At 40.2% G+C, this 144,179-nt stretch overlaps 2 protein-coding genes across 2 annotated transcripts; one reads left to right on the top strand and one right to left on the bottom strand.

Moving 5' to 3' along the window:
* The first annotated feature begins 19,988 nt into the window (after positions 1 to 19,988).
* On the top strand, positions 19,989 to 22,001 carry LOC140737040 (growth arrest and DNA damage-inducible protein GADD45 alpha-like). The gene is made up of 4 exons (XM_073063146.1): positions 19,989 to 20,141; positions 20,373 to 20,474; positions 20,596 to 20,809; positions 21,354 to 22,001. Exons 1-4 carry the CDS (start codon positions 20,101 to 20,103, stop codon positions 21,462 to 21,464), a joined length of 468 nt encoding a protein of 155 aa, XP_072919247.1. The 5' UTR covers positions 19,989 to 20,100; the 3' UTR covers positions 21,465 to 22,001.
* Positions 22,002 to 41,518: 19,517 nt separating this feature from the next.
* LOC140737038 (guanine nucleotide-binding protein G(I)/G(S)/G(O) subunit gamma-12-like) lies at positions 41,519 to 109,145 on the bottom strand. Its single transcript, XM_073063145.1, has 4 exons — positions 108,978 to 109,145; positions 55,286 to 55,335; positions 55,092 to 55,199; positions 41,519 to 46,037 (listed from the first exon to the last, which is right to left on the bottom strand). The coding sequence occupies exons 3-4, from the start codon at positions 55,170 to 55,172 to the stop codon at positions 45,912 to 45,914; spliced, it is 207 nt and encodes a 68-aa protein (XP_072919246.1). The 5' UTR covers positions 55,173 to 55,199; positions 55,286 to 55,335; positions 108,978 to 109,145; the 3' UTR covers positions 41,519 to 45,911.
* Between the last annotated feature and the right edge of the window lie 35,034 nt (positions 109,146 to 144,179).

The following is a 144,179-nucleotide window of genomic DNA, read 5'->3' as shown; positions in this document are numbered from 1 at the left end:
ATCTAACTCTTTCTTGAAAGCACCCAGAGAATTGGCCTCCACTGCCTTCTGAGGCACTCAGAATCAGTAAGACCAAGGAATTGATTGTGGACTTCAGGAAGTGGAAATTGAAGAAACTTTAGCTGTTTTAGAAAGGACAGGGAGGCAAAAGAGATGGGGGCATGGGACTGTTATCAGAAATAGTGTCATGGCTGCAGAAAAGGAGGAAGTCATGGAGGGGTTGTCTACGGAGTCTCTGTGGGTGGAAGTTATGAACAGGAAGGGGTCAATAACTCTACTGGGTGTTTTTTATAGACCACCCAATAGTAACAGGGACATCAAGGAGCAGATAGGGAGACAGATTCTGGAAAGGAGTAATAATAACAGGGTTGCTGTGGTGGGAGATTTTAATTTCCCAAATATTGACTGGCATCTCCCTAGAGCGAGGGGTTTAGATGGGGTGGAGTTTGATATGTGTGCTCAGGAAGGTTTCTTGACACAATATGTAGATAGGCCCACAAGAGAGGCTGTACTTGATCTGGTATTGGGAAATGAACCTGGTCAGGTGTTAGATCTCTCAGTGGGAGAGCATTTTGGAGATAGTGATCACAATTCTATCTCCTTTACCATAGCATTGGAGAGGGATAGGAACAGACAAGTGAGTGAAACGTTTAATTGGAGTAAGGGGAAATATGAGGCTATCAGGTAGGAACTTGGAAGCATAAATTGGGAACAGATGTTCTCAGGGAAACATACGGAAGAAATGTGGCAAATGTTCAGGGGATATTTGTGTGGGGTTCTGTGTAGATGTTCCAATGAGACAGGGAAAGGATGGTAGGGTAAGGGAACCGTGGTGTAGAAAGGCTGTTGTAAATCTAATCAAGAAGAAAAGAAGAGCTTATGAAAGGTTAAAAAACTAGGTAATGATAGAGATCTAGAAGATTATAAGGCTAGAAGGATGGAGTTTAAGAATGAAATTAGGAGAGCCAGAAGGGGCCATGAGAAGGCCTTGGCGGACAAGATTAAGGAAAACCTCAAGGCATTCTACAAGTATGTGAACAGCAAGAGGATAAGATGTGAGAGAATAGGACCAATCAAGTGTGACAGTGGAAAAGTGAGTATGGAACTGGAGGAGATGGCAGAGGTAATTAATGAATACTTTGCTTCAGTATTCACTATAGAAAAGGATCTTGACGATTGTAGGGATGACTTGCAGCAGACTGAAAAGCTTGAGCATGTAGATATTAAGGAAGGGGATGTGCTGGAGCTTTTGGAAAGCATCAAGTTGGATAAGTCACTGGGACCAGACGGGATGTACCCCAGGCTACTGTTGGAAGCGAGGGAGGAGATTGCTTGAGCATCTGGTGATGATCTTTGCATCATCAATCAGGACGGGAGAGGTTCCGGAGGATTGGAGGGTTGCAGATATTGTTCCCTTATTCAAGAAAGGGAGTAGAGATAGCCCAGGAAATTATTGACCAGTGAGTCTTACTTCAGTGGTTGGTAAGTTGATGGAGAAGATCCTGAGAGGCAGGATTTATGAACATTTGGAGAGGCATAATATATTTAGGAATAGTCAGTATGGCTTTGTCAAAGGCAGGTCATGCCTTACGAGCCTGATTGAGTTTTCTGAGGATGTGACTAAACACATTGATGAGGGCAGAGCCGTAGATGTAGTGTATATGGATTTTAGCAAGGCATTTGATAAGGTATCCCATGCAAGGCTTATTGAGAAAGTAAGGAGGCATGGGATCCAAGGGGACATTGCTTTGTGGATCAAGAATTGGCTTGCCCACAGAAGGCAAAGAGTGGTTGTAGACGGGTCATATTCTGCATGGAGGTCAGTGACCAGTGGTGTGCCTCAGGGATCTGTTCTGGGACCCCTACTCTTTGTAGTTTTTATAAATGACCTGGATGAGGAAGTGGAGGGATGGGTTAGTAAATTTGCTGATGACACAAAAGCTGGGGGTGTTGTGGATAGTGTGGAGGGCTGTCCGAGGTTACAACGGGACATTGATAGGATGCAAAACTGGACTGAGAAGTGGCAGATGGAGTTCAACCCAGATAAGTGTGAGGTAGTTCATTTTGTAAGGTCAAATATGATGGCAGAATATAGCATTAATGGTAAGACTTTGGCAGTGTGGAGGATCAGAGGGACCATGGAGTCCGAGACCATAGGACACTCAAAGCTGCTACGCAGGTTGACTCTGTGGTTAAGAAGACGTACAGAGCATTGGCCTTCATCAATCGTGGGATTGAGTTTAAGAGCCAAGTGGTAATGTTGCACCTATATAGGACCCTGATCAGACCCCACTTGGAGTACTGTGCTCAGTTCTGGTCGCATCACTACAGGAAAGATGTGGAAACCATAGAAAGGGTGCAGAGGAGATTTACAAGGATGTTGCCTACATTGGGGAGCATGCCTTATGAGAATAGGTTGAAAGAACTCGGCCTTTTCTTGTTGGAGAAACAGAGGATGAGGGGTGACCTGATAGAGGTGTACAAGATATTGAAAGGCATTAATTGTGTGGATAATCAGAGGCTTTTTCCCAGGGCTGAAATGGCTAGCATGAGAGGGCATAGTTTTAAGGTGCTTGGAAGTGAGTACAGAGGAGATGTCAAGGGTAAGTTTTTTACGCAGAGAGTGGTGAGTGTGTGGAATGGGCTGCCAGCGAAGGTGGTGGAGGCGGATACAATAGGGTCTTTTAAGAGACTCCTGGATGGATACATGGAGCTCAGAAAAATAGAAAGCTATGGGTGAGCCTAGGTAGTTCTAAGGTAAGGACATGTTTGGCACAGCTTTGTGGGCCATAGAGCCTGTGTTGTGCTGTAGGTTTTCTATGTTTCTATTGTAAACACACACCAGTCCTCATTGAGGGATCAGCAGTGGAAAGGGTGAGCAGTTTCAAGTTCCTGGGTGTCAACATCTCTGTAGATCTATCCTGCGCCCAATATACTGATGCAATTACAAAGAAGGCAGAACAGCAACTATATCTCATTAAGAGTATGAAGAGACTTGTATGTCACTAAAGACTCTCACAAATGTCTACAGATGCACCATGGAGAACATTCCAACTGGTTGCATCACCACCTGCTATGGAGAATCAGAAAGAGCTGCAGAAAATCGTAAACTCAGCCAGCTCCATCATGGGCACCAGGCTCCCAGCACTGAGGACATCTTCAAAAGGCGAGGTCTCTAACTGGTGGTGTCCATCATTAATGATCCTCATCTCTTGGACACACCCTCACTGCTGCCACACACTGAGTGTTGTGGGAACAGCTTCTTCCCCTGTGCTATCAGGTTTCTGAATGAATGTACACTACCTCACTACTTTTTCCCATTTTTTTTGCTTTCCTTTTGTACTGCATATTTAATTTATTTTTATATACATTTCTTATGTAATGTATAGTTTTTAATTATTATGCATTGCAATGCACTGCTGCCACAAATCAACCAATTTCAACCTGATTCTGATTCAGGTAAGTTTTCTATACAGGAGTCAACTAATCTACACTTGACCTCCCCTGTGTGGAAAAGACCACATCTTGAGCAGCAAGTACACTGAGCTAAACTGAAAGAATGTTTGGCACCTGAGAGGGTGGGAAGAACTGGTTTTACACCTCCTGTGGTCTATGATGTGTTGGATTTGTTAAAGGGAGCTGAGGAGCATACCATAGGTCAGAGTCATACTGCCCACATACTGCCCACCACAACGATCACCCTTCTATACGAACTCCATTTGCCAGCACTTGGCCAGTGGCCTTCTTCACTGTAGCAATTCAAGTGCTCATCTAAATACTTCTTAAAGATCAGAGAGGCTTTCTGATTGTGATCGCCTCCCCTCCACCCCCACACATCTGCATTCTACAAATCCACAGCCGAAGTTTCAAACCCTAACAAATCAAACAAAAGCACTGCATATTTTTCATCTCTCTCCATCTCAGATCAAAACCTGAATACTTTTTTGTTCAGCTCTCCACACTAGGGGATTGCTGCTGTGGCTGCCCAATTGTTTAATTACACTTAGGGGATGTTAAAGAAATGCAGACGCTGCTGATTATAGAATACTTCCCTTGAATTCGAGAAACACCAGCAACTGTGCTGGTAAATCAAACCCAGCCCAAAAATAGCAGGGAAAAACGCAAAATAAAGATGAATTGAAAGGTTTCTAGGAAGTGAGCAACATGTAGAGATGAGGCAACAGCAATACTCTGGAAGTAATAATTTAATGCAGCTGTTGTAACGTAATTGCAATAAAGGGCTTTATTACAGCCAGGGACTATGCAATATGTTGCTGATAATCTTGGTTCAGTAAGGAAAGGCAGTGTGGCTAAAGATAAAAAAGTTCTTTAGTGGTTTTTATGGTTGCCCCACCCTGACCCTGCTGAAAGGAAACTTAACTCATTGTCCCTGCTTCTTCCTGCACCCACTGCACAATCTACTCTCAAGTCATTTTGCAGTTTCACAGAACACACTTAGATTCGGCACTGCCCACATCTGCCTCCATACGTCTGACATTTTGTAAGTCATGTGCTAATTATCTATGACCTCAGCCTTCCATTGCCAATAGCTGGCTAGTGTTTGTTTATTTTAAAAAACTGCAGTAATAACAATTGGTTCTTTTTTAAAATATTCTCGAGCCATTAGATCATGCTTTTTGATGAAATAAGTTATAGTTAATTGCTCTGAGAGGAATCCCTTACTACAGAGAGATATAAAAAAAACAAGAAAGGCAGTACAGCAGGTTAATTATTGAATACTGAGTATTCTCAGCCTAGGTTTCCAAGAATAACATAGCATCCGAACATGGTACCACACCCTAATATACATTAGTGTAATTAAAATGAATAGGGACTAAAAATCTTAAAAATGTGATATTTACATTGTTCAGTGGTTTAACAGTGGAAGGCTGCCTGGAATTTTTTGAGGCACATTACCACCATTGGCAGCCAAGTGGATGGTGTGCATAAGGCAGAAACAATAGAAATGATAGAATGCAGGCTTAGGCCATAGGGAATTCATCCAAGATTCTGATCAAATCTCTGTAAAGAATGTGAGGGGTGCCATATAAATTCAAAGTTCTTACATAGCACTGAGTATTCCATTCAAGTTATTTTGGCTCATAGAAATTCACTTCTTAGAACCAAAAAAGAACCATCTTTTTTGCTAAAGATAAAATAATTTATCAGATTTATTTCTGCCAAATTCATAGGTTCTGCAGCTTGTTCTATCATAGTAGTGACTTTGCAATATTTGCAACGTAGTACTTGTAGCCCAAAAGAGAGAACACAGAGCAAGAAGGACAGAAATAACCAGGAGCCCATCTGCAGGGAACTGCATGCTTATGAACTTTCATGACGGCAAACTTGGCTCAGTCACATGAAAATTACGACTCACAGAAGAGTTTAAGTGAGAATATGGAGAAAAGGAAATGAATAAGCATATATTAGATAATACACTATTTTCAATTAATATTCTAGGCTGGAAATTCTAGTGCACCCACTATTATGTACTAAAATGATGCCAACACAAGGGTGTTAAAAACAGCAGACCAGATTTTTCATGTTTTCTTGGGCAGAAAGACATGCCTTGATCTACTGTTATTAAGGCTAAGCCTGGTCATATTCCATGCATTGATCAATTGGGGCAGGCTGGAAGTATTGGGGGCAAGGTTGCGTAGGTGGATTGTCATAGTGTAGCTGGGCTGAGGGAGATGCACCAGTACATTGCTGGAGCATGATCAGTCAACATTACAAACAGAGCTTTGTGCATTATATTTGTAAGATGTTATTGAGTAACCAACACATTTTAATTAGGCAGGATATTAAAGACAATAAAATACAGTGAGAAATACAATTGCAGATGTATAGTAGTGAAGCAAAGGAGACTGAAGAGCTGGTGAGATTTTCTTATTGATTCCCATCACGGTCTGCAAGGAGTTTCTACGTCCCCCTGTAACTGTGAGCGATTCCTCCTGCTGCTCCAGTTTCCTCCCACATTACAAATTACAAAGACGTACGGTTAGGATTTGTTCATTTGTTATGTGCCGTGTCGTATGACCATGACATGTTTGTTCTTGGCAAATCTGTCCACTTAAGTGTTTTGTCATTGCCTTCTTCTGGGACGGTCTTTACAAGATGGGTGGTCCCAGCCATTATCAATGCTCTTCAGAGATTGTCTGCCTGCTGTCAGTGACTGCATATCCAGAAAGTGATTTGTACCAATTGCTCATATGACCATCTACCACCTGGCCCCGTGGCTTCACGTGACACTGACTGGAGGTATAGGCAGGTGCTACAATATGCTCAAGGCTGACTTGCAGGCTAGCAGACAGAAGGAACACCTTACACCTTATTTGGTAGAGACAGATCCCCACCCTACATCCAATGGTTAGGATTAAGGTTAATAAATTGTAGGCATGCTATGTTGGCGCAAGAAGTGTGGTGACAATCGCAGGCTGCCATCAGCACAATCCATGCTGATGTAGAGTTATAGAAAACTACAGCACAGAAACAGGCCATTCAGCCCATCTAGTCTGTGCCTAGTCCCATCAACCTGCACTGGACCATAGCCATCCATACCCTTTCCATCCTCGTACCTATCCAAACTACTCTTAAACTGTGAAATTGAAATCACATCCACCATTTCAGCGGCAGCTCATTCCACACTCTCGCCACTCTCTGAGTGAAGAAGTTTCCCCTCATGTTCCCTTTAAACATTTCACTTTTCGGCCTTAACTCATGACCTTTATTTGTAGTCTCACCAAACCTTAGTGGGAAAAGCCTTATCTACACCTCTCATAATTTTGTATATCAAATCTCCCCTCAATCTTTTATATTCAAGGGAATAATCTTCTAACCTATTCAATCATTCTTCATAACTCAGGTTCTCCAGTCCCAGCGGCATCCTGGTAAATTTTCTCTGTACTCTTTCAATCATATTTGCATCTTTTCTGACCAAAACTGCACACAATACTCCAAATTAGGCCTCACTAACATCTGACACAACTTCAACATAATATCCCATCTCCTGTACTCAATACTTTGATTTATGAAGGCCAATGTGCCAGAAGCTTTTTTTTATGACCCTATCAACCTGTGATGCCACTTTCAATGAATTATGGATCTGTATTCCCAGATTCCTTTGTTCTACTGCACTCCTCAGTGCCCTACCGCTCACTGTGTAAGTCCTACCCTGGTTGGTCCTCCCAAAGTGCAACACTTCACACTTGTCCACATTAAATTCCATCTGCCATTTATCAGCCCATTTTCCTGCCGGTCCAGATCCTGCTGCAAGCTTTGGTAGCCTTTCTGACTGTCCACTCCACCCCTAATCTTGGTGTCACCTGCAAATTTGCTGATCCAGTTAGCCACATTATCATCCAGATTTACCACTCTCTGGTTTCTCCCATAAATCCAATGTCTAATCCAATTTACTACCATATCTTAAATGCTGGGCAACAGAATCCTCTTTACCAACCTCTCATGCAGAACCCTGTCAAATATCTTACTGAAGTCTATGTACACAGCACCCACTGCCTTGGCTTCATCAACTTTCTTGGGTAACTTCCTTGAAAAACTCTATAAGATTGGTTAGACATGACCTACCACACCCAAAGCCATGCTGATTATCCCTAATCAGCCTCTGTCTATCCAAATACTCATATATCCAGTCCATTAGAATATCTTCCAATAATTTTCCCACAACTGATGGCTCACTGGCCTGTAATTTCCTGGTTTATTCCTAAACCCTTTCTTAAACGGCAGAACAACATCAGCTATCCTCCATTCCTCTGGTACCTCACCTGGCACTGTGGATAATTTAAATATCTCTGCTTGGGCCTTTGCAATTTCTGCACTTCCCTCTCACAGGCTCCAACAGAACACCTTGGGCACTGGGGATTTGTCCACCCTAATCTGCCTCAAGACAGCAAATTTCTCCACCTCTGTCATCTGTACATGACTTCGTGCTGATTTGCCTCACTTGTGTAGACTCTGTGTCCCTCTCCTGAGTAAATACAGATGCAAAAAATAGACTTAAGATCTCCCCCATATATTTTGGCTCCACATAGATTACCATTCTGATCTTCCAGAGACCAATTTTGTTTGCATCTACACAAAGCATTATTGCAGGAAAGCAGCATGTTTCACACAAGTCATGCTCTCTTCTCACTGCTGCCATCAAGAAGAAGGTAGAGGACTCATACCACCAGTTTCAGCTATTGCCCCGCAACCATCGGGCTCTTTAAGCAAAGGGGATAAATTCACTCAGCTTCACTTGCTGCACCATTGAAATGTTCCCACAACCTATGGACTCAATTTCAAGGACTCTTCATCCCATGTTCACTATAATAATTTATCATTACCATTTCTTTTTGTACTTTCACAATTTATTGCCTTTTGCTGAACTCTCAGTTTGGTGCAGTCTTTCATTGATTCTGTTATAGTTATTATTGTATAATGGATAAAAGAAAATGAATCTCAGGGCTGTATATGGTATACATGTACTGTGATAATAAATTTACTTTGGAACAGTTCAGCACAGGAGGACAGTGAAATTTACTTTGAACTTTGAATTCCCAAGCCTCACCAAGCCCACTTTTTCCAGTATGGTCACAAGGCATGGGGTTGAGCACCACAGTCCCACAGTTGGCTCGCTGGTCCGTGCCCGTGCACAAAGACTGGGCTCAGAAAAGCGGCTCAGTGCAAAGGCTGAGTTTGCTGACATGGAAATGCTTGGCACTGTACACAACTCGGTTAGCCATTGGCTTTCACCCCTCCACATGGTCCCTATAACCGATGTGGTTACATCCATGCAGTGATTATTGCTGCCTTAACGAGGCCACCACCCCTGATCAATACCAGGTCCTACATGTTCAGGACTTTTTGGCACGGTTAGCCGGAAAGATCATTTTTTTCTGAAGTGGACTTAGTCAGGGACTACCATCCATGCACACTGAGGATGTTCCCAAAATTGCTGTTATAACCCTGTTTAGCCTTTTTAAGTTTCAGCCCAATCCACTCGGGCTGAAATATCCAGCACAGACTTTCCAGTGACTAATGCACTCTTGTGTGAAAAGACTCAGAGTTTCTTTTTGTTAACCTGGACAACATAATTGTCACAGCGCATTCAAAACTGAACATCTCTGCATATTTTTTGAACAGTCGAGCCAATAAGAGCTAATTATTAACCCGTTAAATGTCATTTTGGGTTGTCTACTATTGACTTTCTTGGCCACTGCATCTCCATAGGAGATGCGACACCCGTCATCAAAAGTTGTTGCTATTTTGGACTTTCCATTGCCCCGCACTACCAAAGCACTGCTGGAGTTTTTAGGTATGATGCATTTCTATCACCAGTTTCATTCCACAAGCTCCTGAACTTATGCCTCCCTTGAATAGTGATCTTAAAAGCAGTTACCCTAATCACATGCGTGAGTGGTCAGCAGACATGACCAGAGCATTTGATAACCCCAAACGAGCTCTTTCGAATGCGATCTTACTGGTGCACCCGCTCCCCAATGCACCTGTAGCCATCACTACTGACACCTCAGACTATGCTGTGGGTGCTGTGCTGATATTGAAGGTGTGTGACAGCCACTCACCTTTTTCAACCCGCAGCTCTGCACCCACCCCTGCCCCGAGAGGTAATACACCACATTTGACTCCAGTTTCTTGGTCTCATCTGGCCATCTGCCATTCTTGGTTCCTACTGGAAGGTCGGCATTTCATAGTGTTCGGTGATCTCATGCAAGCAATGGCTAAAATGTCAGACTCTTGCTCTGCACAGCAGCAACACCACCAGGCCTACATTTCAGAATTCACAACTGACATACAGCATATCAGAGGGAAAAATAATGCTGTGGCTGATTGTCTCCCTCTGCCCTCCATCGATGCCATACACATCGGGGTTGACTATGCCGGCATTGCAGCTGACCGGGCTACCAACCCAGAGGTGCCGGCTCACAGGACAGCAGCCACGGGCCTGTGGTTAGCTGATGTCAGGTTCGGGGATGCAAGTGTTTCCCTCCTGTGTGATATCTCAAGTGGTCGCCCTTGCCCAATAGTGTCTGCCAACTAGAGGCACATTGTTTTTAACTCCATTCACTGCCTCGAATCCAGGCGAGATGGATTCACCGAAACCGGTTGTTTTTAAGTTTGTGTGGCACGGCCTTAGGAAGGACGTGCAAGACTGAAGTGCAGCCTGTGCTGTGTGTCAGTGGACGAAAATTATCTGTCATGTTTGGCACCTTTCAAGGTCTCTGAGCGACAATTTGACCACATCAGTGTGGACCTGGTTGGTCCTCTCTCCCCCTCCTACGATTTCACACATCTCCTTACTGTGGTGGATTGTACCACCAGGTGGCCTGAGGTTGTTCCTCTAGCATTGATGATGGCTGCAGACGTGGCTCGGGCATTCATCAAACTGGGTTGCTCGGTTCCACACCCCATCTGATACTTCTTCCCACCACGGTCCCCAATTCATGTCAAACCTCTGGGCTACAGTGGCCCAGAACTTTGGCATTAATTTGCATCACACCACCCACAGCCTGTGTGAGTGCTTTCATCATTCTTTAAAGTCTGCTCTGAGGGTTCCTGACAGACAAGTGTTGGCATGATTGTATCTCCTGTGGGACGTCTGGAGCTCAGAACAGCTCCAAAAGAGGATCTGCAGTCCTCCGCAACTGAGTTGGTGTATGGGCAGCCATTACAGGTGGTGGGTGATCTTACTCCTGACACTATGACCACCTGGTTGGCACCTCAGAAGCTTTCTGCCCTCCTGAGTAAGCTCAATTCTTTGACACCTATTCCTACCTCCCATATGGCGTACAGCACTCTAGGGTTCCAGTTAACCAACGTTCCACCTTGCTCATTTTTGTCTGCCGTGATGCACATCAATAACCCCTTAAGCTTCCTTACAAAAACCCATTCTATTTTGGGTCAGGATGAAAAGACTTTTATTGTGGACAGGAAGATAAACCTGAATATATATCTGTAGATCACTTTAAACCGGCTCACCAAGACCTGGATGGTTCCACTGCCATTCCCTCTGCACCACCCATGGATGAGACAGAGACACCTCCTGTTACTCCAACCAAGGCACATAAGGACCTGAGCCGGGGGGCTCATACGAACTCCAGACAGGCTCACAATGCCTGTTTCAGTGAACGTCTGGGTGTGAGGGGATGGGAGCTGTGGAGGTTAAAGTAAAGGGCGACAGATGACACATAACTCACAAACACCATCAAGCTGTTGTGTTGACTTTAAGAGATGGTGTCTGATATAATGACATCTGTATAAGGTGATTGGTTTGTTTGTAATGGAAGTAAGTAGCCGCGGCATTTGTTAAGCACAACAAATGACACTCGCATATTTAATTCACAAAATCCTGTAAGAGTATGTGTGAAATTCGTTGTTTAGCAGTAAAATTACTATGAGTACAATAAGAACTATATAATAAAATAAATAATGAGTGCAGAAAGAGAGCAAATGGTGAGGTAGTGTACATGGGTTCATGGACAGTTCAGAAATCTGATGGGAAAGGGGAGGAAGCTGTTCCTAGGAAGTTGAGTGTGCGTCTTCTTGATGACATAATGTGACATTAACCAGAGGCTTTCTCATCCAGTGTCAGTTCCAAAGCTGATCTCATCGTATTATTGTTCATGCATGAAGATAGATAGATAGATAGATAGATAGATAGATAGATAGATAGATAGATAGATAGATAGATAGATAGATACTTTATTCATCCCCATGGGGAAATTCAACTTTTTTTCCAATGTCCCATACACTTGTTGTAGCAAAACTAATTACATACAATACTTAACTCAGTAAAAAAATATGATATGCATCTAAATCACCGTCTCAAAAAGCATTAATAATAGCTTTTAAAAAGTTCTTAAGTCCTGGCGGTAGAATTGTAAAGCCTAATGGCATTGGGGAGTATTGACCTCTTCATCCTGTCTGAGGAGCTTTGCATCGATAGTAACCTGTCACTGAAACTGCTTCTCTGTCTCTGGATGGTGCTATGTAGAGGATGTTCAGAGTTATCCATAATTGACCGTAGCCTACTCAGCGCCCTTCGCTCAGCTACCGATATTAAACCTCCAGTACTTTGCCCACGACAGAGCCCGCCTTCCTTACCAGCTTATTAAGACGTGAGGTGTCCCTCTTCTTAATGCTTCCTCCCCAACACGCCACCACAAAGAAGAGGACGCTCTCCACAACTGACCTATAGAACATCTTCAGCATCTCACTACAGACATTGAATGACGCCAACCTTCTTAGGAAGTACATTCGACTCTGTGCCTTCCTGCACAAGGCATCTGTGTTGGCAGTCCAGTCAAGCTTCTCGTCTAACTGTACTCCCAGATACTTGTAGGTCTTAACCTGCTCCACACGTTCTCCATTAATGATCACTGGCTCCATATGGGGCCTAGATCTCCTAAAGTCCACCACCATCTCCTTGGTCTTGGTGATATTGAGACGCAGGTAGTTTGAGTTGCACCATATCACAAAGTCCTGCATCAGTTTCCTACACTCCTCCTCCTGTCCATTCCTGACACACCCCACTATGGCCGTGTCATCAGCGAACTTCTGCACATGGCAGGACTCTGAGTTATATTGGAAGTCTGATGTGTACAGGGTGAACAGGACCGGAGAGAGTACGGTTCCCTGCGGCGCCCCTGTTCTGCTGACCACCGTGTCAGACCTACAGTCTCCCAACCGCACATACTGAGGTCTATCTGTCAAGTAGTCCACTATCCAATCCACCATGTGAGAGTCTACTCCCATCTCCATTAGTTTGTGCCTTAAGATCTTGGGCTGGATGGTGTTAAAGGCACAGGAGAAGTCAAGGAATGTAATCCTCACAGCACAACTGACCCCCTCTAGGTGAGAGAGTGATTTGTGCAGCAAATACGTGATAGCATCCTCCACTCCCACCTTCTCCTTATATACAAACTGAAGAGGATCCTGGGCGTGCCTGGTTTGTGGCCTCAGATTCTGTATTATCAGCCGCTCCATGGTCTTCATCACGTGCGACGTCAAGGCAACAGAGTTGAACAGAGTTGAAGATGAGTTCCTAATAAGCAATGAATACATTGCCTTGATATCAAGGGAGCGCTTGGCAGAGGGCAGTCACTCAGCTGTGGAACGTGGCTATAGTGTTTTCTCACGGAAGACATCTACATTAATGCCTCCTCTGGAGTGGGTGCTTTGAAGAATTATATTGCATTTAGTTACAACTGCAACTCCTTCGATACTGTAACATTCTAAGACATCCATCAGCATTACTCAAATCTGATTTATATTTGGATGAAAAATAGAATATTTACTCATAATAGACACCTTGAAGAAAGTACATCTTCAATCTGACAGCACAGCCCCAGGTTGAGTCAGGAAAAGGCTATTTGAGGATAAAGACCTCAGACCTGCCCTACATCTGTATCTGAGATTTGGAGCCCTACAGCTGGCATCTCTAGGCTTTGCAACTTTGCTACCAATGGTGCCTCCACAAACTCCTCCAAATTCACTGGAAGGACTAGTGAACTAATGTTATTGCCCTCTTGCAGGGTACTTGGAGCTGACATATACTCGGGTAGCTAAGCTCTGCAGGGCTTGTTGCTTGCGTACTTGACACCAGATTCCCGAAACCGACAGTACATTGTCCACAAGCTGCCAACAGAAGAGATCAAGGGAGGAAAAGATTCAAGAGACAAGAACTTCTGCAGATCCTGGAAATCTAGTGCAACACATATAAAATGCTGGAGGAACTCAGCAGATCAGGCAGGGTCTATGTAGGGAAATAAACAGTCAATGTTTTGGGACAAGACCCTTGGAAGGGAATCAATGATGTGCCACTTTATTAAAAAAATAACATCCCCATTGTCTCCTAGCATTACCGGCCCATGATTGCCCAAAGTGGTGAGGGAGCATTCAGGATAGTATTGCGAATGACAATACTGAGAGCACACAGAAACCCTGCATTAGAGATGCAACAAATAACTCAGACTACTACTTGCTGGATCTGTACGCAACACATGTGCCATTAGTAGAAGAATTCGTGCTTCCCAATTTGACTTAATTAACTATGTCAGGTGCACAAAACCCGACTGGAATTAGGTCATCCTCAATGCTGAGGGACATCTAAGAAGAAAGGGGAAAAGAAGTTTTGTCCCAGGCACAACATCTCTGAAGTCTGTGCACTCTGGGGAGTTGCTACATTTCATTACACTCACCCTCTCTTGCAAGTCCAAGGTGAGATGATGTGTGTAGTTTCACCTGCCTGTTCTAAGATGTTTACTTGTAAAGGTTATAACATTTCAAACAGCATCAGCTCCAAATTCTAGCTCCTGAGCTAAACGCAATCATTTAATACCAATCAAATCAGCAAAGGAAGTCTGTCCACCAAAAAATACAGCTCACTTTGTCATATGCCATGTTACCAGCCTGATCAAAGTTCAAAGTTCAATTTATTATCCAGGTATATATATGTCACCATATACAACCTTGAGATTCATTTTTTGTGGGCATTCACAAAGAAATACCATAGAATCAATGAAAAACTGCACAGAAGATAGACAAACAACCAATTTGCAAAAGACAAATGTGCAAATACAATAAAAGCCAAAATAATAATAATAAGTAAATATGCTACAAATATTGAGAACATGAAATGAAGAGTCCTTGAAAGTGAGTCCACAGGTTGTAGGAACAATTCAGTGTTGAGTTGAGTGAAGATATCCCCTCTGGTACAAGGGCCTGATGACTGAGAGTTAATAACTGTTCCTGAGCCTGGTGGTGTGGGTCTTGAGGCTCCTGTACCTCCTTCCTGATGGCAGCAGCAAAAAGAGAGCATGGCCTGCATATTGGGGGTCTTTGAGGCTTTCCTGTGACAGTGCTCCATATAGATGCGCTCAGTGGGGGGGGGGGAGCTTTATCCCTGATGTAGGCTTTTACGTTCAAGGGCATTGGTGTTTCCATACCAGCCCATGATGCAAACAGTCAATGCACTCTCCACTGCACATCTATAAAAGTTTGTCAAAGTTTTAGATGACATGCTGCTTCTTTGCAAACTTTTAAGAAAGTAGAGGCTCTGTTGTACTTTCTTTGTAATGACACTTTATGTGCTGGACGCAGGATAGATCCTCTGAAATGATAACACCGAGGAATTTAAAGTTGCTGACCCTCTCCACCTCTGATCCCTCAGTGAAGACTGGCTCCTGGACCTCCAGTTTCCTCTTGCTGTAGTGAATAATCAGCTCCTTGGTCTTGCTGACATTGAGTGAGAGGTGGTTGTTATGACACCATTCAGTGAGATTTTCAGTCTCCCTACTATACGCTGATTCATCACCATCTGGGCAACAACTGTGGTGTCATCTGCAAATTTGAATATGGCATTGAGGCTGCGCTTAGCCTCACAGTCATTTGCAGTGCAAGTAGAGCAGGGGGCTAAGCACACAGCCTTCTGGTGCAGCTGTCCTGATGGAGATCGTGGAGGTGATGTTCCCATCCGAACTGACTGGGATCTGCAAGTGAGGAAATCGAGGATCCAGTTGCACAATGGAGGTATTGAAGCCTAGGTCTTAGGTCTTATTGATTAATTTTGAGGGAATGATAGTATTGAATACTGAGCTGTAGGCAATGTAAAGATGCAAGAGAGAAGAGGGAGAAGACATGTTTGAATGGGAGGGAGGGAGGAAGATAGAAAAGGATTGAGAAAGGAGTGAGTGTGGAGGAGGAGGGACAGTGAGGAGAAATGATAGGTGGAGGATGAGGAACAATGGCTGCCACAACAAGATTAATAACAACAGACTGAATCTTATGTCTGATCTACAGCAATGGTCACCCATATTTTGCATTAAGTACCAAAATGATTGTGGTACTAAATTAGTAGTTCCTTTCAGTGATCTCCAAGGAAGAAAACTTGACCAAAGCAATGGTAAAAGTGGAGCTTGCGAGGAAAATGACTGAGATAAACTTAGTGAGAATACTGGACCTTGTTTAAGTTAGGTGGTTATTATAACTATTCATAGCTTTGACTGACTTGCTAAGGAAATAAGTAGATGATCTTCATGGGATAAGCCCTCAGTTGCAAGGAGATTAAAGAGGTAAATTGTGGAACATTGGCCTCAATGATCCAGCTGCCATTGATTTCTTAAGATGACTGCAAGAAACCTGATTCCATCCACCTCCTGGATAAAAAAAAATCCTCCTCAGATCCACTCTCAACCTCTTGCACATTATTCTAAACCTATGCCCTCTACTTTTAGTTAGCCCTGCTATGAGGAAAAGTTTCCAACTTCCTACCTAATTTTATGATGGAGATTCACTTTCCCGGACACAAGAGCATTATTGCTAATCTCAGCTTTCATCATAGCAGCATGACATTTCCAAAGGGTCAGAGTTGTTTGTGACAAACTTTACCTTTTAGTCAATATTCCTTGCTCAGCTTTTCATTGTAAGTAAGAACCATAGGACGCTCAAAGCTGCTGAGCAGGTTGACTCTGTGGTTAAGAAGGCATACAGTGCATTGGCCTTCATCAATCGTGGAATTGAATTTAGGAGCTGAAAGGTAATGTTACAGCTATATAGGACCCTGGTCAGACCCCACTTTCTATGGGGTCAGAAGGATGTGGAAGCCATAGAAAGAGTGCAAAGGAGATTTACAAGGATGTTGCCTGCATTGGAGAGCATGCCTTATGAGAATAGGTTGAGTGAACTCGGCCTTTTCTCCTTGGAGCGACGGAGGATAAGAGGTGACCTGATAGAGGCATTGATCGTGTGGATAGTCAGAGGCTTTTTCCCAGGGCTCAAATAGTTGCCACAAGAGGTCACAGGTTTAAGGTGCTGGGGAGTAGGTATAGAGCAGATGTCAGGGGTAAGTTTTTTACTCAGAGAGTGGTAAGTGCGTGGAATGGGCTGTCGGCAACGGTGGTGGAGGCGGATACGATAGGGTCTTTTAAGAGACTTTTAGATAGGTACATGGAGGTTAGCAAAATAAAGGGCTATAGGTAAGTCTAGTAATTTCTAAGGTAGGGACATGTTCAGCACGGGCTGAAGGGCCTGTATTTTGCCAGCATTTTTTGTGTGTTGTTGTTTGAATTTCCAGCATCTGCAGATTCCCTCGTGTTTGGCCTGTATTGTGCTGTGGGTTTTCTATGTTTCTAACCAGCTTTCTGTTTTTAATTTAAATTGAAAGCAATAATCAGTCTGAAGTGAAAAGGACAGCTTTGCAGACAAACAGCACTGTCTACAGAGCTCAGGCTGCTGGTCCACAGACTGCTGAATGAAGTGACCATGAGATATTCTGGTCTGCATCAGCTAAATACAAGTCAAAGATGATGTTAATTGGCCTACATCAAATCAGGCAACTACAGCTAAGTTATTTGCATCATTGTGATCGAGATCAAGGAAGGTTCCAGACCAAACCTATTTTGTCACTTAACACATTAAACATGGTCACAAATCAAACACGATCAATCAATAGTTGGAATATGTGTGTACTCAGAGACTCAGCCCTTATAACATTAATTTTGGGCGTCTGGTACTTCTGTCCTCAGAAACTCTTAGAATATCTGAGTGAATTACTTTGTCCCAGCAAAGATATCTGAAAGACATCACCTGCAAATAATGTCAACTAGTAGCAAAACAGTTTAAATATTAGAAAGCACTGGGGATTGCTAGGAATGGCAAGAAGAATGAAAGGAAGACGGGGTGACAGAAAGAAGAACTGGAATTCATTCCACAAACTTCAGTTTCTGTAACAGATAACTTGTTCATCGGCAACTCATTGGTATGCTCTTTTAGTTCATAAAAAATGTACCTGTGTTTGGGAGTCCTTTGTAATGTATATATCTTCTGGATATTGGAAAACTTCTATAAATCATGAGTTTTAGATGTGTATTAAGAACAGTATAAATATTAGGAAGCTTTGGGGATCGTTAGGAATGGCAAGGAGAATGACAGAAAGAAGAACTGGAAATCATTCCTCAATCTTTGGTCTATGCGACAGATGACTCATGCATCTGCAAATGTTTGCTAAGAACTATATCTTTAAATTTAAATGTGTATCATTACAAATAAAATAAACTGTGTTTAAACTACTTCATTAGCTGAAAATATCTCCTCCTTGGTCGTGAGTGGGGGACCCATCACTCAAATCATATGCATATGCTAGACTTCACCACGGAAATGAGACAGGTAAGTAAGCTAGTCTTTGAACAGTGGGTTGTCATAGGTGAGGGTACCTGTAGATACCTATATAGGATAAGGCTTAAAATCTCCTTTTGAGTTTAGGGCTTTGCTGACAGTGAGCCCAACGCCATCACAATTTATGTCCTTTGTATCTTTGTTTATCGCTATCAGGTTTTTCATCAGCCTCCTTTACTCCAACAAAAACAAGTCTGGACTATCCAGTTCCTCCGCATTCATCCCAGACAATCATGCAGTCACATCCTTCCTACACTTTGGTGACCAGAACTGCACTCTAGCTGCAGCCCCAATAATGTTTTATGATGTATTATTATCTGCCTGTCTCTACCGTATATTCTATGCCCTGGAAATGAAAGTAAGTATCCTGTATATTCTGCTTGTTTAGTCTGGAACCTTATGGCATAAACAATGAACTCTCCAATTTCAGGTGACGTGCTCCCACTCGGTCCCTTTCTCGCTCATTCTAATCTGCCCGAGCCCTCTCTCACACTCCCTTCTTTTCAGCCCCACACCCCAGGTTCTGTCACTCAATTTCCTTCCCCTCCTGCCCACCATCTGCACACTGGTTCTCCTACACTGTCCTACTGTTCGCACGTAGCCACCCACCCTCCTTAACCCACCTTATCACCTTCTTAATCTGCAGTCCATTTACCTCCACTTAACACTTCAAAGCTCATGTTGCTTGATCCACCCTCCCTTCCCTCCTGCCTCCACTATTAATCAACCCTTCCTCACCTGGATCCACCTATCGCTTGCCAGTCTTACTGCTATCTCCCTTCTACTCTCCCACTGCAGTTGCAGGGTCGCGACCCAAAACCCTCATTTCTCTCCAGGACGCTGCCTGTCCCACTAAGTTCCCCCACCTTTTTTTTTGCTCCAGATCTGCAGTCTCTTACTCTGTGTGCTTTCTTCACCAGCTTTCCAGCTGTGCCGCCACCCTCGGGACTTTGTACACCGAGTCTCCTGTCCCTCAAAGTCTAACAGAAATTGATAATGTATTAGGGTATAAGTTTTGTAACATATATAACTCGTGTTTGTGACTATTTTTAATGTCTACAGCGAATGTTTTATCACCGTACTCAAACATATTTTTAAAATTTGTTCTTGGGTTGTAGCTGACTTTGGAGGACCACTTTTATTGCTTTTTTGTATTCCTCGAGACATATCGTATGTATTTAACGATGAAATTGGAAAGAAAAACTTGCAAATATGTCGTACTTTTGACAATGATCTTATTATGTCCCGAAATACTTTCCCGAGAGTTTTAATTTAACTTCTGAAAATATACTGGGTAATACTGGGTTTCAAGACACTGATCCAACAGGTGCGGGACGTTGTTCGAGGTGATGGTGTTTTTCTAATTTCGCTGCTGCCCTTGGCGACAGAGGTTGCAGAGGAGCTTTGTTTATTGTATCTATGCATTGTTGCACATTTTTTTATTTCCCTTCAAACAAAACATGAATGATAGTGGTTTCTAAGCATAACTTCGCAAAGCTGCAAATGACAAACCCGGACAATCACAGGGAAGATGCCCGTTGACTGACAAATAGAGAGATCCAATGAAACGAAGCGCACTGTGGTGAAGACCCGCCCTTCCCTCCGCCGGGCTGACCCTTTGCCCCCTGCAGGTCAGGGAGAGAGCGATACCCTTATTAGCATAATAGAAATCAGCCAATGGCGTGGGGACCATGCAAATACACGATGAAATGTGATCAGTGGATTGGTGGGTTGGGATTGACTCATCCGGCCCCATAGTTGTGGCCCCGCCCCTTCCCCTGAGTTTTGGGCTGGAACTGGTGAAAGAGACGGGACTTTAGAGTGAGCTCGGGTGCAAATAGCAGTGATTCGGTGCATCGTTTGCAGGCAAAGGAAGCAACTGTAATCTGTGTAACTTCTTTGAACATAATGACTTTTGAAGAGCTCGCAGGGGATCAAAAAGCAGACAGGTAAAAATAATGCTACAAAACGAATCGATTGCATTTTTTAATTGTGAAAATAGAACAATGTTTGACGGATACGGATTTTCAGAGCGTAGAGCTGACCTTTGATTTGCATTGAGCGTCGATTTGGAATTTTCCCCTCATATTTGAATCATTTTTAGATTTTTTTTTTAAATTCCCTTGCTGAACCTGAAACTATCAGCGATGAATCTAATTAATTTCTGACTTTTCTGACAGGATGGATGTAGTGGGGAAAGCTCTGGAAGAAGTTTTGTCCTCCGCGTTAGCGCAAGGCTGCATGACAGTCGGAGTGTACGAGGCAGCGAAACTCCTAAACGCGTAGGTGTCCATTTAAAAAAAAAACAAATTTGCCACACTGCTACTTTTATTCGCATTTTGTTAGGGATTACTTGTCGTTTGCTAAACGTCTTGATTTATATATATTTTTCCTTTTCAACAGGGATCCTGACAATGTTGTTTTATGTTTGCTTGCCACGGATGAAGGGGATGACGTGGACGTAGCGTTGCAAATTCATTTTACTTTGATACAAGCTTTTTGTTGCGAAAATGACATTAACATCATGAGGGTGAACAATATGCATCGTTTGGCGGAGATCCTCGGCGGGACGGACGGGGCAGACGAACCCAAAGATCTCCATTGCATATTGGTTACAGTAAGTGTTACCCTTTTCCCAGTACAGCAGCCGAGACTAAACAGACAAGTGACAGAAATTCTAGTTTCAAACAGTGCAGTTTCTGAAGGAGATAAAACAAGGACCAACTCCTCGCCTTCGTATAAACTGTTTATAAATAACTCGTGCAAACCCCACTTGTTGCAGGTCAAACAAATCACAACAAAAGTCAGTCAGTCCTGACGAAGGGTCTCGACCCGAAACGTCGGCTGTGCTTCTCCCTATAGATGCTGCCTGGCCTGTTGTGTTCCACCAACATTTTTGTGTGTGTTGTTTGAATTTCCAGCATCTGCAGATTTCCTCGTGTTCATAACAAAGGTGCTCAGATAGTTTTTTAAAATCTTTGCAGCAGGATGTAACCGAGTTCAGATATGTGTATTTCTAAAATTTTGCACCGATAGATGGCGTGTCATAATTCCACGAGAGGATTGATAGGTGGAGATAATTCAGAGTATCGAAATGGAAATGAATCTAGTGACATAATTGTTAACGCCATATGGGTAATTTGTTTTTCTTTTAATTTCAGAGTCAAATAGCACCGTGGAAAGATGGAGCCTTGAACAAAGTCACTTGTTTTTGTAAAGAAAGCCGATACCTCGACCAGTGGGTCCCAATTATTAATTTGCCCGAACGTTGAAGATCTTTTAATGGACTTTAATCTCAAAGTTGGATTTAAGAAATTCATTCACTTACGCGGGGTAGCTCCGAACGTTTTCAGAATAGCCGCCCGAAAAGTTGGCGTTGGGACATTAAGGTTGACTTTTTTTTTGCAGAGGGCGGGCTCTGTGTAATAATTGTCTCTGAAGCTGGACTATGACTCAGCTTCAGTTTGTGCCTGGAAATAGCAATGAGTAAGCAGACGGGAACTGAAGCAAAGCTTGAGCTGGTTTCAGTGCGGAGAGCGTAACAATTTCCGGAAGAATTGTGGGAGAACTACGACTTTTCATTTCGGGAAAAGAAATATTTTTAAAAAATGACAACTGGATGGATGGTGAACCAATGTCGTTGGTGTCATTTAGTTGTTCAGTAACAGCAAGGTGACAAAGAACTGAAAGCAAAGTTTTTAAAAATGCAGACCTTTGGTGTGTTAAAGAATTTATAGTATTTCAATTGCAAATATGATTTTCATGCTGCTGTTATAGTATGAAATTAAATAAGTTATTTTTGTGATTTATATCTGGAGTTTTTATTATTTATGTTTAACTGAAGTGAACAGCTATACTTCAAGTAAATTCACTTTGATAATTTAGTATTCTTCCTTTTACCCTGTAAATGGATTTTAATTTGGTACAGTGGGAGCTTGTTTTGATTGGACACTGTCGCCACACAGTGCATTGGGACTGATTGCTGGTTTTAAAACACAAAAATACAACTGCAGATGCTGTGGATCAAAGAATACGTACACAACGCTGGAAGAACTCAGCAGGTCAGGCAGCATCCGTGAGAAAAGAGTTTTCTGCTGGTTTTAAATTGTACCTGTCTTTCTGTGCTAAAGGAAGATGCACAGAGATAGAATTTGGGTTCTCAGGATGCCTGTAATCAGTATGAAATGGATCTGAGACTACATTTGCGCCTGGTAGCAGTTCTGAAGCATGTGTGTAATTTCTTAACCATTGCAGCTGTATCTCTAAAGACCATGACACATGCAGGCACTTCCTGCACATAAACTGGCCTGTGGTTGGTCAGTTAGTAGAAATAACAAAAACTAAAAGGGAGATTGCATGTTGAACCTAATAACATGGATGGAAGTGATAAACCTTGAGGAACCCAACTATTAGTGAAGGAAAAAGTAACCCATTTAACCATCTTGAGGATTCTGTAACTGTAGTGAGAATTCCTGGTGGCGATGTTCAGTTAAGGACAAGAGTGCTCTGAGATAATAGTCTATAGAGAGAGAGAAAGGTTTTGCTAATATACCTGCCTCTTGTCACAGAGACCACCAGAGTGGTCGTCACCAGAATTTGATTTGGATTTCCGGGATCTGCGATTTACCTGTGATTCTTTACACGTTGCCTGCCATCCCAACCATCAACACCCTAAACCAAAGCCGATTCCTGAACAGAAGTGACCACAGGTAAATGTGTGAGGATAACCTACGTCCACAGAAAGAAATTACAGTTTAACGGTGAGGAAGGGAGAACGTAGATAAGGGCTTGGTGCCACCCATCTCCTGATGCTATGGTTTTGGATGATACTGGTTACGGGCTGCAGGAGATATATTTCAAGTGTAGAGCTTGGGAGAACACCAGGGGTAACAGTGCAGTGATAGGAAGTGAAAGCACTGATTGTGAATCTCTGGCAACGATTGAATAGATAAAACTTAAGTGAATGTGCTTGCTTCTCGCCAGACAACAATGGAGAGTTATTGCAGGAAACAAAGGCTGGGGTCACAATAGCTTGAGGAGGGATAGCTTATCACTGCTGTAATCATATTGGATGCTGATAGTTTTGTTAAGAGCTGTTTCAGTACTATGGCAGAAACAGAATTTCACTGTACAGATTAATACTTGCATTTCTGGTAAAAGCTGGACATGGATTTGGCAAATTGGAAGTGCAATCAGGGACCTTGGAGAAGAAAAGGAGTTTGGAGGCGGGACACTCATTTGAAGGATGGAAAGACAAATGCTTTTTTGAGGGGAGAGGCCATGGCATAAGATCTACTGGAGAGAGAGAGATTTCAATTAAGGAGAGCGCAGTTAACAAGACCATGGAAGAGAGAAAAGCGGGGAGGAGCACCAGAGGGAGGCAATGGGCAGACAAGGAGATACGGGGTGAGACGGAAAAAGGGATGGGTTCTGGTGAAGAGGGTGGGAGGGGGCATTACTGGAAGTTTGAGAAATGCAACGCCTTGTATTCCGTCGGTAGCCTACAACCAGATGGCGTGAACGTTGATTTCTCGAACTTCTGGTAATGGCCCCCGACATCCTGCCCTTTTCCTTCACCAGTCCCCATCCCCTTTCTCCTCTCTCACCTTATCTCCTTGTCTGCCCATCACTTCCCTCTGGGGCTCTTCCCCTCTTTCTTCCAAGATTTCTATCCCACCTATCAGACTCCCCCTTATCCAGCCCTGTAACACTTTCAACAATCAACTTCTCAGCTATTTACTTCATCCCTCCCCCTCCTGGTTTCACCTATCACCTTGTGTTTCTATCTCCTCTCCACCACATTTTAAATCTACTCCTCATCTTTTTTTTCTCCAGTCCTGCCGAAAGGTCTTGGCCTGAAACGTCAACTGCTTTTTTCCTTAGATGCTACCTGGCCTGCTGAGTTCCTCCAGTATTTTATGTGTGTTGCAAGGAAGGTTCTGTTTTCTTTGATGGAGGTGAGCACAGAAGAGGCAGGACAGAAGGGTTTAAGATGTTTTGCAGTAGGATAAAGGATGCTAGGAGTTATTTTTAGATGTGAATGATTGGAAGTAATGAGCAGTTTTTGTCAGGCCAGATCTTGCGTGCCTTTTGAAGTCTAGAGATATTTCACAGAGTATGACTTAACCAGTTATCTGTCAGGAGCATTCAAATTTGTGGACAGTAGCACGAGGACAAGGTGAGGGCTGTACCTGGGAGCGTGTGCAGGCTGAACACAAGTATTCAGAAGAGATTAATTCAGGGTAGGAATATACTGTACACAACAAACTAGGTTAAATTGTTGCCCTTCTACCTAAATTCCTATCCAATGCCACAGGTGAATGGAATGTATTCTGAGTCATGTTTCTTAGATTTAAGTTTAGCATAGTTATCAGTTATTGCTCTCAGAAAGGGCTAGGCAGGCAGTACATAATCAAACTCCTACATTCCAGTTGATATATGTGTTAGCACATGCACACAAAGTGTCATGAATGTCAATCCCCAAGGAAGTTCTCCGCCTTCTCAAATACAACCTGTATTCCACAGGCAGAGTCCATCCTAATTGTAAGCTTGCAAAAATTGAAATACTTACTCCCGAATTACATCAGAAACACTTTAATACTTTGATGTAAATACATAGCATGCAAGTATCATTATGTTGATTGTAAATAGGTTTTTGATTTTGATTTTTAAGGGAGCACTAGCAGGGGTGACAGCAATGGCTGGAGTTTCTGGGAGCAATTTTTAAGGCGCAGGGTAAATAAGTTCCAAAGAAGAAGTATTCTAAAGGTGGGATGATGCAACTGTGGTTGACACGGGAAGTCAAGAAACATAAAAGCAGAAGAGAGGGCATATAATAGAGCAAAAATTAGTGGGAAGATGGAGGTTTGGGAAGCTTTTAAAAAACCAACTGAAGGCAACTAAGGAGGGAAAAGATGACAATAGACAATAGGTGCAGGAGTAGGCCCTTCGGCCCTTTGAGCCAGCACCGCCATTCACTGTGATCATCATGGCTGATCATCCATAATCAGTACCCCGTTCCTGCCTTCTCCCCATATCCCTGGACTCTACTATCTTTAAGAGCTCTATCTAACTCTTTCTTGAAAACATCCAGAGAACTGGCCTCCACTGCCTTCTGAGGCAATTGGATTGATGAAATCAAAGGGGATACTAAAAAGAGTAAAAGAGAGGTGACTATAGTATTGGATCACTGGAAAGGTAGTAATGGGGTATAAGGAAATGGTGGACAAACTACATAAGCATTTTGCATCCATCTTCACTGAGGAAGACAATAACAGTGTGCCAGAAATTTGAGAGTGGTGGGGCAGAAATAAGTGTAATTGCTATTACTGTGGAGAAGGTGCTTGGGAAGTTGAAAGGTGTGAATGTGGATAAGTCAACTGAATCAGATGGACTACCCCCGGAGTTCTGAAAGTGGTGGCTGGGGAGATTGTGGAGGCATTGGTGGATGGAGGAATCGATAGATTCTGGAATGGTTCCGAAGGATCTTAAAATCGCAAATGTGACTCTGCTCTTCAAGAAGGGAGGGAGGCAGAAAAAAGGAAATTGTAGCCTAGTTAGCTTAACTTCAGGGGTTAGCAAGATATTGGAGTCCATTATTAATGATGAGGCTTGGAGACACATCATAAAAGAAGACCAAAGTCAGCATGGTTTCCTCAAGGGAAAATCTTGCCTGATAAATCTGTTGGAATTCTTTGAGAAAATAACATGCAGGTAGACAAGGGAGAATTGGTTGATGTTGTGTATTTGGATTTTCAAAAGGCCTTTGACAAGGTGCTACACATGAGGCTGCTTAACAAGCTATGAGCCCATGGTATTACAGGAAAGATATTATCATGGATAGCAGATTAGCTGATTGGCAGGAGGCAAAGAATGGGAATAAATGGAGCCTTTTCTGTTAGGCTACCAGTGATTTATGTCAATGATTTGGATGACAGAATTGATGACTTTGTGGCCAAGTTTGTGAACAATACAAAGGTAGGTGGAGGAAGCAGGGAGGCTGAAGAAGGACGTAGATTAGGAGAATGGGCAAAGAAGAGGCGGATGCAATAGTGTTGGGAAGTATCTGGTCATGCACCTTGGTAAAAGAAATGGAAACGTACACCATTTTCTAAATGGGCAGCAAATTCAAAAACCTGAGGTGCAACAGGACTTGGAAGTCCTCATGCCAGTTTCCCTGAAGTTTAACTTGCAGGTTGAGTCAGTGGTGAGGAAGGCAAATGCAAAGTTAGCATTTGCTTCAAGAGGACTAGAACATAAAGGCAAAGATGTAAATTTGGGGCTGTAAAAGGAACTTGGAGTATTGTGAGCAGTTGTGGGCCCCTTATCCAAGAAAGGATATGCTGAAGGTTCAGAGGAGATTCATGAGAATGATTCTGGGAATGAAAGGGTTAATATATGAGGCATGTTTGATGGCTCTGGGCCTGTACTCGTTGGAGTTTAAAAGAATGAGGGAGGAATCTCATTGAAACCTATTGAATGTTGAAAGGCCTAGATAGTGTCTGTGGAGAGGATATTTCCTATGGTGGGTGAGTCTAGGACCAGAGGGCACAACCTCATAATAAAGGGAGATCATTTAGAACAGAGATGAGGCAGAATTTCTTTAGCCAGAGGGTGGCGAATATGTGGAATTTTTTGCCACAGGCAGCTGTAGAGGCCAGGTCATTGGGTGTATTTAAGGTGGAGGTTGATACGTTTTTGATCAGTCAGGGCATGGAAGGTTATGGAGAGAAGGCAGGAGAATGGGGTTGAGAAGGAAAATAGATCAGCCATGCTGAAATATCAGAGCAGACTCAATGGGCTGAATGGCCTAATCCTGCTCCTAAATTTTATGGTCTTATTCAAAGATTCAAAGTACATTTAATATCAAAGAATGTATAATTTATGCAACCTTGAGATCTGTCTGCTAACAAGCAGCCAGAAAGCAAGAAACCTGGAAGACCCCAATTTTTAAAAATAAAGACCAACAGCCAATGTGCAGTGGAAGAGAAAAAAAACACATCACGCAAACAACAGAAGCAAGCAACAGCATTCCGAAACAAACTGAGTCCTTAGATCTGAATCTCAGAACAGGCCCAAAGCCTCAGTCTCGGTCTATCATATTAGAGGGGCAAATCGCCGCAAAACACACAGACACAAAGTGCAGCAGCCGGGCAGTCTCAGAGCCTCAGTGCGAAATCGGCCCAACCCTCGTCTCTGGTCCTGGGGCTCTGCCTTTCCAGTCTATTTGGGCTGGCATTTAAATTGTATCAAACAGCAGATCATGCCTCCCATTAATATCTGGGCCCACCACAGCAAAATGCTCTGGGCCTAGGCCATGCCACCCAGCCCGAAGCGGTTCTTGACCATTCCAAATCCACTCAGTGCTTAGAACGATCCAGTCTCACACTCAGGTTAGTCAATCGGGCATCGAAGCTTCTCTGCTGTGACTCTTCCTCTCCAAATCATTCACTCCAACACCACCTGCATTGATTTTGCAACACACCGTTAAAGCTCATCCCTCACACTTGCTTCACTTCGCTCGCCTCTTCTTTGTTCACAGTGATAGTTTACCACTGTTTATGTAAACAAAGGTGTTATTAATAATTTCTTCCCTTTCAAACTACCAGTAAGCTGTTGCTTGCCTTCATTAGCACCACCTGTTAAGTACGTATTATTTAAATTCCTATATTTATATAATAAATATATATATTATGTCCTAAAAGACTTGACAGCCAATAAACCTGTCAGGGGTGCTTTAACTCTTTTTTTGGGGGATCTCTCTATGCAACAGTGACAACTGCTTACTAACTTCCTCCTTTCTCAGTCCAGAATGCAAATATTCTTGTTATGTGGAATAGTGGATTTATAGTATTTAGCAAACTATATTTGTTTATCAATGTAATTAACCACTCTACACTGGGGAGATGAAGTACAGATTGAGTGATCACTTTATGGACCGCCTCTATTCAGTCTACATATTACCCTGAGCTTCAAGTCACTCAGCCTTTGACTTCTCTGTCCTCGCTAATATTGTTACATCAAAGTTCAAGGAACCGTGCGTAGGGACTGAATTCTCTCAGCTCTGTATGAAAAAAGATATAAGCCGTTCGGAGGAAATGACTTTTAAACACATAAGAACACAAAGAAATAAGCAGAAATAATCCATTCAGATCTATTGACCATTTGACTGTTCAGAAATGGCAAACAGAAACTTTCTATTGGACACTTCCTGTCTTGAGCATCCTTTTGATCCCTGATATCTTTTGAGGGACACATAACAACATCACTCTGAACTCAATATTCTCTGTCCTTGAAGAACCTGTTATTGGTATTCAAAGGACAACTTGTTTTTATTACCATGGTGATCACCTATGAGCCAACAAGATAAGGAAAGTACTTTTGCCTTCATCATATACCTCTCGACAGCACTAAAGCTAAATACCAACACCTCATCTTCTAGCCTCTCTCGTGATCTTTTCTCTGAGCTGTGCTGCCTCTAGAGCCATGATTCCCCACCCCAAATATTACTGTTGTTCACTCCCTCACATCTCCATATCGCCCCAACATCTCTTTGTCTACATCCCTGATTTCATAACCAAATCCAATGGTCTGTCCTCCACCTCCAATACTTCCCACCATTCAAATGCTAATCAGGTCCATCCACCTTCCCCTGTCATGCCTTCCTGCTGGATTATGGACCTTCAGGCACCCGAGGTTTTACCAGCCACAGGCTCATGTTGGTTGTAGACCTCCCAAGCTCAGTTTCAGAAGAGGAAGGTAAGACTACACATTTCTGACTACAGGAATGATCACAATAACTCATAGCCAAGGCTTTGACCCTCTACTACAGTTGATACAACAAAAATGGGAATTTTTCCACTAAATCCTGGCATTCCAGTACACTGGCAAATTGAAAAAATCCAGAAGATCTGCATTTCCTGGATTTTATTTTGTATTTCCAGTGCGTACTCTACATTTCTCTGGTAATTTCAGATAAATGCTCTGCATTGTAAGTTTTCAGTTTTGTTTCCCATAATCCTCATTCACGTTACTCTATCTCCCCTTTTATCATTTAATCTCTCCTGTTTTCCACTTCTCCTTTGTTCTCTCTGTCATCCTCTTACTCTGCATCGCAAAACTGATTTCTGAGTTTTTCTTTTCAGTTCTGATGAAAAGTCATTGATCTGAGTGAGCCATTAACTCAGCTTTTCTGCACTGATGTGGTCTGACCTCCTGAGTATTTCCAGAAATCTTCATTCCCCTTTTTGGTTCAAATAACTTTACTTGACTTTCTTCAGCTCTGTTACCAAAAGTTCAGTATATAAGAACATTCAAGAATGCCACCCCAGGACTGACCTCACTGACCCCACCAAATTCTGGTTTGCCAGTGGAGAAGATTGGAGTAGATCCTGTACTTCACTTACTTGGTGATTCAGAATTGTTTTGTATCATTTCCAGCACACAGGAGTAAAGGAAAATGAAATAATTGTTACTCCAGATCCAATGCAGCACGAAGAAACACAATAATAAAAAAAACACACAATAAATACATTGGATGGCTTATATGATTATATGTGTGTACATAAAATGATGCTAGGTACAGGAGTGTTTGTACATAAGGTGACTCTGACAGGAAATGTTAAAGTCATGGTGGAGAGGGGGGTGTGGTGGGTGGAGGTGTTGATCAGCCTTACTGCTTGGGGAAAGTACCTGTTTTTGAATCTAATGGTCCTGGCGTGGATGTTTCATAGCCTCCTCTCCGATGGAGTGGGATAAACAGTCCACGAGCTGCTTGGTTAGGCTCCTTCTTGACGCTGCTGGACTTTATCTGACACTTTTCCGTATACATGTCCTTGATGACGAGTATGCTGGAGCTGGTGAGGTGTTAGGCAGTTTTGACTACCCACTGCAGATCCTTCTTGCCTGCCGCAGAGCAGTTTCCACACCATACAGATATGCAGCATGTTAGAATGCTTTCTACTACATATCTGTAGAAGGTCACAAGTATTAATGAGCATGGGCCAGTTCTCATCAGCATCCTCAAAGAGGAGAGGCTCTGGTGAGCTGTTTGATTGTGTTGGATGTGTTCTGGGACCATGAGAGGTTGTGTGAGATTTTGAAGCTGCTCACACTTCCCACTGCTGTGCCGTTGATGTAAGGAGGGGTTCGAGCAGTGTGTGAGTTCTCCAGAAATCAATGACCATCTCCTTTGTCTTGTTGATACTGGGCAAGAGGTAACGTGCCTGGCCCCAGAGCTCAGATTGCTTCACCTCCTCTCTGCAGGCTGTCTCATCGTTGGTGGCGATGAGCCCCACCACTGTCATGTTATTGGTGAACTTGACAATGTGAGTTTAGCCATGCAGTCACAGGTGAGCAGTGGGCCCAGCACACAGACCTGTTGGTGATGATGGGAGGGAGGAGCAATTGTGGATCCTGAATATCTGAGGTCTGTTATGAAGGGCAACAGTGGCACAGTGGTGTATTTAGACTGAGGAGAAAGGGTTTGTACACTAATGTTTATGGGACAATAGTGTTGAATGCTGAACTGAAACTCAGAAACAGCATTTTGTCATAAGTGTCTTTATTTTCTAGGGCTATCAGGGCCAGGTGCATGACAGAAGTTATGGCATCTGCCGTTGAGCAGTTCTGTTCGTAATCATATTGGAGAGTGTCCAGTGTGACAGGAATGGAAGTTTTGATGTGTACCATTACCAGCTCTTCAAAGCACTTCATGATGATTGAAGTTAGTGTCACTGGGTGGAAGTCGTGTAGTTCTGAAGTTGTCGAATTCTTTGGTACCGGGATGATGGTGGCTGATTTGAAGCATATGGAGGCGGATGCCCGACGAGTGAAGTATTGAAGGTGTTAGTGAGCTGGTAGGCACACTCTGTGAGTACTCAGCCTAGGATGTTGTCTGACCCTGCAATCTCTGCAGAGTCCTTCTCACGTTTGCTACTGTTGCTGACAGTGGCTGCTCCCCTGCAAGGAGGGTAGCTTCTGTGGCTGGCATTGTGATGCATGCTTCAAAGAATACATCAAAGCTGTTTAGAGCACTGAGGAGTGTGGCATCACCGGTGCAGTTGATGCTGTTTTTCCTTGCATAGTCAGTAATGTCCTTGATACCCAGCCACATATGCCAGGGATTGCTATTTGAACAAGTGTTCCTGAATTCTTTTGTGCATAGGCAGTCTTTGCCCTCTTGATGACTAAGATGAGGTTTCTCCTGGCTGGTCGGAGAACTGTTCTGACTCCAGACTTGAAGGCAGTGCCTTGAGCTTTTAATAGGGAGTGTATCTCTGTGTTCAGCCAGGGCTTCTGGTTGGGCTGTGAGGTGGCTGTTCTTGAGGTACCGACATCTGTGTATGATGTAGCCAGTGTCAGGTGAGTCACATCCCTCAAGGTCTGCATCTTCTCCATTTGTGGCCAAGTGGAAGTTGCAGTAAGGCAAAGATTAGACAAGGCTATCCTGGGGCAGTTGTAGTCAGTGAGACCTTGGGAGACACCTCTGCTTACTACAGATCAGATAGACTGGGTTGATTGCGATGGAGTCAAACCAGATAAGTGAGACCTCTGTAGTGACACTTTTCCAGAAATGCCTTCCCAACATAGTGCCCCTTTACACAACAGTGGTGCCAGAGACAGAAGAAATAACAGAATGATGTGAAACATACCCAATATCTAAGGCTCTATTGTCTTTACTGGCTTCAAAATATTATCAGCTGTCCGCTTGAAGTTTTGATTGACTTTAACACTCTAATGTGAATGGCAATTGGTCTTGCGAGTAAGCAATTAAAACATGTAGAATTTACAATGATCAATATCTGTAACTGATAAGTTAATTCTGTATAAAATAGTTTACTGTTCAGAACAGTGTGGGTGACAGGAGCCCACACTGTTCCCCCTGCACACAAGTAAAATAAAAACAAATGCATGAGTCCTGGGACCATTTATTTTAGTTATTTTATTCTATTGTTGACGATGACAGTTAGTTCAACAGCAGCCTCCTTGACTTCATATCCGATTCCCATTTTCCATGATTCCTTAGAGCCTAAATTCTATCAATCTCAGCACTGACACACATAGCCCTGAAGCTGAGAATGCCAAAGGTTTTCACCCCTCTCAAAACAGAAGTTTTTCCATATCTAAATTTTAAAACGTTGACATCTTATCTTGTGCCTATATCCTCAAGCTGCTATCTCTCCAACCAGAGAAAGGAACCACTCAGCATCTACTGTGAACTGTGCTTCTCAGGAACATGTTTCAATGAAATAACATCTCAGTCCTTTGAAAGGCAGTAAGTACAGGCCAATTCTATTTAACCCCTCCTTAAGGGTCAAACCATTCATTCCAGGAATCAAGTGAATGTACTTTGTGCAGGTGACCATAGCCTTTCTGAGGTATGTTGGCCTAAACTTCATAGTGTATAGCAGGTGTGGTTTCAACAAAACGTTCAATAAATGCCTGAAGACCTCTTGTGCTCCAGATCTCTTCTGATAAAAACATACCGTACATCTTTCTAATTGCTTGTTGTACATTCATGTCAACTTTCAGCATATTTGGATCATAAATGTCTACTTTTGCACCATCTAAAAATATTTTGTTTTCCTGTAATATCTACTAAAGTGAAAAAGGACATCGGACATCTTCTTGCCCACTCATTTTACCTCTCTTTGTACTTACTATATACTTTCGTACCTAGTTCTGTGTCATCAGCAAATCTAGATGCCCCATATTGATCATTTCATCGAATGCAACATGGGTACAGGCCCTTCAGTCCAACAAGACCACATCAACCATGGTGTCCACGGCAATTAGAACACAGAAGATAAAATAATACAGCAGACGAACAGGACATTCAGCCCACAGTGTTGCACCGAACCAATTAAATGGCCAACTAAATTAACCCCTTCTGTCTACAGAATGACCAACCATTTCCTTCACATTCATGTGCCTATTTAAAAGTCTTAAAAGTCTGTAATCTACCGGCCTCTCCCATCACCTCAGATAGTGCATGCCAGGCACCCAACACTCTCTGTGTAAATATTTACCCTCACATCTGCTTTGAATTTATTCCCTCTCACCTTAAATATACATGCCCTCTGGTACTAAACATTTCAACCCTGGGAAAAAAAGCTGCGCTATCTATGCCTCTCGTAATCTTATATACTGTACCTCGATCAGATAGACCTTGTGCAAGGTTCCCTAAAGATCCCTGGCAGGTTGAGTTGCTAGTAAGGAAGGCAAATGCAATGTTAGCATTCATTTTGAGAGAGCTAGAATATAAGAGAAGGATGTGATATTAAGGCTTTATAAGGCATTAGTCAGACCTCACTTGGAGTATTGTGAGCAGTTTTTGACCCCTTATCTAAGAAAGGATGTACTAGAATTGAAAAGGGTCATGAGGAGGCTCACAAGAATGAATCCTGGAATTAAAGGGTTAATGTATGAGGAGCATTTGATATTCTGGGTCAGTACTTGCTGGAGTTTAGAAGAATGAGGCAGATCTCATGGAAACATCGAATATTGAAAGGCCTAGATAGAATGGATGTGGAGAGGATGTTTCCTATGGTGGGTGAGTCTAGGACCAGAGAGCACAGCCTCTAAATAGAGGGACATCCATTTAGAACAAAGTTGAGGAAGAATTTCTTTAGCCCAAGGATGGTGAATATGTGGAATTCATTGCCACAGACTGTTGTGGAGGCCAAGTCATTGGGTATATTTAAAGTGGAAGTTGATAGGTTCTTGATTGGTCAGGCAGAAGATAGGAGAATAGGGTCAAGAGGCCTTATAAATCAGCCCTGATGGAATGGTAAAGCAGACTCTTTGGGCTGAATTTTGCTATTATGTCTTATGGTCTTATTACGATCTTCTTTATAACCTTCAAGGGCTCTGTTGCATATATTTCTGTATTTTTCTTTACTAAATTCATCAGCTCTCAACATCCAAGGTTCTCTTATTTTCCCATCCCTGTCCTTCCTTCTGACTGCAACATACCTGTCCTGTCCTCTGTGCAGGTGTCAGATGTCACATGTGAACTTGCTTAAAAAAACAGCTGTTCCAAGTTAGCTCTCCATAGTTCCTGTCTAATGCTCTCATAATTTTTACTGCTCCAATATGAAATGTTCCTGCAATGTTACTTAACCTCATCAATAGCTATCTTAAAACTTGAAGATCTGCGCTCACTGTTCCTTATCTGCTCACTCACTGAAAGGTCAACCTTCCATCTCTCCAGTTTCTGACCTGGTGCTCCTCAGCCAAAAAATTTATCTAGACTATCTTTCTATTTTGAGCCTTGCTAGCACAAATTGCTTGGAAAGTAATGTGGAGGTTACTCTTCTTAATTTTAACCTAACTCTCTATATCCATTCTGCAGGACCTCATCCCTTGTTCCACCTATGTTGTTTGTTCCAACATGTACAACCACTTTTAACTGTTTGACATTCTCCTCAAGAATTTTCTGCATCCAATCAGATATCATAATTAATATATTAGATTTTAAATAGTTGAGAACCTAGTATTTTTCTTGCAGCTTCTCATCAGTAAAAGCCAAGTTAAAGTTATCACATTTATTCCTATTGTTTTCTCTTTACTAAATTTTCTATTCATTTATTGCAATACCCAAACCCTTATTTTATGTAACAATATTACTCTGATACATGAACACACAGCTCCTTTAAAATCCAAAAACACAAAATACACTGGCTAACATTGCCACAAAACTTGAGTTGTCGTGCTCAATTTCTTTTGCAGTAAATCACATTGGTCCGGCCTAATCACGCTTGTATTACCCACACAGCCTATGCTTTTAATCATAGATTCCAGCTTTTTTTCCAACTATTGATATCAGACTAATTGGTTTAATAAATTCTCATCCTTCTCTTTTAGATATTTTGCTGTCTTCCAGTCAGTTGAGACGATCTCAGAAACTAAGGAACTGTGGAAGATCACAACTAACCCATTCACTATTTACGAGATTATCTCTCAGAAATCCTAGGATTCAACTACCAAGTTCTGGATGAATTATTTTTAAAACTTAGCTTGCTGCATTCTCAATTTGTTTAGGATTTCACATTACTAATAATATTTAAATTACTCATTCTTCCCAACCATTTCTACTGCACTTGTTATATTTAGAAGAAAATCAATATTATTGTGTAACTGTTACTTAATTTAGCTGTTTTCTAATTGCCCAGTACAGTTTCTTCTTCCTGTCTCTACAAAATCCATATTTAATTTTGGTGTTCCCCTTCATATACTTAAATGCTGAACCCCTGTCCTTGAACCTTCGGTACAAACAACTTACTCTATGCTGGTTTTGATCACCTCATTTAAAGATAGTGAAAACCAATTTTAATTGGTGGGAACAAAATTAGATTTTTTTTTGTAATTTAAATTTATGAAATCAGACAAGATGCCTGGTGCAGAACTATTCCTATTATGGATAGGAACATGAATACATTGAAAGATTACTGAATATTTGGGTGTGTTCACAAATCATAATTAGGAATCATTGTTAAACCAAGTTGTTGTTCTATGCTATATATAGGAATAATAAAATATTTTAAACCACATTGTGTAACAGTTAGCCACTAGAGCCCAGTCTGAAAGGTTTAATCAAACATTCCAAGCCAAACTGCAAGTAACAGGAGTAACACACCCTTCAATTCAATGTGAACTCCCTACAATCAGACATTAGTAATCCTAAATAATTACCTGCTTAGATCTTTTTGAGGATTACAAACAGATGATAATATAGACAAGATAGTTGTGTAAGTGGAATTTATAACAGATCCATAGATGAGATTAGGGATGGAAAATACTATGACTTATTTCATATTCTGATACCCTTTTAGGCATTGACATTTAAGGCATTGGCTCTAAATGGAAGGGTGGAATTGCCTGAAGATACCCAGAAACACAACCAGATTAGCAACCTAAATACTGAGGGCTGCAAGAGCAGGACGGAGGCTGCATGCTCTATGGTGACTGACTCATCACAAAGCCTTTCCGCACAACAAGGCCAGATCGGGAGTGTGCTGGAATCCTCTCCACAGGCTTGGTTGAGTGCAGCTCCAACTCTCAGGAAATACAGCACCATTTGATTACTACCCAGTCAACATGCTAAATATTCATGCCCTCCAGTACCACTGCATAGCGGTTGCAATGAGTACTATCTACATAATGCACTGCAGTTACCCCTCTTGGAAATGTCCTTCATTATCAGAGTGTAAATGTTGGAACTCCCTCACCAGCAGTGCTGTGGGACTGTAGTGATTCAGGAAGGTGGCTTCCTATTAAATTTTCAAGGCAATTAGGGATGGGTGATAAATCCAAGCAGTACAGTCTTGCAAAAAGACTACAGAAAAATCTCAGTAAATGGAAATCTGTAACCTCAATTTAATTCCACTAGCTGGTTTTGACTTCTGAATTGAATTGAATTGACTTCATTTCTTACATCCTTTACATACATGAGTAAAAATCATTACATTACGCCTCCATCTAAATGTGCAATGTGCAATCATAGTAATTTATAATATTTTATGATAAATACAACAGTTAATGTAATATAGAGTACACTCAAATCAGCATGAGCTCATCAGTCTGACGGCCTGGTGGAAGAAGCGTCCCGGAGCCTGTTGGTCCTGGCTTTTATGCTGCAGTACCGCTTCCCGGATGGTAGCAGCTGGAGTAGATTGTGGTTGGGATGGCTTGGGTCCCCAGTGATCCTATGGGCCCTTTTTACACACCTGTCCTTGTAAATGGTGTGTGAATGCACCTGGTCTTGCTCCCAAGGCTGCACAGTGAACATGATGCACACCTTGGCCCAATTTAAAGGAATGGTGCACAAATGGAAATAATTGTGATTAAGGGAGATGAACAGAAAGCAAGGGCATCAACCAGATTTGACAAGATTTTGTTGGAATTGTTCCTGAATGTAGACAGGAAGGACAAACACTTTCCTCCAGGAGTAAGGAGGAAGAGAAAGGTTTTAATATCCAAGAAGAAGTGAGCACATTTCCTGATTCAGTGATGTTTTTAACTTAAGCACCCCTCTTCTCTGTCCTCATGCTCGTGCTGTCTCTCTTTTCTTTCTTGGTTTCATGACTACCCAGAGAATTGAAGAATTTCAGAGTTGGACACTTTGGTAATAAAATTAACCCTTCAACCTTTGCTGTCTTATTATTTTTCATGACTCTGCTCTTCACATCCTCTCAATTTCCAGCAACCCCACTCTTGGCGAATAACATCATCTCCCCATTTTGTCCATCCACTTTTGCCACTTAATTCAAATACAGGGCACACCTGCTCCCACAGTCACCCACACTAAGTTGATCTTCCCACACTTGTACGTCTGTTTTATCAGGCCTTGAGGAAGAGATCATGTATACAAGAGAGTAGGCCACCACAAATGGTCCAGCTCAGGGATGACAATAACACGCTGAAATAAGTGGCATCTTTATGTATATCTCAGTGCCTGTTGGAGAGATTTGCTGATAACAAATGATAGAAATAACATTGCCTCTACCGGACATTCACTAACTCCACTTCAGTAGCTGATCAATGGAGCACTGTGACTTTTCACAACTAAATAGAGTCACAGCACACTACATCACAGAAGCAAGAGCCTTGGCCCGTCTGGTCCATGCTTAACAGTTATTCTGCCTAGTTCCATCAACACACACCTGGACCATAAACTTCCATACTCCTCCCACCCATGTACTTATTCAAATTTCTCTTGAAATCATACCCACCAGAACACTGGGGCTTCATAACCAGTTATCTACACAGGTTGATAGCTGGTTATGAAGCCCCAATGACATGCTTGCACTTATTAGTCAAGGCATTGAGTTCAAAAGTCAGGATGTTGCTGCTTTAGAAAACTCTAGTTAGGCCACATCTGGGCTACGGCATACAGTTCTGGTCGCCCCATTAAAGGAATTTTGTCAAGGCTTTGAGAGGGTGCGAAACAGGTTTGCCTGGATTAGTGGGAATGTGCTGCAACGGAAAGTTATTTTGTCAGGAGCAGCAGAAGCTGAGGAGTGATATAATAGATGTTTATAAGATCATGAGAGGTATAGAGTAGACAGACAATAACTTTTTTCCCAGGCTTGAAATATCTAATACCAGAGGGCATGCATTTAAGGTGAGGGGGGTAATTTCAAAGGAGATACGAAGGGCAAGTTTTGTTTTTACACAGAGAGCCGTGGGTGCCTGGAATGCACAGCCTGGGGTGCTGGTGAAAGCAGAAACATTGTAGACTTCTAAAACTCATTTAGATAGGCACATGAGTGTGAGGAAAATGGTACGATGTGGGCATTCTGTCAGTAGAAAAAATTTGATTTCTAATTTAATTGGTTCAGCACAACATTGTGGGCTGAAAGTCCTCTACTCTTCTACACTTAATACTTTGTTTTTGGATGATAATACCAGAGATCTTGGTCAATTCAGAGACAACTTGTCAGACCATGAAACAAGATATCTGTTAACTCTGCTTACAGCATTAATCAAGGTCAGACTGCATGGCAATCCTCTTGGCTTTGATGAGCTCATTTGAGTCTTGTTTTTAAATATTCTTGCAATTCTGTGGCCCACCTATCCACCAGCAACCTAATAGGACTCCTCCATCTCTCCCACTGCAATGGGCAGTATTAAGACCTTTTCTGTCAGTTCCATACTAAGTTGATGATGTGCCTCTTGCAATTTCCTTGCTATTGATACACCCAGATTTGTGCATCAATGTGATCCTTGCACGAAAGGGTAAACTGTCATTTGGACACTTTACTGGGCAAGACATGCCAGTGACACACCTGCCATCAGTGCCTATCTGGGCTTACTCGGGATGAATGAATCAACAGATGAAAACACAACTAACTTTGTAAGTGGATTGTCCCAAACCCGTGTTTGCACTGAGGTTTGGTTCTACGTCATGCGATAGTGTACTGTAGTGGAGTGATTTGCTTTGACCCAAGGCCATCTTCCAATAGGTTCCATGAAAGTGCCTTGAGGAGTTCAATAAATGCAAGAGGACACTTACGAGAGAAGTCAGGAGGGATTAAACAGGATACGAGGTTGCTCTGGCAGACAAGGTGAAAAGAGAATCCCAAGGGCTTCTATAGCTATAATAAGAGCAAAAGGATAGCAAGGGACAAAATCAGTCCTTTTGAAAATCACTATGAATGGAGCTGAAAGAGATAGGGGAGATCTTACATGTTTTTTTAATGCCTGTATTTACTTTTGAGACAGACATGGTCTTTAGACCTGAGGCAAAAAAAGGGAAGAGACCATGGAGCATATCCAGATTATGGAAGGGGAGGTGCTTTCCGTCTTGATGTCTTGTGGAAAAGTAAGGTAGATAAATCCCTGAGCATGATGAAATGTCCCCTTGGACCTCATGGGAGGCTAGCGCAAAAATTGGTTTTTAAAACTGGTGCGTAAGTCCACTAGGACCAGTCTCCAATTCACTCTGTGATTTCCTGGTATGGAGGGTTATGTAGGAGGGAAGGAATCTTGCAGCAAGGGTGGCACAGCGTCATGGGCAAAAGGGCCTGTACTGTGCTGTATTGTTTTATGTTCAAGCAAACCAAGAGATACGAGGTTAGTGCTGGAAGGTGCTGTCACAATAAATATTTAACTGTGAATTTGATGAATGGCAGAGCTATGTACAAGAGGGCAAATGGCCTCCTGATGCGCTTTTTCCTTTTGTTTGTTGCACTGCAGTGATGTGCCAAGGCTAAGATAACAGCACCTTCCGAGGTTCAAAACTGCGACCAAGGACGTGGGTAGCAGACATGAATACAGCCAATTCAGAATCACCATCTTCATATTGACTTTGAAAAATTGTTACTCCTTCACTAGCTTAAATTCTCACACTCCATACAAACAGTGTGGAAATATATTCACCAGGTATTTTCCAAATCCTTGCTCATCGTCATCTTCTCATGGGTTCAGAGGACTGGGGAATAAATGTTAGGTTTGCCACTTATCAATAAATGTATGCAAAAAAGACATTACTTGGAGATTTAATCTTCTCAGCCTTTTCTCCTTGGAGCGACAGAGGATGAGAGGTGACCTGATAGAGGTGTACAAGAGGCATTGATCGTGTGGATAGTCAGAGGCCTTCTCCCAGGACTGAAATGGCTAGCATGAGAGGGCATAGTTTTAAGGCGCTTGGAAGTGGGTACATTAGAGAGGTCGGGGCAAGTTTTTTTTTAAAGTAGGGCCTGTATTGTGCTGTAGGTTTTCTATGTTTCTAAATTCAGTTCCCTGCCTTGAGGTATACACATTCATTTTATACCTTGCCAGTTTTCCATTGTTTTAATTTTAAAACTGTATTTCATAAAGAAAGGAACTGCTCAGAGCTTTTTGTACCTTTCCCCAGAAACTGTTTTTACTGTTCGTGAAATGATAAACGTACAGCACAGAAAGTAATTATTCAAATATGAACTTGTTCTTTCAATGAGTCATCTGCTGAGAGCAACTTCTAGACATTTTCTCATGCCCTTGCAATTTTCACCTTTGAAGTGTTCTCCAACTTCCCTTTTGAATTCTGTATTTATCAACATTTTTTGTTGTTGTCATATGAAATGTATGCCATCTGGTTATAGACCTTTTCACCTCTTGAAATATCTTCTCTATGCAGTCTACCTAAATGGATGAGAAATTTCTCAAATTCTCCAATTCATTCATATAACTACAATCCTGCTCATCTTGAAACATTCTTGTACCTGACTATATCCAATATAAATAATGCATGTTATTCCTGATTTGTAATGTATAGAATAGGAAAAATCAGTTAAGCTGAGATCAAAATAATATTGGGCTACTGTAATCTTTTATCTATCACATCTAAGCTGCTTCTTCTACAAAGTAGCAATCCATGTGCTTTATTAATTGCCATCATTATCCATCTTGTCACCTTCGAAAATTTGTGAACAAGTACCCCAAGGCTCTCTTCACTTTAAGATGGCTTAATTTAAATCTAGTACTTCCCCAAACTTCATTTGTGTCACTGGGACAATTATGATCTCCACCTGACAGATTACTTTAGTTATTCTCACCATCTACCCTCTTAACTTAAAATTCATTAGTTTTCTCACTTTTTCCAGTTGTGATAAAAGGTCATTAGCCCAAAACATTAACTCCTTGCACAGATGCTTTCTGATCAATTGAAGATTGGCAGCAGTTTCTGGTTTTATTATAATAGTGCATCTCTTGAAGATCCATCTATAGGTTTTTACAGAAGGATCATCATGAAAAGCCTACAACTTTAATTTTCCACTTTAAGCAATCAAGTAGGACACATAGATACTCAAGTACTCTTAATAGTGCTTAATAAAAATAGAAGTTATAAAATGCAATGAGTTTATTAATAAATGGAGTAATTGCATCCACGATACTGAACACATTCACATCACAAGAGTATAATGCATTACCTTTCTCACAATTATATTTGAACAGGGGAAATAAAAGGCAATACTTCTACAATTATTTGTAAGTCATCTGTAGTGTTGGAAAATAGCATTAATAGAAAAATTAAAAATTGTATTGACATTTTTCCCTTCAAAATGAGTATGCTTAAAGAGGAAGTCAATTTCAAAACAAAGATTAAACCAAGCAAACAGAAACTAGGTTTAATGCAGAATGACAACTACAAAACAAATGAAAATACCACATAATTTGGGCTTCCTAGTTCACATCATACCAAATTAAGAGTTTAGAAAACACAGTACGCCTTGTTTTACTGTATTGAGTTTTGATCAAAGATGGAAATGGATAGTAATTCGGAGGCATAAAATAAACAGAAACATGCAGCATTGGGTGTTATGGCAAGAGACTCAAAGTGACAAGCAGCCCTCATGCATGACTTCAATTAGACCCAAATAATAGATTAATGCATTCTATTGAGTTCTCTGAAATACTGTGGGCCAGCAAGAGAGGGGCTGGGGAAATGGTGTATTCAATTGTACTGGAATCCAGGATTCAAATTAAACATTCTCAATTTTAAAATGACTTTGCTAGTGCTGACTGAACTAGACTGCAATCACTCCAAAACAAACAATTAGCCTGAGCTGGATTCACACTCTGATTTCAGTGGATAAACTCAACTTACTGCATCCCCAAGTTTTCTTCCCCTTATTTTTCATTTTCTTGCAATTTCTTTTAAAAACATAAAGCATCTAATATAAAATCAAATCAATGTAAATTTGACAATAAGGGCAAAAGTGCTATTCTGGCCATTAAGCTTTTCATTCAACATGAACACAAATGAGGCTTTGAAATGGTTAAAATAGTCTTGCATACAATCCTTAATTTATGTGTCTTTTCTTGCACACAAAGACATATAAAGTTCAATATATCATTGCTGTGCAATTTTCCCCCTTAATATCTTTTCACTCAATGCAAAAGGTTAATAATCTATTCAACAGAAGACCCAGAGATATATGCTGCACACCTGATCCTCTTATTCACTTTTATCAATGCGAAAATCATTAGATAGCAGTATCTATGCAAAAGCAACGTTAGTGGAAAAAGTAACAGACTTTGAAATTACTAATACTCTGCATTATGGACAATGAATCACAAATAAGTCTATTCCACTTATACTCAATGTGAAGATGGCAGATTTGAAGGCAAACAAAAATAAGTGCAGATAGGAAGTCTCCCAGGAAACATTTGCCAATGCAATGAATAATTACTTCCTAATCCAAATGCAAGACAAACACTAAAGAAAAACAGTTGAAGAGCATCTAAGTGATTTGAACCACTTCATACAATGCAAAGGATTAGGAAAGGTTTTGGTAACAGTGTACTGATGCCACATGTTTTGGAGTTTATGGGAGATGGAAAAAGACTACCAGCAAGTCTCCGACAACGCTTGTTTAAATACCTGATAGTTCAGCATCTCTCACCTGGTTCTGTCACCCATACTTCTATTAAACCCACCAGGTCCCCATTTCCATGCTCCTTTTAAATTCACATGGTTCACTGGAAAAATTATTATACTACTGTGTGATATTTAAAACTTCATTGAAATATCCATTAGTGTGTAAAGTCTAGTGCAGCAATGAAATCCTGGAGAGTGCCAGATTACTGGGGTTTAACATGCAAAATAATGGGACTCTTCCTGAAAGTCATAAAGGATGAGAGCTTTGATTATTCTATGTGTAGATAGAGTCGTAATGAAAAGTTACAATGACTTCAAAAGGAAATGGATAACTTGTAGGTAAGGTATTTGAAGTGAAAGACCCTCCAACGAGAAAAGTTACAATCTAAAATAAATTTAAATTAATTGCTGAATGGAGTCAAAGAAAGCACTTTGTGGTTTTAGTTAGCCAATGGAGGACAACGTGCACAAAATTCTACAGATTCATTTGATCCGTTTTTCATTGTAGGAGCTGGAAGTCTATGGAAATTATAATTAAAATTGAATGTTGTTGTTTAAGTTTAAAAATAGTGCAGGCTGTATAAAGGCGCTTAAGGAAATAGCAAAAATTATTGGTATTGTCATAATAAATACTTGACATTTTGCTATGCTTGGCTTCCAGTTCAGAGCACCATTAGTGTTTCAGGTTGTCTCCTGAGAGTCAGATTTGGAATGAAAGTAAAACTGACATATCATGGCAACAGAGTGCTAAAGAACAATCACCAAAGATTCCCATGGGAAAGTTCCAACTGGAAAATTTGGTAATTCAGGTAGAAAATACTTGATTATTGGGAGCTATATCATGTCCCAAGCTAAATATAGGCACTCAACAGAAATTATTTAGAGACCCAAGTCTTAAATACCATAATAAACTGCAATCAGTAGAGGAAAAAATATATCCAAAGCTGATGCTTATGATTATATGTCCTCCCTGATTTATGAATGCCCGATTTATGCACAATGGACTTGATGAACAATTCTCAGATTATGTAGCTTGTTATAATCTGGAGTGGACTTGCATACAAAAAAGACCATTTACGTTTCACATGCAAGTGAAAATGATTTTAATAAATATATGTAAGCTTGCATCTGAATCATAGAAAACAAATCCCTAAAGCAATGCCATGATTAGTAGATCTGCAAATATGCTTGTGATATTCTAATTAGGCAGTTTGGTTAGTTTCGAACGTGCATAAATGAATTGAAATCTTGGCCATTCCTTTGTAGGAGTTAAAAATTCAAATAGTTACATTAAAATTTGATTTCAGTTGTAATTACTGTAGGTCATAGATGGCATGTTTAATGAGGCTTATTTGGTAATGTTGTTAGAATTTACTGCCCTAAAAGATGGTGGCTATCTTATAAAACCAAGTTAAAATAATACAGAAATTTCTGCAGAGTTACTGCAAATTGAATTTAAATATTGGGGGATTAGCTGCTGAAATGTAAAACAATTAAAGCCCAGGAACACGTATGTTATAACAACCACATTTTACATTAGCACAAGTACTGTATGTTAACAACTTGTATGGAATGGATAGGACAGTTGCCCCAGAAGATTAATTTACTTCACACCAACCAATCATATTGATATAATATCACACATTAATACAATAACTGTCAAATAGTAAAGATGGCCTTTGAGCTTTGTATTACAATATTCATTTTGGCAAATTATTTTAAGTGGCATTTTGCTTTGATGTTGAATTAGAGCAATGTAGTTAATACTGCATATTCAGAATTCTGTGAATATCAGAAATTAAAGTCATGCTGCCAAATTTCCAAATTCAGATACAAAAGGTACAAAATGAGCACAAAAGTGAATGCAGCTAATGAGGAACAAATATCCTAGTTTGTCAAATATAGGTGTAAAAGTAAGGTTTGTGAATATTTCCCCTTCATAAATTAGTCCAGTTTTCTTAAAAGCTTAGTCTTATCCATGCTAAACTGGACATTTTTGAGCAACACATTATTGAACATTTTTGCAATGTTCAATTACTAAATTATTTATTTTTGTTCTTGCCTTTAACAAAAAGTTCCCAACATTATACACCTACATTTGAGTCATTGAACACTGAGATGATCAACATTGATCTGGTATACACTGTGCTTGGAATGGACCAATCCACACTTCAGTTATTATGATTAAAATGACATTTAAATTGTAGAACTCTTAATAAGAGGTTGTGCTTATGGATCTCAACAATTTCTCAATGAAAAATATGGTGATACTAAACTGATGGGAAAGATCGAGAAATTGTAAAAGCATGGGCTTTAAGACAGCTTTGATGGTAGAAGTAAGGAGTTTGAACAAGTCAAGCTGAGCCAAGTGAAGGTTCTGCCACCTATGGCAAGGTGAAAGGAAAGACAGGCAGAGGCATGCAAATTAATAGTGATGGCATGATATGGCACTTTAGACAGAAATCAGGATAGTAATGAATTGGAAAGATCCACTTTAAAATTAATTACAATGTCGGTCTTAATTAAGTATACTCAAATACATCTACAAGTTTAAAAACTGCATACATTTACATTAATGTCAGAAAAAGTAAATATAAAGGCATGTTATTTGTTACATTCAATCTTCATTACTCTTTTGTGGCACAAATGCTTATTATTTTTTAACATGTCCTTTTGGTTTAAATGCACAATATGTACCCTAATCTATTTTCTGGAATGGACAAGGGAAAGAGTGAAAATTTAATGTGGAAAATATTTTTGTGTGGAAACTAGAGGGCATTAAGATAGTATCATCAATATCTGTTCTATTATTGGTCAGTTTTTTTTAAAAAAAGGTAGAAAGCACAAATCACAACTACAATATAATACAAGGCTTCTTGTCTTTGAAGGGATTTTCTGAAGTTGGGATGCCCATAAGCAGAGGGTCATTCTTGGCATGTTCTTCACAGTAGCGCACAAGATCTGCTGAAGCCTTTGATACCTGTAACAAAGAAAAGCTGAGAAGTAAGTACACGCGAGGACTTTCACAAATCTGTCCGATACAATTTTTGCTGGTTGGCTCAAAATACTTTTCATTCAAAAATAATATTTTAAGTTCATTGTGAACAGTTAATGCTTTATGAACAAGTGATGCTGGAAATGAAAAACAAGTTAGTCTCCATTTGAAATTTATTTGGGTGAAATGCTTAGTCCTTAGATGTTCACATGCAAAATGTTTCTTTAAATTTGATCCTTTGGTAACTTATTCCACGCCAGTTGCAATATGTACTATTGTGACCAAGAAAATGGTATATGAACTACATGGCATCAACTTTCAATTCACAATATTTTCATTAAAAATGAATAATTTCAAAAGAGTAAAAATGTTAATGTAGTATGCATCCGTCATTTTAACTTGATAAATAGAAATTTAATTAAAAATATAAAGACAATAAAAATAACATGGCTCTGAAAACAACTTTTCAATTTCCAATAGAGTCCGCAATAAAGGAACTTCCCAAAAATGGAGATTTCTGAAATGGAAGGACCTGTAAATTTCTACATTCTATTTGGTTGACAGGAAAGCTGATGAGAAATTAAAAGAAAACTTTTGTTCAAAATTATTAGTTCATTAAACTTTGTTTTAATCTTAATGTAGAAACATATTCGAAACAGAAGGGGGATCAATATCCTAGTGGGGAAATTTGCTTTTGCCACCTGGGAGGATGCAAATTAGATCAGCAGAGGTGGTGCAACTCAAGGGAGTGAATTCAGTGAAATACATTTTGCAACCAATGAATGCAAGTCAAACAATTAGGATAGCCATACTTACAGGAGGAGGATAGATAGGACCTCTGCATAACTAGCATCTATTTCAATGCACATACTCAAACAGTAGAATGCTCCTCTTGGGAGATTTGTAATTTCAGGGTGTTTAATGGTCCCCCTGATGACAACATCTGCAGGAAGTGCATGCAACTTCTGTTCTTGACTAACAAGGGCAAGGAGCTATAGTTGGAGCTGCATGTACTCAAGACCATCTGTGGCTGAAAACCTCATAGAAAAGACTTCTACTGAGGTGGTCACACCCAGAGTGCAGGCTTCAGATAACAGATGGGTGGCTACCAGAAGTAAGGGGAATAAGCATTCAGTGCAATTCCCCTCTTCACCAGGTGTACCCCCCTTTGGATACTGCTGAGGGGCAGAATAACCTACTAGGGCACAGCAGCTGCAGCCAGGCCAGTGGCACTGTAGCCAGTTTGGAGGTTCAGAGCGATAGTGATAGGAGACTCTATAGTTAAGGGGACGGAAAGGAGATTCTGTGGTGCATTGCTTTCCAGGTACAAACGTCCAGGATGTCTCAGAGCAGCTGTTGAATATTCTTAAGGGGGAGGGTCATGGTGCACATAGGCACCAATGACATACCTAGGTAGAACAGGGGAAAGGGGTCCTACACAGTGAGTATATGAGTTAGGGAAGAGGCTAAAGAGCAGGACCTTCAAGGTAGTAGTCTCTGGATTACTACCAGTACTACATGCTAGTCAGGGCAGGAATAGTATGATAGTTCAAATGAGTGGCTGAGAAAGTGGTGCAGGGTTTCAGATTTCTGGATCATTGGGATCTCTTCTGGAGAAGGTGCAGACAGGATGGGTTATACCTGAACCTGAAGGGGTACTTATATCCTTGAGGCAGGTTTGCTAGTGCTGTTGGGGAGGGTTTGAACTGATTTCACAGGGGGATGGGAACCAGAGTGATAGAGTGTGGATGAGGCAGTTGGTAAACAAGTTCAATGAAACTTGAGAGGAAAGATAGACAAATGATAGGGCAAAATTGCAGTCAAAAAGGGTAATAAATATGGGACTGAAGGCACTATATTTGAATACAGACAGTATATGGTTTAAGGTAGATGAGCTTGTGGCGCAGTTAAAGTTGGGCAGGAATGACATTGTGGGCATCACTGTGTCGTGGCTGAAAAAAGATCATAGTTGGGAGCTTAACATCCAAGGATACACATTGTATCAAAAGGACAGGAAGGTAGGCAGAAAAGGTGGGTGGCTCTGTTTGTTAAAAAAAAATCAATTCCTTAGAAAGAGGTGACACAGGATTGGAAGATATAGAATCCTTATGGGTAGAGTTAAGAAATTGCAAGGGTAAAAAGATCCTGATGACAATTATACACAGGCCCCGAAACAGGAGACAGGATGTGGGATTTTAATATGCAGGTAGATTGGGAAAATCAGGATGATGCTGGATCCCAAGGGACAGAATTTGCAGAATGCCTCTAAGATGGCTTTTTGGAGCAGCTTGTGGTTGAGCCCACTATTCAGGATTGGCTATTATGTAATGAACTAGATTTAAATAGGCAGATTAGGTAAAAGAACCCTTAAGGTGCAGTGATAATAGAATTCACCCTGCAGCCTGAGAGGAGAAGCTAAAATCAGATGTATCAGTATTACAGTGGAGTAAAGGGAATTACAGAGACATGAGAAAGGAGCTGGCCAAAGTTGAACGGAAGGGGACTCTAGCAGGGATGACAGTGAACAGTAATGGCTGGTATTTCTAGGGGCAATTCGGAAAGTGCAGAATAGAAACATCCCCAAAATGAAGTAGTATTCTAAAGGAAGGATGAGGCAACTGTGGCTGACCAAGTTAGTCAAAGACAGCATAAAAGCAAAAGAGGGGGCATATAATATACAAAACCCATTTCCAGAAAAGTTGGGATATTTTCCAAAATGCAATAAAAACAAAAATCTGTGATATGTTAATTCACATGAACCTTTATTTAACTGACAAAAGTACAAAGAAAAGATTTTCAATAGTTTTACTGACCAACTTAATTGTATTTTGTAAATATACACAAATTTAGAATTTCATGGCTGCAACACACTCAACAAAAGTTGGGACAGAGTTAAAATAAGATTGAAAAGTGCACAGAATATTCAAGTAACACCGGTTTGGAAGACTCCACATTAAGCAGGCTAATTGGTAGCAGGTGAGGTATCATGACTAGGTATAAAAGTAGCGTCCATCAAAGGCTCAGTCTTTGCAAGCAAGGATGGGTTGTGGCTCACTCCTTTGTGCCAAAATTCGTGAGAGAATTGTTAGTCAGTTCAAAAGGAACATTTCCCAACGCAAGATTGCAGAGAATTTAGGTCTTTCAACATCTACAGTACATAATATTGTGATAAGATTCAGAGAATTCAGAGACATCTCAGTGCGTAAAGGGCAAGGTCGGAAACCACTGTTGAATGTGTGTGATCTTCGAGCCCTCAGGCAGCACTGCCTAAGAAACCGTCATGCTACTGTGACAACTATAGCCACCTGGGCTCGAGAGTACTTCGGCAAACCATTGTCACTTAACAGTCCGTCGCTGCATCCAGAAATGCAACTTGAAACTGTATTACGCAAGGAGGAAGCCATACATCAACTCTATGCAGAAACACCGGTGAGTTCTCTGGGCCCAAACTCATCTCAGATGGACCGAAAGACTGTGGAACCGTGTGCTGTAGTCAGATGAGTCCACATTTCAGCTAGTTTTCGGAAAAAATGGGCGTTGAGTTCTCCGTGCCAAAGGTGAAAACGACCATCCTGATTGTTATCAGCGAAAGGTGCAAATGCCAGCATCTGTGATGGTATGGGAGTGCATCAGTGCCCACGGCATGGGTGAGTTGCATGTATGTAAAGGTACCATTGACTCTGAGGCGTATATTAGGATTTTAGAGAGACATATGTTGCCATCAAGGTGACGTCTCTTCCCGGGATGTCCATGCTTATTTCAGCAGGACAATGCCAGACCACATTCTGCACGGGCTACAACAGCATGGCTTTGTAGACACAGAGTGCGTGTGTTTGACTGGCCTGCTGCCAGTCCAGATCTATCTCCTATTGAAAATGTATGGCGCATCATGAAGAGGAGAATCAGACAACGGAGACCACGGACTGCTGAGCAGCTGAAGTCTTATATCAAGCAAGAATGGACAAAATTTCCAATTGCAAATCTACTACAATTAGTATCCTCAGTTCCAAAACGATTAAAAAGTGTAATTAAAAGGAAAGATGATGTAACACAATGGTAAACATGCCTCTGTCCCAACTTTTGTTGAATGCGGTGCAGCCATCAAATCTAAATTTGTGTATATTTACAAAATACAATTAAGTTGGTCAGTAAAACTATTGAAAATCTTTTCTTTATACTTTTGTCAGTTAAATAAAGTTTCACGTGAATTAACATATCACAGATTTTTGTTTTTATTGCATTTTGGAAAATATCCCAACTTTCCTGGAAATGGGGTTTGTAGGAAAAAAAAAAGGGAAATTAAGAGAATTGGCAAGTTTTAAAACCCAACAGAAGCAATTGAAAAAAAAGCCGTAAGGAGAAAAATGAAATAAGAAGATAAGCTAGCCAATAATATAAAAGAGGATACCAAAGCATTTTCAGATATATCAAGAGTAAAAGAGGTGAGAGTGGATATTGGACCACTGAAAAATGACACTGGAGAGGTAGTAATGGGGGACAAAGAAATGGTGAATGAAATGGCTTACTTGGTCTCAGTCTTCACCGTGAAAGACACTAGCACTATGCCAAAAATTTAGAGTGCCAAGGGGCAGAAGTGAATATCATTGCTATTACTGAGAAGGTTCTAGTGTAGCTAAAAGGTTTGAAGGTAGATAATTCAACTGGACCAGATAGATTACACCTAAGGGTTCTGAAAGAGGCAGCAGTATAGATTATGCAGGCATTAGTAATGATCCTTCAAGAATCACTAGATTCTGGAATGGTTCTGGAGGACTGCAAAATCGCAAATGTCATTCCACTCTTCAAGAAGGAAGGGAGGTAGAAGAAAAGAAATTATAGCCCAGTTAGCCTTACTTCAGTGCTTAGAAAGACCACTGGATTCCATCATGAGGCTTCAGGGTACTTGGAGGCACATGTTAAAGTAGACCAGAGTCATTATGACCTTCTTAAGAGGAAATCCTGCTTGACAAGTCTGTTAGAATTCTTTGAGGGAATAACTGGCAGAATAGACAAAGGAGAGTCAGTGGATGTTGCTTACTTGCATTTTCAGAAAGCCTTTGACAATTTGCCACGCACCAGGCTGCTTAACAAGATAATAGCCCATGGTATTATGGAAAGACTAGCATGGATAGAAGACTGGCTGCCAGTGACTATTGGTGTTCCACAGGAGTTGATGCTGGTACTGCTTCTTTTCATTTTATATGTCAGTGATGTGGATGATGTAATTTATGGCTATGTGGTATAGTTTGTGGATGATACGAAGACAGCTGTAGGGGGCAGTTAATGTTGTGGAAAGCAGTGAGTCAGTAGAAGGACTTGGCCAGATTAGGAGAAAGGGTTAAAAAAAAAAAAAAATGACAGATGGAATATAGTGTAGGGAAATGAATGGTCATGCACTTTGTAGGAGGAATAAAGATGTGGACTATTTTCGAAACAGGGAGAAAATTCAGAAATCAGATGTACACAGTGACTTGAGAATCCTTGTGCAGGATTCTATAAAGATTAAGTTGCAGGTTTGGTTGGTGGTATGGAAGGCATATGCAGTGTTAGCATTCATTTCAAGAGGACTAGAATACAAGAGCAAGGATACTGAAGCTTTTAAGACACTACAAGACATTAGTCAGACCGCATTTGGAGTACTGTGAGCAGTTTTGGCCCCTATCAAAGAAAAAATGTGCTAGCATTGGAGAGGGTCCAGAGGAGGTTCACGAGGATGATTCTGGGAATGAAAGGGTCAATGTACAAGGTGAGTTTGATGGCTCTGGGCTTGTACTCATTGATGTTTAGAAGGCCTAATCAGGAATAGTCAGCATGGTTTTGTGCGCAGGAGTTCTTGTCCAAGGAGTATTGGAATTTTCTGAAGGGATAGAAGAAGGCAGGGCTGTGGATGTAGTCTCTACCAACTTCAGTCAGGCCTTTAACAAGGTCTCACATGGAAGGCTAATCTGGAAAGTTAGACCACATGAGATTCATGGGGAGCCAGTGAGGTGCACTCTGAATTAGCTGGACATAGGAAACAGTGATGGTTAAAGGTCAAATTTTCAACTGGAAGCCTGGTGAGGTGTACTTGGGGTCAGTGTGGGACCTCTGTTTTCATTATGTAAGTGATTTGGAAATTAATGCACATGGCACGATTAACAAGTTTGCCAAGGATAATAAAATCGGGGCTCTTGTTGATAGTGAAGAAGGTTATAATGAATTGAAAAGAGGGAGGTGGACTAAGGAACAGAAATGTATTTAAACTTAAATTATGCATGAGGTGATGTATTTGGACAGTCAAATCAAGGTAGGGCTTATATAGTAAATGGCAGGGTGCTGATGAGTGTTGTGGAACTGGAAGTACAAGTGCACAGTTCCCTGAACGTGGTCACGCAAGTAGATAGGGTCTTGAAGGTTTTTGCACTGCAGCCTTCATCAGCCAGTACACAGAGTTTAGGAACATTTTGTTGCAGTTATTTAAAACCTTGGCGAGGTAAAACTTGGAATACATTGTACAGTTTTAATCACTGTTATAGGAAAGACTGTAAGAGATAGGAACAGAATTTGGCCAGGTCCATCAAGTCTGTTCCAAAATTCATTCATAGCTGATTTATTATCCCTCTCAACCCAATTCTCCTGCCTTCTTCTTATAAACTTTGACACCCTGATTAGTCAAGAACTTATCAACCTCCACCTTAAGTATACCCAATGACTTGGCCTGTGGCAATGAATTCCATAGACTCACCACCTTGTGGCTAAAGAAATATTTACTCATCTCTGTTCTAAATGGGCACCCCTCAATTCTGAGGCTGTGCCCTCTGGTCCTAGACTCCCCCACTATAGGAACTATCCTCTCTATCTAGTCCTTTCAATATCCATTATAGTTCAATGAGCTCCTCCCTCATTCTTCTAAACTCCAGCAAGTACAGGCAAGAGCCATCAAATATTCCTCATATTAATTCTTTAATTCCTGTGATCATTCTTGTAAACCTCTCTGGATCCTCTCCAATGCCAGCAAATCCTCTCTTTTGCTTTTATGCTGTCTTTGACTTCTCTTGTCAGCCCTGGTTGCGTCATTTACAAGTATTATTTAGAATACTTCATCCTTGGGATGCATCTACACTGCGCTTTCTGAATTTTCCCCAGAAACTCCAGCCAATGCTGTTCTGCTGTCATCCCAAATACTGCCCCATTCAAATCAACTTTGGCCAGCTCCACTTTCATGCCTCTAATTCCCTTTGCTCCACTGTAAAGGGACTTCAGCTTCTTCTCAAACTGCAGGGTGAATTTTATCATATTATGATCACTGTCTCCTAAGGGTTTCTTTACCTTAAGCTTCCTAATTAAATTTTGGTCATTACATAATATCCAATCCAGAATTACTGTTCCTCTGATGGAGTCAACAAGATGGTTTTAAAAAGCCATCTTGTAGTCATTCTACAAATTTTCTCTCTTGGGATCCTGCACCAATCTGAGTTTCCCAATCTATCTGCATATTGAAATCCCCATGACTATCATAACATTGTCCTTTTAACATGCCTTTTCTATCTCCCGTTGTAATTTGTAGTCCACATTCTGGCTACTGCTTGGAGGCCTGTATATAACTCCCATCAGGGTCTTTTTACCCTTGCAGTTTCTAACTCTATCTCCAAGAATTCTACAACTTCCGACCCCTATGTCAACCTCTTTCTAAGGATTTGATTTCATTTTTTACCAACAGAGCAACCACACCACCTCTGTCTACCTGCCTGTCCTTTTGATACAAAGTGCATCCTTGGATGTTAGGCTCTGAACTATGATCATCCTTTAGCCATGAATCAGAGATGCCCACAACTTCATACCCGTCAATTTCTAACTGTGCTACAATATCACCTACAATATTCCTTATACTGTGTGCATTTAAATATAACTTCAGTCCCATATTCATTACTCTTTTTGCTTTGATCCAGTTACACTTTAACTAATCCCACTGACCGAAATTTTGTCTTATCATCTACTTGTCCTTCCTTATAGCCTCACTACACACTGCATCGCGTTGCATACCAGCTGCCCCATCCTCAGCCCTACCACTCTGGCCCCCATCCCGGTCAAACTAGTTTAAACCTTCCCACAACTCTAGCATATGTGCCCAGAAAGATTTTGGTCCCCCTTGGATTCAGGTGTAGCCTGTCCTTTATGTACAGGTCATACCTTCCCCAAAAGTGATCCTAATGATCCAGAAATCTGAGATCCTGCCCCCTGCATTAATTCTTCAGCCACATATCTTCTAAAAAATCCTATTCTTACCCTCACTGGCATGTGAAGTGTCAAGCTGGAGAGGTTGGCCACACTGGATCTTATCTGGTAAGATGGCATTGAGTTTGGACACAGTGGCTTCTCAGGGGCCAACCAAAGCTGTTTCTGTCTTTTTTTAAATACTTTTTTTTATATAATCGCAAGACAATGCTGTACTTTAAGAATTTTGGTACTGCAAGTTTACCCTATCAGCGAGCTGCTTGCTGGCGGAGGAAATGGTCTTGGTGTGGACCGTTTTGTTACCTAATACAGAAAGGCGTCAGAATTGATGCATGAAGGCAGCATGCAGTGTAACATTGACTGTCTTGGACATTTCACTTGCAATCACAACAACCTGTTGGACATTGATAATGTAAGCTGCTGCAGGCTCGTTTCCCTTGTTTGTGTGACAGATAGTGGAGAGCTGCGTGGCCTCAGTTGTAGCAAGGACTAGGCCCCAAGCCGTGGGCTTTTCTGCTACTGCATTCAAGGAGAGGAGACACTGGAGGCAGTATAGCGCAGAGTCCGTGCTCTGTTGGGGGCTGTCATCTCTTGTTGATGCTACCCTCCAGTGTTCGGTGGAATGACAAGCTAGATTGCTTGAACTACCGGGAATGGCACCATCAAATGTAAACAAAGATTTTTGGATGTCTGCTCAAACATCTAACTTGCAGTAATTCATTACCATGTTTCAATTGTTTGAAAATTACTAAACTTAAAGCAGATGTATTTTCAGAAATGGTCATAAAATTTTGATCTGTTCCAATAAAAGATCAAATTCCTTACCTTTATCCTTTCAATATTCGACTCTTTTTTAAGCTGCTGAACTGTCCTTGCTGCTTGTGCTATGTTGTTTGTGCTAGCCATTCTTGCTAATACTTTCAAAGTTGATACCTGCACGAAAAGGAGGCACAATAGTGCAAATGTACAAAACTAGAAATATAATGGACTTTTACGTCACTTTAAAATTATATACCTACTTTGACTCTTCAAAGAAATTGCTGATTTTTAGTGGCGTTGAAATGAAATCCTGCAAAATTAAACAAATTCAGTATCAGTGAATATAGAGGATCAAAATTAAAGCAACATTATTCCCAACTACAAATTTTGTTTTTTGGTATAGGTGTATTGCATTGGTTTTTAGATCACTAAATACAAGTGGTAAGAAATCCCATGAATAAAGTTCTATTGATCAAATGTATAAAACAGTGAAATTAATATTACTGTCTCTTAACATAGAGCAGTACAGCACAGGAACAGGCCCTTAAGCTCACAAATATTACACCAAACTAATTAGCGTTGTTAAAATGAAGTTAATAATGTCAATACATTCATGCAATTCTGGATGTGAAGAACTCCAATAACAATTTCATCTTTAGATTTTCCTGTTTAAAATTATAGACATTTGAGAAATAAGTCTTAAAAAATTGACACAACATACTTTGCTGTTAAATATTGTCCGCATAACGTTATCAAAACTGAAAAAAATGAGATGTGTTTACAGAACAGCCTTTCACTATCTCAAGATTTCTCAAACTCTTTAAGCCAATAAAATACTTTTGAAGGGTAGCTTCTGTTTTCCTGTAGGGAATATGGCATGCAATTTGCACGCAGCAAGCTTCAGTGAAAAGCATGGTAATAATGCCCAAATAATCCAGATTTTTCCAGCAATGTTATTTGAGGACTAAGTATTGACATGGGATCAGGTATGGTTAAGCTATTCTTGGAGTTATCATTGACGTTCATCAGAAGCTTAAATAGATCAGCCACATAAAGACAGATTGGAGCCTGGACATTATAAGAAAAATGACTCATCTCCTGACTCCCCAGAGCCTTCTCTGCAAATCCAAGGCATAACTGGAATATGATGCAATATTCTTCACTTGTCTAGATGATGGCAGGTTCAACACAGCCAAGCAACTCAACATTTCTTTGACCAGCATCCTGCCTACCACTCGTAACATTCATTCTCTCCACCACTAAGCATATTGTGGCTAAAATGGACCACCTACAAAATGAATAACAGTTAAATATAAAAGCTACAGTGACATTTCCCAAAGGTGTTCCTCATTATCCTGGAGGACAAAAGCAGCAGTTACATTGTAAACTCTAGCTACCGGTTTCCTCCCAAGCCCAAACACCCATCTTGAAAATCATCCCGCCTTCCTCACTGGGTCCAAATGCAAGAACTCTCCATCGCACAGCACTGTAGAAGTGCCTTCATTAGAAAGACTGCAGAAATTAAAAATAACTCACCACTGCTAACTTCCTTACCTGCACCACCTACCTGCCTGTCATCTTACACCTCTCCACAGTCCACCAAAATTCTTTCCCACCATTCCCATTCTCTCTATGCTGGCCATTTCACCTTTCTATTCTCAGTACTGATGCAGAGTTTCAACCGGAAACATTGACAATTCCTTTACTCCCACGGATATGAAATGGCCCATTAAGTTTCTGCAGCAAATTGTTTGTTTCTCCAGATTACAGCATCTGTAGTCTCGTCTCTCCAGTGCAGTTTGTCCTACTTCTCCTAGAAGTTTGTCCAACTTTTCCTTATAGCACGTCCTCTAATCCAGGCAGCATCCTACTTAATCTCTTCTGTACCCATTCCAAATCCCCACAGTTTTACTATAATGGGACTACCAAAATTGAATGGAATACTCCAGAAGTGGCCCAACTTGGGTTTTATAAAGCTGCAAGATCAACTTCTTGACTATTGAAATAAATGCCTTGACAAATAAGGCAAACATGCATTACATCTTTTTTATTTTAAACCACCAAACACATTGTGCAACACACACAAAATGTCGACTGTGCTTCTTCCTATAGATGCTGCCTGGCCTGCTGCGTTGCACCAGCATTTAGTGTGTGTTGCTTGAATTTCCAGCATCTGCAGATTTCCTCGTGTTTGCGTTTTCAAAAACACATTGTGCAGCCACTTTCAGGGATCTATGTACTTGGACCCCCAGATCTCTCTTTATGTCAATACTTTTAAGGTTCCTGTCATTACCCTTCCCTTTACATTGGTCTCCCAAAGTGCAATGCCTCACACTTGCCTGGATTAAATTCTATCTGCCACTTCTCTATCCATATCTGCAACGATTTATACCCTGCTGTATCCTTTGGCAATGTTCTACACTACCCAGAATACACCAATTTTTGCGTCACCCGCAAACTTAATAACCCGACCATCTACATTTTTCACCCCAAGTCAATTAATAACAAAAAGCAGGTCCCATTACGGATCCCTGTAGAACAACAATATCACTAGAGTACTGCTGATGAAGTAACAGCAGAGAACATAGCACAAATAACTGAAGAGGGACTGCTTTTCACATTTTGAAAAACTGAGGATGTTAGGAATATCGGTAATCTTCCAGGACTATAGATTTCGAAAAATATAGAGCAACTGGATTTCTCTGTTTTCCAAGATGGTCCCTTTTCTAAAGGACACAGATTTCACAGTACAGTGCATGATAACTATGGTTATTTTCTGTTATGTTTGACTGCTGTTCTAAATATTTACCCTCAACAGCTTTGAAGGAAAATCAGCTGAAGCCTCTGAAAAATGTAAAATACGTTTCAATTTTATTTCAGATCAAATTAGATTTTTGCAACAAGACTGCAATTAGTTTCACGATCTGCAATTGTTATGTTAATAAAACGGATTAGCAGTCATATAGACAAGCTTTCCCAAGCATCAGTGTTCACAAACAGCCAGTTTAGTTCAAACATTACATCCAACTGGCAGTAGTCTGTGCTGATATTCCAGGAACTGTCATAACTTCTTTTAAAAACAGTCCTGGAACACACAAACTGAAGTAATACATTGGTTAAATCTTAAAAATCTGAACATTTAACCAAACTTCCTTACAAAGATTTGCTCTTTGAGTGATTGCAAAATTATGTTAGTTAATGGTATATCAAAATACATACTATAACATTTCAAATTTACAAAATAATTAACTGATTCAAATTATCTGTAGCAATTTTGAGTCAAAATGCTTGTATTTTTACAAATTAGAAAGGATTAACACACCATATCCTCTCAAAAGAATTCCAGGATGCGAGCAGCACCTCAGGTAATTAAATCTTTATATGTATTTAGTAGCCATATAATAGAACAATGTCTTGTATGAGGATGGTTGAAGTAAGAAAGGAAATACTTAATTTCTTCCATAACAAGTGTTATTTAATTGTAAAATACAAAAAGAGTGAAGTCTGTTACCACAATTCAAATTTCCAGAGACTCTCCTGGATCCCCACTAACATAACTCAAGAACATGATGCAGGAAATTCTAATGGTTCTTACATCCCCACCATTTCTAGCACTTACTACCAGTGAGCTAAAGCTCTGATAATACCCCTTCTATTCTGTACATTCATATTTCAACAGCAAGCAAACATTTTCTGTCACTTGTTCATGCTATCCAGAGTGCACGGATTTTTGAACTGGTATCATTTGTCAACTATTTGTTTCACAGCATTGATTCAAAACATTCTCCAACCAGAATTTAAATTTATTCACAGCTGGCATAGATACGGTTTTTAACTGTTGCACCAAAACAGCAATAAACACTTACCATTAGCAATACCATTTGCTAACTGAAATGTGCACAAGTGGTACATGTATATACAGGTGTAATGAAAAACTGACTCGTGGCACCATCCATTTCAGGCACAAAGCCATAGAAGCAGTATTCACACACAAACCAAATGTTACACATTTTTACAAGAAAGAGTATAGTTACAACAAAAAAGACCATTTTAGTGCAAATCCTAACTTCTTGCTCTGTGGAACATATCTATCCAGCACCTTGTGAACTATTCCCAGAAACTTCAGCCATCTCTGCTCTGCCATCATCTCTGCCAGTGTCCTCCTGCAATCCACCTGGGCAAGCTCCTCTCTCATGCTTCCCTTATGATACTGATACATGCGAGTTATGTTTCTCCCTCTCAAATTGCATTATGAATTCAGTCATATTATGATCACTGCCTCCTAAGGGTTCCTCTACATTAAGCTCCCTAATAAAGTCCGGTATTACACAATACCCAATTTAAGATTGCCTTTCCCCAAGTAGGCTCACGCACAAGCTGCTCTATAAAGCTATCTTATAGGCATTCAACAAATTCCCTCTCTTGCGATCCGACACCAACCTGATTTTCCCAATCCCTTTGCATTATTTAAGTCTCTCATTACAATTGTGTCATTATCCTTATTACATGCCTTTTCCAGCTCCCTTTGCAATCTCAAACCCACATCTTGGCAACTATTGGAGATCTATATATGATTCACATAATGTTTTTTTTTTACCCTTGCAGTTTCTTAACTCCACCCACAAAGATTCAACATTCTCTGACCTTATGTCACCTCTTTCTAAAGATGTAATTCCATTTCATACTAACACCACAGCTAATGCCTTCCTGACTGCCCTTTCGATAAAGCATATCCTTTAATGTTAAGTTCCCAATTATGACCCTTTTTCAGCCACGACTCAGTGATTCCCACAAGGTCATACTGACCAATCACGAATGAGGAAACATAAGTGTGGGTTAGTAAGTTTGCAGATGACAAAGATTAGTGGAGTAATCTTGTCCACTAACAAAGGTTGTCGTAGGTTACAATGGGACAGTAACAAGCACAGCTGGGCTGAAAAGTGGTAGCTAGAGTTCCACCCAGAGGAGGGCGAAGTGATTCACTTTGGAAGGTCGAATCTTAAGGCAGAATAGAGTTAATGGCAGGATTCTTAGTAGCGTGGAAGAAGAGAGATTTTGGAGTCCACGTTGATATAGCTCAGAAAAGTTGCTGGACAAGTTGATAGGGTTGTTAAGAAGATCTATGGTGTGTTGACCTTCCTTAGGGGATTGAGTTGTTCAAGAGCCGTGAGGTAATGTTGCAGCACTATAAAACCCAGGTTAGACTACATTTATAGGAAAGATGTTGAATCTTTAGAGATGGTGCCTGGATCAGACAGCATGTTTTATGAGTTTAGGTTGAGTGAGTTAGTGCTTTTCTCTTTGGGGAGAAGCAGGATAAGTGGTGATGATAGAGTTGTACAGATGATAAGAGGCATAGATTGAGTGGATGGCTGGAGACTTTTTCCCCAGGAGGGAACTGGCTCATACAAGAGAGCATAATTTTAAGGTGATCAGAGGAAAGTATACGGGAATATCAGAGGAAACCACAGTGGTGGGTATGTAGAATGTTGTACCAGGGGTTGAGGCAGATATCATTAGGGATATTTAAGATGGGCACATGGATGAACGAAAGGGTTATGTGGAACAGAAGCATTAGATTGATCGTGGAGAAGCTAAAAGTTCGGCGCAACATCATAGGCTTAAGGGCCTGTACTGTGCTGTATTGTTCTATGTTCTAAACTGATCAAAGTGGTCATATTGTTGCTGAACTGCAACGCGGTGATTAGGGTTTTCCTGGTTGGTTTAAGAATCAAATGGCTGAAGGGTTATTGTTACTGTTGATTGTTCCTGGCCCATGATATTTCAAAAGGTTACTGTTACTATCAAGGGTCCTATGAAAGGGTGTTACTAGCACTGGCTGAAAGATCTGAGCTTGTATATGACTATCACATGTGGTGGCTTGACTAGTGTCAGACCATTCTATTTTAGTACTGGTATCCTGGCAGTAGAGAGAGCAAGTATGCAGCAATGATTTGACAGAACATGTCTTTATGTCACGACCAATTCAAATGTCTAGACTTTTCGTGGGCTCATCCACGAGGTGGAGTAACAATAGTCCAGAATGAGAAGGATTTTTTTTTCTCTTTTCTAAGCAAAATCAGTGTATTACTTAAATTATCAGAATTATATTGATAGTAAAAAAACAATTTGAAATGAATTTTCTTAAAATCTAGTTATTAACTTCAATCTAATTTATATTTTTGCAAGCCATCAAACAAATGAGTCTTAAGTAGTCATGTAGTTATTGAGTACATAATACATCAATTTGTGACAATTTGACATTTGAACAGAAGCCAATTAGCGATCTGGATTGACTGGTAAGAAGGGGGAAAAACAAGCAAAGTGGCTATTGTTGGAGTGGACAGTGTTAGAGTGGTTATTTGAGGCTTTAGTTCTTCAAGGTTTCAGCAAGTAAAGGTTGGAGTGAGATAAGGCAAAAAAGCTGCAGATATATCTTTTATTCTTCGTTTATTTATATTGCATAAAACAGTAAGAATGCCAGACAGGATAGCTGAATACTCCTCTTGCGACATGTGGGATGGTAGAGAGTTCTCCAGTATCCCTAACTTCATCTGCAATAAGTACATCCAGATGCAGCTTCTAACACTCTGCGTTATGGTGTTGAAGCTGAAACTGGATGAACTCTTGATCTTTCCGGAGGCTGATAACTTTGACGTCTAGAGAGGTGGTTACACCCAAGGTGCAGGATACAGGAGACTGGCTGACAGCCAGGAAGGAGAAAGGGTTAAGCAGCCAGTGCAGAGTACCCCTGTGGCAAACCCCCTCCCTTATCAACTTTGGATAATGTTGGGGGGGAGGGGTGGGTAATGACCTAGCAGAAGTAAGTCCCAGTGTTTAGGTCTCTGGCACTGAGTCAGGCAGTGTGATTCAGAAGGGAAGGGGTGGGGGGGGGGGGGGAGAGTGAGCAGTGCGACTCATTAGGGGAACTTTATAAATCTATGCGTGAAGGAACAAATACAGTATTTTTTTCTCCTTCAACTCAATACTTTCTCAAGGAATTTAATGCAATTTGCTTTATTATTTCTATATCTTGTAAAGGTAACGAAAATACTGTGTCACTTGAAAGTTCAAGCGTTTGGACACAGGTACACCTTGGTCTGCTGGGTATTGCCAACATTTGGTGTTTTTGTTTTACATTTCTACCATCTGCAGCTTTAAAATAAATTTCACCCTTTACTCTTACTTACAACATAAGCTATTGGGAGATGATTTTGCTCTCTGTAATCTGTCTTTGTAAACCACTTTTTTTCTGGACACTGACATATTTAGTTTAAAGACTCACTTATTCCAAGGAATTAATCATATGCCACAGATACTGCAATACAGAAACTGTATAGATAATAGCTAACCCTTCTGTAAGATAGCACAAACCATCCATTTAACAAAAATAGAATAAAATTCTCCAACTAAATTAACAACAATTACATATATTTTTAAAAGTCAGTGGTTTTCAAGTTTCACAGTTAGCAAATAATGTATCATTACCTTGATTAGTTCTCAAAACAAGCAACACAATAACTACTACTAAAATTATAATAGCAATGAAGTCTATTTCTGCAGTTGGTTTGACTATCTTGGCCTTGGGAAAAATACATTATTCCACCTCATTAAAGCCAAAATTGTGATACACAAAAACAGCAAAGAAAAAAGGCAACCATAGGAAATTACAACCTAGATGACTGTCACAACAGCAAGCCTCAAGGAGAAACAATTGATCACTGAGCCTCCATAGGAGACACTGAAAAGACTAGCATTCTCTCCATTGTTCTTCCAGTCCCCACCACAGGAAATGATTGACTTTAACCAGTAGAAACCAAAGGAATAACCCTTCAATTGGTTAATGAGTGTTTTTATATCTAAAAATCACCGAACAGAGACAAATATTTTTCTGACGACAACATAGGTCCCATTTCACAAATGTCAGGGGCAGTCATTATCATGTGAAACGAATGACCATTCATGGGACTTTTCCCTTCCTTAGAAGCACAGAAACATCGGAAGCTTCCAATAAGACCATAGGACCATATGACAATTCAGCATCCTATCCAGATGCATCATGGCTTCGTATGGCAATAGCTCTGTCTGAGATCACAAAAAAACTGCAGAGTTGTGGACACATCTTAACAAGAAAACCAGGGTTCCCCTCCATAAACTGTCTACATTTTGCTGCATTAGTAAAAAGCCAACATAATCAAAGACCTCACCCACACAGACATTTGGTCTTCTACCTTCATCCATCAAGGCAGAAGATCCAAAAATCAAGAACATACCACTTGGATCAAGGACAGCATCTACTCTGCTACTAGATGGTCCCTTTGTATGTTGAAATAGATTCTTAACCTTAATAATAACCTTATAATAGACATATTATATGTCTGCACTTTGTCTGCAAAGGTAACACTTCGTTCTGCATTGTTATTGCTTCTCTCTCATATTACCTCCATGTACTGGCACAATAAAATGACTTAAGGATGGCATACTAAGCAAAGTTTTTCACTGCTTAGGTATATGTGATAATAATGAATCAATTTTCCGATTTGCGTTGAAAGACTACTTCTGAAATATGTGGGGTCTTGGGAAATAGCTTTGCTTTGTTTTTACACAATAAGAATCAATGATCTGGACATCACTGTTTATAAACATGGAGGAACAGAGCTAGAAGAAAACTGGATAAGAATTTGAGGAAAATACACTTGCAGAACTACAGGGATACATCAGGGCAAATGGTTATTTGACAGAAACCCAGCATAGATTTAACATCCAATGGATCACCTGTTACAACAAGCTTCTCAGCCTGGTATCAATCTAGAAAAACTTCCTCACATCTTCCAATATTTATTTCCTCTTTACAATATGGAGGCTTTAATGGATTATTACATTGTGGTATCGTCGTAGATTATATCCAAAATTTAACATAATTTCTGTGCTTTTGTTCTATTCTTTCAGACATGCTCTGTATGTCCTATTTATGGTTTTATGTACTTTACTGATACTTTGTAATATGTAACTCTGGAACAACAAACAGCTTCTTCTCCTCCACCTCATTTAGAAACTTGCATGCTGTAATAAATACTTTGTTCAGTACAGCGTCAGTTCTTCAAAAGGTAACATTGTTTCGAGCCATGGCTAAAGGAGCCATGGGAATAAACAGTAATGCTTGTTTGAGCCACCGATGAGTCTTAATGATTCTGCTCAACGTATTACTGTAAAACTCTGGCATCTTGGAAATCTGGTGGTGCTGGATTGACAGATTTATCACAATTAACTATTACTCATTAATATTGCACACTCCAACACTTTTTATTCACTTCTTAAAAACTCTTTATTCAGTGACATAATAAATTTTCCAGGGGCTCAATGCACTTGAAGGGAGTGTGGGAAAGGGAGCTCCGGTCATCAATTGTTAAACAAAGATCCAGTTACTTGGCTAGCAATCAACAGATGATTCTGCAAAGATTCATGAAGTGACATAAAATGCACTACAGTTACTCAACAAGGCTACTTTATAAACTCAGCAAGATCAAATACAGGCAGTCCCCGGGTTACATACGAGTTCCGTTCCTGAATCTGTCTTTAAGTCGGATTTGTACGGAAGTCAGAACAAGTACATCCGGTATTATTTAGCGTCAGTTAGTCAAACGTTTTGTCTTAGTATATATTTTACTTTTCTATGCATATAAACACTTAAGAAATGTATGTATTCCAATAATTAAACCACTGCGTTGCTTAGTAATGATTGTAGCTTTCATCGGGGCAGCGCCTTTCACATGCTCCATTATTCTCACTTAATCCATTATCCTTTAAAATTGTTCTGATCGTTGACCAACTGTAGCCTAACGCTTTTCCAATGATCGATGGTGTTTCACCTCTTTCCAAACACTTCATTATTTCCACTTTATTTTCAATCGCGATCGCTTCCCGTCAATGGAGCAAAAACACTGTGGGCAGTGGGTCCCCAGCTCTGCTGGCTCCTGAGGTCCGCTGGGTCCTAAGGACCACCGCACTGAATTCCCCGGGTCCGAAGCTCCACCGCATTGAGAAAGACTAAATGGGACAAGTGGGGGCTGTGCTGGGTTTGAGTATTTGATCATCCACAATATTCCGCGTGAGAATTTAAACTGGAGGTGGCAGTGTTTTTTTTTAAACGAGGTCGAGTTGCGAGCTCGACATCAACCCGGCACGGATGGTACGGGAGTCACTGGATTGACATCAACCCGGCACGGGAGCGGCCAGTCACTGGATCAAACTCGGGAAACTCCATTCTCCAGCATGGTGCTGATCTCACTACGCCACCTGCCAACCAGTACTTGGGGGGGGGGAGGGAAGGGGAGAGAAGCGGGGTCAGGGTGAATCTTACTAAGGAAATTTTAAGCCAAATTCAAAGTTAAACACTCAACAGTGTCAATGGCAACGACTTAAAATGGCGGATGGCATTGTGATCCGACTTAAAATGGCGGACAGCGTTCTCCTTCCTCGGTTCGTAAGTACAAGTTGTCTGTAAGTCGGACGTTCGTAACTCGGGGACTACCTGTAGTGCACAAGTACACTGTCACTTTACTGCTACACAGTTTTGACTTGGAAGTATATGACTGTTCTTTTCCTATCTCTGGATATCACTGGAAGGATGACAACAGTTCATGAACTTCAAGGGCAATAACTCTGGACCCAACATGAATTGAATTGACTTTATTTCTTACATCCTTCATATACATGAGTAAAAATCTTAGTTATGTCTCCATCTAAATGTGCAATGTATAGTAATTTATAATAGTTTGTACAACAGGATAGCCAATATAACAAAAATAGAGTTGTGTCAGCATGAATTAAGCAGTCTGGTAGCCTGATGGAAGAAGCTGCCCCGCAGCTTGTTGGTCCTGGCTTTTATGTTGTGGTACCGTTTCCCGGATGGTAGCAGCTGGAACAGTTTGTGGTTGGATGACTTGGATCACCAATGATCCTTTAGGACCTTTTTACACACCTGTCTTTGTAAATGTCCTGAATAGTGGGAGGTTCACATCTACAGAAGCTCTGAGCTGTCTGCACCACTCTCTGCAGAGTCCTGCGATTCAGAGAAGTATAACTCCATACCACACAGTGATACAGCCAGTCAGGCAGCTCTCAATTGTGCCCCTATAGAAAGTTCTTAGGATTTGGGGTCCATACCAAACTTCTTCAACTGTCTGAGGTGAAAGAGGAGCTGTTGTACTTTTTTCACCACACAGCTGGTATGTACAGACCACGTGAGATCCTCAGTGATGTTTATGCCGAGGAACTTAAAGCTGTTCATCTTCTCAACCCCAGATCCACTGATATCAATAGGGGCTAGCCTGACTCCATTCCTCTTTGAGTCCACAACCAGCTCCTCTGTTTTTGTGACATTGAGGAAGAGGTTGTTTTCTTGACACCACTGTGTCAGGGTGATGGCTTCTCTGTAGGCTGCCTCATTATTAATTGAGATTAGGTTAATCAGTATAGTGCAATCAGCAAATTTAATTAGCAGATTGGAGCTGTGGGTGGTGACAATCATGGGTATACAGAGAGTAAAGGAAGAGGTTTAGTACACAGCCCTAAGGGACACCAACCAAAACATAAAATGAATAAAGTTCACCACGATTCAATTACTATTTCAACATCAAGCCAAAATTTGCCACCATCATTAATTATGAGCAAGCTACCAGAGAAATACAGTGGATTCTGGTTAATTGGGCCATTGGTTAATCAGGGCAGCCATTTATTTGGGACAACAATCTTAAAAAAATAAAAAATAAACAGAAAATAGCTGGGATTCCTACTTATTTGGGGCACCATGCGGTTTAACTGGGAAAGGAGACTGTTGCCGACTAGCATCAGTTGCATGCACTTGCATGGCTGTTAAACACTACACACGCTTAGAGCAATCTGTTTTTCAAATTGCATCAGTGTGTTCAAAAAGCAGTGATTTTTGTCACTGGTAATACGAGAGAAAAAAAGCAGTAAGACAATTCTGAACTGTTTTGCTCATCGCTGTTTCAAGCATTCAGGCTTGGAGGTGCCAGGAACACTTGGGAGTGCAAATCAAATGATTTCACTACTTCAATGTTAGGAATTACAAGGGTATCAATAATTATTTTGAATATTGCAATGAAAATGGAGATTTGGAAGATGTAATTGTTAAAAAGATTGCATAAAGGTAGTTCATTAGCCACATGAGGTGTCTGTGTTGGTTTTCTTCATATACAGTCAAAAGAACACAGTAAATGGAAGAATTGGATCAGCCCATGATTGAATGGCTGAGCAGACTTGATGGGCCGAATGGCCTATTTCTGCTCCTATATCTTAGGGTCTTAAGTGAATTCCTCTGTCGATAACTAGTAACTAATACACAGTTTTATAGTATTGTAGAGGTATTGGCAGTATTTGAATTTATTCTGTATTTTATTTAAAGACATAAATTGCTACTCAGTTAAACAGTAGTTTGTCTTTTCTATAACTTTTAACTATTTACAGAAAAATTCAGCTAATTGGAGCAGCCACTTAATTGGGTCAAAATGTACTGGTCCCAATGTGCCCCAATTATTTGAAAAGCTTAGTGCTTTTCTCTCCCACAACTTTACAGCTCCATTCACTTTCTATCTCTCTTGCTGAGAGGTATTCAATTGACCATCTGAACAAGGTGATAAATGAGCTCTCTCCTCCATTTCTCTATTCAGTCTTGTATCGATGGAAAGAGAGTTGGGAAGAGGAATGAAGTGCTGCGGGAGATGATGGAATTAATGCAGATAACAGGAGGAAGATCATGCAAATGTGTTCAGTGGTGAAATAGTTTGCATTTAGGTCAACCTGCCATTCAAATTCTGTTTGAACTGACCATGAACTACCTCAAAATTTTAAACAGATTTTTTCTGATAGTCCCGAGCTGTTTTAAAGCTGCTTTCAACAGACTCAACTATGATACTAAAATTTTCTCTGCAGGGTGTACTCATCAAACAAAAAATGAAAAGGATAACATTCGTTCACAACCACCATTCAAAAAAAGTATATTTTCCTCATAGTGACGATAGCTTTTAAAACAAAAAGCATGTCACAATAAAACTATTTTTTTCCCCATTTTATACAAATTAACCTGTCTCCTAGATACATGATCAAATTCTACATCTATGAATGAGCATTAATGAAGCTTGCATCACACAACAGCACAACAAGTGGTGGCTCAGAGAAAAGATTAAACTATCTTCTGTTTGATCAACAGCACAAATGAGCTTTAAAGAACAAGTTCTGCCTCACTGATGGACTGCAATCTGAATATTTGCCATCAACACCCAATAAACAGTAATTTGGAGTCGAACATGCAGTTAGTACTTGTGCATTTAATATTTCAAAGTTACAGTTCAAAGTTTATTACCAAAGTACATATATGTCACTATATACAACCCTGAAATTCATTTTCTTGTGGCAAACTCAATAAATACATAATAGAATAACCATAATAGAATCAATGAAAGACCGAACTAACTTGGGCATTCAACCAGTGTGCCAAAGACAACAAACTGCAAATACAAAGAAAAAAAACAAGCAATAAATATTGAGAACATGAGATGAAGTGTGCTTGAGACTGAATCCATAGGTTGTAGGAACATTTCAATGATGGGACAAGTGAAGTTGAGTTAAGTTATCCTCTTTGGTTCAAGAGCCTGATGGTGAGTGGTAATAACTGTTCCTGAACCTAGTAGTGTGAGTCCAGAGGCTCCAGCACTTCTTCATGATAGCAGCAGCAAAAAGAAAGCATGTCCTGGGTGGTGGGAGTCCCTAATGACAGGTGCTGCTTTCCTGTGACGACATTTCATGTAGATGTGCTCAATGGTGGGAGGACCTGACCCATGATGGACTGGGTAGTATCCACTACGTTTTTGTAGGACTTTCTGTTGAAGGGCATTGGTATTTCCATACCTGGCTATGATGCAGCCAGTCAATATACTCTCCACTACATGTCTGTAGAAGTTCAAAGTTTTAGATGTAATGCCGAATCTTCACAAACTCCTAAGTAGAGACACTGCTGTGCTTTGTTTGTAATTGCATTAGCATGCTAGGCCCAAGACAGGTCCTCCAAATTAAAAGTTGTTGACCCTCTCTATCGCTGGTCCTCCATTGAGGACTGGCTCATGGACCTCTAGTCTCCTCCTCCTGAAGTCAATAATCAGCTCCTTGGTTTTGCTGACATCAAGAGGTTGTTGTTTATGGCACCGCTCAGTCAGATTTTCAATTTCAGTAATATCTGAGTAATATTGTGAATACACAGTTTGGTTACACATTCTTTGATGTTTAAATAATTCATTACCAGTTATTATGCCACAATGTGATATGTGCTTGCCATATTTAAAGTAAAACTGAAACTAGCACGTTCTCCTTGGCTCCTGCCTTTTTGCTATCAATTAGCTTTAATGTTTTGGAGTTACAAAACATAACAGTAACTCAAGTAAAATTAAATCAGAAGCTCAAAAATTACACTTTTTCCACCAATTTTAATATTACCCAGTTTATGAAAACCAATGGAGAAGACAGAATAAAGATGACTGCAATCATGCAATCTTATGGGATTGTCCATTAAAGCAATATGGATGGAATGTAGAAAGGATGGTCACTTTGATGGGATTACAGCATAGGGTCCCCAAAAGTTGGTGGGAATTGGAGGAACAAATATGCGAGAGGACTGCAGGTAGCAGCAAGACTGAAGGGGTTGTAATTGAATGTCGTTTCAATTTCTCTTATATTGACTTCAACTGCCCAAAGGGTTTGGAACAGAGCAATTTTTTAAAAGTGTAATCAGGAAAGTTTTTCTTAAGCAATATATAGACAATGGGATTAGAGGGGGAGGGGCAACACTGGATATCCAATTGGGAAATGCACCTAGGCAAGTGACTTATTTGTCAGTGGTAAAGCATTATGGTACCATAATTCTTGGTTGTAAAATAGTTGTGGAAAAAAGATAGAAACAGCCTACAAATGAAAATGCTAAACTGGGACAAGGCAAATTTTGAAGGCATTAACAGGAACTTGCAAAGGTTGATTAGGAGCTCTTAGCAGATAAAGCAACATTTGACCAAAGGGTGGCCTTTAATTAGAGACAGAGTCCAGGGACAGCACTCCCCTGTTAGAGTGGAAAGCAAGGCTGGCACACTGAGAATTACTGAGGTACTTGTAAATTCTGCCATTTCTTTCAGTGCCCTGGAATGCATTACATCAGCACTAGGCGACTTGTCTATCTTTAGGCTCACTAGTTTGCTCAGCACTACCTCTTTAGTGATAGCTATTGTACCAAGGTCCTCATTTATAATTATATCAATAACATTGCTCTTGGCATGTTAAATGTATTCTCCCTTGTGAAGACTGAAGCAAAACAGTCATTCAAAGCCATGGGCATTTCTGTATTATCCAAAATTAAATTTTCTTTCACACCTTCCAAGTGGAGCCCTGATGACTAACACACTGTCCTCATCAACCCTCTTCATTAAAAGGTGACAGGATAATTAGAACAGGTTGGTAGACAACATCTACATTGTCTTTAGCAAGACTTTGACAAAATCCAGTAATTTTTCCCTTCATTTCTGCATTTTGGTCCACTCTTACCCCTTCTCCTCGCCTGCCTATCACATCCCCCTGGTGTCCCTTCTTCCCTTTCTCCCATGGTCCACTCTCCTATCAGACTCCTCCTTCTCCATCCCTTTACCTTTTCCACCTATCATCTCTCAGCTTCTTACTTCATCCCCTCTTCCCCACCCATCTGGTTTAACCTATTACCTTCTAGCTTGTACTCTCCTCTTCTCCACCTTCTTATTCAGGCGTCTTCCCCCTTCCTTTCCAGTCCTGATGAATAGTCTTGGCCCAAAACACTGTTTATTCCTATCCATAGATGTTGCCTGACCTGGTGAATTCCTCCAGCATTTTGTGTGTATTGCTGTAGAAGATGGTACAACATTGATAAGGCATAGACAGATATGTGGATAGAGAAGGTTTTGAGGGATATGGGCCAAAGACAAGCAAATGGGACTAGCTCAGATTGGCATCTTGATTGGCATATATGAGTTAGTCTAATAAGGACATTTCTGCACTGTATAGCTTTGATTCCATGATATATTTTGGAAGAGTTTCCAGTTATTACATGCAGATAAATTCAGTTAAATAAACAATAAAAGATGATACCAGAGCTAAGAATTTATATCTGATAGAAAAGACTTAACAGAGTGAGGTGTCTTCAAATGCAACTGCTAGCCACTTAAGATTTGCTTTGGAAAATGTCAAGGCAATCTTTCAAGTGGACACTGCCATGAACCAGCAGTAGTACGATCATTACTGTTGAGAGAAAAAACTTGTGTATGAGCACATCTCCATTAATGTCACGAGAATTGATAAGTAAGAATTTGCATTACAGGAAGTAACAATACAGATAGTCTTCTAAGAATGCAGCACCTCTATAATGCCGGAGCTACCTAAAGTTTTCTGACTTTAAGTGGAATTCACAACATACGAAATAGGAGACTGTCTCTTAATCCTTCAAGTTTACTCAGTATGTTCCTACTTCATAGGTTCCACCTTAAACATCAAAAACAAAAGAAATTCTGCAGATGCTGAAATTCTACAAAAAAAATGTTGGAGGAACTCAGCTGGTCAGGCAGCATCTAAGGAGAGGAATAAACAGTCAAGACGTTTTGGGTTCTACCACTGATGCAGCCCTCACCCACAACTCTTCTATTTCCTGGACATCCACTTTCACCCCATCTTCCAAGCCACCATAACAGGGATAGAGTTCCCTTTTGTCTTTACCTACCACTCCACAAGCCTCTTATCACTTTACACATCTTCCTGAAATCCCCACTCTCTGCTTTCCACAGGGATTGCACACTCTGACTCCCTTGTCCGTTCATCACTTCTTGAATGTTCTCCCTCCTGGCACTTATTCCTGCAAGCAGGACGTGTGCAACACCTGCCCCTTCACCTCCTCTCTCACTGCCATTTAGGGCCCCAAACAATCCCTGCAGGTGAGGTAACACTTCACCTAAAAGTTTGATAGGGTCATATATTGTATGTGGTGCTCCCAGTGTGACATCCTCTAAATCAGTAGATTGGACCACTTCACTTAGCACTACAACAGGTGAATTTCTCAGTGGTGAACTACAACTGTGAAGAACCCTGCTGTACCTGATGACCCTGTGATCGCTATCTTAGAGGCCGATGTTAGGCTGTCTTTAAAGAGAGTGAACCCTCGCAAGGCAGAATGTCCCGATGGAGTACCTGGTAAGGCTCTGAAAACCTGTGCCAACCAACTAGTGGGAGCATTCAAGGACATTTTTAACCTCTCATCCTACGGGTGGAAGTTACCACTTGCTTCAAAAAGGCAACAATTATACCAGTGCATAAGAAGAATAATGTAAGTTGCCTTAATATCTATTGCCTGGTAGCACTCACATCGACAGTGATGAAATACTTTGAGGGGTTGGTCATGATGACTGAACTCCTGCCTCAGCAAGGACTTGGACCCATTGCAATTTGCCTATCGCCACAATAGTTCAACGGCAGACACAATCTCAATGGCTCTCCACACGGCTTTAGACCACCTGGACAACACAGATACCTATGTCAGGATGCTGTTCGTTGACTATAGCTTAGCATTTAATACCATCATTCCCACAATCCTGATTGAGAAGTTGAAGAACCTGGGCCTCTGTACCTCCCTCTGCAATTGGATCCTCGAATTCCTAACCAGAAAACCACAGTCTGTGCGGATTGGTGATAACATGTCCTCCTCGCTGACGATCAACACTGGTGCACCTCAGGGGTGTGTGCTTAGCCTACTGCTCTACTCTCTATGCACACGACTGTGTGGCTAGGAATAGTTCAGAAAGCATCTATAAATTTGCTGATGATACAACCATTGTTGGTAGATCTCAGGTGGTGACGAGAGGGCATACAGGAGTGAGATATGTCAACTAGTGGAATGGTGCCACAGCAACAATCTGGCACTCAACATCAGTAAGACTGAAGAGCTGATTGTGAACTTGGGAGGAAGGGCAAGATGAAGGAGCACATACCAATCCTGATAGAAGGATCAGAAGTGGAGAGAGTGAGCAGCTTCAAGTTCCTGGGTGTCAAGATTTCTGAAGATCTAACCTGGTCCCAACATATCAATGTAGTTATAAAGAAGGCAAGACAGCAGCTATACTTCATTAGGAGTTTCATTGCAAAAATGATCTTGGAGGGCTTTCAAATCCAGGGCAGCATTGTGGAAGTTCATGCTAGGATCCTGCAGCCTCTTTTGAATACGGTCAATGCAAATGAGTACTTTGTTCCAAAATCCTAGCAAAATTAGAAAATCCTAACTCAACATGCAGTTGTACAGCTGCTTTGCGTCACTTGTTTCACTGGTCTCGTTTTCATTGCTTATCATGTCCTGGAGAACTTGAAGTATCTCCTCAAGGTACTTGTTGATGGGCTTCACTGCTTCTGTCCTTACACTCCACCTGGTTTTGGACTCCGACTTAATAACCACAGGCACGGCGTTTTTGAGTTTTTCCCCAGCGCTGTGTTGAACGAGAGAAAAACATGTAGAGAGCTTTGATGGTTCCAAAGAAGTGACTGTCATTGTATCCTGCTTGGCTGCATGTACACTCACCAAGTTGAGTGAGTGATTGTCGCAATTCAGAAACACTGCCAGGTTGTTTTTCTCACTTATTCTCTAATGAACACCAGTTCTGTGTCCAGCCATCACAGCAGTGTAGCCATCATAGCACTGTGACCGACAATCTTGTAGCTCTATTTCGTCCTTCCCTAGCTGCTTCAAGATGTCTTCAATCAAGCTCTCAGCATTCTTCTGGCTTATCTGGATAAAACCAAGGAAGGACTCTCTAACATGGACTGTTTTCCTCTCAAAATCAACTTCCACGTACCTTACTACTTCTGACATCTGCTCACGGTCTGCCTGATCAGGAGTCGAGTCGAACATGAGACCATAGTTCTTGGCTTTACGAATGCCTCTCAGTAAACTCTGGCCATCATATGGATGAATTCGTTCTGGACACCCGGTGAAAGATAAGACATGGATCCAGGATGACTTTCCAAATGAGTGAGATGTTCTTTTATGACAGGGTCAAAGATGGCCAGTAGTTTCAGTAAGCCAAGGAAATTTCCCACATTGGAGTCATCGTCTAGCTGAAATGACTCCATGTCCTTGCAAAGCCAGGTTCTGAGTTGCAAGGAATTTTATGCAGTGAAGGATTCTCGTCAAGATATCAGGCCACTTCTGCCTTTCCTTCTCAGTTTGTGACTCAAACTCCTGTTTCCAGCTAAATTTCTTTCCATTTCTTTCCACTGTGTGAAGCATTCCCGATGATTCTTGGCATTTTCATGAACACTAATCCTTTCAGGTGCTTTCCACTGGTTAAATCCACTTTCCTGCTCCAATAAGGATTGATGGCCTGTCTGGGAATAGAGGAGACAACAGATACAAAATGCAGACTTTTTAGAAGGGGAATAGACCAGCCATGAGCGAGTCACTTCCTCACCATGACCATTTCCCAATTTCCTCTTGAACCAAGTTTTGCTCATTGAGCGGTTATTTGTTGGTAGGAAAGGCCCCTCACTGTTCTGGTAATACTTTGAACCCAGCTTTATTATTTCTGTTCTCAACCCGTCAGGCATAATTGCTTTTCTAGAATCCTTGTTGAACTTCAGATGTCCAATGTCATGCTGTTCAATCACTTCTGGTATGACAGTTCGAGGCTCTTTGACACCATCCAGTTTACTGGGCTCAGTGTCGTCAGGTTCAATCTCGTCAGCTAAAATCTCATCAATAAACTCAACATCACCACCGCTACCACCACCATAGTCTTCCCCTCCTGTCATGTCCGCATTCTCTGTGGCAGCCTCACTCTTAATCTCGTCATACTCGGATTTATCTGACTTGACTTCCTCCTCGGCTTGTGACGCATTTGTTCTTGATCCACCTTCAGATTCTAACAAACTTGAAGCAGGTGCAGGCAACTACATGGAACGTGTCAAACTACTTGTTCTGGGCTTTTCAAATAAGGCATGAAGAACTTGCTGGACTTTTTGGCTTCCTCCGCCTCCAACTTTCGTCTCTTCCATCCTTCAGCTCCACTTTCCTCCTTCTTCGTGAAGAAACGTTTCATGGTCTTCTTACACAATAAGACCATCCTAGTGCTTCTCACCCATGATAATCAAAGACAGATCATAGATCTGAAGGAAATTTTTTTTCACTATCTGAGGATGGCTTGTCTAACTTTAATAGAAACTGCTCAGTGGCGCCCCCCCCTTCAAGTGGTGCCCAAGGCACTTGCCATACCTGCCATACTTTACATACGCCACTGGTGGCTATGAAACAAAGTTTATGTGTTTGGGTATCATCAGGCCAGATTAATTTCTACCCATCAAAGGCTGCAGAATTTCCAGATGAAGCTTAGAAACAGCATTTTAAAGGAGCCCTAACTTTTAAGCATGCCAGCCAATGTAAATTATATTGGAGAAAATTGAAAATGTTAGCTTTCAAACTGAAAAGTGCAGAAAGTAGAAGAACACAAGATAGTAATGGAAACAGTATAGAAAAAACAGACCTAATGCCAAAGTAGAGATCAAAATATACAAGAATCAAAAACTAAGTGTTTATTTTTGTAGTTCAGTAACAGTGAAAAATTTGTTACCTTCACAGTCAGCCAAGGAGTAAAGAACTTTTTACTGGCTTGGAATCCTACACTATTATAATAAACCCAAGGCTTTTCTTCCTTCTCTTGTTAAAATAGTTATCTACACATATATTGCATGATGTTAAAGAATTTAATTTAATTTATTTTCTAAACACATTCCACAACCCCCACTCAACCCAAATTGAAAAGGACTTCTAAGAATAATGCTAGTACTGTATGAAAATTATGCCAGTGCTCTGGCATTTTTCCAAGTATGAAGTTAGTAATTCATAATATGATTGGAATCTCAGCATGGGGAGAAAAAGGCACAAAGGCATGGAGGTTTGTAAATGACTGAAATTGCCCAAGGAAAAACTGCTGGTAATGCACCAATGCTGTAAAACAGATAAGAGAATTTTAAGTTTGATGTCTGGCACATAAAGCAGGTTTTGCATATACACAGTTCTCGGCACTTCCAAAATCAATTACTGGAAGTGTTAAAATCCTTGACATGTGAAAAAATAAATTACGGTTGAATTGTACATATTTTCAACAAATTATCCACAACATATACTTCAATCATTAAGAGAACATGCTGGCAACAACTTAATACCAGTGTGCAATCAAACTGCACTGATGTGATTCCTTCCTCTCCAGCCCTTTACCTTTCCAATCCACCTGACTTCATCTATTACCGTCTAGCTTTCCTCCTTCCCCACATTTTTATTCTGGTGTCTTTCCCTTTCCAGTCCTGTAGGGGGTTGGGGGGAGTGTGTTCTCAGCTCGAAAAGTCAACTGTTCATTCGTTTCCATGGATGCTGCCTGACCTGCTGAGTTCCCCCAGCATTTTGTTTGTGTTGCTTGGGATCTACTGCATCTACAGAATTTTTTGTGTTAATGATCAAGCTTGTTTTTGCAATCACACTGTTTATACTGTACCTATTAATGCTGCTGTGGACCACTGGCTAAGTCCAGCATTTTTGAATAGCCAGTCAACCCTCACCATAGAAATATTTTATACAGCAATTGAAATAATATGTTTAAGATTCAAAACAAATTTCTTTGCTATTCTGAATTACCGTAGATTCCGGACTACAGAGCGCACCTGATTAAAAGCCGCTGGCTCTAATTTTAGAAATAAAATCAATTTTTTAATTGTAAAGGCCGCACCGGATTTTAGGCCGCACCGGATTTTCGGCCGCAGGTGTCCCACGTTGTAATATGAGATATTTACACAGAAAGATATTACACGTGAGGATTTTTTTAACTTTTAATTAAATCCATATGGTAACAAAAACAAATACATATTGCAAATGCTTTTTTTCGAACCGTGCCCGTACGCGGCTACTTTTAAATATACGTTGCGTATACTTCTTTACTGAACAACATTCCAATATCTCCTAACGACTGGTAAAAAATATATATATTGCAGCCTACCAGGAAAAGTTATTGATCACCTTTAACTTAAAAGCAGCGTTCGCTCAGATCCAAAGCCGCTCGCGTAATGCGCTCCCTCCCTCCGTCCCGTTTCATCGCAAACCGGCATTTTCCCACAAGACACCGCGAAACCGGGTGTGACGTCATAGCATCCCGCGATGTAGTACAGAAAACAAATATAGTTAAAACTCTTCTAACTTTAACTAGAAAATGAATTACTAAGCGAAAATATTATAAACTAAGTAACTGCCATAAGGCAGCACAATGCTTCGAGTGTTTTCCATGTTGATGAGGGTGAGTACAAATGACTGATTTACAATAATTTAATTGTGAAAGTGCGCTTGATTTATCGTACAATTTCATTGGACCTCTGTGAACTACTCATCAATTTTATTGGTCTACTGTTACGAGGCGGCATGAAAAAAAACCATGCATTAGCCGCTCTGGATTATAGGCCGCAAAGTTCAAAGCTGTTCAAAATGTGGGAAAAAAGTAGCGGCTTAAAATCCGGAATCTACGGTACTATATTTTTTCCAATAAAGGAGAAGAATGAAAATCTGTCTGACAGAAATTGTGTGCCTGGAAAGTGCTATGAAGTGAGCCATCTACAATAAATTTGGTTCCAATATAAATTGAAGTAGCTGATTTTAAGATAGACACGGAGTAAACCAGTCTGCTGAATTTCTGACATCAGGAATGGGGAGTATTGGGTAAGGTAACAAAGAAAAGTTATCAAAAATATTGAACAATTAAAGTTTTTCTTTTGGCAAGTATAATTTGCAATATTCACTTAAAAAAAAACTTATTTCATTATAGCAGATGGCCAATACTTGGGATTCAATAAAATGTTCCAAAGTATAACACTGACTTAATTACATCTAATTCTGCAAATAGAAGATAATTCAATTTTGCCTTTTCCATTTGTTTCCTATTTCGCAAGAAATAACCCATTGTATGAAACTAGTAAACAGTAACAATTACCAATGTACCAGTGGTGATTGTTAAGTTAGTGGCCTAAGGTAGAAGGAGATGAGTTATACAGCTCTTGTTACATACACATGCAGGTCAACTCTGAGTGATTATGCAGAAAGTTTGAAGTTAATAACTCATCTCCTTCTACCTTAGGCCACGTACTTATCAATCACCCCTGATGAGTTATTAACTTCAAACTTTCTGCATAATCACTCAAGGAGTTGAACTGCATGTGCATGTAACGAGAGCTGTATAACTCACCTCCTTCTACCTTAAGCCATGAACTTATCAATCACCCCTGCTGTGGACACTTTCTGCAGGTTCAAGATCCAATGCTCCACGACCACTGGACTAAGTGTGTAAATGTAGAAGGGGCCTATGTTGAAAAATAAATGTGCTAGGTTTTCTAAAATTGACTCCTTCTACCTTAGGCCACGAACTTATCACCCCTCGTATAAATTGGGTTATGGGATACAGGTGGGAAGGCATTATAACTGTGCCACCAGATCAGTCTGGCAGAAAGTTAAGTCAAGGTCAATATTTGAAGGAAATTCTAAAGTTTCTCAAACTTCATGTTGAAGTCAGAATAAGGTGCCATCCACATCACCAAATTAAAGATTATTAATAATTTCTTTCATTTCCTCCTTCCCCTTAAATTGTAATCTTGCTTGCATACAATTGAAATGGAAAGACACACATTCCAGATTCATAATCTGACTGGAGGTATAATTACTAAAGAGTAAAGTACAAGTTTTATTTTACCTCGTTTCCAAAAGCTTAGTATTACTTTGTTGAAACAAAGTTAGCCACTTAAAGAATTCAATGCAATCAAGTTTGGCATTTCCCTGCTTTGGCACATGTTTCCTAACTGGAAAATGAAGGGACTGAGTTTACTGAAAGTTTAAGAGTAATAGTAGACCAAAGAAAATGGAGTTTGCACAAAGCTGGGAAATTATTGAAGGTTTGTTGTGCTGGAGTTGGATAGAGATAGACTTGGAATAATCTGAACAAAGAGGGAGATGATGTAATAGTGGATGATGCAACACAACTGAATGAGATTGAAATAATAGATGAACTGCTCTTACACATTAGTGTAAAGACGTTTGATAAGATCAATTTCACAGCAGTTGGGAACTTGGGAGGCAAATCAGCAAGTTGCAAAAAAAATAGACAAGTATTTGAACAATATGAAGACTAATATGAAGGTATATCAAAAGCCCAATACTACCTTGGAGGCAATCTTTGTGAAGCTGAGCATGTATGATTAAATATCCAATCATTGTGAACAGAGTGGTTTCCTGTGGCCAGAAAGCGAGTGTGCCCCAGAAACAAGTAATAAATGGCATTGGTTTACCCAGTATTTAATTGAGGGAGATTTCAACTATCACAGAACAGAATGTTACTGTGCATACAAATACTTGTGCACATGACAATAAACTGGACTTCGACTTTGAATATTGTGCAAACAATCTGACAATGGGGGGGGGGGAGGGATGAATACACACCACATGCCGTTTCAGAGGGCACAACCTTCCTTTTCTTAGAAAGCAAGGATTAATATGTTTGTATGCTTGGAGTAGATTACCGCTGTTAATGGTTTAGTTGAACAGTTCTAAAGGAATTTAAAGTGTTATGAATACACAAAATGCAGCTGCTTTGAAAAATTTGGGTGAACTGATCATAAAGATACCAGATCAGTAATTCTTTACAGCATAAAGTTATAAAGCAGTAGAAATGGCCTTTAATATTACATGAACCTCTTCAAATCTTCAAACTTCATTATCAATATTTTAATAGAGCCATTGAAATGGAATATTTATTCTGAGATTGGAAGTCTGTTAAACTTTCTTTTAAGCTTCAGACAATGACATTATTAAAATAATATTGCATTCTTCTGAACACTTTCTTTAGATTGCCTCAATCTACCATTCACATACATGCAATCTTTTTCATTTAAAATATACTTCACCTGAAGTATTTATGAACTTAAAGCTTTAAAAGGAAGCATCACTTGTGGAAGAAATTACCATGCTCAAAAAATATCATGCAATAATTCTTGAAAGCATTTACAAATACAAATGAACCAAATCATACAAGTACAAGTTCAGCAGATATCACAGAAATGTTCAACATAAAACTTTATATAGAACAAACATATTTGAGGGTTAAAACCCAAGCTAATTACAGCTAATGGCTCAAAACAAAACTGCGTAAGAACTCAAGAAGGTCAAATAGCATCTGTGGAGGGAAAGAATAAGTCGTCATTTTGGCTTGTGACACTGCATCAGGATCCTACTAGTGGCTCTTTACCAATTTACAAAAAAAAAATTATATGCTCAAAAAGAATATGGTGGATTCTGGCTAATTGGTGCAGCTGCTTATTTGGAATGACTCTTAAGAATAAAAAAACAATCAAGAAAATTGCTGGGATTGTCTTTGTTTATTTGGGATACTATGCTGCTTAACTGGGGCAGAAGACTGCTGCTGAACAGGTTGCAACTAACGTCAGTTGCACTCACTTGTATGGCTGTTAGACGCTGCACTGTCCATTTTGGCTTAAGAAAGGTTTTATTGGAACGCTCTACCTTTGTAAAGGGGGGGGGGCACCTGTATTCAAAAAGCAATGATTTTTGTCATTAATAGTTGGTGAGAAGTTAGTAGCAAGACAATTCAGAACTGTTCTGCTCACTGCGATTCAAGCAGTCTTGGGAGATAACAGAAATGGCCAAAAGTGAAAATTAACCAGTTGGCCAGAAAGAACTACAGTCTGCAAATCAGTGAATTTGAAGGAATCAGTGACAGAGGAAGCAAATGGACTAATTGCCTTTGTTCTTGTCAGAAGGTAGGAGATGGAGGCTGCCATTTTATGAAGAGATTGTGTTCTCCATTTTGCAAGTCAGTTATTTGGCTTGATCAGTGTTTTAAAGTAGACACAATGATGCCTCAGGTATTCTGCTGAACAAAGGATCATTTCCAAATATGACAACTTTGCCAGGGTTTGCAAGACATTACTTCCTACAAAGCGAAACCCAATAGCATGAATGACAGCGATGCTTCACTACCAGATTAATTCAACAACTTCTATGCCAGCTTTGAAAGGGAGAATATAACTACAGTTGTGAAGATCCCTGCTGCACCTGATAACCCTGTGATTTCTGCCTCAGAGGCCGATGTTAGATCGTCCTTATAGAGAGTGAACCCTCGCAAGGCGGAAGGTCCCGATGGAGTACCTGGTAAGGCTCTGAAAACTTGTGCCAACCAACTGGCAGGAGTATTCAAGGACATTTTCAACCTCTGACTGCTACAGGGAGAAGTTCCCATTTGTTTCAAAAAAAGGCAACAATTATACCAGTGCCAAAGAAGAATAATGTAGGCTGCCTTAATGACTATTAATGATGAAATAATTTGAGAGTTTGGTCATGATTAGATTGAACTCCAGCCTTAGCAAGGACCTGGATCTATTGCAATTTGCCTATCACCACAATAGCTCAACGGCAGATGCAATCTCAATGGCTTTCCACATGGCTTTAGACCACATGGACAACACAAATACCTATGTCAGGATACTGTTCGACTATAGCTCAGCATAATACCATCATTCCCACAATCCTAACTGAGAAGTTGCAGAACATAGGCCCCTGTACCTCCCTCTGCAAATGGATCCTCGACTTCCTAACCAGAAGACCACAATCTATGGGGATCGAAGGTAACATCTCCTCCTCACTGCCCATCAACAGTGGTGCACCTCAGGGGTGTGTGCTTTGCCCACTGCTCTACTCTCTATATACCCATGATTGTATGGCTAGGCATAGCTCAAATACTATCTATAAATTTGCTGATGATACAATTGTTGGTAGAATCTCAGGTGGTGACAAGAGGGCATACAAGAGCGAGATATGCCAACTAGTGGAGTGGTGTCACAGCAACAACCTGGCAAACATTGTCAATAAGATGAAAAATTGATTGTGGACGTCAGGAAGGGCAAGATGAAGGAATACATACCAATCCTCCGGGGGATCAGAAATAGAAAGAGTGAGCAGCTTTAAGTTCCTGGATGTCAAGATCTCTGAGGATCTAACCTGGTCTCAACATATTGATGCAGAAGGCAAGACTTCATTAGTAGTTTGAAAAGATTTGGTATGTCAACAAATACACTTAAAACCTTCTATAGATGTACTGTGGAGAGCATTCTGAAAGGCTGCATCACAGTCTAGTATGGGGGTGGGGGGCTACACAGGACCAAAAGAAGCTGCAGAGGGTTGTAAATTTAGTTGGCTTCATCTTGGGTAATACCCTACAAAGTACCCAGGACATCTTCAAGGAGCAGTGTCTCAGAAAGACAGTGTCCATTATTAAGGACCTCCAGCACCCAGGGCATGCCCTTTTCTCACTGTTACCATCAGTGGGAGGTACAGAAGCCTGAAAGCACACACTCAGCAGTTCAGGAACAGCTTCTTCCCTTCTGCCATCCGATTCCTAAATGGAGATTGAACCCTTGGACATGCCTCACTTTTTAAATATATATTATTTCTGGGGTTTTTTGCATGATTTTTAATCTATTCAATAAATATACTGTAATTGATTTACTTATTTATTATAATTTTTTCTTCTATATTATGTTTTGCATTGAACTGCTGCTAAGTTAACAAATTTCACGACACATGCCGGTGATAACAAACCTGATTCTGATAAGAAGGTATTTGTGAGATGTTCAGTTGCTTATAACATGCAGGTTTTTGACTGTTGGAGTCAATATCTGTTCTGTATGAATCAAGCTGGTAGTTGCTTGAGAACAAAGAGGCACAAGTTACTGATTGTCATTTGCAAGGAAGAGGGCAATAAATGAATGCTAGCCTGGAGCAGCGCTAATAAAAAGGTGTTAAAGGTCAGACATATGACCTACAGCCAATGACACTGGAATGTGATATTTGAATTGGTAAGAAATGAATATAAGAGTAGAGTGCTGGTGGCAGTAACTCTAGAACAACCATCTTGGATGTGAGGTGCCTCACAGATACGTGGAGATTTGAAACAGAACTACGAGGAACGAGTCTAGCAGCAGAAACTCCTTTTTAACTTGTAATATCTTTTCAGTTCTGTGACTGATCATGGAAGGTCAGGAAACTTAATTGGTGTGCACACATGTATTGATTGTGTAAGTTCACGTGTTCTTCTGTTGAGGCAATAAAGGTACTTGTCGGTAAATACAGATCTGTCTGTGCCTCTGATCATTATTATAAGTGGTGATTCTTGTACCAAAATGATTTCACTACTTCAACAAGTTAGGAACCAAGAAGATTTTGAAGGTATCAACAATCACTTTGAACTTTATAATGAAAATGAAAATTTGGAGGATGCAATTATCAACAGCATTGTATAAAGGCTGTCCATTATATGCACTAGGTGTCTGCACTGATTTCATTGCATACGCTGGATGAATTCCTCCATCGATAACTATTAGGAACTAATACAGTTTTATAGTACCGTAATACTATTGGTAGCGTTCTAATTTCTTCTGTATTTCATTTAAATATGTAATGTTACTGATTTTTTAAATACTTTTTTTTTAATATTACCATCCTCTACATAGCACCATCCAGAGACAGAGAAGCAGTTTCAGCGACAGGTTACTATCGATGCAATGCTCCTCAGACAGGATGAAGAGGTCAATACTCCCCAATGCCATTAGGCTTTACAATTCAACCACCAGGACTTAAGAACTTTTTAAAAGCTATTATTAATGCTTTTTGAGATAGTGATTTAGATGCATATCATATTTTTTTACTGAGTTAAGTATTGTATGTAATTAGTTTTGCTACAACAAGTGTATGGGACATTGGAAAAAAAAGTTGAATTTCCCCATGGGGATGAATAAAGTATCTATCTATCTATCTATAACTTTGGCAAACTGGGCCAGCCACTTAATTGGGCCATAATGTACTGGTCCCATTGTGCTCCAATTAACCTGTATTTCTTTCTTGAATGTATATTTGTCTTAGCAATGAACATTCCCTACACTTAGCAAACTTGCACAGCCTTTCCCAACTATGAAATCACTAAACACACCCCTTCATCTGTTCAAAATTATAGCAGGAAGTATATATGACATCATAGGTTAATGATTTAACAGAATAGGACCTTCAGTTATTGCTGGCATTAATGACATTAAAGGAAATACATTTAAAACTGCTTCTTTTATGTTTTGTGCTTCCTTACTATTATGGTTATGTTAGTAGATTCTAATTTTTTTCACAATAAGATAAAATTGAAAGATCCTTAGAACTACAAGTTAGAAGTGGCCAAAAACAGATGCAGGTAAATTTCATCTCCTTTAGGAATGGACAGAGGGCTCGAAATTAATGTTTACAATAGTGGTGAAGTAAGAAAGACTGTTTCCAGTGGCAGAGGCAAAACTTGATTAAAAAAAATAGCTTTGCTTGTTTAAATAAACACGTGACATCGAAGCAGAGCGAAATGAGTTGTCTGTAGCAACAGTCTAAGAATTATACCAGGGACAACTCATAAGTATCACCAAAAGTTTGATGCCAACATAGCATGCCCACAACTCACTAACCTTAACCATATCTCTTTGAAATGTGGGAGGAAACCACAGCACCTAGAGGAAATCCATGAGGTCATGGGAGGAACTTACAAAATCCTTACAGACAGCAGCGGGAATTGAACCCCCATCAACGATCACTGGCGCTGTAAAATACTGCGCCAATCACTATGCTACCATGTTGGGTTTTCTTTAAGATCCCTTTTTTTAAAAAAAAAGTTTTAATAGTTATTTCCCCTTTCAAGGCTCCGATAGATGGTTTATTATTCTTGCTATAAACTACATCAGCAGAACCACATGTTGATAGCACCACCTAGAGGTATAACATTTTCTGATAACTGAGATAGAAAGCTTCTTTAATAGAAGTAAATACCATGGATATGATCATAATCTGGTTCATTTCCATTTTTATTATTTTAAGTTTGCATGGAAAATAAAGCATGAAAGCAAGTTATTGATAAATATCCAGACAGGGGCTTTCTGCTACTTTCTGGTTCCAAACACTACCTACTGTAATCACTATAGGAAGTAAATTTCAAGACATCTGAAGTTTGTCAGGATAACAGAAATATACACTCAATGGCCACTTCATTAGGTATCTCATCTACCTAATAAAGCGGCCAGTGAGTGTATTTCTGCTGCTGCAGCCCATCCACTTCAAGGTTTGACGTGTTGTGAATTCAGAGATGTGTTTCTGCACACCACCATTGTAACACTTCCTTGAGTTACTGTTACCTTCCAGTCAGCTTGAACCAGTTTCGCTATTCTCTTTTGATCTGCCTCATTAATGAGGCATTTTCGACCACTGAATTACCCCTCACTGGATGATTTTTGCACCATCCTCTGTAAACTCTAGAGATTGGTGTGCGTGAAAATCCCAGGAGATCAGCAGTTTCTGAGACACTCAACAATCATTCCACAGTCAAAGTTACTTAAAATCACATTTCTTTTCCGTTTTGATGTCTGATCTAAACAACTAACCTCTTGACCATTTCTGCATGCCCTTATGCACTGGGATGTTGTCACATAGTTGGCAGATTAAAAATTCGCATTAACAAGCTGGCGTACAAGTGCACCTAATAAATTGGCCACTGAGTGTAGATTCCCTGCCAATAATAAAGGATTTTAGGCATGCAAAGACATTTATCTTCTAGAAAAAGCTGCATGCTAAATATCTATGCATTTGTTCATTAGGAATGTACATTAGTAGGGGGAATCGGATAGATTAAAGTTACTGTATTGAGAGAGTGGCTTTATTTTAAGTGATACTTCAACAATTTTCTAGTGGATTGCAAGTGGTCTTGTTACTACAAAATAATCTCCAGGATGCTAGTGATTTAAGAATGCTAAAAGAATCTTAACAAGATCAATGAATGAATTTCATACCATTTCACTTCACTTTATGAATGTTTGATAGAGCAATGCAATAATCTGTAATGCAGTTTATTCCCTTCTTCTCAAAAGATCCTACACAATAAGCTGAATTAAGGGAATTCTCTTTTATCTGATTTTTAGGAATATGATAAATAGAGGAATGACCTAAAATGCTGGAACTATTCATCAGGTTAGGCATAATGTGGCAAGGGAAATACAGCATTAACATTTACAGTGCTACACTATCAGTAGCAAGATGCCTGAAAAATAGTAACCATCTTGCAGAGCACCTTCCTTCAGTTCACAGGGCTCTCTGAACTTCTATTTTCACATCCACTCCAATCCATCTGTTGACAACTTCCAGGACTGTTTACGTACATCCCTTACTTGTTCAGCAGTTTTTCAGGACTTCACAACAAATTCAGTAATAAATATTTTGCTTTATTTGTCAGAACTGCAGCTGAAGATTATCTGCAATATTAAATCTTCTTTCTCCTCCACAGACATTGCTCAATGTTCAGGACATTTCATGCTTTCCCATTTTGATCAGGACATGTACAGTAATTTGAACCTGCATTTTATAGATTAAACCAGCACCTCGTTTTCATTCTGTTACTGCTTTCTTTACCTTGGCAACACTGCATTATCCATCCTAACAAAGATATTCCTTTTGTTCCAGACAAAACTCCCCCATTCTCTTTGAAACTTTAAAGTAACTTGTTTACTCACTTTCCCAGTTCCAACAAGTGGTCTGCCACCCAAAACGTTAATTGTTTCTCTTTCCACATACGTTGCTTGACTTGCTGAGAGCTCCTAACATTTTCTGTAATTTTCTATAATTCAGATTACCAGTGCCTGGAGTTCCCAACAGTATTAGCCTGAAACTTTAACAGCACTTTGCTTCTTATATTATCACCATGCATTATGTTCTCTGTAATCAGAAGAATATTGAACAGAATATAACAGAACACTTCTTTCTCCAGATAGAGGTTTGCAGGTAAACAACTTAAAATGTCAAAGATGCAGTGTATGCAGGCTTTGATATGAATAGGAATCTATGACAATTAAACTGCATGGACCAAGATCTACAGCTTAACAAAGTCATCTCCAAAATCTTAAATGCTTTGAAATCACTTTAGCTTCCAACGATGGACATGTGCAATGCAAACATTTTGTTATCTTTAGTAACTTCTACTGATGAGCAAAGTTCAGCTACATCCCTGAAGTCCACAAGGATGAGAGAACAATGCAATTTTCTGAAAGTCTAAGAAATTAGAGTTTTATTAACATACTCCAATACAGTATTCAGCCTGCATACAACAGTCCAAGTCTAAATATGCATTTCAACATTCACTTCCCAGATAACCATCATTATAACCTTTGTTTTGAGATAGTTGGCTAACTATCTCAAAAAAATTGATAAATGAAAGTTTTAGGATGGTCCAATGGTTAGGATAATCAAGTATGTACTCTGTAGTAATAACTATAAAACATCCTTAAACTATTCCTAGCAAGAGGTATGCATGTGGGTAACGAGATTTGGCATCCAAAGTAATCAGCAAAAATGTGTGATGCAGTACTTCAGGTGCCTGGACAGGTTTGGCAAAGTCACAGTACATATTCTGGTTAGAGTTTCAAAAACTATCACATGCTCTATCTGCACAAACTTAACTTACAAAAGCAGTATCACCAAGATCTCCAGTAGAGAACGGTCATGTTTGTATCAAAAAGGTCACAGAGACTGAAGTGTCAGTACTTCTCAGTTGAACCAGCATAACACTGAACACCAGAATGTCCCTGGGGTTTGGTATCTTGAGGCTTGAGATAATGCAAGAAAAGCAGAGTTTCTATGCTGATATGCATACACACTTCAATTTTATTCAAAATAATATTCTGATCTAACAACAAACGAGTCTGCATTTTCCTGCCACCATTTTCATCCGTCCAATTATAACCGTCTTCCCTTACACCAAAAATTTACCTTTACCTATCTTTGGTCTTCTCTTTGCAATCTGCATGGTAACTCCTAGTAACATTGCCAAAATAGTGTCAATTTTTACAGATTCTTTGATTAACAAAGAAGATGTCCCTGAAAAACTATTAAGCAAAAATGCAAAGGTATTTCCCAGTAGCTTATATGTAAAAATGTTGGTTGCTTTCCAGAGATCAAAAGTCTTGGTTTAAAACACCAAATAAATCAATTCAAAATAAAAAATAATTCAAAATAAATTGTAAATATTCAAAATAATAAAAATGATTAAAATAATTTTTAATAAGGCAAAACAGACATTATTATTGCACCCTTTCACAATACTCAAAGTTATACTTACAAAATCTTGAGGGGGCACAAAGGGTGGAGTCATTCTATTGTGGAGAAAACTAGAACAAGAGATCATTGGCTCAAGTCAAGGGTTTCCCCACATAAGACAGATGAAACAAAATTCTTTCTCTGCCAGTCATAGGTCTTCTGAACTCTCCCTCAAAGGGTGGACAGAAGCACAATCTTCTTTAAAACAGATTCTAGCTAAAGAGGTAAAAGGCAAGTAATGTGAAATACAGAGATGAAGTAGCATTCAGATCAGCCATGATCTTACTAAACAAAGCAGACTTGAAAGATGGAGTGGATTAGTTCTGGTCATAATTTGTGGTGTCTGTACATGTAGAAGTGGAAAGAGCATGGAAACAAGAGGTAGAGTTGTCACTGGAGTTTGGATACATTTGAGTCATTGGAGTGGTACATTTAATTCTGAGCTTAATGGAGCTTGTACAATTAAAGGCAAACTTCCTTCTGTGGCTGCCAGTTGGCTGATGAATGAAGCTTGGGAATGAGGCATTTGGACAACTCTGCTCTTACTGATCTGATAAAGCTCTTTGCAACAAAACACAGCATTTTACACCACACTGCTCTGCGTTGGAGTTATCTTTGAAGGTGGCCATTACTTTCTTAATATGGGAAGAAATGCGGGGAATTCAGTGAGTCACACCCACGAACTCAATTGCTTACTTAAGTGTTTTTCACTGAGTGATTTCAGTAATGTGTATGTCACCTGATCTCCTATTTCAAAGCCACTGTTATTTACCTACCAAGTTTTGAAGATTTGCTCAGGTTCATAAACATAGGATAGATGCAGCAAGGTTGTAGCAATGAAGCAGTTTAAAAAAGGAAGTTATCACTTACATCCTCTATACTTAATGGATGCCCAGGAGCACTACAAATGAAAACTCAAGGCTCTATTGTCCTAAATTGTCCCTCTTGCAATATTATTTAATGAGGAGAGAAAAAAGTCAGAATTTTGGAAGAACAGCATTGCCATCCAGGCTCATCTGCTTGATCAGCAGAGCACTCGAAGATGCGATTTTAAATATCCCTTTAGCACCTTCCTTCCATCATAATGCCAGAAGTGGTGATGTTCACTGGCAATTTCAGTATTCAGTTACTTTCACAACTTGATAGCCAATGCCTGGATACTAAAGGGCTTAGACAACTGTCAGGCATAGTGCTAAATAACAATTGCACTACACCTGCCAGGCAATCACCATCTCCAATAAGAGTGCCCAAATAATTACTCTTGATATTCAAGCAAATAAAAATTCTACAGTTGTCCAAATTGATGAACAATGTAAATAATGTGACTATGAGAACAGTTCAGCGGCTGGGTACCTTACAGCAACTTGCACATGTCTGACAGCCCAAGGCCTTTCCAGCATCTCATGTACAAATCATCAGCAAAGTGTATTCCACAATATCTTGTCTACTGTATACAAATGAATTCGCATGAGAAGATTTTAAAGTTTATATTTAAAAGGAGGAGATTATATTTGGTTTAAAGTTTTGAATGCATACAATATTACATTGCACTGCAGAGAGTAAAAACTTAATGATATCCCGATTAGCACTGCTTTATATAGCATTATTGAAGTACTCAGTAACAATGTGTGAAATGCAGTATTAAAAATATATTCCTTTAACTCCAAAATTACTCATACACATACCTTACACATACACATACGCATTTCATGAAAATAGCACAAAAATCAGATATTCACAAAAGTTAGATCACTGTTACATTTTGGAATTTTTGCCATTTTGTCAAAGACTTAGGGGAATGTATACACAGTGGCCACTTTATTAAGTTCAGGAGTACCTATCTCCTGTACTTAATAAAGTGGCCTCTGACTGCATGTTCATAGTCTTCTACTGCTATAGCCCAACAACTAAGGTTCGACAGGTGCGTTCAGAGATAGTCTTCTTCATGTCACTGTTTTAACGCATAGATACTGTCACCTTCTTGGCAGTTTGAACCAGTCTGGCCATTCTCTTCTGACCTCTCTTATTAACAAGGCAATTTCACCCACAGAACATTCGCACCATTCTCTGTAAACTCCAGAGACTGTTGTGCATGAAAATTCCAGGAGATCAGCAGTTACTCAAACCACTGTCTGGTAGCAACAATCATTCCATGGTCAAAGTCACTTAGATCACATTTCTTCCCCATCCTGATGTTTCGCCTAAACAACACTTGACTATGACTATGTTTGCATGCCTTTATGCACTGAGTTGCTGCCACATGATTGGCCAATTAGATATTTGCAATAACAAATATACATACAGGGGTATCTAATAAAGTGGCTACTGAGTGTAGATTGTCCAACTGAATGGACTTCTACTGGGGCAACCATGTTTGGGAGAACAGTATGGCAGACTGATTAAAATTCTCAGAATCTTTACTTGAATTCAAAATACCTCTGCTATACTGACTAAAGCAAAACTACCCCGGTAGTTACTCACAGATCCAAGTTCAACTTTCTATAACTATATAGATTGCCCTACAGCTGAATTACAATAGGCTGTATTAGAATAAAGAGATACTAGCAGATCTTGAAAGAATGACAAGACTTGATTCTGGGTGTTGCTATGAGGCATCTAAGGAATGTCAGAGAACTTAAACCTCATACTTCAAATACTGTGTGAAGAATACCTCATGGAGATGTTTTTAAACAGGAATTCCATTTTTTAAATTTAAAAAGAATCATACCAATCAATTTATGTTTAATTCATTGGCATTATGAAGATTGTGTGCTAGGCTAGGCCTTAATGCCTACACTTTATGATTACGTACAAAGAAAATCTTCACTGGACACAAACTCACAGTGCACATGTTTAGCAACTTCTAAATTAAAAATTACTGATAAGCAGTCTCATTCATGTTTATTGATGTGAGATATGCTTTTATTTCCCTCTATGCTGCCATATCTTTAGGATACTTTAGGTTGTCATAGCTGGGCGAGGTAGTGGGGACAAGCTACCTATTAAATGCTCTGAATGGTCTGCATCCCAAACAGCCTCTGAAAACCAAGTCCAGCTCCAAGCCTCCTAAGCCCAGTAGAACAGTTTGTACTGACAGGAGAAGGGGTAAAGGCAGATTACTGGAATCTTAAAAGAGTTGCTTTGGGCAGATGGGGCTTGTCAGCCCTGGTTGGCAGCTTATCTAGATGGAAAACTCTGATCCCAAACCTCTGCTACCTTGTGGCTATACCCACTCATGAGTATACCTTGGGAGTAAACCATGATGAAAAATCTGGAGCTGGAGTCCCTAAGGCAGTCTTATGTACAGTTCAATGCTGACAAACAACTCCTGCGATGCCATTGGTACTAAATTGTATCGGTCCTTGACATTCTGTTAGATTCATCAGCCGCATGGAGAGGAGGCAACAGCTCCTCTGTTGCTACATAGGCAACAGCTTGCTCTTCACATCGTACTGCCCTGCCTTGCGGATCATGTAGGCACAATATCGACCCAGCCAATGGATGGCCTCAGAATGGATATTTAAAAATAACCAACATTAGGAATGGTTAAATCAATGCCAGGGACCAGTAGATCTTTATAGATAATTTTCTTGACGATCAACAAGGAGGAAGCTATTAATTTGCTGCTGATCACAAAATCTAACCCAAAAGTAAAAGTTACTAAAAACACCAGTGGAAGCAGATTACAGGTCTTTAAAAAGTGACCCTGAATGAATAAGAACGAAATAATAAGATGTAGAGAAACCTTCAAACAACTGGCACGAGGAACATGACAAAACACTTCCTTCTATGCCACAGAATTCCATTATTTCATAAATACCCAGCGTTAATCATTTTTATTACTCCTAAGCATGGTTAGAATCAGCTTAATGTAACGCAGTCTTTCTGAGAAATAGCATCCGTCGAGATGTCAATAGCTAATGAAAATTAGAAACCTTACAGGTACTTCAGAAAAGTGGGTTTTTTAAAACAAAATTTATAATCAATGTCATTTACCAGAGTTGAATCCAAATTAGGATTGTCCACCTCTGCAAATTTGGGTTATTCTAGCTAACACATTCTAGACTGAAACTAAATGTTTTTGTTGTACACTGGAGGAATCAGTGAGTAGGAAACTGGATGGGAAAGTGGATGGGTGGGGAAAGTGTGCTAGGATCAAATGAGATGTTATTAAATGGTGGAGCATGCTCAAGGGACCACATGGCTCACACTAATTTATATTTCTAATGTTCACATTCTGATATGCATCTTAAAAATATATTTACATTAAAAAGTTCCAAAGTAATAATTCTCATGGAATGCAATGAGAAAGCTGAGGAGGCATAGAATGCAACCTAAATAACCAGCATTACAGTCATTCTATTTACACTAGCTGGTTGTAAAAGGGTAAGAAATAATTTATCACTGAGCAGTTCCAGGTAGAATTAAAGAACACTACCAAAAGCTGCTTTCTGTTCTATAAGAACTCTTGACAAATACAAAAAAAATTATGTATTAAAAATTATGTAATACTATTACAGTTGCTTTTAGAGCACCCACCAAAAAAGCTATTCAGTTGTTTCCAAAGTCATGCATGAGGTGCAGTATGAAATTACATTATTCAAAACAAAAGTGCCAATATAGGGCTAATTCAACTTTTAAGAAAATTTTAGTGCCCATTAATTTAGACATCATTGTTTTACAAATAAAAGCTATGTGAAATAGAACATATATAATTGGTACAGAATTATACGATTTTTTAGACTGAACTGCAAATATAAACAAACACAAATCATTATGCAAAGATTTTTATTTTTTCCAGTGGGAAGATATCACTGGGAAGCTCAGCATTTATTGCCTCGCTGCAGTCCTTCAGAAGATATTTCCTCAATGCATTTGGAAAGAAAATATTAAGATATAAAATTTTTAAAGATATAAAATAAGAAACTATGAAGAAATGGTAGTATGATGAATAAATGCTTCTTGGGCTTCCAGCCAGGTACCAGTATCAATTTTAACCGATGACAAACTCTGCCACCTTCATCAGGGTTGATGCCTAGTCATATGCTCCAATGGTGTGTATGTACCGTTATCTGTCCCTCCTGATTGGTTAGTCCTCAGCCAATCAGGAGGGACGGACAATGAGGATATATATATATATATATATATATATATATATATACCACCAGACTAGGGATGAAATTTTACTGTGATCATACTTTTACTAAGATTTCTTAACATACTTAGTCAAGTGCTAATATTCAGCTCAGGTTCATATTTAAAAGAAGCAACCCGAAGACATCCAAACTGCAACACACAAGATGCTGGAATAACTCATTTCAGGTACTTACAACTATGTAAAAAATTTGCCCTTCACAAAACTTTAAAACCTCTCTCCTATTTCCCTCCCCCAAACCTTAAAAGCATATCAACCCTATCTATACCTCTCATAATTTTAATCTCTATCAGGTTTCTCCTCAGCCTTTGACACTCTAGGTCAAACAACCCAAGTTTGTCCAACTTGCCCTAATAGCTCATACCAACTAATCCAGGTAGACTTCTTGTAATCCTCTTCTGCACTCTTTCCGTAGTCATCCTCCTAATAATGGGATAACCAGAACTACACACAATACCACAAAAATGCAGTTTGACTAAAGCTTTATAACTGCAGCATGACTTCCTTGTTCTTATACTCAATAGCCCTACCAAGGCATGCCACATGGCTTCTTTACCACTTAATCCACTTTGTGAATGATACAGCCCCAAGATCCCTCTGGACCTCAGTACTAATAAGGGGCCTACCATTAACTGTCTACTCTTTTTTTCCCATTTAACCTTGCAAAGTGCAATGCGTTACACTGTCCAGATTAAGCTCCATCTGCCACATTTCTGCCCATATCTGTAACTGATCTATGCTCTATGAAGGACCATTATTTGATGGTCCTTTACACTGTCCACACTCCACCACCAGTCTTGGTGTCATCTGCAAACGTGCTATCCACCCACCTACACTTACATCCAATCATTGATGAATATCACAGAGGTCCCAGCACCAATCAGTGCAGTACTGTGCTGTTCAAGGACCTCTAACAGTTTCCACCCGTCTTCTATGAGCCAATCAGTTCTGAATCTGAACTTACAATTTACCCTGAATCCCATAGATTTTTAGCTTCTGCATCAACATACTATAAGGGACCTTACCAAAAACCTTACTACATTCTAGGTGTGACCTGTCCACTGAAATCTTGAAAGCCCATAAGCAAGCCATGCCTTTCCAAATGTGCACATTTCCTATCCCCAACTATTCTTTCTAATATCCTTCCTATAACTTCAATGTATAGATAGCATCTAGACTACAGTAATCTATACAACCAAAATACCTGAAGTTAATGAATGCAGTGGGAATCCAGATATCTTATCAAAAATGGTATAATATTTCTATTAAAAATGGGAGACTGAGAACACAAGCTTAACCTCAAATGAGTGAAAAACAAGTTTCAAACAAAATTCAACAGTACTGTGTAAGTAAATAAGTTGCAAGTTACTTCTGAATATTTAAAATACTTTTGTACAAGTGTCAAGAAGAATCAGCATAGAACAAAGGCACACAGAGCAAAATCTTTGTACCAATTTCAGAGACCACTATCTTTCTAGCAGGTCATTAAAATTATGAGTTTGGCTATTAAAACCACATGAATAGTTAACTAAAAGTCATAACTTCTTACAGTAATTTAGATATTGATGCAGTGTCCAAAAGAAAACTGGTAGTCTTTACTGGTGGGACTCGTAGGAAGCAGAATTTTGAGGCATCCAAAATCAAGATGAGAAGACTGAGTGATAAATATAAATTAACTCGAGATCGTGAAATGAGAGGCTAAGAGTTAGGGATAGCCAACAGATCTGAGAACAGGATTAAGGCTGATGCCGAGATTAAGAATTCTTGTTCTCTGATTATTCAGCCTGAGCTGAATCAAAAGACTGAGGAAATCTTACTGTGACATTTGGTTTAGAGCTTAGAGGATTAAAAAAAATCATTTCAAACATTGCTGCACAATGAAGCAACTTCACATTAAAGTTATATCACAAGTAGGGGCATCAGAATCTGGTTTAATATCACAGGCCCATGTTGTGAAATTTGCTGTTTTGTGGCAGCAATACATTGCAATACATATTAAAAAACTATAAATCACAACATATAGAATATATTAAAAATTAAATCAGTGCAAAAAGAGAGGAAAAATGGTGAGGTAATGTTCATGGATTCATTGTCCATTCAAAAAACTGATAGCGGAGGGAAAGAAGCTGTTCCTGAAATGTTGAGTGTGTCTCTTCAGACTCCTGTACCACCTCCTTGATGGTAGCAATGAGAAGTGGGCATGTCCTGGGTGATGGTGTTCCTTAATAATGGATACCACCTTTTTGAAGGTGTCCTCGATGTTGGAGAGGCTAGTGCCCATGATGGAGCTGGACAAGTTTAAAACTTTGTGCAGGTTTTCCCGAACCTGAGTAGTGGTCCCTCCAAACCAGTTAGAATGCTCTCCATGGTACATCTATAAAAATACGTGAGTGTCTTTGGTGACATAACCTCTCTCCTCAAATCCCGAATAACATATAGTTGCTGTCATGTCTTGTTTGTAATTACATCAATATGTTGGGCCCAGGATAGACCTTCAGAGATGTTGACACCCAAGAACTTGAAACTGCTCACTTTTTCCACTGCTGATCCCTCGACTTCCCCTTCCTGAAGTCCACAATTCCTTGGTCTTACAGATGTTGAGTGCAGGGCTGTTGTTGTGACAGCACTCAACCAGCTAATTTATCTCAATCCTGTATGCCTCTAGACACCATCTGAAATTCTGCCAACAATAGTTTTGTCGGCAAATTTATAGACAGCATTTAAGCTGTGCTTAGCTACACTGTTGTGGGTATAGAGAGAGTAAAGCAGTTGGCTAGGCACACATCATTGAGGTATGACAGTGTTGACTGTCAATGAAGAGATGTTCATTTCAGTCCACGTAGATTGTGGTCTCCTAGGGAGGAAGTCAAGGATCCAGCTGCTGAGAGAGGTACAGAGGCCCAGGTTTTGGAGCTTGCTGAAGTATGATTGTGCTGAACACTGAGCTGTAATCAATAAACAACAGCCTGGTATAGGTAGTACTATTGTCCAAGGCTGACTGGAGAGCCAGTGAGATTATATCTGCTATAGACCTAGTGTGGCAATAGGAAAATTGTACAGGTCCAGGTCCTTGCTTAGGCAGGAGTTGATTCTAGCATGACCAATCTCTCAAAGCACTTCATCATAATGAGTGTGAGTACCACTGCGCAATAAGTTGTTGAGGCAGCTCATCCTGATCTTCTTGGTTACTGGTATGCTTGTCAACTGTCACCCTTTTGAAGCAGATGGGAATCTCAGTCTGCAGCTGTAAGAGACTGAAGATGTTCTTGGTCACTCCCGCCAATTGGTTGGCACAGATTTTCAGAGCCCTACCAGGTACACCATCAGGGCCCAATGCTTTGCGAGGGTCCACCCTCCTGAAAGATGCCCTGACGTCAGGCTATGAAATAGAGGTCACAGGGTCACCAGATGCCACAAGGATTTGCACAAGTGTAGTTTTATTCTCCCTTTCAAAGAGTGCACAAAACGTGTTGAGCTCATCTGGGAGAGAAGCATCACAGCCATTCATGATATTAGGTTTCATTTTGTAAGAAGTAATGGCCTGTAGATCCCACCAGAGCTGACGTGCATCAATTCCGTTTCTAATCACAACTGGGATTTTTTTTCACTCTTAAAATAGCCTTCCATAGGTTGTACCAGCACTTCTTGTATAATTCTATATCACTGGAGAGAAAATCAATCCAGGCATCAAGTAATGAGAACAGATTAAAACATTACCTCACATTATTGATAACAACACTTAAGTCATTCTTAGAACTACAAAGTTGTCTTATTTTCAAGCTTTACGAGATGTTATTTTTGAACTCAATGAAAACAAGTTATCATTCCCTATAATTCTGAAGAATGATCTTGCATACAGAACACCTGGTAGCTTTCTGTTAGAAACAATGATTGCTATACTTGGTTGAGTAGATGCAAGACTAGTGTAAGACTAAACATCAGGATATAATAAAGATGAATTATTTGACAGGTCCATTAAAATGAAAAATGGCACAGCAATAAAGACATTATTAACAAAGGTATTTAATTTTAGCACAATGGAGCACAAAGTTCCATAAAATTGCCTTGAAAATATAGTGGTGAACTTGAGAGTATTTGATATAATCACCTCACATTCGCCCAGCAACTCACAAAAGGAAATACTACCAGAAAACCCCATTCATTAACAAATAACTAAATCCAAAGTATCAGTAGCTTTGCAATGAAATTGCATTAATTGCATGTCCTGATGAAGGGTCTCAGCCTGAAATGCCGATTGATTATTCACATCCACAGATGCTGCCTGATCTGCTGAGTTCCTTCAGCATTTTGCGTGTTGTTCTGGATTTTGAACATCTACAAAATCTCATGTTTAGCATTAACTGTTGGGGGTCTTGTGGACCTGTGTTTATTAGTTGTGTTGACAAGGATTCTAAGCTAAGCTGCAGCATTACTTGTGACCAGGTGAAGTTCAGTGTGTCAAACACAGAATTTTAAGTGCCAAGTCTAGTTTATCATCATATACACAAGAAAATGCAGGTGCAATGAAAAACTTACTTGCAGCAGCATCGCAGGCATATAGCATCATACAAAAAGCATTCACAACAAAAATTAAATATTAGCAACAGACAATTTTTACAACAATGACCACAATTAAAACAAAAAAAAAAGTCTATAGTCAGCAGGACTCATATATAATGCCTGCTATAAAGCAGTTTACCCTTAATAGATGGCAGGGCTAACCTGCACCCCATTGGTGCTGGTTAACTGCCCTGACCAAAAACTGTTAGAAAGTTCACTCTTAAGGCTGATTTATACTTGTGCGTATGGGCTATGCCGTAGCCCTGATTTTCACTTCTGCATAGGCTCTACACCATAGCGAGCATGCTTTGGTGTGCACCAAAATGCTAGTTGGCGGTGGGGTTTCTATGCCACTGTGTTGAGTCTTCGTGAGAGACATGGACGAGGAAATGCATTTCAAACATTTTCGCATGTCGGCAGGTAGATTTCATGATTTGGCTCATCTATTCCACATTGGTGTACAGACATGGCGGAGAAGAAGCAACTGGAAATGCAATGCTACCAAGTGGACCAATCACAGTTGTTGCGGTCTGTGTTGTCGTGACGTGCGTTTTACTTTTTTGGGGAGGTGCACGTCACCCTAGGGCGCAGGGTATACGGTACCTACGGCGTACATGTGATGCAGAAGTATAAATCAGGCTTTAGCATGGTTTGTTAAATCCATGCAAGAGAGCACTGAAGTCCATAACACTAGTTGATGCCAGTATTCCTTCTACAAGATGTACTTTAACATAACAATCTCAATTAGGTTGGGGATCATGGTGCAAGATAGAACCTAAGACAGCGGCCTAAAAAGCTTTCTGGATAAAGATAGGCATGTAATATCTGAGTTGCTTGGTTGTTTCAATTACTTCCAAAAGGAATGAGGTGGCTCAGAACTCAGCTACAGAAAAGTTGGCCTGAGAACTCCTGGAAAAACACGTCAAGAAAGCCAAGTTGTAACTGATTCAAAATATGATCAGTTATTTAAATTTCATGGTGATTTTGTAGAACCTTCCAGATTAAGTGTGTAGCAAAATTATATCTCTAGCAAATATGACCCTTAAGTGGAGAATAGATGGCTTTAATAATTAAAAATCTAGCAAACACTATTGGTAACAATATCACTCAAAGGCCAGTGGTATACAGCCTCTAACACTAAAAACTGGAACAAAGTTAAGTTTTATTTAAGAAGAGAAATACTCATAAGCATTTCTTGCCCAACATCAAACAGGCAAAACTGGTTTTGCTCAGTTCTGAACAGTTGGCAACAATCTGCAATACATTTAAAGCAGTACACATTTAATGTGACGTACAATTTCACAAAAAAGTTTGTGAAGCCTTTACAATTACCCAGCCTTTTGAATTAATTGCTCATAAAATTAGGTCCGAACTTCATCCAAGTCATAACAACAGGCAAAAACAATATGCCAGAACTAATAACATACAAGCAGTTGTACTTTTCATGTCTTTATTGAATATATTGTTTAATCATTCACAGTCAAAACTGGAAAACATATTGGAACCCTTGTATTTAATAACCGGTAGAAATGCCTTTAGCAGCAATAACCTCCACCAAATGTTTCCTGTAGCTGCTGATCAGACTTGCACAACAGTGAGGGGGAATTTTAGACCATACAAAACTGCTTCAGTTCATCAGTATTTCTGTGAAACCCTGTATGAACAGCTCTCTTCAGGTCATGCCACAGCATTTCAATTCAGTTAAGACCTGGACTCTAACTTTGCCATTCCAAAATACAAATTTTCTTCTTTTTAAACCATTCTGTTGTTGATTTACTCTTGTGTTTTGGATCGTTGTTCTGTTGCATCATCCAACTTCTATTAAGCTTCAGGTGATGGACCGCTACCCTAACATTCTCCTGTAAAATGTCTTCATACAATTTTGAATTCATTGTTCATTCAACGATTGGAAGCTACCCAGGCCCCGAGGCAGCAAAGCAGCCCTAAACCATGATGCTCCTTCCACCATGCTTCACAATTGGGATGAGGTTTTAGTGTTAGTGTGCAGTGCCCCCTTTCCTCCAAACATAGCAATGTGCATTTCTGCCAAAGAATTCAACTTTTGTCTCATCTGTCCACAAAAAACACTGAACAAGAATGGTGTTCATGGAAGGACACCATGAAGGAAACCACTGCACTCCAAAAATAAAACATTGCTGCATGTCTCAACTTTGTAAAAGACCACCTGGTGTACAACTGTAGACCATCCATTTCTTGTTCAGTGTTTCTTATATTGGACACAGAGACTTTAGTAAGTTCTAGATATTTCTGCAGGTCTTTTGCTGTTACCCTTGGGTCCTTTTTCACCTCCTTAAGCATTGCATGCTGTATTTGGTGTGATCTTTGTAGGGTGCTCACTCCTAGAGAGAATAGTAACAGTACTGAATTTTCTCCATTTGTAGACAATTTCTCTTACTGTGGACTGATGAACACTCAGGTCTTTAGAAATGCTTCGGTAGCCGTTTCTAGCTTCATGTGTCTGTATAATTCCAATTCTAAGGTCCTCTGAAAGTTGTTTTGATCGAGGCATGGTACACACAAGCAGATCTTTCTTGAGAGGAGCAATCTCAGTCAGTAACCTGACTTTGTGTGTGTGTGTGTTTTTTTTTTATGTCTAGGGCATGGCACTTCTACAATCCACACCTCAAATCTCATCTCATTGATTGGAACACCTGACTCCAAATGGTTTTTGTGGAAGGCATTACCCCAGGTTCAGATAATTTTTTGAACCTAGACTGTGATTGTTTAAATGATGTACTCAGTATTGACAAGAGGAAGTACAATTGTTTGTTATTAGTTTAGTCAGATTGTATTTGTCTATTATTGCGACTTGATGAAGGTCAGACCATACTTAATGAGTAATTAATGCAGAAAACCAGGTAATTGCGAAGGGTTCACTAACTTTTCCTTGCAACTGTATGTAACTAGGAAAATAAAGCAGTGTTGACTATAAAGTTGAATGCACATACCACAGATTTTTTAAAAAGTATAATATATTTCAGTACAGACTGGTATTCCACTTGATGCTACAGACTATTGACTCCTACTGCAAAGTAGCAATATGTCTGGAAATCTAAACACAGATACCTAACCGTACTTTAAAAAAGACATCAGCTCATGGTGCATGTTGTTTTGTTTGGATCCTGGCACAATGCCTTCACCCTCCCTGCACTCCCCATCAATCCTGCCCTGGTAAACCCTCCTCTTCACCTCACACTGCAGCAATGAAGCAATTACCTCACTGCAGCATGGCTTTGTGTAGAGTGAGCCACTGAGACAATGAGTCTGCATGTGAGGATTGTGCCGCCACAGACCAGAAATGCAAGGCTCATGTTGCAACTTGGCCGACACATTGAATGCAGGTTATTGCAGCGGACCAAAAGTGGCTTGCTTCCATGTGTTGAAACATCACTGGGAACCTAGAGTCTCTATCATGTATTCCTGCTGCAGAAATGACTGCTGAGTTAGTCAGGGGTTCACAACCTTTTTTATGCTATGGACTCCTAAATTAACCGAGGGGTTGGTGAACCCCGGATTGGGAACCCCTGAGGGAAAGAGCTGCTCATTTCATGAGTGGAAGACAGCATCTTCTACCATTTCCAACAGGCAGTGATTAGACAGACCATAGGATCCTTGGTGTCTGGTGATCTATGAAAACATGGAACAGCTGCGGCAAATCCCCAGCAATGACCTGCAGTGTTGCAGCTCCGACGCAGTGCTGAGCCTGCACTACTCACTCCAGTCTGTCCAACATCAGCCCTCACGGGCAGCTTTGCACACTGCTTCAGTGACTCACTCCAGCTATGCCATGAATAGATGAGATCATTTTTCATTGCTGGGAAAGCGCCAGTGGAGGGCTGAGCCTTCCAGATTTCTGGAACAGCAATGCACAGTAGCCAAGAGAGTAATGGTTTGCACCGAGTTTCTGGCAGAGCACCACTGCCCCATGAGGGCAGAAATCAGCAGGAAGCAGCTTAAACAAAGTAGGAAAAGTGAGCTGCTTATGGAGGAAATGCCATAGTTCACATCTGGATAAATGAAGGTGCAAATGCAGAAGGTGAGTGTAATTACTTGAAAATGTGCGGAAAGACAGAATTGAATTTCCTTTTTTTCCTGTTAACGTCGCTGCATGCTTGTACGCAGCAGCCTCTGCGGGTCCAATCAAGGTAAGGTGCATTTGTTCATCATGTACATCTTTTTTACTACGATTGCAAGTCACTGCTGGATGCCAAGAACATCAAGTACTGCAGAACTATCCCATCAGTGAGTTGCTCGATAGCAATGGAGCTGGAGTTATTGTGTACCATTGCGTTGTCACCTGGATTTCTTACGTATCATTGTGCTGAGATGATGCGAAGTGTGAATGATTGTCTTGGTCTTTTTAATCCAGATGGCAAGACCCAGTAAAATATTGGTAATATAGTATACTGCAGTCAGTTTCACTGCTTCATTGGGGTGGCCAACAGCGGGGAAGGGGGAAGGGAGCTGTGTGCCTTGATTATGGTGAGGTCTTGGCCCAGGCATGGGAAAGCCTCTGTGGGGCACAATATAATCTGTACTGGGTTGGGGCCTGGCCCCTCCTGTTGGTGCTGCCCCCCCTCCCCCAGGTGTTTTTTTGGTGGAAGAACAAGCTGTATCAAGAGTATAGTCATGCCACACAGGGATGAGAGCTTTTATCCCCCCTTTGTGACAGTATGTTTTTCTGAAATTATAACCATACGTGCTATTTGTTCTATGTGCTGTCGGCAATGTGTGCTTCACCTTAGACCCAGAGGAACGCCATTTCATTTGGCTATATTCATGTATGGTTGAATGGTAATTAAACAACCTTGAAAGAGGGCCAAGTTCTGAGATTTGTTGGGGAGCAGGATATTGCAGAAATATCTGTACAGATGTTTCATTTTGTGCAGTGATTTGAACACAAAGGGATTTGAAAATTGATTCTGTATTAAATCAAACCATAGGAACTGTTACTTATTGTCCTCAGCCCATTTATTATTCAACCTTGCAGTGCAATTAATCAGAGATAGCAGTCATTACATCATACAACCTGAGCTGTCTACAGTGCAGCACCAGTGCAGTTTCATGGTAACTGCCGAATGCTCCCTTATGCCTCATTACAAACACTGTGTTGCATGTACTACTTCTATTCTACACGTCCAATTTGGTTCAAGCTGTCATTGCTTTCAGCTTTGAAAACAATGAAAATAAGCTTCCAAATGAAATATTTTCATTGAAAACAAATTGAAGCAATATAAAAATAAATTCAAATTAAAAGACAAATCTGATATTCATCACCACCTACTCCCCAGCTACAGTGGGAGGAGCAGTTTGTGACATCATTCTACAAATAACTGCATGGATTGTCAGAACACACAATCTGTTAAAAAGAAATCTGAGTTAGTCCAGCAGATTGTGTGTTGCTCCAGGATTCCAGTATCTGCAATCTTGTCTCCTGTGTATGGAATTGCCAATTTACTTTTTAATTCTGAAGAATGACTTCAAATTATAGTCATTCCTATTGAAGCTACACTTCTCTGGTGATAATCTCTTTTCCCAACCTCCTGTTCTTCTCACTATTATTATGTCTGATTTGCCAGTTCTATATGGGTCTGCAGCTGCAAATTCAGTTCAGAAAGAAAGACACTCTGGGAGAGCCTTGTGCCCCAAGACTGAACACATTTCATTTTCACACAGAACATTTAAAAAATAAGAGGGAAGCTTTTGAAGTAAATATTTACGTATGAAAGTCAACATAGATACACACCCATAGTCATTTATCAAACATACATCTATATTAATTCTATCTTTCAGCACTTCTTTACACTGGCAATTCACGTGCTCCTCCAAATACTTTTAAAATACTGAGAGACAGCCAGCCTCCACCTGCTTCTGTCTCAGGTGTTGTACTACAGATTCCAACCACATCCTGGGTAAAAAAAAACTTCTACACATTCCCTTTAAACATCCTGCCTCTTACCCTAACTGCAACACCCCCCCCCCCCACTCGCTTTGGATATTGGCGCTATAAGATGTTTTTAATCTACACCAAGGATGCTCCTCATAACTTTGAAAATGTAAGAGGGGGGAACTGAGGCAGTTGATCAGATGTCTCAGATTTAAAGAAAAATTACCAATGGTGGGGAAAATAAGCAAAAGACAAGGCAAACTTCAGAAGACAGGTCTGAGGTATAGAATGGAGGTTGGAGGTTATCTTTGCATTCCAAGATGATTCTACAAAAGTGAGAAGTTTTGGCATACTGATTATAATTGATATAACCAGATACTTTCAGTTTTGGGTAACTGCTCTACAGAGCACCTGTGTTCAATCCACAGGGACAATCAGGTTTCCTGCTGCAGACTATTTAATAATCCATCACACTAAGACTCTGAAACGTCTGTGTGAATTCCACCCCCCCCCCACCCCCCCCCCCCCCCCCCCCGGTCCTCTTTAATTTTTCCCCTCTTTATCTTCTAGCTATGCCCTCCAGTTGTAGACTCCCATACACAGGGGAAATTATGGTGACTATTCACCTTATCTATGCCCTCTCATGATTTTATATACGCCATATTGCCACCCCTGCCTCCCAGCTGCAGAGGAAAAATATCCCAGCCAATCCAGTCTCTCCTAATAACTCGGGCCCGCCAGTCCTGGCAACATCCTTGTGAATTTTTTCTGTGTCCTGCCCAGCTTAAATTATATAGACTTATTTAGAGATAGGGCATGGAACAGGCCCTTCCAGCCCAATGCACTGCCCAGCAACCCACCTATTTAACACTAAATCACAGGACAATTTGCAATGACCAATTAACCTACTTATCAATGCATCCTTGGACTGAAGAAGGAAACCAGAGCACTGAGGAAAAACATGTGGTCAAAGAGTGAAAGTACAGATTCCTTACAATGGCACCAAAACTGATCTCCGAAAGCACCAAGCTAACCACTACGCTACTGTGCCATCCCTAGCTAGGAAACCAGAATTGCACACAATACTCCAAGTGCATTCTCACTTGAACAACTGTAATGTGATGTTCCAACTCTCGTACTCAATGCCATGACCACTGAAAGTAAGCATGCCAAATGCCTTCTTCACTATCCTATCTACCAGTATCACCACTTTCAGGAAACTATGTATCTATATCTCTAGGTATCTTTCTTCCACATTTTCCAGGGGCCTGCCACTTAATGGTACAAACTTAACTTTGCAAATGTAACTCTACACTTACCAAAGTTGAATTCCCTTTTGTTGGCCCATTTTCCTAGTTGATCTGGATCTTAGATAATCTTCTTGACTGTACACACTACCAATTGTGGTGTAACCAATAAACCTTCTAAATGTACTTCATTGTCACCCGTGTTAAGGATTTGGATGAGAAATAACATGGACAAAGCACCAATCTCTGCACACACCACAGCTCTCTGATCTGTAAACAACCCTCCATTAATGTCCTCTGACTCCTCATACCAAGACAATTTTGTATCCAGTTCACTATCTCACTATCCAGTTCACTATCAGCAAGACCTTGTGAAAAACTATGGTAAAGTTCATGTAAACAATATCTATTGCCCTAATCAATCCTCGTGCTGACTTCCTCAAATTCATTAGATATGATTTTTAATGACCAAGCCAGATTATCCTTAATCAGTCCTCATCTTTACAAATGTAGATCCCGTCTTTCAGAATTACGTCTGAAGTAAGGCTTATCAGCCTGTTGCTCCTTGGCTTGTCCTTGCAGCATTTCTTAAGTAGAAATACATTAGCCACTTTGCAATCTTCTGCTACCTCACCCACAGATGACGATGATAAAAATATCAGTATCAGGGCCCAGTACTTCCTCCTTTGTAATGTGGATGTGTTTCAAGACATCACTATTCTCTTCCTGAAATCCCTAGCATTCATGACCTTGACCATAGTAAATACAGACAAGAAATACTTATTTAATATCTTACCTGTGATTCCACACATAGATGACCACATTGATCTTTAGTTAAGGAGCCCTATTCTCTCCCTAGTTACCTTTCTGCTCTTAATGAACTTACAGAAACAGACTCACACAAAATGATGAAGAAATTCAGCAAGTCATGTAGCATCTATGGAAGGGTCGCAGCTGAAAATATCAACTGCTTCCAGACTTCCAGCATCTGCAGTCTTCCTACTTCATCCATGAAAGCCACCTCATGCTCATTGATTTCATTTTGTGTACTCCTATAATTCTGACACTCAAGGGATTCACGAACCCAGCTGTCTATACCTGACATATGCCTCCTTTTTCCTGACCAAGCTTTGTCCTTCACTTTAACAGAAACTTGGTAGCCTTGATGTCTCCCAATCTCACTTTTAAAGTCTCCCACTTCTCAGATGTCTCTTTACTTGCAACAACATCTCGCAATGAAACTTTGAAAACTCCTGTCTACTTGTGTCAAAATGAACCTTTCCCCAATTTAGGACTTTGACTAGTGGACAATTTTTTTTTCCATAACTGTTTTAAAACCAAATTACTGAATCCCTTTTTCAATCCATCACTCATCCTCTGTAGCTTAGCAAGCTGGTCTCTGTGTCTACTCAAGTGTATGTGACCGTTTGAAAGATGGAAGGGGAGCTAATATAATAGAGTAAAACTCCAATCTAGGGATATCAAGAGCAGGACAAGGTTCCAGCACAACAAAATGAAAATATAATGTAGGTTTTAATGTGTCATTTAAAAAACTATTCTCTCAGAAGCCTAGAAAAAATTTGACAAATACCTCGTGTTCTTAAGGGGTCTCTAGTGCATGGTAGAAGGTATTATTTAGTATAGTTTCTCATCTCAGAATCCAAATATAAATTGAACAAAAGATACCCAGCCCATTTAAAAAAGGCTGAAAAGGCAAACTGTTACAAGGTCATGGATCAAGTTACCACTTGGATTGAATTTTGAACAACTAGATTAAAATGCCCCTTTTATATAACAAAAAAGTTCATTTTGGTGTTTTTTAAAATTGTTTCAGGTGACTTATAGGAGCACTTGGCAGTGCAACCCTTTCCCTGTGCCCCCCCCCCCCACCCAACATTCACAATGCTGAGAGTTTAGGGAAATAACTAGGACTATGGTACCCATGAGGAAATGTTTGTTAAGAAGAGGAAATAGAAAGGACGAAGGCTTGGAATGACACTGAAGTGCTGCAAACCAGAAATAAACTAGTCAATGGTTTGATCAGATCAACACTTAATTGACACCTACAACATAAACCCTGTTTTGTGACTGCTGTTTTCAATGTCTACAAGTTCAGAATCTTGTTTCAAATCTTAATCTATCGAAGGCTGCACTAATTAAATTAAGTTTTCTTAAGGAAAAAACTTGCTCATTTGGGCAAAGGAATGATGATTCAATTAGCAAAGCCAGAAGCCTGCATTGTTGTAACTGCACTCAAAATCTGAACAATACTTTAACCCTGAAATTATGCAGCACCATCACAAGCCTATCATGTACAACTGAAGCAGACATCACTTACAGCTCCCTGGAATTCCCCTGAATCTTTGGCCATTTAACACCACTTAAAATTAATCAATAAGAGAGCAGCACTGGAGACACAGTGTGAAATGGAAATAAAATATTATGAATGTGAAGGATTCTACGACTACTTCAGATAGCAGTTATCTCTAGCACTTTAAGAAGTGCAATTTTTTCCTTACAGTTTATAAATGACATTTGCAGAGTCAAGCTGAAAGCTCTGACAGGATTCACACAGAAGTACGGACTCCCTCTGCAACGTATGGATTTTGTATGTTGTATGGATTCCCTGTTGCTTGGAAAAGTAAAGATTGGAAACTAGGACTACACTGGCCACACCCAATTTCTATACCTTTTTTTCAAACTAATGTATTAATTTTAATAAATAAACATCTGTTATGATTCATAATATATTACTCATTATCTCAACACATCACAACTCACACCACAGTAATACTCTTTGCATTTCAGATGATATTAATAGATAAAAATATCAATGTGAGATATTTTTATTTCTGCTCTTTCCCTTTATTCTGTTTAAACATGTAACACTAACATCAATGACATTTATTTTAATAATTTTACCACTTAGTATTCCCATAATGATTACAAAAACCTAGTTGTCAAAACACAATTTTTTAAAATCAATAAGCAGCTCTTGCTAAACTGTAACATTTACAAATTAGCCAACAAATTCATTTTTACATTAAAGCACCAAATCTAATTTTAAAAATATATGCATCTACATGTGCAAGTTGCTGTATAGAAGTTATAATCAAGGATAAATTATAGTTCATTCCCTGCATTTAATAAACAAATTCAAACAGCAAATTTTTAACAGAACATCCTATTTAAAACAACAACCTTGGAAGACAATTAGCTATCGATTTACAGTCTATAGTTAAACCCGTTTTCAGCCTAACAGATCTGCAAAACAAAAACAGAATTATGCTCCCCTAATTAATCCGCAGCAAACCAGATCAGATGCATTTAGTATGCAGCAGATACGAAAGCTAAGTTTATTGTAAGAAACAAGCAATATTAATGGGAAGTGCCCCTGAATGCATTGAATGCAAAGTACCTCCAGTAACCACACGGCAAAATCGAACAGCGAAATTTTACATTCAAAATATGTAACCACGCACAGAATTAGCCCATTAGAAGTTATCTTAACCCATTCTTATTTTAAGTGAAACCAAAAGTCAACTTAAATAAAAGGACGAAGTTATTTAGGAAGTTAGCAGTGAAACGAAGGCTAATGTTCCACCCCCCCCCCCCCCGCCCCCCAGCCGCAGCCTTAGCTCTGACTCCCGGGGAGACGCGTTGCCTGAGGTTAGCGATCCGAGGGCTGCAACATAACCCAATTTGTCTTTCGAGGTTCTTCTAGAATCGTTTCCCGGGCCGCAGGAAAGTACAAACCTACCTGTACCGGACTGCTTTTGAGAGAACTTGGCCGCTTCCGACTCCCGTCGCGTTATGTCTGTCCTCACTTTCAATCTATTTCACAACAACATACCACTTTGCATCCACTGCTCAGCACCGCCACTGACCCCTCACCTCGTTACCAGCCTCGTTCCCAACGCAACGCCTCCCCCGCCCGTCCCGACTGCTGGGGTTGCCGGGATAGCTGACAATTCCTCCGGAGGACTCCCGGGACTGAAATGGTGAAACGAGGCGTGGGATCTTAGTGTCGAGAGCGCCCCCTCCGCTTTTTTGCTTCTTTCGGACCAGGCAAAACCGCGATGCAGAAATAAATCTGATAATAAGAGAGAAACAGAATAGGCCAGCTGTCTGAAGCTGCTGGTTTTTTTTTGCTAAGACATTGTTCAACATATCATTTTAGTCCGACAGTCTGACAATGAGTGTTCAGCAGGTTGTTCCACTGTGGGAGACGGTCACAGGTAAGCCCGACCCTCTTCCAGCTTTCCAATTTGATGTATGAATCTGCAGGTGTAAGATCCCCACTGAATCCTGGCAATCTTGGTCCCCTGACCACTCAAAATGAAGAAAACTTATATGGAATGCCTTTGAGAGCCTCGAATCCATTCTTCATAAACACGAGGAGCAAGAAGTACATATTGTCTAGCATCTGCCCTGACTGCCAAACACTGTGGATCCTATACTGCCCTCCTTAGCCAGTTCACGCCCCACAGAATATTGTCTGGTTGGAAGAATCAAGGAAATCTAAGGTCAACTGTATTCTTCCTGTTGTTATTCTTTTGGCTAGGACTTTTAAATTCAGGACTGCTGACCATAATACTTGAACTCTTGGCTCCAATGCCAGCTTAACTCACAAGAAATAATCATTCCACTAAGATCTTATCTATATGACAATCAGTTATAAATGTGTCCCCATAACACTTCGCTTAATACAAAACAATTGAGGTTTTTTTAAAAATCTGCTTTAATGTACACAATATTGAATGTCTATTCACAACTTCTCATATAAGGAATCCACATGCAGCATGACCATTCAGTGATAGACTGAGGATGCAAGACACATTACCAGGCAACAATTGTCTCCAGCAAAAGAGAGTCTCTCAATAATTTAAATTGTATTATCATTACAGAATCCCAAGTCTAGTGGTTGGGAGGGAAAGAGAGGAATAGTGACATTTAAGATTACTGGAGGACCCTGTTTCCTTCAAATCACAGCATCAATCTTAAATGTCATACTCATTTAAATATTCCACAATTTTTTCCAGTGTAAAAATTGTTATCAGTCTCCCTGATGCTGTTTATTAAAATGCAATGAAATTTGCAAAATTCATTTCTATCATTTCCAAATAGCTTGTGCAAGTTCCCTCATGTAACATCTGTCTGAAGGACAACAGGCATTAGGCATTGAATTTTCTACGTAATAGCAACTTTTGTCTGACCCAACGAAGTGCCCTTAAAGGGTCACTTCACAATATAACCAAAAGTCTTTCAGATGCTTTAATTGTTGCATTTTGTCAGTTAGGCTTTACTTTTTTGAATTCTGCAAGCAGCAATGAGCAGCAAAATGTCATGAGTTATTTATATATATATGTATCTACCTATCAGCAGGGACAGCCTGCAAAGATGCACAAGTTTGAAGGAAAGTAAGAAAATACTGGAAAGGCCTAACAGGTCAGGCAACATCTGTGTAGATCTGAAACATTAACTGTTTCCATTTCTACAGATGTTGCGTGACTTGCTGTGTGTTTTGAATATGTGTTCTGCTTTTGTTTAAGATTTTCATCTTCTGCAATTATTATTGCTACAGGAAGTGTTGATGAGAAGATGATGGTGAAGCCTGGGTGAAGGTTTCTATGCCAGCTCTTTTATCAAAATCCTCATTTTTAAAAACATTTTTCCTCCAGAGAATGTAAAAGCACTTATCTTTTGTAGAATTTATTCTTATATTTCTCTTGACACCATCTGGTGGTGTTGTAACCCCCAACCCATTGTGGATCTGTTCATTTGAGATTTAGGAGGAAATTTTATGACAGAAATATGTCTCACTGTTCAAATAATGGACACTTAGTGCTTCTGTAAGCTTGGATCGAACAGCAGCAGTAGCTATTAAGCTCAATGTGGGGCAACATCTTAGTTGTAATGAATTTTGGCCATTATGTACTCTTGATATCAACTGGATAAGCCAGACACCAGAAGAACCATGCCAAGGTGTATAAAAACATCACAAGAAAAAAAATTAGTATGCTTTTGTGATTGGCAAAATTTGTTAACATTATGTTTGCATAATACATAATACTTTTCCTGATGAATATTCATAGATGAATTTCTAGGCCTCTTATAATGGAAGACAAGACTGGGTGATGTAATTTTATGAACTTGAGGATGAAGCTGAGTAACAAATTAAAATAGTTTGTATAAAGCTTAATGTTTAGAGACCTGCAGAGCCTTATTGTTTTAAGAGAAAAAGAGAACAATAAATTATGCAACCTGATTGGAGAGGTAAAAGTCTTAGTTTTAGGTTTACACCTGGGGGTCTCCCTCCTGTACCTAACAAAGTGTATTTGTGGTCTTTTGCTGCTGTCATGCATCCACTTCAAGGTTCAACATATTATGCATTCAGAGATGCTCTTCTGCACACCACTGTTGTAATATGTGATTATTTGAATTACTGGCACCTTCCTGTCAGCTTGAACAAGTTTGGCCATTCTCCTCCGGCCTCTCTCAAAACACCCATAGAACCGCTGCTTACTGGATGTTTTTTGCATCATCCTCTGTAAACCTTAGAGACTGTTGTGTGTGCAAACCCCAGGGAATTGGTCAGCAGTTTCTGAGATACTCTAATCACCCCATCTGGCACCAACAATCACTCCACAGTCAAAGTGATTAGATCACATTTCTTCCCCATTCTGATGTTTGGTCTAAACAACACCCTACTGAGCCTCTTGGCCATGTAACCTGCTTTAATGCATTGAGTTGCTGGCACACAATAGGCTGATTAGGTATTTGGATTAATGAGCAGATGTACAGGTGTACCTAATAAAGTGGTCACTCACTGTAGATGTACCTATCACTTTATCTATTACTGTAGTCATTTCCTCTTCCCTGTGTGGAAACTCTGGGCCTTGCTTCCCTCTGTCCTCAACTATGACAAACCAAAAAACTAGTGCACGTGCTTCATTTGGCTATTAATAGAATCTATTAACTACAGACCACATTATATTTTTAGTCCAAACATCAATAAAGAGTGGAATTCAGAAGTGAGGGAAAAGGGATTACTTGGATATCAAGGTGAATATGTCTAAGAGTGACAACAAGACTACGGAATGAAATTAAAATTATGAGGAATGAAGTGGAAAATTCTCCTCAGGTTGCAGGCAAAGGAAGCACGTTTTGGTTCCAAGACCAAGTTTTCCTCAAGCAAGTCAAGGACACAATTACAGTAAATCCGGTGCTGATCTTCAATTACAGTAATTACGGTGCTGATCTTCACCGCCACCCCTAAACTCTTCAGCCCATTGTAATGTCAAGTGTTTACTAATTCCACAATATTCAATACCTATTCACAGCTTCTCCAATAATGAGCCAATCTGTGCTCCAAAGAAGTAAGGCTATCATTCAGTCATGAGCGAAGCAGACAAGTAGCATTCAAACCACACCAGGAGATTAAAGGGAATCTTTCAATATCCTTGATTTTCATTACGGTATCCCCACATTCTGCATTTCATTGCAGAATCCCCACATTAACATCTTGGAGATTGCCCTTGATCTGAAAGTTCAGAGCTGGCCACAGTGAACAGTGTTCCATTTAAAGCCATCCAGATGCTGGATATTCTATGGGGAGCAGTTCAACTTGTGTCTCAACAACCCTCCCTCCACCTACCTAATCTGGTTACAGGTGCCATTCACCTCTCCCCTAATGGTTCCCATTTTCACATCCCTTACCCATCAGAATCCAGCTTTCGTAGTGCTTTGTGTTTCTGCTTATCTCCCTCTAGCAGCTGTCTCCCATCTTAACACACATCCCTTCTCCAATTTCCTGCAACTGCTCCCCCTCCCTTTCTGTCTGCTTCCATCTGTCAGTCACCTGCCACTGTCTTCCAAATCCACTGCTGCTCACCTTCCCTGTCTGGCACGAACTGCCTGTCATTTATGCCCCTCCTTAGCTCACCAAGTACATTGGAAGCCTTTCTTACTGCTCCCTTTCTGCTCTCTATTCTGGCTATTTTGCTTCTCAACTCTCAGTCTTGATGCAGGGTTCCAACAATCCCTTTCCTTCCACAGATGCTGCACCACCTACTGAGTTCTTCTAGCAGGTTGTTTGTTGACATCTGCAGTGTCCTGTGTCTCTGATTTCCCTCTAGAAGCCTAGAGTACCTTCATTAGTTGGATTATATAGTGGTTTAAGGCAACTCAGCACAGCCTTCTCAAACCTATTGAAGGACGGGTAATAGATGTGTGCCTTTGATGCTCACAACCCCATTCCACAAGATCAATTTTTTAAAAAGTCTTACTTTAACTCAGCACAAGTCAAAGATAAAACTGGGATTTTCCTGGTTTGGTGGCATATAATTACCATCTGAGTCATAAAGGAAGAATGTCTATTGCTGAAGCTCTGCAAAAAGAGTGATTTATAAATTAAACATTTTAGTGTCTAAGATTCCATTTACAAATTTGTAAAACGAATGTAGAAAGCTTCCAATCCATCAATTCATTAGTTTGCATTTAAATAACATTATACAAAATTTATTATTTTTGGCATTTACTGCCATCACTGGAGCCAAGTACATGTTCAGCTAAATTATTCTACAAAATGTGAACTCAGTTGAAACCCCTCTAAATTAATAGGGTATGAAATGAAGCTGGAATATTTCGAAGATCTCTTCTGCAACATCTATCTTCTGTATCCACTGAGTCATTGAGAGACTGTTATTTCTCAGAGTAATCATTGCTCTTTAATTTACTGTGGTAATTTCTCCCTTGGTACAATATTGGGGAGCTAGAGTTAATTTTATATTATTTATTTTGCGGTACTTTGCAGAGTTGGCCCTTTGGGCCCTTTGAGCCATGCCACCCCAGCAATCATTAACAAACCCAATTAACCTTAATGGGATAATTTACAGTGACCAATTATTCTACCCAGTAGGTCTTTGGACTGTGGGAGGAAACCAGAGCACCTGGGGATAACCCATGCATTCCCATGGGGAGGATGTACCAACTCCTTACAGATGGTGCCAGATGGTACAGATGGGAACTCTGAACCCTGGAACACCCAAGTTTTAATAGTGTTACACTAACTGCAAAGCTACCCTGGTGCCTCATTACAGCATATTGTTAATGTTGAAAGCAAATGGGTAAACACCTTTGACTGAGCTGTGGTCTCCAGATACATAGTCAATCAATTAGTCTAGAATGATCCAAAATACAGCCCTAGATAATTAAAAAATTTCATTAAGACTTCAATGCCCAGAAATTGGACTCATTGGCAACATTTTTATCGTTCATTAAAAAAAAATTGGACTCTTTCATGCCGAATTCTCATCTATCACAGAATTGGAACATGAATTTTTGTCGCATTTCACCATAACAGATTTAATTTTCCAAATGCCCTAACTGTGAGATACAGTATTATCATGGTGTGCAAATATTTTAAATGATGTCAGAAATTTGGTCAAAAGTGGCAAGTTAGGTTCTCATTACTTAAAAGCTCAAGTTCAAGTTTAATTGCCATTCAACCATACATGAAAACAGCCAATCGGAACAGTGTTACTCCAGGGCCAGGGTGTAAAGCACAGTACCAACAGTCATACACAACACGAGGCACATACATATAGTACATATAAGATAGCATGTACATATAAGATATTAGTAAAATGCATTCATACAAAAAAAATAGTCCAACACCCCGAGTCCATGAATGCACCAACTCCTCCGATGCAGGCAGCAGCACAATCTGCAACAAGTCCAGCACCTTCAGTTTTGCTGCCAGCGAGTAGCTCACTGATGGGGTAGGCCTGCAGTCCTTTAAGTTCTTAATATCCAGCACGGACTTGTGATAATAAAAAAATACATTTTAAAAAGACAAAATACCTTTGGTTGACCCTGTAAAGCCACTGTGACCGATTGTATCTCCATCTGACCGGAAGATAAGGGATAAGGGATAGGAGCATGGATTTACCATGGGTAACAACAAAAAAAAACGCAGATATCACTAAGATCTCTGACAATGACATTAGGAATGCCAGCTGCAAACCTAGCGAAGTCCTTGACACCTGGTGTTCCCAAATCAGACCCCAGCTGTGGCTATACACCAATTTTTATATTTCCCTGCTTTTCAGCATGGCATCAAATGCAAACTATCTCCAGGCAAGAAGGTTTCATTAGGCACCAAGAAAGGCTCTGGAACAGTACATTGTATTTACCAAAATGCCCAGATTACGCAGATCCACAAACAGCCAGTCAGGAATTACAAGGACCTGGTGTACATCACAATGAAAGTAGTGAACTATGTGAATTGAAATGATGGGCTCTCTTGATCCCCACTTTTCCTACGGTTAAGACTGAATGTGACACTTGTCTAAATGTGGAGAAGTTTTTTCTCAGATTGTCATGAAAAGAAAAATGTGCCAAAAACCAGCTCTGTAGTTCACAGACCTGTAGTCACAACTCTGACCTGAAGGCCAGAAGACTGCTGATGATCACAAGTGTTGGGGCACCTTGTGACCACCAGGGTGTCATCAAGCAAGTTTCATACTCAGAAAGCTTCTTGAGAACTGTTCTCCACAGCCTTCCTTATACAGGCTGCCATGGAGACATCTCTCTAAAAGAACAGAACCAGTTCCTCTGTGTCAGAACCCAGACAGAACAGGAGCTGCCTGCTTTTTAACATCTGCAAAACAAGCAGTCAGGTCACAATGCTCTGAAAGAGAAGCAAACCATGAGAACAAAAAAGCGAAAGGTCCTAGTTTTGTGATTTATTTTGTGACTTCCAACACACATTTAGTGCACTAAAAATAACTAAAGCTCAATTTCTAGGCTCAAATATTTATCTTTAATACTACAAAGTGATGGGCTCTTGTTATGTCTATTTGAAGCAGGTGAATTTATTGTCTAGTAGAAAGTGTGCCGAGAGCATTCTCTTAGTAAGGAGCACTTGTACTTTTTCAAGTCATTCTGCTTAGTTTATAGATATGTCTATTATCACTTTATTGACCAAGCCTCTTCTGAATTTAACATCTCAATTCTTTCCAATTACCTTCTTCGGTAATTTCCCTGCCTATTCAGAAATGTATAACATACACACTACCCAGCACCAACCAGCATTTCCATTTCAATCAACTCTCATCTTCAATTAGACTTTGGTTGATATATTTGATGTTAACTAAGTCTGCATTGGAATTCAAACTTTCAAAACTTCCTATGGTTCTGAAGAGTATATTCTGGATCGTGAACCTTTTTCACATGTTACTACGTATGTTAGAATATTAGCAAATCTACTGCCATCATCACCACAAGTTTAGCTCCACAGGGATGCTCATGTTGGTGTGCGTTTGTGCGTGTGTGTGTGTGATTATTAATTTACCTATATGGTACTCAAGAAGCAATTTGTGTCTAAAGTTGAATATGACGGTCCATTGAAAGGATGAGTACAACCAGTGTATTTGGCAACCAAAGTTGACTGTCTTCCCAAGTTTAACAAATGGTTATTGTGGATCTTAATCTACAGTGTTCAGCCCTGCTAACCTCTTTATTTTGGAACTATACACAGTAGATGAGAGATCAGCTTTATCACGTTTGCAGAGACTTCCAAGCCCAAAGACAATGAGGTAAGAGTGGACAGGAAAGAAACTGTCCTTGAGCAAGATATAAAACACAGCATTCCACTTGGGGGCTTCTTAGAAGCCTGGCATTCCAAAATGTAAGTAGAGTAAGTGGGTTAACATCATCTACTGGAATTACTGCTCTTGATTTCTCTGTGCTCGACATTAGTATCTTGTTGACTGTAACTTTGAAAGAGGGACTGGCATATTTTGGGTAAGGATTGTAGTTTTAAGCACTCTAGAGAACAAAGGGAAAATTTCAATCTGAATAAAATTGTTTACCTTTTAACAGAGTTATTTTTCTCCTAACAACTACTGTAAACATTATACTCAGATGGCCCGCTATCCTCACTGTCACACTCAAGACATACTGGATACATCAGTAAGACCCAACCATGTCTCAATACACCAAATGGACTAGATCGATGATTCAAAGAGGACAAAAGGGGGAGGATCTGTGTTTCATGATGAACTTTTCTTGGTGCTTTGACATTGCGGACTTGTTACACTCTTGTCCCTCAACCTGGAACATCTAATGATTAAGTACCAACCATTTCACTTACCAAGAGGGATCTCCTTGTACTCCTGACTGCAGTTTACATACTGCCAACGGCTGATGTTAAGTAGACACTCAAGGTACTGAGTGCAGCAGTTAACAAACATGAAGCGGCCTACTCCAACGCCTTTCAAATCATTGTTGGGGGCTTCAATCAGGCTTGCTTGAAGAAATCTCTGCCCAGTTAGCATCAACATATGCACAAGGGGTCCCAACACACTTGACCACTGTTAGGATTGCCTACCATCTATCAGTAGACTGTATTTCAGAGATAAGGACCACAGAGGAGCAGCTATGGGATTGCTACAAGTTGATGGACTGGGCCATATTTAAGAACTCATCAGACGATCTGAATGAATATGCCACAGTAGTCACAGACTTTATAAAAGCAGTTGTAAATGAGTGTGACCCTACAAAATCATTCAGAGTCTTCCTCAATCAGAAGCCCAGAATGAACCAAGAGATCTGCAATTTGCTGAGGGCTAGATCACTGGTGTTCAGTTCTGGCAACCAACTAAATTATAAGAGGTCTAGGTATAGTATGACCTCTGGAAAGCCATGTTACATGCAAAGTGGCAATTCTGGAACAAACTTCTGGAAACCTAATAGCATGAATGGCAGTGGTGCTTCACTACCAGACAAACTCAATGCCTTCTATGCCCGCTTTGAAAGGGAGAATATAACTACAGCTGTGAAATCCCCACTGCACCTGGTGACCCTGTGATCTCTTTCTCGGAGGCCAATGTCAGACTGTCTTTCAGGAGGGTGAACTCTTGCAAGGTGGCAGGTCCCGATGGAGTAACTGTGAAAACTTGTACCAGCCAACTAGTGGGAGTATTCAAGGACATTTTCAACCTCTGACTGCTATGGTCTGAAGTTCCCACCTGCTTCAAAAGGGCAACAATTATACCAATGCCCAAGAAGAGTAGTGTGAGCTGCTTTAATGACTGTCATTCAGTGGAATTAATGTCTATGGTGATGAAATGCTTTTAGAGGTTGGTAATAGTTTGATCAACTCCTGCCTCAGCAAGGACCTGGACACATGGCAATTTGCCTATCGCCATAATGGGTTTACAGTGGACGTAAACTCAATGGCTGTTCACAAGGCCTTAGATAACCTGGACAATAGAAACACCTCAATCAGGATGCTGTTTGTTGATTATAGCTCAGCGTTTAACTCTATCATTCCCACAGACTTGACTGATAAGCCAGAGAACCTGAGCCTCTGTACCTCCCTCTGCCACTGTATCCGCATCTTCCTAATTAGAAGACCACAATCAATGCAGATTGGAAATAATATCTCCTCCTTGCTGACGATCAACACTGGTGCACATCAGGGATATGTGTTTAGCCCAATGCTGTAATCTCTCCATGCCCATGACTGTGTGACTAGATATAGCTCAAATGCCATCTTTAAATTTGCTGATGATACAACCATAATTGGCAGAATCACAGATGGAGATGAGCGAGCATACAGAAACGAGGTATACCAGCTAATTGAGTGGTGCTGCAGCAACAACTTTGCACTCGATGTCAGTAAGAGCAAAGAGCTGATTGTGAACTTCAGGAAGGTAAGATGAGGGAACACAAACAAATCATCATAGAGGGATCAGAAGTGTAGAGAAGGAGCACTTTCAGGTTTCCGGGTGTCAAGATCTCTGAGGATCTAACCTGATCCCAACATATCAATGCAGCTATAAATAAGGCAAGACAACAGCTATATTTCATTAGGAGTTTGAGGAGATTTGGTTTGTCATCTAAAACACTTGAAAACTAAAACAGATGTACCATGGAGAGCATTCTGACAGACTTCATCACTCTCTGGTATTGGGGGGACTACTGTACAGGATTGAAAGAAGCTACAGAAAGTTGTAAAATTAGTCAGCTTCGTCAAAGGTACTAGCCTCTGTAGTTTCCAAGACATCTTCAAAGAGCGGCGACTCAGAAAGGTGGTGCCCATTACTGAGGACCCCCATCACCCAGGACATGTCCTCTTCTCGTTGTCACCATCAGGGAGGAGATACAAAAGTCTGAAGGCACACACTCAGTGATTCAAGAACAGCTTCTTCCCCTCTGCCATCCAATTCCTAAATGGACATTGAACCCATGAACACTAACTCACTTTTTTTTAATATCATTTCTGTTTTTTGTGTTATTTTAAATGTAACTCTAACTGTTTAATGTGTGTTTACACACACACACTTTCACATTAATTAATTAATTGATCAATTAATGTTTTTCTACATTATCATGTGTTGCATTGTACTGCTGTCGCTGTTAACAAATTCCATGACATATGCCAGTAATATTAAATTCTGATTCTGATTCTGAACTGTCTCACTGAAGGATGCTCGATAGCTGTGGCAGGGCTTGAATGTTATTGCTCTTATAAAGTGAAACTAAGTGACATTGGTGAAATTAAGGTTTTGCTTCCAGATGAGCTCAATGTCTTTTATGCTTGCTTTGATCATCAAAAAATGGAGGCATTTTCACAAACTCCCACAGGCCCTAACCACCCTGTGATTTCAGTCTCTGAAGCCTACGTAAGAGCATCTTTCAGGAGGATCAACCCATGTGTCAAGCAGTGCCTAAGAAGAACGTACTAAGGTTCTCAATGACCATCATCTAGTGGCACTTACATCCTCTGTGAGATGTTACCTCAAAGTAAGTTTATTTGATGTCACAATACACCACCATGAATTTCATTTTCTTACGGACATACTCAACAAATCCATAATGGAATAATAACCATAGTAGAATTAATGAAAGACTGCGCTAACTGGGCATTCAACCAGTGTGCAAAACACAACAAACACTGCAAATACAAAAAGGAAAAATATAATAGTAATAAATAAATAAGAAATAAATATTGAGAACATGAGATGAAAAGGCCTTGAAAGTGGATCCATATATTGTGGGAACATTTCAGTGATGGGACAAATGAAGTTGAGTGAAGTTTGGTTCAGGAGTCTGATGGTTGAGGGGTAGAAACTGTTCCTGGACCTGGTGGTGTGAATCCTGAGGTTCCTGTACCTTCTTCCACATGGCAGCAGCATGACCTGGGTAGTGGTGGTCTGTGATGATTGATGCTGCTTTCCTGTGATAACATTCCATGTAGATGGGCTCAGTGGAGGGAAGGGATTTACCCCTGACAGACTTGTAGGATGGACTGCTGTGCTTTCTTTGAAATGGCACTTATGGTGCTTATAAAAAATATTCTACCCCCCCCCCCCCTCCACCCGGCCCGGAAGTTTTCATGCATTATTGTTTTACAACGTTGAATCACAGTGGATTTAATTTGGCTTTTTTTTGGATAGTGATCAACAGAAAAAGACTCATGTCAAAGTGACAACAGATCTCTGCAAAGTGATCTAAATGAATTACAAATATAAAACACAAAATAATTGATTGCAGAAGTATTTACCCCCTACAAGTCAGTATTTGGTAGATGCACATTTGGTAGCAATTACAGCCTTGAGTCTGTGGATAGGTCTCCATCAGCTTTGCACATCTGGACACTGCAATTTTTCCCCATTCTTCTTTACAAAAACTCAAGCTCTGTCAAATTGCATGGGGAACCTGAGTGAGCAGCCTTTTTTCAAGTCATATTATAAATTCCCAATTGGATTGAGGTCTGGACTCTGACTTGGACACTCCAGGACATTAACTTCATTGTTTTTAAGCCATTACTGTATAGCTTTGGCTTTATGCTTGGGGTCATTGTCTTGCTGGGAAACAAATCTTCTCCCATTTGCAGTTCTCTTGCAGACTGCATCAGAATTTCCTCCATGATTACCATGTATTTTGCTGCATTCATTTTACCTTCTACCTTCACAAGCCTTCCAGGGCCTGCTGCAGTGAAGCATCCCCACAGCATGATGCAGCCACCACCATGCTTCATGGTAGAGAAGGTGTGTTGTTGATGATGTGTGATGTTTGGCTTACGCCAAACATAGCATTTAGTCTGATAGCCAAAAAGCTTAATTTTGGTTTCATCAGACCATGGAACCATTTTCCAGATAACTTTAGAGTCTCCCACATGCCTTCTGACAATCTGTAGCCGAGATTTCAGGTGAGTATTTTTCAACAGTGGCTTTCTCTTTACCACTCCCCCATAAAACTGTGACTGGATGCACCCAAGCAACAGTTGTATGTGCAGTCTCTCCCATCTCAGCCACTGAAGCTTGTAACTCCTCCAGAGTTGTCATAGGTCTCTTGGCCTCCCTTACTAGTCCCCTTCTTGTACGGTCACTCGGTTTTTGAGGATGGCCTGCTCTGGGCAGATTTACAGCTGTGCCATTTTCTTTCCATTTTTTGATGATTGACTTAACTCTACTCCAAGGGATATTGAGGGATTTGGAAATTTTCTTGTGTTCATCTCCTGACTTGTGCTTTTCAATAACCTTTTTGTGGAATTGCTCAGAGTGTTCTTTTGTCTTCATGGTGTAGTCTATGCCAGGATACTGACTCACCAGCAGTTGAACCTTCCAGATACAGGTGTATTTTTAGTATGACCAATTGAAACACCTTGACTGCACACAACACAGGTCTCCAAAATCAGATCTCCATTTAACTAATTATGTGAATTCTAAAACCAATTGGCTGCACCAGTGATGATTTGGTGTGTCATATTAAAGGGGGTGAATACTTATGCAATCAATTATTTTGTGGTTTATGTTTGTTAATAATTTAGGTCACTTTATAGAGATCTGTCTTTAATATGACAGGAAAGTCTTTTTCTGTTGATCAGTATCAAAAAAGCCAAGTGAAATGCACTGTGATTCAATGTTGTAAAACAGTAAGAATCAAAAGCTTCCAAGGAGAGTGAACACTTTCTATAGGCACTGTACATGCTGGACCTAGGACAGATTCTCTGAAATGTTAACACCGAGGAATTTAAAGTTCCTGACCCTCTCCACCTCTGATCCTCTGGTTTCCTCGTTCTGAAGTCAATAATCAGCTCCTTGGTAATGAAGCATATCATCCCCTGCCTGAGTAGCGACTTGGATCCACCTCAATTTGCCAACTATCACAGCAGTTTAACAGCACATGCCATTTCATTAGTTCTTCACTCAAGCCTGATACATCTGGATAGTGAACATGCATAAATTAGAATGTTCTTCATTGACTGCAGCTCAGCATTCAATGCTGTGATCCCCTCGAAACTAAATATACTCCCAACACCTAGGCATCAATAGCTCCTTGTGCAACTAGATCTTTGATTTCCTCACCAATCAGTTCAGATCGGCAACAACATCTCCTCCACAATCACCATCAGCAAAGGTGCTCCACAAGCTGTGTGCTTAGCCCCCCTGCTCTACTTGCTTTATATTTGCGACTGTGAGGCTAAGCACAGCTTCCATGCCAAATTTAAGTTTGCTGATGACCCCACTGTCATTGACTGAATCAAAGGTGGTGACAAATCAGCATAAAGCAGGGAATTGAACATCTGGCTGAGTGGTATCATAACACCCTCTGATTTGATGTAGCAAGACCAAGGAGCTGATTATTGATTGCAGGAGGAGGAAATGCGGATCTATGAGCCAGTCCTCATTGGGGTATCAGAGATGGAGTGTGCCAGTAACTATCATTTCAGAGGATCTGCCCTTGCTCCAGCATATTAAGTAGCATTACAAAGAAAGCATGGCAGTGTCTCTACTTTGTTAGAAGTTTGGAGAGATTCAGCATATCATCTAAAACTTTCACAAACTTCTATAGATGTGCAGTGGAGAGTATATTGACTGGTTTCATCATGGTCTGATATGGAAAGACCAATGCCCTTGAACAGATAAGCCTATAAAAAGTAGTGAATACAGTCCAGTCCATCACTGAGCACATCTACACGAAGTGTTGTCGCAGGAAAGCAGCATCCATCATCAGGAACCCCCTCTCCCTGGAAGTGCTCTCATCAGAAAAAAGGTACAGGAGCCTCATCTTTGCACAATGGAATGTCAGAATGGAAATGGGAATTGGAATTAAAATGATTAATCTCTGGGAAGTTCCACTTTTGGAGGATGGAGTGGAATGTGATCGATGAAGCAGTCCCCCAATTTAGGGTAGGTCTACTAATTTAGAGGAGGTCGAATTGGGAGCATCAGACACAATGGATGACCCGAGCAGGTTTGCAGGTGAAGTGTTGCCTCACCTGGAAGGACTATTTGTGGCCCTGATTGGAGGTGAGGGAGGAGGTGAATGGGCAGGTGTGGCACTTTGGCCACTTGCAGGGATAAGTGCCAGAAGGGAGTTTAGTGGGGAGGGACGAATGGATGAGGGAGTTACAGAGGGAGTGATCCCTGTGGAAAGTGGAGAGGTGGGTAGGTAAAGATAAATTTGGTGGTAGGATCTTTTTGGAGATGACAGAAGTGGTGGAGGATAATTCCAAATCCTATTCCTGTTCTGACATGTTGGACCATGGCCTTTTCCTGTGTCAAGCTGAGGCCACCTTCAGGGTTGAAGAGCAACATCTTATATTCTGTTTGGTAGCTTCCGTCTCAATGGCATGAATATCAATTTCTCCTTGCACACAAAAAAATTCCCTCCCAAGCCCCTCTTCTCCTATTCCCCTCACCGGTCTCTTACCTCTTCTCACCTTCCCCTGGATCCCCTCCACACTTTCTTTCTTCTATAATCCACTCTCCTCTCCTATTATACTTCTTCTCCAGCCCTTTATCTTTACTATCCACCCAGCTTCACCTATCACCTTCTAGGTATCCTCATTGTCCTATTCTAGCATCTTCCCCTTTCCTTTTCAATCCTGATGAACGGTTTTGGCCTGAAACATTGACTGTTTACAGTATTAATTTCTATGGATGCTGAGTTCCTCTAGCATTTTTGTGTGTGTTGCTTTGGATTTCCAGCATCTGCAGACTTCCTTGAAGTTTTGAACTTTGAACACTGTCCAAGATCACGGATGAAGTGTAGTTACTTGCAAAAGGTAGGAGATGATTAGATTATGTAATGTTAGATTTGCCACATCTATAAAATAAGGAAAGAGAGTAAAGAAATACAGCTCAATGTTATTTCCTGACATACCACCTTGTTGTCCTCTAACCATGTATTAGATGTGCATTTCTAATTTTAAAAAAAGAATTTCTGGAATAGTTTTCTTTTTCATCTCAGTCCTCGGGAAAGCAAATCTATCACAGTCAATGAGAAAGTATGCCTCAGTGCTCCAAGCAGCCCAGTATTTCACACCTAAAACTGCCACACTGGAAAGGTATTAAAGGATTTATAACCTGTTCAGATACTATAATTTATTTTATGTGTTTTCTTTTTTTTTTCAGAAGGCCATTACATTTTTGTGCTAGTATTCAATTTAGCAGTTGTAAATTAGCATTGTCATCAGATCCCCATAGCATTAGAAGACCAGAAAATTGAGAAAATACCTTCACTCAACATTTAATCTCAGTTTGTCACAGCTCTCTTGTCCTCCAACCTTGATTGAAATTAAAACTTCGCCTTTCATCCATTTCACACTTGTTTCTTTGATCCTTTGGAGGACCTTTGTTTCAAAAACAGAATTGTACAGACATTGAAATTACAGCAGCTATTTTTCCCTCACCAAAATGGAAGTTGCACTGAATATTTCACAAAACCTGACTGTCAGAATACCTCCCACTCTTTCAAACTGATGAGGTATTTTTAATCATATGGTGAAAATTCCAAATACAGCTGCAATATTGTTTTCCTTGGTGTCAAGTGAGGCAGCCGCCATTGGTTGCTTGACATTGGAGCATATCTCTGAGGAGGTGACTCACTCTGACTAACACTAGATTACTGGTATTACAAACATGGGCAGATTTAGAATAAATGAATGTTTTATTCTGATAATTTGTTAATGCCAGAAGTAATATAGAGTTGTAATATAGAAATCCCCTTGGAAAACTCTGTATGTACTTTATGGAGTTGACTATTCAGATGTGATGATGCAGGCTGACAGCTTTGTTTCTTGCTTAGCTGTGAGGAGATATACTGTAGTGGCAGTTTTGCCATTCTTCTTGCAAAGGAGGCATTGTTCTCGGAAGGAAATGTACAAAAATAACTGGACTCACTGGTGCCGGAACATGTACTTCTCATCACAGCGTTGCTTGAGCTAGGAGATGGACTGCATAGCTCTGTGTTCCACTCCTGATTACCAATCTTTAGCTCTATCAGAAATATGAGTATGTGGACATCTTAACACAGTTGTTAACTATGCTGGAGTTGACTACTCTGTTAACATTCCCAAATGAATAGTTACCATTACTATGTGCTGCCAGAGCTGACGGGTGCTTATGCATTTTGAAGTCCAATAGTGGATATCTATTAGTCTACATTGATTTCTTCATTACCTCTGGCCTCTATTTTGTTTCCTTACATCACAATTCTGCATCTTCATGACTAGATGTGAGTTCCAAAATTAAAATCACTTGTATTTGGAGTAAGTATATGACAGGTTTATTGGAAAAACAAATGAAGGGCAACTTAAAGAAACTGGATTTGGGCTTGTACAGAGCAGAGAACCTTTGGAAGCCCTATAAGCACTACACTTGCCAACCCAGCAACATTACCCTCCTTCCTCTGACCAGCGACCATGCGCAGGTGCAGCCATGAAAACCATGTTCCGTTTCTACCTCAGAAACTGCAGCAACGTTACAGCAGGGTGATAACTGGGTTTTGAATATGACCCAAGTTCGGGAAATCAAAACACATTTGAAATAAGAGAATGCATTCCCTGTTACCTTCAGTTCTAAGTCTTTCAGTAGGGATTACATTCAACTTCACCAGAAAATATTTAAATAATTGACAATTGCTCTTCAGAATTTCATCCTAAACTATAGCTTTAGTAAATGCCACTCAATGAAAAATCATATCAGTTAGACAGAGTAAAAAAAATTATTGCAAACAATGATAGTGTTTTGGAAATAAACAAAAAACACCTTCTAAAACAAAGTCCAATAAAGCTTTAGCTGCCCTCTTATATTATTCCTCACATAAAATGTATTAATATAATTTGATAAAAATTTAAACAAAGAAGGCTGTTTATTGTAAATCAGGGTATCTGGAAATAGTTATAATATAAATAATCAATATATTAATCACAGTGTGGAGATTAATGACAGTGTCCAATAGACCATTTCACTATAGAGACATTAAATACCATATATTTAGCTGTTGGTTTAAAGCATTGTAATTTAGAAGAATATGCTGAATGGAACAAGGAGCAAGTGCATAATAGAAAGAAGACAAGATATAGGATATGTAAAATAATAAGAAAAAGATGATTGTGAGATAAAGACAAAATGAGAAAAGGAAAAAAAATGTGGAGAGATTTAGGAAGACATATCAATCCAGAGAGAAAAGAATGAGTCATATATTGAGAGCAGCCAGACAAAATACAAACAGGAGAGAAGAAATAATATAGAACCAGACAGTGGGTCAAAGAAATCCAGATTTATTCACTAAGATCTGGTAAAATGTTGGGAATAATATTTAATACTACTACTAAAAAAGCTACATCAATGTACCAATCTCTATCTTAATATAGCTAAATCTTTTTTTTAATATAGTTAAAATAACAGAGAGGAATTTGGTGAGCTTTAGCTTTCTTATGACTACTCTATAACCTCTGTGGTATATTGGTGTGTAACCAATATATTGGCTGTTAAATGTATTTATACTGTATTTTTTGATATTTCTGAGGTTACTGTTGCCTTAAAAATCTGTCAATCATGTTAAACCATTGTATATATATGAATCATTGTATAAATCATTGTATATACATGATTTAAATTCATCGAAGACTTGGCATAAGTTGGGAAACTTTAGAGAGCGTAATATGGAGGAGGCCATTCAGGATTACATTGAAATTACATCTTTAACTGTTTCATTGACTTCAGCAGAACTGAGTTTTGGAACTCATTTTCATTGTGCATATATTACTGGACTCCATAGAAACATAGAAAACCTACAGCACAATACAGGCACTTCGGCCCACGAAGTTGTGCTGAACATGTCCCTACCTTAGAAATTACTAGACTTAACTATAGCCCTTTATTTTACTAACCTCCATGTACCTATCTAAAAGTCTCTTAAAAGACCCTATCGTATCCGCCTCCACCACCGTTGCCGACAGCCCATTCCACGCACTTACCACTCTCTGAGTAAAAAACTTACCCCTGACATCTGCTCTATACCTACTCCCCAGCACCTTAAACCTTTGTCCTCTTGTGGCAACCATTTGAGCCCTGGGAAAAAGCCTTTGTCTATCCACATGATCAATGCCTCTCATCATCTTGTACACCTCTATCAGGTCACCTCTCATCCTTTGTCGCTCCAAGGAGAAAAGGCCGAGTTCACTCAACCTATTCTGATAAAGCATGCTCCCCAATCAAGGCAACATCCTTGTAAATCTCCTTTGCACCCTTTCTATGGTTTCCACACCCTTCTTGTAGTGAGGTGACCAGAACCGAGCACAGTACTCCAAGTGGGTTCTGACCAGGGTCCTATATAGCTGCAACATTATCTCTCAGCTCCTAAATTCAGTTCCATGATTGATGAAGGCCAATATACCGTACGCCTCCTTAACCACAGAGTCAACTTGCGCAACTGCTTTGAGCAACCATGTTTTGTAAATAATAGACAGATCTTTAACTTTAGTCTCCAAAGGGGCCTAAGTTGGAGATTGAAGTATATCTCGGATGTCTGTGGAGAAATTGATCACAACAAAATAGAAGCAGAAACAGAACATTTAGCTTCTTATACCTTTCAATCATTTACTTACATAATTTTTGATCTGTATCTTAATCGCTTGTGTTTACCTTTGCTTCATATTGCTTAACACTATTACCTTAAATATCTACCAACCATAGACCTTCAAGCTCTTGCTTCCTATGTGTGCCAGGGTTCAAGGGATGTTATTTGGGAAGTTGCTCATTAACCATCCTAGCCTGACACCATATTATAGTGGCTATTTGGCAGAAATCCCTGATAAATTATGTAATTGAGGTCTTTGCTGATTTTTAACTGAAGTTAGCACAAAAAAATGGATGGTAAGTTTAAGATGTTTAGGAGTACCATGGCCTTTTCACACAATGTTATTAGAAGAAGATTCCTGAAAATGAAGGGTAGGAAGATGAAGGTAAGCCAAAATTAATGGTGAGGATGTGAGGGAAGAAGGTGATATGAAAAAATGTGCTGTCATCTACTCTGGTAGACAAAGTAGAATTTTTAATTGGTGAAAGATTGGAAAGTATTAATTTTTCAGAGAGACCTGGCTGTCTTGTAATACAATCACAAAAAGAGAAATTCTGCAAATACTGCAGATCCAAACAACACACACAGAATACTTGCAGAACTCAGCAGGCCAGGCAGAATCTATGGAAGAGAGTACAGTCGACGTTTGGGGCCGAGACTCTTCCCACTCAATGACAAACTGATCTAAAAAACCTTCTCTTAGGCATTCAACAAACTCACTCTCTTGAGATCCATTACCAACCTGATTTTCCCAAGTGACCTGCATGTTAAAATCTCCCATGACTACAATAACATTGCCCTTTTGACACACCTTTTCTATTTCCTGTTGTAATCTGTGGTTCACCTCTCAGCCACTGTTGGGAGGCCTGTATATAACTGCCATCAGGGTCCTTTTGCCCTTGCAGTTTTTTAACTCAACCCACAAGGATTCAACATCTTCCAGTCTAGGTCAGGTCATACTGATATCACCATTTTAATTCCACTTCCCATGGCATTCTCTACTATCATGATGAGGCCACTCTCAGGTTGGAGTGACACTTTATATTCCATCTGAGTAGCCTCCAACCAGATGGCATGGACGTTGATTTCTCAAGCTGCCAGTAATGGCTCCCTCCCACCCCTCCTTCACCATTCCCCATCCCCTTTTCCCTATCTCAACTTATCTACTTGCCTGTCTGTTGCCTCCCTCTGGTCTTCCTCTCCCTTTTCTTTCTTCTGTGGCCTTCTGTCCTCTCCTATTAGATTCTCCTTTCTCCAGTCCTGTATCTCTCTCAGCAATCAACTTCTCAGCTTTTTACTTCATTCCTCACTCCCCCCAAGTTTTACCTATCACCTTGTGTTTCTCTCTCCCCTCCCCCTACTCTGACTCCTCATCTTTTTTTCTCCAGCCCTGCTGAAGAGTCTCAGCCCAAAACATCGACTGTCCTCTTTTCCATAGATACTGCCTGGATTGCTGAGTCCGTCCAGCATTTTGTTTGTGTCCTTGTAACACACTATTTAAAGTTAATGTTGGCCTTCACTGCAGAGAGATATGAATATATGAGTAAGAGCACCTTCCTGAAATGATAAATGGCCTTGATGAGACTGCATTTGGAAATGTCATTTATAATTCTACTCTTCCTGCCTAAGCAAGAGTACTTTTGCAACAGAGGAATTGCAGCCAAATTTTACTGGATGATTCCTGGGAAGATGGTATTGTCCCATGTGAAAAGTTAAGTGGACCGGACCAATACATTTTATAACTTGGAAGTATGAGAGATGTTGTCAGTGATACATACAAAATTATTACAGAGCATGACAGGGTGCATGCTGGAATGATAATTTTTCCTAGTCAGAGTGTCTTAAACTTCAGGTCACCATTTCAAGATATTGGCTGAAGGCAAAATAATCCACTGAGGGCAGAAATGAGAATAAATTTCTTCATCCAGAGGATTGTAAATCTTTGGGGAATGTTCTAACCAAAAGGGCTAAACAAAGAGAGGGTTGTAGGAGCTGAGTTGCTAAGTATATTTAAGACAGAGATCAACTTACTTTCAGATATTAAGAAAATAGAGGGTTATGGAGTTAGTGCAGGGAAATGGCATCAATCTACCTTACTGAATGACAGAGTAGGTACGAGGAGCTTGGTCTTGCTTCTATTTCTATGTTCTTACTTCTTATTCTCGATAATATATCTTATCCCAGTGTTGTTGTATAATCTATATTCTGCCAAGTGTTGGTGCAAAAGCTGCAGCAGCATTTTTAAGCACATTTACTGGATCGCAAGCACCTTTTGCATTGCCATTGTACATGTTTCCAACTGTATGTAACTCAGCAGATGTAAAGCTTTTTGAGTCAGTTACAGCTGTCAAAAGCTCAATCACTCACTCAGATTTTTTTCAGATCATATTGTGAGTTGTATGCACAATATGGGTTAAATGTTATTACAGTAATCTTCAAAATAATATTGATTTTTTTTTCCATAGACAAGCTTTTCAGTAGTACACTATGTCAGATTTTGTGGCTACTACTTCCTCTGGTATCTTTTACAACTGGCCAACATTCGTATGTAAAATTTTGATTGCCCATGGGTTTTTCATTTCTCCTGTTGTATCCTAAACTACAGTGCACTCCAAAGTAATATCTTGCATTTGAAAGAAATCAAGAGGCTTCTTAATTTGTATTGCTACAACAATGCTCATAGCATTTAACAAATGAGTTACTTGGAGAAGGTTCTTAATTGCATTGCTTTGCAGTGCATTAAAACATTGGCCCAGAATCTGCTAGAGCAGAAGAATCTTGCAGTGTGACCCATTGACAAATTTTATTCCTTGCCCTTCAGCTAGAAGAAAAATAACAGGGCATTCGGGACCGTAACTGTTATCTCCTTAATGAAAGAGGTTTAAAGATAGCAGGGGGAGAAGAACAGAGGACAAAGGAGGGAAAAACGTAATGAATGCAGACAGGCAAAGAGAAATAAAGAAGAGAAGATGTATATGAAATGTAGATAAATAGGAGCAGGAGCAGGGGCACGCTATTGAACCCTGTTCTGCCATTCACTACAAGGCTGAACCTCAGTCTCAATGTAGATTGGATTAAAGTGAGAAGAAAAAAAGACACAGAAGGAAATGACCTGCAGGAGCAAGTTTAATAACTGGCAGTAAAATTTTTGAAATTTAGTTGTTTCTTGTTTATATGTGAGTTTGTCAAAGAGTATGACGGGGAAATAAATTTATCATTAATGAATCCTTATATTAGTTGGACTCGCCTTCTGTGGTGAAATCAAATGGTTTAATCAGACCATATTCAGCAGTTTCCTCAGTCACATCCAAAAGTAAACCCCACTATCAGCACTAACAATGAGAAATATTAATGTTAAATGTAAGTAAAGTGGAGACGTGGGAGACTGCAGATGCTGGAATCTGGAGGAAGAAACAAATGCTGGAGGAACTTAGTGGCTCAGGCAGAATCTGTAATCAGTCAACATTTTGGGTGGAGATTCTTCATCTGGACTGAAAAAGTAGAGAGGAGAGATCCAGTACAGAATCGTGAGGGTGAGGAGGAGGAGGAGGAGGGGTGCAGCAAGAGTTGGCAAGTGATATGTGAATCTAGCTGGGGGGCACAGGAGGCAACTAAGAGCTGCAATTGATGAAATCTGATAGGTAAGGAAGGTGGAGCATGGAACCAAATAATGAAGGTACAGTGACCAGTTTCAAAATTCAAAGTTAAAAGTAAATTTATTATCAAAGAACAAATACAATATGTTACCATATATTACCTTGAAAATCATTTTATTCAAAGAATCAAAGTACTTTTTTTACCCAAGTATGTGTGCAGTATGCAATCCTGAAATTCATCCTCCCTACAGACAGTCACGAAACAAAGAAGAACCTTGGAATCAACATGTTCAAAGAATATCAAGCATCAAACCCCCCTCCCCATATGCACAAAAAAAGCACAAACGGCAACAAAAAAGTGAGCGAAAACACAGAATATAAAATGCAAAATCAAAAGGCATATTTCAGTTCAGTTTTATGTTTCCTACATGAAAAATAAAAAAACAGTAGAATTTACAAAAAATATTATGCATAAACAAAGACTAACAATTAACCAATGTGAAAAGAAAACTCACTGTGCAAATAAAATATAGTACAAGGAACATTTGAAAGAGAGTCCTTGAAGTGAATCTGTAAGTCATAGAATCACTTCAGAGTTGTGGGGAATGAAGTTACCCACACAAGTTCAGGAACCTGGTGGTTGTAGGGTAATAACTGTGCCTGAACCTGGTGGTGTGAGACGTAAGGCTACTGTACCTCCTGCCCAATGGTAGAAGTGAGGAGAAAGCATGATCTGGATGGTGGGTGTCTTTCATGATGGTTGCTGCTTTCTTGTGGTAAAGGTACTCAGTGGTGGTGGGGACTTTGTCTGTGATGGACCGGGCTGTATCCACCACTTTCTGAAGTCTTTTCTGTTCCTGGGCATCGGTGTCTCCATACCAGTCTGTGATGCAACCAGTGAGGATACTGTCGACTGTGCAGAGGTGTGAACAGGGGACCCAATAGGAGGAGTATGTTAGTGATGGATGGAGGGAGTAAGTGGAGGAGAGGACAGAGACAGTATGATCGGAGACTGGGAAGAGATGTGTGGGGTTGGGTATGGGTAAGACAAACTGGGTTTGTTCCTCAGGAGAACTATTTCAAAGGTCACAGTAGTTTGTTGTGATTCAAAATTGATAGCATGTCTTATCAACATCACAAATTGTTGGGATATATATACAGAAACAATAGCCATGTACTTAAAACTCAACACTATTTTACCAGAAAACAGAAGAAAGATCATTAAAATAAAAAGAAACTAATAGTATATCTCAGTTAGGACCTGTAGTCTTGATTGATTTGTGATTACAGAAGGTGTTTTAAAGCAAGACTGGCATCTAAATATTGAACAGATGTTAGAAAACAATTGCATTTACAGTATATATCCTTTTACACCCTCAACATATTACCTAATTCCTGCTGCATTTTAAATGTAATTAATGCTGTTTTGAGGGACAGCCAATTATGTGTAGATAGGTCCCATTATAATGGGTTAAATTAGTCTTGGTTCGAAAATATTTATAGCTGAATAATCTTTGATGCAGTATCTTTAAAATAAAAATACTTTTAGAAAAATTTCCAGTAAGAGTAATAATATGAAAGTGAACACTGAACCCTGGATGAAGATGTTCGGACAGCGACATCGAAGAGGGTCTAAAAGACGAGGTATGGAGAGATTCAGCAGAAGGGAAACTGTTTAACCCGGGGATTAGCTGGCTGTAATTATGGCAGTTCGACATGGGGATTACTGGAAGGAGTCTGTGTATGTGTATTCAATGTGGGGAGGACTTTGCGTGTGATGGAAGAGGTTGGAGAGATAATTTAAAATAAAACCATAAAAGTTCTTAATCATAACTGGAATTTTAATATAAACTTTGTACCGGGAACATAATTCAGTGAGAACACAATATGGGATGGATAGGATATAGGCCTTTATAAGATATAGGTAGCAGGGCTTTGGAAGACATGACCTTTAGTGAAGGTAGGTGAACTGGCAGGAGATTTTTGAAATAATGTCCTGAGGCAAACACGTGGGGAAAGGAATCAGCAGCAGATGGGGTGAGATAACAGATAAAGCTGTCAAGTGCTTTGGTGTTTTAACTGTCCAGTATATAAATGCAAACAGCTGCTTAATGCTGCGAAGGTGGAAATAGGTAATCCCTGAGATTGAAGAGGTATGTGGTTAGAAGCTCAACACGACTAGATAACATGTCAGTGCTTCAAAAAGTTTAATTTAGGTTGAAATGCTGGGTTATGTAGAAACTGTCACAGGGGAACAGATTTCCAAGAGTTAGAGATTTTACTTTGCAGAATACCCTTGATCAGTTCACAAAGGAGCTTCCAGTTGTCCATCACTTTAATTCTCCATTTAGCTTTCCCCTGACCACGTTGTCCCAGCTTCTTATCTGTTTCCAATGTAGCCCAACACAAGATCAGGAACCACATTTCATCTTCCAGTTAGACATGGTGCAGCATTTGTGACTGAAATATAATGGAAAAAAATTATCCTAAGTGTACCAGGAGTGAGGGAACTGTGTGTTCCTAGTACTATTTCCATTTAAGGGGCATGGGGATGCTGGTGTTTAAAAAAAATAACGTGGATTACCATACCCCAGGTGCTTCAGTCTGCTGAAGTTCAAATACTTCCATGACTTCTTCACCTTTTCTTTCATTACATCGTTCTTTGCATGCCCTGTCTCTATTTACCTGAAGGTTTTGTAGTGCCAAGAAAATGATCTGCTTTGAGATACTGCATGGGTAAATTAAAATCTTTGTTTAATTTGCTTGTTTACATGCCAGTTAATTTCAGTCAAAAACTATATGCAAATATAATTAATTTTAAGTACCCATCTATACTAATCTTATTTATTTCTCTTCTATCCCAGTTTGTTTGTATATATGTACAGTCAGCTGGCAATAAACTTGAACTTACACTTACTAACCATCTCTCCACTAACACTCCAGGGCAATTTACGGTGGCCAATTAACCTATCAATCTATGCATCTGGGATTTGGGAGGAAACTATAGCACTGACGGCAGCCCACAGTCACAGGGAGGATGTGCGAACTTCATGCAGACAGTACTAGGGACTGAACCCAGGCTGCAGGGCTGTGAGGTAGTAGCTTTATTAGTTTAGCCACTGTGTTTTGCCCCATGGCTGCTGTGTTCTAGTGATGAAGGGAAGAATGATGGATGAGGTGCCAGTCAAGCAGGTGATAGGTCTCAAATGGTGTCAAGTTTCTTGAGAGCTATTGAAACTACACTCAACCGTCAACCAGGCAAGTGGAGAGTATTCTGTCATAGTAATGACACGCACCTTGTAGAAGGTGAAAATACCTTGGGTGTCAGGAAGTGAGTCCCTTACCACAACATATCCGGACATTGATCTACTCTTGCATTTAGAGTATTAAGGTGACTGGTCGAGTTGAGTTTCAATGATGACTCAAGGATATCGATGGTGAGGACATGATGATAGTAATGTAATTAAATGTCAAGGTAGGTAATTAGACTCTCTTTTATTTGCCATTGCCTGGCATTTTTGTGATGAAATATTACTCCACTTGTCAGCCCGTGCCTGAATGTTGATCAAAGTTGAGCAAATCTTGCTGCATGCAGGCATAATCTGCTTTTTTGTGTAGAACTAAAATTTCTATACTCATCAGGAAACATCTCACTTCCGAACTTGCAGTGCAAGGAAACTCATTAATGAAGCGACTGAAAACATATAATGTTGCCACAAGAGATTCTGCAGATGCTGAAAATCCAGAGTAACACACACAAAATGCAGGAGGTATTTAGGTCAGGCAGCATCCGTGAAGAGGAATAAACAGTTGACGTTTTGGGCCAGAACCCTTCATCCGCACTGGAATGGAGGGGGGTGGGGGGGGGGGGAAGCCAGAATAAGAAGGTGGGGGAAGGGAAGGAGAGCAAGCTGGTAGGTGATAGGTGAGATCAGGTGAGGGGGAAGGTGGGTGGAGGAGGAGGGATGAAGTGAGAAGCTGGGAGGTGATTGGTGAAAAAGGTAAAGGACTGAAGAAAAAGGAATCTGAGGTCTAATATTGCCCTGAGGGACCCCTTCAATGATCTTCTGTGACAAGGAGGGCTGACTTCCCTAATAATCACAATCATCTTTCCCATTTATGATCCCATTATTTGAATATTTTCTTCCTGATGGCCATTCACTTCAAGCCCAGCCAGCCATGAGGTGTGGAACACATCTCTCATGTGTGCTGTGAAAACTTACAACTAATGTCCAACTTGTACTGCAAAACATAAGGAAAAATGATTCTCAATGTGCTAATGTGTGCTGCCACAGTGTGTGCATACCTTTGTGCTGTGTTTTTCTGTGAGCTGCGAGCTGTGTGAATGTTGCACAAGGCGGTAAGAGTGTGAGGGTTGCAATGCTGAATATTTCACTTGGAGTTTGAGAAGTATTTACTTCATGTAAACTAATTAAAAACTGTGCCAAATGTGCTAGAGCTATGTGTACACTATTATATAAAGAGCACATTAAAAAACTGGGCAGCAGCAGTACAGTAAGATGGTTCAATTCCAAAACAGTGCTACTTTAATCCATATATTTCTGTGCACAAAACTCCTGTCTTTTTAATGAAACATTAAAGTGAAGTCCTGTTTCTAAGACTGACATAAAATATAGTATCATTAGAAGCAGAATGATGTTCTCACTTTGAGAACTATTAATACCACATCTAAAATCTAAACAAATTATTGCATCAATATTTGTTTATATGATCTCACTGAGAATACATACCTGGCAACAGAGACAATAATTATTCACTAAAGAGCATTTTGATATATGTGAAGATATGAAAATACTATATAAATACAAAAGGCATTTGTTATTGGCACAGTACTTTGGCCACTTAAAAATTGTAATCTTGTGCTGCTATTGGTTTTCATTGGGAAGAATATGAATTTGCTTCCTCAGTCAGATAGTCCCATGTAGATGAAAATTTCAAGTGTGTCCCTGGGATAAATTGAATGAGTCTATAGCGAAAGTTAAAGAGAGTTATATGAAGGAGGCTGCCTGTGACATGCCTGTGATGGATTTCTGCGGGAGGTCAGCTAGGGGCAAACCGCACATCTCAGCATCCCATCCTGGGTAGAATGAAGTTTGATAACCATTGTCTGACAAATGGAAATAACCGTTTAACTGTCAAGACTTGTGTAAGGGTACATGAATTTACTTGGACTTCTGAAAGGGAAATCATGTTTGTCCGATGTACTGAAGTTCTTTGAGGATATAATTAGTAGAATAGATAAAGGAAAACCCAGTGGATGTGGTGCTTTTGGATTTTTAGAAACAGTAACAGCAAATGAGCTCAACCCTGTAATCGAACCATCACCGTTGTGAAAGCTGGAGAGCAGCCAGAAGCAAGAATAAAGCCGCCCACAGGGTCTCTGGCACCCACACATGACTAGCAGCTCATGACTGACCTGGAGAAACAACTGAAGTTCCCACAGCACACCGCCAAGATTACCTTGAGGCCAGACATCCTCCTGGTCTCAGAGGCAGCAAAGTACATCACCCTGCTAGACCTGACAGTGCCGTGGGATGAGCGTCTGGGGAAGAGGAAGCTTGCCAGACATGAGCAACTGATTGGTTACTGTTGGTGGCAGGGATGGAAGGCAAAGTGCATGCCCGTTGAAGTGGGTTGCCGGGACTTCACTGGACAGTCTTTTTGCAGAGCCTTCAGCGTATTGGCTATCGCTGATAGAAGAAGGCATAGAGCGATCAGCAATATCATCGAGGCAGCAGAGAAAGTCTCAAGATGGCTCTGGATGAAGAGAGCAAGTCCATGGGGATCTGTAGCATATGCTACCTGAACACAAGTCATGGCTTGATCAACCCTGGTAGAGTGCTCAGAGGATGTGCAGACCAGCTAGCAGATGTTCTCACTGACATCTTCAACATCTCCCTGAGCAGCGCCACCGTTCCAACGTGCTTCAAGGCCACCACCATCGTCCCCATGCCGAAGAAGTCTTTGGTGTCCTGCCTAAATGACTTCCGTCCTGTTGCACTTACATCATGAAGTGTTTCGAGAGGCTCGTCATGAGGCATATCAAGACCCTGCTGCCCCCCTCACTGGACCCCCTGCAGTTTGCGTACTGTCCCAACCGCTCAACAGATGATGCCATTGCCACCACCCTCCACCTGGCCCTAACCCACCTGAACAAAAAAAGACACATACGTTTGGATGCTGTTCATAGACTTCAGTTCAGCATTCAACACAATCATCCCTCAGAAACTGATTGGAAAGCTGAGCCTACTGGGCCTGAACACCTCCCTCTGCAACTGGATCCTAGACTTCCTGATTGGGAGACCTCAGTCAGTCCGGATCGGGAGCAGCATCTCCAACACCATCACACTGAGCACGGGGGCCCCCCAGGGTTGCGTGCTCAGTCCACTGCTGTTCACTCTGCTGACCCACGACTGTGCTGCAACACACAGCTTGAACCATATCATCAGGTTCGCCGATGACATGACCGTGGTGGGTCTCATCAGCAAGAACGACGAGTCAGCTTACAGAGAGAAGGTGCAGCAGCTAACAGACTGGTGCAGAGCCAACAACCTGTCTCTTAATGTGAACAAAACAAAAGAGATGGTTGTTGACTTCAGGAGGGCACAGAGCGACCACTCCCCGCTGAACATCGACGGCTCCTCGGTAGAGATCGTAAAGAGCACCAAATTTCTTGGTGTTCACCTGACGGAGAATCTCACCTGGTCCCTCAACACCAGCTCCATAGCAAAGAAAGCCCAGCAGCGTCTCTACTTTCTGCGAAGGCTGAGGAAAGTCCATCTCCCACCCCCATCCTCACCATATTCTACAGGGGTTGTATTAAGAACATCCTGAGCAGCTGCATCAGTGCCTGATTTGGAAATTGCACTATCTCAGATTGCAAGACCCTGCAGCGGATAGTGAGGTCAGCTGAGAAGATCATTGTGGTCTCTCTTCCCACCATCACGGACATTTACACTACACGCTGCATCCGCAAAGGAAACAGCATTATGAAGGACCCCATGCACCCCTCATACAATCTCTTCTCCCTCCTGCCATCTGGGAAAAGGCACCGAAGCATTCGGGCTCTCACGGCCAGACTATGTAACAGTTTCTTCCCCCAAGCTATCAGACTCCTCAATACGTGAAGCCTGGACTGACACCTTGCCCTATTGTCCTGTTTATTATTTATTGTAATGCCTGCACTGTTTTTGTGTACTTTATGTAGTCCTGTGTAGGTCTGTAGTCTAGTGTAGCTTTCTCTGTGTTGTTTTTTTTAAGTAGTTCAGTCTAGTTTTTGTACTGTGTCATGTAACACCATGGTCCTGAAAAACGTTGTCTCATTTTTACTATGCACTGTACCAGCAGTTATGGTCAAAATGACAATAAAAGTGACTTGACTTGACTTGACTTGACTTGAACCATGGCTGGGTCACCTGCCTAAGGGTGTCTGATATTGAAAGACCCAATACACCCAATGATTCCAGGTTGCATCACTGATGATGTGTTCAGAGCATTGTGAGATGTATTCTTACAAAATAACAAAAATAATTGTGTCAAAAGTTGACATAAAAGGCTAGTAATCCAGAATTAAACCATGTGGTATTGGAGGGTTGCCTAACAGGTTGGTATGAATTGAAAATTAATTGACCAACAGAAAAGTAAGAGTATCTATCACTGATATTAATGCTTGGGTCTTAGCTGTTAATAATATATATCAACTATTTGAATGAGGGAACCAAGTGGAATATTTCAAAATTTGCTAATGACACTAAACTGGGTGGGATTGTGAAATGTGAGTAAAAAGGCTTCAAGGTATTTTAGACATAACAGAATCAGTCCAACAGGATTAAGGGTGAAGTTATTGGGAGGAAAATCAGAAAGGCAGCATATTATTTACAGAGATTTGGGTGTTCTTGTGCAGCTGTCACTGAAAGCAAATACGCAGGTGCAGGGAGTAGCTGAGAAGACATGGCATATTGGCTTTCATAGTAAGAGGATTCAGTCCAGGAGTAAGGGTGTTATGCTCCATTCATAGCTGATAGCAATAAAATATCATTAAAATGTTGTGTGCGGTTTTGGTTTCCTCATCTAAGGAAGGTATCCCTGTCCCAGAGAGAATGCAGCAAACATTAAGCAAAACAGTTCCTGGGATGGTTTGAGGAGAGATGAAACTCAGCAGATTAGTATTCAGTAAAGCACAGAATGAGAGAGAATGTGACTGAAACTGATAAAATGCTGACAGAGTGAGACGGATGCTTCTTGTGAGCAGTGGTATCTGCAACGAGGAGTCACAGTCTCGAGATAAGAGCATGAGATTTAAGAATGAGATAAGGTAAAATGTCTTCACTCAGAAATTGAATTGATTTCACTCCCACAGAGGGTTGAAGAAGCCAAGTCACTGAATCATTTTGTGACAAAAAAGTTCCTAAGCACACAAGGCATCAAGGGGTTTGAGGAAAGAGCAAAAGAATGGCATTGAGATAGATGATCAGCTATGATGGTATCAAAAGGCAGTACAGACTTGAGGACGCCAAATGGCCTACTCCTGTTTTATATGTTTTTATGTGAGTGGCAATTCATATTCATTCTGACCTATCTATCTCCTGATATTCATGCTTCTGTCCTTCTCCACAATCATTATACTGCAAATAGGAAGCCTATTCTGGAAATTCTGTAGTTACTGGGTTAAGAATTGTTACACCACATCAATTGGCACAAAATTCAATTAAAAATAACAAAAGCAATACAGAACATGAGAAAAGTGACAGGAAAATTAGCAAACAAAATCATGTTATTGGGCTAGTTAAATGAAATTGTAAACATAGATCAGTCCCTAATAATCCTAGAACTCCACCTTATTCATTGGCTAACTCAATCTTAGATATGTTGGAATAACTGAAGACCACTATCTAAATAGCCAGAGTAACACACAAAATGCCAGAGGAACTCAGCAGGTCAGGCAGCATCTATGAAAAAGAATAAAGAGTTGATGCTTTGGACCAAGACCCTTCATCAGGACTGGAAGGGAAGGCGGAAGTAGCCAGAATAAAATGCTGGGGACAGAGGATGGAGTACAAGCTGATATATGAAGGTATGTGAATGAGAGGTAGGTTAGTGGGGGAGGGGTGAAGTCAGAAGCTGGACTGACATTTTGGAAAGGGGATTGGGATTAGACTTAAAATGGTGGGCCACTGTGAGATATTGCTTGACAGAGCAAAGGTGCTTGACAAAGCGGTCCCCCAATCTACATTGAGTCTCACCAATGCAGAGGAGACTGCACTGGGAGCATCAGATACAGTAGATAATTCCAACACAATAACAGCTGAAGTGCTTCCTTACCTGGAAGGACTGTTTGTGGCCCTGAATGGTTGTGAGGGAGAATCTCCTGGTTATTTATCCCTTCCTTCCCCTTCTCTGCAGAATCTATTGTACTTAAACAGCTAGGCTCTTTTAAATGACAGAGCATCTCAAAGTACTTTGCAGCCAATGAGATAATGTTGGATTATAGTCACTGTTGAGAGAAGAAAGGCAAAAAATTGCACAAACACTTAAACATTGTTTCTGAACCTCATTGAACATTCCAATTATATTCCAGCAGGTCTCTGATTTTCACCCTGCAAATTCCACCTATCACCATCAAAGGCGAAACGTGAAATGGCTGGAGATCTGAAGATTCTTCTATTATTTCCTAATTATAATTTCAGGTAACTGGAAAGGAGAGGAACTGACAAAAATAATTTCTTTCAAAATGTAATTGGTGTCCAGAGGCTATTGCCTGAAAGACATGTGGAAGAAGAAATCTTCATCACATCCAAAAGGAGCATAAGGTATTCAGAAGCCTACAAGGGTGTGTGGACTGATAGATCCATAGTCCATTAGTTTGATTCTCTCTTTTTGACTAGAAAGATCACAATAGGCTAAATACTCTCCTTCTTTGCTATAATCTTCTAGGATGTTATGTATCTGTACATTGTACTCATATCTGGGGTTACCAATAAGTGGCCCTGAGTGCCCAAAGTATTGATTATTTCATTGTTCAGTAATAACATGACTCAAAAAATAAGTAAATATTGTACAAAAATGTGAATAAATTCAAAGCCATGAATACAATGCATTGAATTCCAGTAATTATAATAACTGATCTATCTATGAATGACTATAACTGTTACTATTGAGAAGTTATTTGACTGGAAAGACATAAATATACATGTAATACCCACATTGTTTCATATAGATGTTAATTGTATGCTTCATTGTCATTTGGAAACTTCACTGAATATGCAGCACATACTGGCACTTCTTCTCGTGTGGGTGGCAGGCAGGCATTGGTATGGAGGAAAACAACACATATAATTAAAGTGCTCCCTGGCCTACTTTCAAACACCCACACAAAACTCAAGCTATCACGACCAACAGACCCTGTCAGAATTACTAATGTACAGAAACAAAATTATGTTAAAACTGCTCATCTAAAAAAACTTTCTCATAAGATGCAAATATATATATTTGCATACTGTACATCTTCCTTTGTTTTATGAAATTAAAAAGAATCATGTACTTTTTTATGCATTAGAAAATTTTAGTTATTTCTGCATTTTAAAAGATCTGAATTGAAAATGAGTATTAATAAATGCAGCATTTCTGACTGGTGGTGAATGCTGAAATATTGTCCTGCTTTCATCTGGGAGATCCCACTGACTCATAGAAATCCCAAGGCAGAAGAAAGACTTCAATAATCTGCAGTCTGGAGCACTTAATGTCAGCATGGGAAAGTGAAATGCCTTAAAAATCTGATCTGATGCAATGGAGATGTGAAAATGTTGGAAGTCATTAAATATTTTAAAATAGCAAGGGGCTACTCAGTTTTTTATTTCCACAGAACAGGCCCTTCTGGCCTACTAAGCTGCACTGTCCAGCAATCCACTGATTTAACCCTAGCTTAATCATTGGATAATTTACGATGACCAATTAATCTACTAACCAATATGTCCTTGGATAATGGGAGGAAACTTGAGCACCTGGAGGAAACCTACATATACACGCACAGACATCAGACATGAATTCCAACACACTGTGCTGTATTAGCATTGTGCGAGCCACTACGCTACTGCTGGTACCGTAGCATCCCTTGAGCAACAGGGGCACTTAGCTTAAGCTGAAAGTGAACTGTAGTATAAGGAGGACATAGAACTCTATTAAGTGTTAAGCAGTTCAATATCATTGAATTGAAATATTGAAGACAGACAGTAAACAGACGCTGTGGTAATAAGACAATTCTGTTTAAAAATTCACTTTACAACCAGATAACTTAGATCCTAATAACTGGGAGAAGGTTAATCCAAAGACCAAATATTCAAATTTCTGAAGGAAGCAATATCAAATAATACAAACACGAGGAAATCTGCAGTGGCTGGAAATTCAAGCAACACACACAAAATGCTGGTGGAACGCAGCAGGCCAGGCAGCATCTATAGGAAGTACAGATGACGTTTTGGGTAGAGACCCTTCGTCAGGGCTAAAGGAAAAAAGAGATTTGAAATTGGGAGGGGGAGAGGGAGACTGGAAATGATAGGAGAAGACAGGAGGGGGAGGGATGAAGCTAAGAGCTGGAAAGTTGATTGGGAAAAGGGATACAAGGCTAGAGAAGGGGGAGTATCACAGGACAGATGGCCTTAGAAGAAAGAGGGAGGGAAGCACCAGAGGTAGATGGAGGACAGGCAAGGAGTCATTGTGAGAGGGAGAGAGAGAAAAAAATTAGGGATGGGGATAGAAGGGGAGGAGGGTATTAACTGAAGTTAGAGAAATCAATGTTCATGCCATCAGGTTGGAGGCTACCCAGATGGAATATAAGGTGTTGTTCCTCCAACCTGAATGTGGCTTCATCTCAACAGTAGAGGAAACCATGGATTGACATATCCAAATGGGAATGGGACATGGAATTAAAATGTGTGACCACTGGGAGATCCTGCTTCCTCTGGCCCCATGTTTCCCTCCCACTTTCTGCTTTCTGCAGAGATCGCTCCCTACGTAACTCCCTTGTCCATTCATTCTCCCCATCCCTTCCCACTGATCTCTCTCCTGGCATTTATCCTTGTAAGTGGATCAAGTGCTACACCTGCCCTTACACTTCCTCCTTCACCACCATTCAGGGCCCCAGACAGTCCTTCCAGATGAAGCGACACTTCACCTGTGAGTTGGCTGGTGTGGTATACTGTGTCCGGTGCTCCCGGTGTGGCCTTCTATATATTGGTGAGACCCGACGCAGATTGGAAGACCATTTCACTGAACACCTATGCTCTGTCCACCAGAGGAAACGATCTCCCAGTGGCCACACATTTTAATTCCATGTCCCATTCCCATTCCGATATGTCAATCCATGGCCTCCTCTACTGTTGAGATGAAGCCACACTCAGGTTGGAGGAACACCTTATATTCCGTCTGGGTAGCCTCCAACCTGATGGCATGAACATTGACTTATC

Source organism: Hemitrygon akajei, chromosome 12 (genome assembly GCF_048418815.1).
Source record: "Hemitrygon akajei chromosome 12, sHemAka1.3, whole genome shotgun sequence".
NCBI lineage: Eukaryota > Metazoa > Chordata > Chondrichthyes > Myliobatiformes > Dasyatidae > Hemitrygon > Hemitrygon akajei.
The sequence above is the reverse complement of the archived record's forward strand: the minus strand, read 5'-3'. Positions and strand labels throughout refer to the sequence as shown.

Bases quoted from the DNA above. Each gene is read 5' to 3' on its own strand.
- LOC140737040 (XM_073063146.1), top strand. From the start codon at position 20,101: ATGACTTTTGAAGAGCTCGCAGGGGATCAAAAAGCAGACAG. The intron at 20,475-20,595 runs GTAGGTGTCCAT...CCTTTTCAACAG, and splicing joins GCAGCGAAACTCCTAAACGC to GGATCCTGACAATGTTGTTT. The intron at 20,810-21,353 runs GTAAGTGTTACC...TTTTAATTTCAG, and splicing joins TCCATTGCATATTGGTTACA to AGTCAAATAGCACCGTGGAA.
- LOC140737038 (XM_073063145.1), bottom strand. From the start codon at position 55,172: ATGGCTAGCACAAACAACATAGCACAAGCAGCAAGGACAGTTCAGCAG. The intron at 46,038-55,091 runs GTAAGGAATTTG...TCTTTGTTACAG, and splicing joins CGAATATTGAAAGGATAAAG to GTATCAAAGGCTTCAGCAGA.